Genomic DNA, 144,179 nt, shown 5'->3' on the forward strand with positions numbered 1-144,179 from the left:
CTCGATGAACTCTGAGTAATATATGGAATTATTGAGTCACTGTATTGTACACCTGAAATGAATATAACACAGTATGTTAACTACACTGAAATTAAAATGAAGTTTAAAAAAAGAATTAGAAACAGAAAAGGTGGGAGGGGAGTAATATTTACTGAACACCAACTACTTGACAGTCATTAAACATAAAAGATTGCATTTCATATTTCCAGTTATTCTGAGAGGGACCCCTGGGTGGTTCAGCTGGTTAAGTATCTGCCTTTGGCTCAGGTCATGATCCCAGGATCCTAGGATTTAGCCCCACAACAGGCTCCCTGCTCAGTGGGGAGGCTACTTATCCCTCTCTCTCTCTCTCCCTCTGCCTCTCCCCCTGCTCATGCTCTCTCTCTCAAATAAATAAATAAAATATTTTAAAAAATTATTCTGACAGGTAGAGATTATCCCATTCTGTAGCTGAGGAGAATAATGCTCAAAGGAATTATGTGCCTTGCTTAAATTCATATGGTAATAAAAATAAATTGGGGGAGAGAGCATTCAAACTCAGGATCCTGAGAATCCAAATCCATGCTGCTTCTATTATTCTGGGATTTGATTTAACATTAGAGATATCATCCTAATATAGCTTTAACCAGGAAAATCTTTATGAACTCTTTTGAAATTCTTGGGCAATCAACGCAACAGAACATGAGAAGATGAACTATTTCAGTCAGCTCTAGGTTTAGTGTTCCTAGATTATGAAGGAAAAAAATTCAATCCTCAGACCAGCTCACTTCCATCTTCCAAAATGCTTGTGGGCTATCTTTTTTAGACTCGTGAAGCTTACTAATGAAATAAAAAGTAGTACAATTGTTGTAATCAGAAAATAAAAACAGGAAAAAAGACCCACAACTATAAAAATAATAATAATAAAATGACCCAAGACAGAGCTTCTGTCCCCATGTTGTCCTCCATTAAAACAAATGATTCAGAATTGTCTTTAGTGTTCATTTATTTGATAAAATAAAATAATAAAATGTAGTTCTTGAAAATAATTGAACAAAATAAATAATAATTCATTATTTGAATGCATGTTTTATCAACCAAAATTGGCCAAATAATTTTCGTTAAAGAATCCCAGAAGTTACACAGAGTTCTAGCATTTCTGAGAGCTCCTAAAAAGGTAGGTAAAACTTGAATGTTGTTTTTTAAGCATGTGAAAAAATCTAATTAGAGATGGAGATTCTAAAAGAAAACAGGAAAACATTTTTGCAACTATGGGATTATTAAAGATTTCGAAGACAGGACACAGAAAGCAGAAGCCATTAAAAAATTGATAACTGGACTTCTTCAAAATTAGAAGCTTCTGGTCATCAAAATACAATTTTTTTTAAAAATGGGCAATCCAGAGACTGGGAGAAAATACTCAGGAAAATGTCACAATCAAATATCAGGAAAAGGATGTATATCTCTAATAAATCAGGAACTCTTACACCTTGACAATAAAGAGAACAAAAACCCAAATAAAATATGGGCAAAAGACTTGAACAGACACTTCACACACACACAAAAGATATATAAATGGTTAATAGGCAAATAGAAAGATGCACAATGTCATTAATCATCAGAGAACTGGTAGTTAACACACAATTATTACTATTTCACACCTATTAGAATGGCTAAAATTTAAAAGATAGACAATAGCAAATATTGGCCATTATGTGGAGCAACTGGAACTCATACATTGTTGGTGGGAGTGTAAACTTGTTTAACTTTCAGATAATTGTTTGTCATCTTCTTACAAAGATAGACATACACTTACACTGTGACTCATCAATTCCACTTCTACATATTTGTCCAGGACAAAGTAAGGCATGTGTCCGCAAAGATTCATCTGAGAAAGTCTACAACTGCTTTATTCATAATAGTTCCAAACTAGAAATATTCCGAATGTCCATCAACAGGAAAATGGATGAATTTTACAAATTTCAAATGAATACTACTCAGCGATAAAAAAGAACACATTACTAAAAAGCACAACAACCTTGATGCATTTCACAGGCATACTGCACAAAAGAAGCCAAACATGAAAGGGTACATATTGAATGATTCCATTCATATGAAATTCAAGGACAAGCAAAGCTAATTTAATAGTGATGGAAATCAGAACAGATGTTGCTTAGGGGAGAGGGGGAAATGGGGGATTGACTAAAAGATGGTATAGAAGAACTTTCTGGAATGATGTAAAGTTCTATTATCTTGATCAGTGTGTGGGTTACATAGGTATATGCATTTATCAAAACATATCAAGTATACACTTGAGATGTGTGCATATCTCCCTTATAAAGTATACTGCAACAAGACAGCATGCTTCAATGAAAAAGAAGAAAGTATCAGTAACAAAAGAACTGTTGCTGAAATCTCATGCTGAAGGGCTTGCTGCTTCTAACCAGTGTAGTATGGTTCCTGGAACTTTATACTGTAGCTATACTCCTTTACTAAACGTATCAATTCCATCTAATAATAGGGCATTTAGTAAAGTTGATGGGTGTTGCCACTGTGGAGACTTCAACAAGTTGATTTCAGAAATATCTAAATATACTTCAGTATATTTCACAACACTTCAGTGCACGGAATATTTTTCAATTTATATTAATTCCTTCATGCAATAAATATTTATTGAGCACCTATTTTGTTCTAGGCAATGTTATGGGCTCCAGGGGTACAATCGTGGCCAAGTCACTACACCCCTTGCTTCATGGAGTTTCACTTGAGAGTGGAAGAGACAGACAATGACAAAGTACACAAATAAGTAAATGAAGTGATTTCAGGTGGTAATAAATGCAATGAAGAAAATGAAATATTCGGCCACATTTCATTCATTTCTGAGAAATCATGTGTGAATTACGTATTTACATGTCAAATTACATGTCATGTTCAGCTCCAGTATGATTTCAAAGATCAATTTCTGAATGTTTTTGTTCCCACTATGTGATGAAAACACATTTTCCAAACATGAGAACATGAAGCCCTATTTCATCCATGCACATTTATGTACATTTTAATTTTCTCACACACTCTCTTAAAAAGGACAGATTGACAATTCACCAGATCATTACACACAAATAATAGAGCATATGGACTGTGCATTTAAGTAAAGTACTCCACACTGTTAAGATCCACCATCATAATTTCAGTGGGAACTCCCTTTCTCAAGGCCTTAATATTTAAGGACTTATACTAATAAGTAACTGGGATTTTTTTTTTTTTAAGATTTTATCTATTTATTTGACAGAGACACAGTGAGAGCAGGAATACAAGCAGGGAGAGTGGGAGAGGGAGAAGCAGGCTTCCCGCTGAGCAGGGAGCCCAATGCGGGGCTCGATCCCAGGACCCTAGGATCACGACCTGAGCCAAAGGCAGACACTTAAAGACTGAGCCACCCAGGCGCCCCTAACTGGGATTTTTTTTTTTAACATACTAGCTTGAAATGACCCATGAAAATCAGACTACATACCAACTGCTCATTCATCACATCAAGCATGGTAAAGAGACTAAAAGTTTAAGACTCTAAAGGTCTATTCTCATCTAGTACCTTGGAATTGTTTGAGAGTCATGCAGTTGAGCCACAGGATCTCACTGGTTTAAGCATGTTACCACACAACAGTATTGTACTTTTGATCTTTTAAAGGTTATTTTGGTTCTCATAAGTGGAGGACCAGAAAGAGATGCTAGCCATTAGTGTTTTAGCTTTGTCTGACATTGATGAAAAGCTAAAACTGTAGTAGTCTCAACTATGGTAGATCAATCCTTGTCATAAAGCCACCTTTTGCAAATCCAGGTAGACCTGTGCAAGTCAAAATGTGGGTGAGACTATTTCCTATCTTCTAGTTTCTACAGTGGTTTATACCATTTTGAGAAATGGTGTTATCTTTCATTAGCAAACAAACCCTCTCAGCACTTTAGGAAAAACAACAGGTGACAAGCATCGTTAGTCGTCACCTGCGTAGAGTCAGGGACCGTGCCAGGAGGCAGCGTGCTCTGCCCAGTACCTTGCTGGCAGACCTGGAATCCGACCAGAGAGTGCTGAATTGCTCATTTGGGCTAATCTTCTAGCATCCCCTCGTTACCACACAATTCAAATGAAAGAAAAAACCTTTTCTGATTGTCAGCTGAGTTTACACATGATGAAAATCTATATTTATGTTCATTCACCTTGCAAAATAACGATAGTAATAGTGACGATAGCTCTTGAGAAACCATGGAACAAGTATTCCAGTGAAGGCAAGCAACTAAAGAGAAAGACAGCTGGGGCTGCATAGTCACCTGAACAAAGAATAATTAAGAATCAAAATAATCATTTATATAAATAATAATATTAATGAGTGAAAATGGACCCCTACAATTTATAATAAAATTGAGTTTTATTTTTTTCTGCTTTATGAAGATACATGCACAGCGTTGGTACTCACGGGAACAGTAAAACTCAATTAATTTTATCTTTTAAAGGCAGGGTTTAGGGTTTATGGCAGAGACAGGAGAATGCCTGCTGATTAAATCTTGCACCATGCCTTCCAGCTGAAGTGTTTTATGCTCTAGAAAATAATTCCAAATCACCTTTGGATGGCGTGTATAATGGTATGTGACATCATCCTAAAATGACTCATTCTCCTGGTTCCTTTTTCATCATTTGAGGCACATGGTCAGTAAGGACCTCTTTTCTATAGATCACATGGCTCTTAACATGTGAGGTTGTTAGGAACACGTGCTTCCGGGCAGGCATATCTTGATTTCATCCTCAGCTGTGCCATTTACTAGTGTGATCCTGGGTTAGTTCTTTGGCTGAATTTACCCAGTTCCTTGAACTGGAAATAATACCAACCTCATCATGTTATTGATGAGATTAAGATTAAGAAGATTAAGTAAGATTAAGAAATGATATATGAGGGGCCCCTGGGTGGCTCAGTTGGTTAAGCATCCAACTCTTGATCTCAGCTCAGGTCATGATCTCAGGGTCGTGAGAAAAAAAAAAAGATATATGAAATATGCCTGGCTAATGAAAGGTACTCAAATAATTACTGGTTCATTTCTCCTCTGCTTCTTTCCCTAGGTCCTATCACACATGGTTCATATAATCAGTTATCTGTATATGTCTTATTGTTTACCTCTCCTTGGACTGTAACCTACTTATTAGGGAGGATGGCCTGTCATTCATCTTTGAGTCTCCTAGAGCCCACCACATAATGCCTTAAACAGAGTAGGCACTTGGAAACTATATATTCAATTTTACTTCCTGTAACTCAGCAGACACTGAGCAATCTAATGAAATAAAACCATAGTCAAAATGCCTAGTGATGTTTCTTCTCTCTAGTAGTCTGGCTGCTTTTATTTTTAGATGTGTCTTTCTGGAGCATTCACTTAGACTGATGGCCTTTTACTTCAGGTAGACAGAGTCTTCCTAGGTTGGATGGGCTGTTTTCACGATTCAGCTGAGGCTTTGCTTTTGTCCTGCATTAGTCTGTGACATGTACAGTTAGATGAGTTTTCCAGTGAAACAGGATGAGCCCAAGAGTAAATCCACCAAACTATTCTACTTTTTGTCAACTGAACATCCAATAGCTGCAATGTACAGTACAACTGGCCACATATATAATATATAAAACATATATATTACATTTTTAATATGACTCATGAGAATTTTAGTGCACCCTAAACGTGTTCAAAATGCTTTGATCCGGGAACCTGGGTGGCTCAGTTTGTTAAGCGACTGACTGTGGCTCAGGTCATGATCCTGGAGTCCCTGGATTGAGTCCCACATCAGGCTCCCTTCTCAGCAGGGAGTCTGCTTCTCCCTCTGACCCTCCCCCATCTTGGACTCTCTCTTTCTCCTTCTCGCTCAATCAAATAAATAAATTAAATATTTTTTAAAAATGTTTTGATCCAGGGGCGCCTGGGTGGCTCAGTTAAGCATCTTCCTTCGGCTCAGGTCTCAGGTCATGATCCCAGGACCCTGGGATCAAGTCCCCGGGATCGAGTCCCCCCTGCTCAGTGGGGAGCCTGCTTCTCCCTCTCCCTCTGCCTGCCTCTCTGCCTACTTGTGTTCTCTCTCCCTCTGTCAAATAAATAAAATCTTTTTAAAAAATGCTTTGATCCAAGGAAATTTATTTTTTCAAGTTCTCCACAGATAAAGTAAATGTCAATTATACAAATACTTTAAAGAGGGAAATTCCAATTAGTCACATGGGGCTGTGCCTTGTACACTTTACCTTGGGGAAAAAGTGTAAGTAAATCAACAGTCCTCAAATATTATGAATTAAGGGCAACTTTCCTTTATTCTTCTCTTTCACCCTTTGACCAAGACCATGGGGCTGTTTTGAGGATTAAGTGAGCTAAGTATACACGGTGCCCAACTTAGTACCTGCCGCACAGGATGCACTGAAGTGGTCACAGCTGGGCAGCCTGATGTTGCCATTTGAGGGACAACCTAAACCTGGGTTTCCCCTTCAGGAGAGAGGACAAAATGCAGGAAGGAGTTCCCCAGTCCCCTTCTCTCGGAGTCCACAGGCATTCCAAAGATCTTTGACTCAAAATACTGTTTTCACAGTAAATTTCATTAAGAACATTACCTTGAAAATACTACCTTGAAAAAAAAAACAAAGTGACTACCGTATCTGGAGGGGAGAGAGCACCCAGGGGTTTCCTGGGAGCTGGCAGTGTTCTGGATCATGGGAGTGGCTACCTGGTGTGACTTTATGATAACGAAACTATACATTAATGTTCTATGTACTTTTATATACATGTGTCATATTTCAATGGAAAAGGTTTAAAATGAGATTGTGTGTGTGTGTGTCAAGAAAACAAACAGAATTCACTAATCTTTCCCATTTTTCTTTTGACTGTTTATCCTTTTCTTAATGGTGATTTTATTTTTTGGATGAACATAAGTACCTTATTTTAATGTAGTCAGTCCTTTCCTTACCAGGAAAAGATACCTGTTTGGGTCCTGTTTTAGAAAATTTCCCATGCCTCAAAGTCACTAAGATATTCTCTAGAAACTTTATTATCTTACCTTTCATATTTGGATATACATTCTACAGAAAATGATTTTTTAGTGTATGGCATGAGGCAGAAGTCAAGATTTGTTTTCCATACAGAGACACACAATCAACCCAATGTTATTTGTTAAACAGATCATTCTTTCCTATTGACCTTCAATGCTACCTTTCTGCATGCCTTTGACCTTACAGTTGTGGGTCTCTCTTGATTCTGTTGATCCTTTGTGCCAATACCACACGGTCTTAATTAAAAATGTATACTTTTTGAGAGGCAGTGGAGGGCAGGAGAGGTATCCCAGGCAGGAAAGCTGTGCAGTATATGGATATAGTTTGTCCATGTACAGAATCCAGAGGCAACAGCAAAATAATTTCTTAATTGTCAACATATTGAATTTACCTTCACATGCTCTACTGAGAAGCCATAGTTTCTGTGCACTAGAATAAACACCCTTTATCCTTCATTTCAAAAGATGTTTCTATCCATAAGGCAGTTGTGAGACATCTGCTCTAAGATCTTTTATTCTAGTAAGGGTAAAAGTTTGATGGATCCATTCACTCCCTCTTGCCTAGGCCCATACATTTATAGGCAATGTGATCGGGGCTGGGATAAGTTAAGAAGCTTCTGCAAGAAGGAATTTATGTTTGGCCTCAGAAACAACTCATCCCAGTCAGTTGATCAAATTCAGTTTTGTTAACCATGCAACCATTTTTTTTGGCACAAATCTTGCTTTCTAGGAGTCCCCCCCCCTTTTACTGGGGTAGGTACCCTTTTCTGAGCCCCCACATTCCCTGGGGAAATTGTCTTCAAAGTTCTTATAACGCTGAGCTGTAATTGTCTCTACTGATCTGTCTTCCTCTCTAGATCATGAAAACCTTGGGGATCGTGTCTTAGTCTTTTTCTTTTCTTTTTTTCATCTCTAGTTCCTAGCACAGCACCTGAACAAAACTGACATATAATAGACCTGCATATTTGAATAAAAGAATTAATTTCTGACTCGATCTGTCATACACATTACTGACTTAAATAAGGCTTCATTGATAATATTTAGCCATGCCTGGAGATTAACTATTAATGCACAGATCTGAATTTGTGGTGAGAAGTTTGATAGTACAATTAAACTGAATATCCGGGAAGCAAAACATGAGAGAATATTGACTATTAATTGTATAATATGATTCCTGGTAACATGAAAACCAGATACCCTGAGGAACTCAGTGTTTCACACATATTCACACACGCACATGCACAGAGAGAGAGAGAGATGGCTAAATCTTATTTAAAAGTCTCCGTCAATGCAGAGCTGAGCTGGCAAGAAAGTTACCTCCAGATAATGAGCATTGGGGATGATAGCTGCCTGAAGCATCTGACAGTCCCCAGTGGTGTAGAGCTTTTGGCATTAACTGATTGCATGCAAGAGACAGGAGACAAAACTGAGGGCTTATGTAAAGTGGCAAATCAAAAAAAGATATTGGCATATAGTTGAGACTCTGAAAAGTGTCATTCTATTGGAAGGATGAACTTGGGGCAGAACCCCTCCACATAAAGAGAAATGATTAGGAAACATGCCAGTGTCAGCTTTATTTCTGAGCACAGTGAGGAAAGCATTCTCTTGAGGTTTCTCCTAATCACACATTCACCATCATCTGGGTACAAGCCAGAATTCACATTAGATAAACTAAAATTATAGTTTAAAGTGATGCCAGATTGTAGTGACTTGTTTAAAAAGCTATCAAGAGTATGCCCAAAGAACAAGAGACTAAAAAACAAGATCCAGAGCCAAAAAAAAAATAATCAGGCTGATCTGGAAAAAAAAAATCAAAGGCAACATGTAAAAATGAAAAGTGTAATGAAGATAAGAAATTCAATAATTGGGTTAAATGTCAGATTGACCATAATTAAAGAAAGAATTACAAAAATGGAAGATAGAATTAAAAATCACACAGAATATAGCACAAAGTAATTGTGATGGTTAACTTGACTGGGCTACAGAGTGTTCAAGTTAAACATTATTTCTGTGTGTGTCTGTGAGGGTGTTTTGGGATGAGATTAGCATTTGAATCAATGGACTCAGTAAAGTAGATTGCCCTCCCCACGTGTGTGGGCATCAGGCAAGCAGGTAAGAGCTTGAATAGAACAAAAAGCTGAAAAGGTAGGATTTTGTCCCCTTCCTGCTTGCCTCTTTGAGATGGGACATTGATTATCTTCTGCCCTTAAACTGGGATTTACACCATTGACTCTCCTGGTTCTTTGACCTTTGGACTCAGACTAGAATTACATCATCAGCTCTCCTGGATCTCCAGCTTGCAGATGGCAGACTGTGGCACTTCTCAGTCTCCATATTCACATGAGCCAATTCTTCATAATAAATCTCTTCTTCCTCTCTCATTGTCTCTCTTGATCAATATAGATATAGATATAAGTGTATCTTATTGGTTATATAGAGAGAGATGGATAGACAGGTCTTATTGATTCTGTTTCTCTGGAATGCTGATGAATACAGATATTAAAACTTATGTAAAGTTCTGGAGGCTAGAAATCCAAGGTGAAGGTGCTGTTGGTTTCTGGTCCCCACCAGAAATATATATAGCTGCCTTCGCTCTGTTTATGGGCACAGAGAGAGAAAGTGAGTTCTGGTCTCTTTTCCTTTTCTTATAAGGACACCAGTCCTATTGGATTAGGGCCTCACACTTTTGACCTCATTTAACCTTAATTACCTCTATAAAGGCCCTATTTCCAAATATAAACATACGGGGGACTAGGGCTTTAATATATGAATGTTGGTGGGACACAATTCAGTCCATAACAATAGTCCATAAAAGTAGGTAAGACTAGATAGAAGGGGGAAGAGAATATTCAAAGACATGATGATTGAGAACTTTTAGAACAAATGTTCAGTAAACTTAAAAAATCCAAAGCAGCATAAATGACAAGAATACATGCTTCATACATCATACTAAAGCTACAGAATACCAAAGGCAAAAATAATGTTAAGGGCAGATAGAGAAGATTATCTACAAAGGAACCTCTATTAAACTGACAGCTGATTTCTCAGCATCAATGACATAAAAAGATAATGGAATGATATCTTTAAAATCAACTGTGAAAGGGGCACCTGGATGGCTCAGATGGTTAAGCATCTGCCTTCGGCTCAGGTCATGATCACAGGGTCCTGGGATCAAGCCCCACATCGAGCCCCACATCGGGCTCCCTGCTTGTCGGGGAACCAGCTTCTCCCTCTCCCTCTACTGTTCCCCCTGCTTGTGCTTGAGCTCTCACTCTATCAAATAAATAAATAAAATCTTTAAAAAATAAAATCAACTGTGAACTTAGTAATGTATATTTAGTGAAATATTTTTTAAAATAATAAATACAAAATAAAGATATTTTCTGAAAAACTAAGACTGAGAATTCTCACTAAAAGAAGTCATACAGGGACGCCTGGGTGGCTCAGTCAGTTAAGCGTCTGCCTTTGGCTCAGGTCATGATCCCAGGGTCCTGGAATGGAGCCCTGCATCGGGCTCCCTGCTCAGCAGGGAGCCTGCTTCTCCCTCTGCCTGCAGCTCCCCATGCTTGTTCTCTCTCTCTCTCTCTGACACATAAATAAATAAAATCTTAAAAAAAAAAAAGTCATACAGAATATATTCCAGAAGAATGAAAATGAACCCAGAAAGCTCTGACATGAAAGAAGGAATGGTAAGCAAAGGAAATAGTAATTATGTGAGTAAATAAAACCAAATGTTTACTGTATGAAATAATACTGGGAGTTAATTTATAGGGCTATATATTAAAAACAAAATACTGGAAAACAATAACATAGGTAGGGTAGGGCTGATCAGAGTTATAAAGCAAACCTTCTATAAGCCCCTGTGGCGATCCAGAAAAGGATAACTGCGCTGGTTAACTTTAGAATTTGTTTAAAAAGCATGTGAAAATTTTGAGAATAACACTGAAAAAATAGAAATAGACAAAATTTTCCAATTAGTAGAGGAGGAGAAATAAAACAAAAAACTCAGTCAAAGCCAAAAAAAGGCAAGAAACAAAGAAAGACAAAGAGAGAAAGTGGAGCAAGTGGAAAACACAAAATAACATGATAAAAAGAAATTCGAACATATAAATGGTTACAAAAAATATGGTAGAACATTCCAACTGAAATACAAAAACTGCTGCTCTAGGATAAAAAGAAATCCATCTCTATGCCATTTACATGATAAATATCTATAGTCTGAGATAAAGTTTTAATACAAAGGTTAGAAGTGAAAAATTAAAGACGTGCCTAGCTGGCTCAGTCAGTAGAACATGTGACTCTTGATCTCGGGGTTGTTAAGTTCAAGCCCTACGTTGGGTATAGAGATTATTTAAAAGAAAATCTTTTTAAAAAACCCAAAACAAATGGGGCGCCTGGGTGGCTCAGTTGGTTAAGCGACTGCCTTCGGCTCAGGTCATGATCCTGGAGTCCCGGGATCGAGTCCCGCATCGGGCGCCCTGCTCGGCGGGGAGTCTGCTTCTCCCTCTGACCCTCTCCCCTCTCATGTACTCGCTCTCTCTCATTCTCTCTCTCTCTCAAATAAATAAATAAAATCTTTAAAAAAAAAAAAAACCCAAAACAGTAAAAGATTAGCTTTTTTAATCTTGGGTACAATTCACATTGTACTCTACACATTTTGAGAGAGAGATACCCAGTAAATGCTAACCAAAAGAAAGCAGCAGATCTGTATTAATAAATAAAATAGATGTTAAGGCAAAAATATAGAGATGAGAGACATTATAAGATGATAACGCTATCCACCAAGAAAGTTTAACAATTATGAACTTTTATGCACCTAATAAAGGAACTTTTTAAATTATGTAAAGTAAAAATAGAACTTTAAGGAAACACTGCCAAATTTCATGTCATATGGAAGATTTTAACACACTTATTTTAGTAATTGAGAGCAATAGATCCCCCTAAAATCGGTAAAAGTATTAAAGATTGAAGCACCACAATTTCATCGGTTTAGTATAATGGACATGTATAGAATATGAATTGTACCCAAGAATTAGAGACTCCCTATTCTTTCCAAATGCCTATAGAAAGAAAACTCATACTGTCCATAAAATAGATCTCAACTAATTTCAAGTCAGTGTTATTAGAGAGACTATGATCTCTAAAAAATTTAATTAAATTATAAATAATAGAAAAACATAACTATAAATATTCTGTATATAAAACATTTAAAATGCTTCTGTTTATTTCAAAATGTGTAGAGTACAGGCAATGTGCTACACACAGAGAAACTTGTGACTTTAAATGCATATTAAAGAAAAGAGAAAAACGAAAAATGAACGATTTAGGCAACCAACTGGAGAAATGAGAAAAATAACACAATAAGCCTAAAGAAAGTAGAAGGAAATAATAGAGATTAAAAGTAGAAGATGAAATAGAAGACAAAGACATCATAAAAGAACCAATAAAGCAAAAAGTTGATTTCTTTGAAAATACTGATAAAATTGATAAACTTTAGACAAGACTAATCAAGACATAAAGAGAAGAGGCATAAACAAGCCATGTTTGGAATGGAGAGTGAGGGACATTACAGATAAAGCAGGAAATAAAATGACAATTAAAAAATATGAATGACTGTGTTGATAGACTTAAAAGTTTAGATGAAAAGAAAAACTCGGGAAAATATCAGTCACGTCAGACTGATATGATTACAGAATGGCATAAATTGGAAATTCACTAAGAAGATTCAGGCTTATACCAATCAGGGGTGATTTTTTTTAGATGATCCTTCCAAGATTGTTTGGATACCTCCTCACCAAAAAAGGGAGGATTGTCTAAATTCTCGAATTTCACGCTAAGCCTGGGATGGTATGGTGAAAGACAAATTAAATATTATTTAAATAAGGTGGGAGTGGGGTGAGAAAGGGCTAAATATCAGCACCCTAGCAACCGTGGAAGGTAATATGAAGTGTGGAATTATATTAGTTCTCATTAAAAGAATGCTCCTACTGCTCATTTTTGTTTATTATTTTGTGCATCAGAAATTCAAGTGTCCGGTGATACAGCATTAATTTTGGAGTTGGAGTTTTTCCCAACTTGATCAAAACTGGAGTAATAGCATTGCAGGCTCCCCAGTGCAGTAAGAACTCGTAACACTACGGACTTCTTCAGGTGACTGAGAGTTTCCACCACCTTTGTCCAATTAACAAATCAAATGACTGAGAACAGATGAGACTGTGCAAAACCATGGACTCTGAAGTTAGAACAACCAGGGTTCAAATCCACCACAGAGTTAGGATGATCTTAAGAAAATTACATTTAATATATGTGCGTCTCATTTTCCTCAACTGCAAAATAAATACGGGATTTTTTTATAGATGTACTCAGCCCAGTACAAAAAGTGTTTTTATAGAGAGCGTTTATTGTAGAGTCTGTAGGTACTCCATAATATAGTTCTTATCCCAGATCCCTTCTCAGTGTTGGTGGGCAAAACGTATTTCTTTCTTTTTCTTTTTTTTTTTTTTTAGATTTTATTTATTTATTTGAGAGAGAGAGAGAGGGCATGCGTGCACACATGAGGGAGGGGAGGGGCAGAGGGAGAGGGAGAAGCAGACTCCCCACTGAGCAGGGAGCCCAAATCAGGACTCAATCCCAGGACCCCAAGATCATGACCTGAGCCGAAGTCAGACACTTAACCAATTGAGCCACCCAAGCTCCCCAAAACATAATTTCTAAGTGGATATAACTCATATACATTGAAAATGCTTCTCCTAGGATGTGGCTTAGGAAGTTTTAAACACCCTAATCTTTTTGTTTGGACCAAAATGTTCAGTTTTGAGAAATTTTGCATTTTTGACTTATCATACTTTCCAGGGGGGCTGATTAGCATTTTAAAAGTCTGGGTTAGTATTATAAAAGAAAATGTCTTTCTTTGAAATGGCTGTGGAAGAAGACAACAGAAGACATAAGGTCAATAGCGAAGTGGTTGGCTGCCCACCCCAATATGCTGCCCTACTGGTGTCTTGCTCATGTGTATAAATATATGAAAATAAACTTCTGTGAACTGGCTTGCTTTATACCTTTAGAGATATATTCCCCTAGTGGGAAATGTATTTTCCATGCAAACAACTGATGTCCAATATTCATATTTGACAAATTAATCTTTGACTATATATTGATATCAAGCTATATTTAGAGTCTAGAATTTCTTGGATGGTATTTCTCAGCATCGATGTTTTGGTTCCTTTTAAATTTTTGGACCTGACCTATTACTGTGTTGTGAAATCACCTGCTCTGGAGGACTGCAGTGATGATTAGTTTGTTATGATCAATACTGAAAAAATATGTAGAAAATGTTAGAGAGCATTATATACAGTAAGGGGTATTTAGGAAACTTTCACATCTGTGTTAAATGTGTGAGTGTGGATGTACACACACACAGTGGGTCATGATGTCAAGAGTATTTCTTACTCTGGATCTTGGTCAAAATGAGAATGAAGGCTGCTGTCCCATGTGAACTGGTGGAAAGGTATGGGGCAGAAGCAGAGGGTAAGAGTCTCTCCTGGTTCTAAAATCTGAGACCGCACAGCATACCTCACACACACACACACACACACACACAACAGGCAGTTCCTAGTGTTCAAGTTTGTTTTGTAGGTCAGTTTTTGAGGACTCAGAATGCATTGTGTAAGAGAAAGACTTATTATCAAACCAGCCTAGAAAATCATTAACATAACATAATTAAAAAAAAAAAAGCACCTTCTAAACCTAATGAAAAGAAAAAAGAAAATCTTTAACCGGTCATGTACTATAGTCATAGTATACTAAACACCCCAAGAATTGTGTGTAACAATGCAATCCTTTTCATTTTATGAAGAAAGATACTTACTCAAGTGGAGTAAAAGAGACCTAACTTGGTTGCCACAGACCTGGTGATGACTTTGAGTAAAGTGGTCATATCTCTGGATTCAGCTGTCTCAGGGGTGAAATGTGGAGGATCTTTAAGGCTTCTTCTTGCTCTGCAGTATGAAGATCCAACATTTTCCTTAGTGTCCCACCTTCGTCCCTACAGCAGAACAGTTGTGGGTGGAGGGAATAGCACAAAATTCACAGTAAGAATAACCTGCCCAGTCTCTGGCTCTATGACATTGAGCATGTCACCAAATCCCTCTTGGCCTCCATTCCCTCATCTGTAAAATATAAATAATAACTTTCATCTCTAAAGGATTAAATGTAAAAGCACCTAATAAAATACTCAATGTTTCCTTCTTTACCTCTCCTCTTCTCCACCTGCCAGGTTGTGGAGATGGACCTTTGCTCTCCAACACCCTACCTCTGCTCAAGCTGTGACCCTGCAGTGAGAGAAGGGGCTTGGTGGAGGGGAAGAGCAAAAAAGAAGGAAGAGGGGGACGGGGGGAGGCCTGTCCCAGCAGAACTGAGGGGAGCTGGAGAATCCTGCTTGCAGGGGAATCTCTCCAGGGCCTGGCCCTTGATGCCTCCCCAGCTCTTTCCTCCTTCAGGACTACCCCACCCCCCACACCCTGTGTCTGGGCCATGACAACCTTGCAGTAGAAGGAGTACTTGGTGGGAACAGGAAAGGGAAGGAAGGATCCTAGCTGCAGTGCTGGGGAGGGTCTCTATGGCAGCCTCTATTTTCAAAGGACTGAGTTTTTGTCATCTCTGTTCTATACCCTCAAACAAAATAGAACAAACAAAAGCAAACAAACTCAGCCTCTCCACAAGAACCAGTGAGCAATAGAGATTTTTATTGGTCTCAGTGAGGGAGATGAGGGAGCGAAGTAAAGAGGTTTACCTCACAGTGCGCATATTCCTGGTATGACAAAAGTCCCCAGCAGACTTCCAGGTTCTTCTCTGAAAGCTCCACCGAGACCACCGGCCACTTGGTCTCCTTCTCCCCGCTGGTCTCCATTAAGGCCGCCTTTACCTCTCCAGGGCCTCTCTTCACCACTCTCCTTTTCTGAGACAAAGCATTTTAGTTCCTCCAATTTTGTTAACTCAAACCTGTATCGCTTGACATCATCCTCAGTGAAAAAGCAAATAAACTGCTCCTGTCATCATGAATCACTCTCTTCAGAAATTATAAATAAACCATTATCTTTCTTATCACATTTATATACATGTCTGAAAAATCATTTGTTGGTGGCATATTTGGTTGACATTGCACATCAAAGATACATGCTGGAGGAGGAAAGGGATGTGGAATAAGAAGAAGCTTCAAGTATCTAAAAAGTACCTATGAAAAGCTGATAACAAGTCCCAGATGGGTGTAGTGGGGCTGGTGGGCTGTTGATATAGGAATGAAGGAGGGCATATTCTTTGTAATCGTCTCAACCTAGACAACTCCCATGCCCAGACTACCACCTAAAGTTCCAGCAAAGTTCCATTACCAAATTAATCTTTTTACAACATTTATTTCATCAAGTCTTCATCTGTTAAACAATGAATCCCAATTCCCTTTAAAGGGATGGAGAATCAGGCTTGAGGATCAATTTCACCTGTTGCCTATTTTATAATAAGGTCTTTAAGGACAGGGACTGGGCACCTGGGTGGCTCAGTTGGTTAAGTGACTGCCTTCGGCTCAGGTCATGATCCTGGAGACCCGGGATCGAGTCCCGCATCGGGCTCCCTGCTGAGTCTGCTTCTCCCTCTGACCCCCTCTCATGTGCTCTCTCTCTCTCATTCTCTCTCTCAAATAAATAAATAAAATCTTAAAAAAAAAAAAAAAAGGACAGGGACTAAGTGATACTCATTTAGGAGCTTACCCTTACCCTTGTAGGTCTATCATGGTGCCCTTCAAATAAAAGGCAGCCAAATGCTGTGTTGAACTGGGTAGGCTTTAATATCATAAATATACATAAAATGCTTTTATAAATAGCTATTTATAGAAACCTAATTTTAATTAAACATTTTCTTTACTATTTTCTACCAAGTTGTGATTCAGTTTATAATATAATCTTACCCCATTATATGATTACAGAATGCCGTCATTTAATCCTTATGGGACTAGAGCTTAATACAGAGAATGCTGTTGGAAGGGCTTTCTCTTGAAACATGGCCCAGATTCAAAATGAAGCACATTTACACTGCTATCAATGGCATTAGCCATGAGTCCCTTCTTATATCTACTCTCATTAGTTAGTACTCTTCACTCTTTGCTCTCCCACAAAAATCCTGAGTTGTTTTTTTTTTATTACCAATATAAAATACATTTCTGACTCAAGAAACTATTGCCTAATATGTAGAATCATCAATTTGGCCATATTATAAAATACTTTTGGATAGTGATACTTTAAAATTTTACTTGTATTTAACTAACGTTGCTATTCTGGACTGGGAAAATAGAAATTAAAGTGCCGGGCATCAAGATTTGAAATGTTCTTTTAGCAAGGGGCTGGGAAGTTTACAAAACAAGGATAAGAACAAAGATGATGAAATTAAAATTTGCCCACCTTCAGGGTGCCTGGGTGGCTCAGTCAGTTAAGTGTCTGCCTTCTGCTCAGGTCATGATCCCAGGGTTGTGGGATTGAGTCCCACATTGGGCTCCTTGCTCAACAAGGAGCCTGCTTCTCCCTCTGCCTGCCACTCCCCCTGCTTGTGTTTGCTCTCTCTCTTTCTCCCTGACAAATAAATAAAATCTTAAAAAAAAAAAAGAAAAACTCTTTCTTTAAAAAAAGAAAATGTATCTTTTCCAATCAAAATAAGTCACTTCCCCTTCCAGAGTGGAAGTGGGTGCAAAATAGTCAACATGCCACCAAGTGGCTGATTTGTCTCCTTTAGAGATGGTACTGGGGACTCACTGTTGATCTCTGTTGCTGGAAATCTGGACAGGTTGGACTTTTGGAAGTGGTGTAGTTAGATCAGACTTGGGAAGTGAGATTATGTTGTTAAGCCTGTGCATAGCCTCCACCCTATCATCTTAGTAACTCTGTTTGTATACTCATTGTGCCAGCATTGGATAGCTGATGATAAGCCTGGCTGATGTTAGCCAGGTTGTTTAGTGCCTCTCCCATGGTGTGTGCTCTCTGGTGAGAGTTAACATCCAATACAAAGATCTTCACATCCAATACAAAGATCTTCACATCTTGTGCCCACTCCAGGAAGTCCATCCAAATGTCTCTCCCCCAGACATTCTTGTTCCTGAAAGTCCAGTCTTTATCTTCTCTTCTTTCCCTTCTGATCATTTGCCACTGCCCATGAGTCTGTATGTATGCAAACTGAGTTCCTTCTCTTTCTATGAAAGTGGATGATCAGGTATACTACTGAATCTCTCTGCTTACCAAGAGGATATCCTCTCATCACTGTTTGTTAAGGCCATGCCCAAGTGAAGCTGAGGTGAAGCTATAGGCCATTTTTGGTTTGTAGCCACATTCCAAGACTATCCACTTATGAAAGAAGCTTAGATTTTTTTCCTCTTCCATCCGCTGATCATAAGTGACCCTCCTACAGAGGCTGTATTAGTTTGGGGTCTTGGGGATGCAGACACCAAGACAGAGTTGGAAATGCAAGATATTTATTGGAGGTAAACCCTGTGAAAGAGAAAGAGAAGAGGGAGCCAGAATAAGCAGAGAAAGCCTGTCAGACCAGTAGCTTCTGGGTGGTGTGAAACAAGATAGAACTAGTGTATTCCGTGGTCATGGGCCCACTCCTGCACCTCTTTTACTGTGAAGTAAATCTCTGCATTGGATGCTGTATTATGTGGAATTTCATGACTCTTGACCAGGTACTCTATAAATCCCCAGATTGTGATGCTGCGTAGGTTCTGGGGATGGGAAAAGGCAAACCCATACCTGGAATTGCTGTCTATTCTTGTGAGAATGAACTGTTGGGCCCTTCCAGAGGACCATACGTATATAAGGAGCCAATGTAATCAATATACTACCAAGTCACTGATTTATCTCCTCAAGAAATAGTGCCATACTGGAGACTCAGCCTTGCTATTTCTCACTTACGAATTGGATATTCAGAATAGCTGAGTCAGCTGAATCAATAGCCAGGTCAGCTTTAAATGGGAGCTACACTATTGTGCCCATGTCTTCACAGTGACCACTCTACTCATGAGCTCACTGTGCCACTGGGGTAATGGATGACAAAGGCTGGCTGATATCAACTGGTGAAGTAATTTCATCCATTTGGTTGTTCAGTCTTCTTCCATGGTTAATGCTTTCTGATGGGCATTATTATGGAGTACAAAAAAAAAATACTCATATTTCATACCCAATACCATAATCCCAGCTATATGCCTCAACCCTGGACCTCCATATCTCTGATGTTCTAGTCCTTCCTCTTTTGGGCCCCTTGACCAGCTTGCCAGGCTATTCACCACTGCCTGTATGTCCATAGATCTTCTCACTTCAGATTACTTCTCCTACAAAAATGACTGAATGACCAGGAGCACCACTCATAGTTCTACCCATTTGGAACATTTTCTTATACCACTGTCTTTCAAGACCACTCCCATGGGTGGTTATATTGTAGCTACATCTATTATCAATTTGTATCCACTTACTGAAATATCCCATTTATAAACCATGCTTGTGTATTTTTTTTCTTCTCCTTCAGCTGGTCATAGGAGGCCCCTATTCAGCCATAGATGTGAGCTGTGGTGGGTAATACAAGGAGCTGAACTACTTGCTTAGAACCTTCCTTGTGCTTTCTAGTTGCTCGGGTATGAGCCCAAATATAGTATTTCTCTCTTACAGTAGATTGCTGCTGGGCCTGCCTATCTTTATGAATTAAGGGTCTGACAGAACCCACTCATTATGGGCAGTCCCAGATGCATGGTCACTTGGTGTCCATGGCTGCTTGTTCCTTTCTCTACCAGAGCCCAGGAGCATGCTGGGAGCTATTTTTCAAAAGACATAGTAATTTATATTCCAGATGACATAGCTTTGCTCCAAAACTCCAGGGACCTGAATTCTAATCATCCCTTTAAGACTTTTCTATAAACTCTACATTATATCTTTCCCACTATTGATACCTCCAACACCATAGGGTCTACTGGATAGTATGGCCCAAGTAGCAGAGTTGCATATACCAAAGCCTGTACCTTCTATGGAACTCTTTGCTATTCGGACCACTCTGAAATCTGGCAGTTTTCCCTGTCACTTGGTATGTGGGTCAAAGCAAAATTTCTAGGTATATAACAATGGTTCTAAACCAGGAATGATTTTGCTCCCCAGGGGACATTTGGCAGTATGAAGCAATTTTTTATTTTCATGACTAGAGTAGGAGGAGTACTACTGGCATCAATTTAGGTAGAGGCCAAGAATACTGCCAAACATCCTGCAATGCACAATACAACTCCTAAAGAATTATTTGGTCCAGCAGTGCCAAAATTGAGAAAATCTGGTGTAAAATATGTTGCCTTCAGAGCATGAAGCCTACCAGGTGCTGTGCTTCCATGGGATACAAGATGCAGCAATTTTCTCTTATTTTGCAGGGAATATCCAGACTGACCACTAGACTCCTAAAAACTCTACTGAAGTGAGAATTCCCTGCTCCTTATTGGGTTTATCTCTTTCATCTGGAATATATTATCTTATCAAAGACTCCAGCATACTAGCTATCTTTCAGTTATCCTGCCCGATCAGCATGACATCAATAGAATGGATCAAAGTGATGTTCCATACGATGTCCAGACACTCAAATCTCTTCAAAATGCATTATAGCAGATGTTAAGAGAATTGACATTGTTTTAAGGTAAAACTGTAAATGAATACTGTCTGCTGTACATGAATGCAAAATATTTCTGATTCTCTTTCTTAATTGGATATAGTCTCATTCTTGCCAAATCAATGCCCACATAATATGTATCACAAGACTTACTAATCTGCTCTACAATGCTATCATGTCTAACATAAAAGCTGTTATTAGGGCTTCTACTTGGTTGAGCTTAGTAAGTCTACAGTCATTCTTCAGGATCCACCTGGTTTTTTCAGGAACGAGACTAGTGAATTAAATAGAGGTTTGTTAGAGACTACCACACTTTGCATTTTTAAAGGTGGCACTAATCTCTGCCACTCCCATTTCTGGGATGAGATAATGTATTTTCTCTACTATCTTCGCTAAAGGTTGAAGATAGGATCATATCTTGGCTTTTTCACTATATGAGAAATCTTACTCCACAGGCCGAGGACCACATGAGGGCTAGTCCAATCACCAAGTATGTCAATCCTAATTACACACTTAGGATCAGTCAAATAACCACTATGGGGGTCTGTTGAAACAGTGGATCCACTATAAGCTGGACTTTGGGCAGAGTTCCTCTTGTTACTTGGCCCCTATATACCCCTCATCCTAACAAAGGGGTCTTAAGGCATCAAACATCAACTCAGACCTTGTGTCTAATATTCCTCAAAATGTGAGATCCTCCATTTTCCCCAGTGTACAATCAATCACCTACCTAAATAGCCTAGGCCATTTTAGGAAATTATAAGGGAGATCTTCTAATATATACTTGCTGGGATATTGTAGGGTCTTTCCTCCTAGAGATCTGTTCACATTTTAGTGAGTTGGTTCTGGGTCTGAATACTGGCTCAGTTCAGGGAACTGAACAAGGGATTTTAACTTTTATTAGAGAGGTTGCCCTTGGCCTCTTGCTTCTCCACACTTGCTCTTTAAGAGTATTTTAGATGTTAAGTAGCACCATCATTGAATGTTCATCTCTTTTGCCCAGAGGGTAGCCATGTTCTATTACCTATCTCCACAATTTCCTGGGTAAGCCTTTATGGCTATCTCTCCAACCTTGCAGGTCATTATGGTAAGTATGGCTCTGTGGCTTCTGGCAGTTGAGTGTGCTACCTGCTTTGAGATATCATCATTCCTATTGCTATGAATGAGCTCAATTCTGTGACCACCTCTCCTACTATCATCCCCAGCCTGTGGATGAGAAGAACCACCAATAAACACCCTGTAATACTGGTGTCCCTCTCATAAAAACATTCCTGACAGTCAAGGGGTACCTGGGTGGCTCAGTCGGTTGGGGCTCTGAATCTTGGTTTCAGCTCAGGTCATGATCTTGCGGTTGGTCATGGGATCTGAAGCCCTTAGCACGGAGTCAGCTTCAGATTCTTTCTCCCTCTCCCTCCCCCTCTGTACTCCCAGCTCTCTCTCTCTCTCTCTCTAATAAATAAAATCTTAAAAACAAACAAAACAAAACATTCCTCATTCTTATAAAATGCAAGGCCACAGGGTCTTTCTTGGTGAATACAGAAATGTCTAGCTCCTAATATCTGTCCACACCCACTCACTACTTGATCATTGGCTATAGGTGCCCAAGAATAGTATGTCTTGGCTTTAAATGTCGTAGTGAATTCTGAGAGTGCAGCAGCTGAGAACGATCAATTGACTGCAATCCTAGAGGCAATTCTTGATTTTTTAAGATTTTATTTATTTGACAGAGAGAGGGAGAACACAAATAGACAGAGTGGCAGGCAGAGGGAGAGGGAGAAGCAGGCTCCCTGCTGAGCAGGGAACCAGACATGGGGCTCGATCCCAGGACCCTGGGATCATGACCTGAGCCCAAGGCAGCTGCTTAACTGACTGAGCCACCCAGGCGCCCCAATTCTTGAAAGATTTGAGCAGTGCACTTCCATGGCTGCCATATGGACATGATTTTTAACTGAGAAAGAGACACTAGGGCAACAGTAGTTGATGAGATAGGAGGGATGAGGACTACTTGCTTGTGCAACTTAATTGGATCCTCTGGCACTCATGCCCAATCACAGATGTACCACTTCCATCTTATGATAGATTGCTGCTGGGTCCATCTGACTTTATGGCCTGACAGATCTGACAGAACCTACCTTAGCTTAGATAGTTCTGGCCACATGGTTTACTTGATAGTCATGGTCATGCTCTTTTCCAGGGTGCAGAAGCATACAAAGGACTTCTTGAACTGTATATAATACTCTATAGGAGATGGTGTGGATTGCTCCAAAACCCTGAGTCTGTGTTGCAATTCTCCTGTTGGGGAATTCCATAAACTCCACATTGTCTTTTCCCATCACAGATTCCTCCAATACCATTGAATGTGCTGTCATAGGGGCCTTTCTAAAAATATAGGCAACTGCTTATTTCTTTTCAAACCTCCTCACAACTCATATCTTCTTAAAGATTTACTCTGTGCATTTTTCTTCTACTTCATTAGTTTTTATTTTTTTCTCCCTGCTGATAATTTAGGCTTCCTAATACATGAATTCAAACTATGAATTCTGTTTATATGTATGCAAAGCCATAAATCTCCACAATTCAACATACCACAAGATTTGTTTTCATTATCTTTTAGTTCAAAATATTTCCATTTTTTATTTTCTTTTTCACCCACGAACTTTTTTTTACAAGTATATGCTTAATTTCCAAACATTAAGGGATTTTCTTATCTTGCTGTTAACTTTTATCTTATTTTTAATATAACCAGAGAACAAACTCTATATGATTTTAATCTTTGAAATTTGAGATTTCCTTTGTGGTTCAGCATATATTCAATTTTGTAGTAGTTTCACGTAATTATCTACAGTTATTGGGTGCAGTATCTAATATGGGCCCTTTATGTCATGTTTGCTTATCATGTTGAATCTTTGATACCTTTACTGTTATTTAATTTGCTTATTCCATGTGTTAATCTACTTGGATAATGGAGATCTAGCGCTCCTTGTACTTCTGACATTTGTTTTGGCTTTATGTATTTTGATGCTATGCTACTCGGTGCTTACAAATTTAGAATTGCTATTTCTTCCTGCTGAATTAAACCTTTATCATTATTAAGTGTTCTCTATCTCTAGTAATGCTTTTTACCTTACATTTTACTGTCTGACAGTAGTATGGCAACATCAGCTCTTTGTATTTGCATGATATATCTTTTTTATAAAGTGCTTTATACTTATCTATTGACATAGTCATATACTTTTTCTCTTATTCTATAAATGCACATTACAGTGACTGATTTTTGAAAGTTAAACCAATTCTGTATTTTCCTTTTAACATCTTGCTAAACATATTTAAGATTTTTCACTTATATACATAATAGTGCCCTATAATTATGTCATTGTTGAATTTACTTATCAAGATTATGTTAACCCCATAAAATCAATTCAAGTGTTTCCTTTTTCAATTCTACTAAAGACATTATAAAAATTTTGTGCTATTTCTTCCTTATTTAGTAAAATTCACCAGCAAAACTATATGGGCCTATGAATGCATGTAAACTTTGAAGTTATAAATTCATTTTAGTAGATATCAAACTATTAGCGATTCCTACTCCTTTCATGTAAGTTTTAATATGTTGTGCTTTGGGGGAATTTTTCTATTTCACTCAAAGTTTCAAATATATTGACATTCATTTGTTTATAATACCATCTTTTTCCTTTTAATCTTTCTGTATCCTTATGATTTTTTTTTAAGATTTATTTATTTATTTATTTGACAGAGAGAGAGAGCACAAGTAGGCAGAGTGGCAGGCAGATGGAGAGGGAGAAGCAGGCTCTCTGCTGAGCAGGGAGCCAGACGTGGGGCTTGATCCCAAGACCCCAGGATCATGATCTGAGCCAAAGGCAGCCACTTAACTGACTGAGCCACCCAGGCGCCCCATCCTGATGATTTTTGGTGTGGCCCTTGTAAATGTGATTTTGTCATTTTCTGAATCCAGTCTGACTTCCCATATCACTTATTTAGAACATTAATTTTTCAAATTCAATGTACTTAATATGTTTGGATCTAAATGTATCATAATATATTTTGTCCTATTTGTTTCCTTTTCTCTTTTTAAGCATTTATTATTCCATTTTTCCACCTTTCCATTGGCTTCAATGTTACACTTTTTACTTAACATTAGATTTACCCACATATTTACCATTGCTGTTGCTTTTCGTTCTTTCCTACATATCAACATTCACCTGGGGATAGTTTCATTCTGCCTGAAAAACAGTCTTCAGTATTTCATTTTAAGAGCATTTTCTACTTCATCTGAAAATGTCTTTTACTTTTATTCTTAAAGGCTTTCTTTTTTTTTTTTGCTATTCAATTTTAGGGAGATATTTCATGTTGTTTGGCTTCTAATATTTTGATTGAGAAAGCCACTTGTAGTCTAAGTGGTACTCTTTCGATCCTTTTTCTCTTGTTGCTTTTGTCTAATTCTCAGTCTAATTTTAGTTTTATTTTTATCTGCTTTGGTATGTATTTTCCTGCTTTCCGTTGATTCACAGCCCTTTAATCAATTGTTTGTGGTCTTGATAGTTGTGGAAAGATCTCAGCTATTATCTAGTCATATATTGCTTCTTACTATCTCTACTCTTTCTGGAAAGTTCAATTAAATTTATGATAAGACTTTCTTCTTGGGGCACCTGGGTGGCTCAGTCATTAAGCGTCTGCCTTGGGCTCAGGTCATGATCCCAGGGTCCTGGGATGGAGCCCCATGTCTGGCTCTCTGCTCAGCCGGGAGCCCGCTTCTCCCTCTCCCACTCCCCCTGCTTGTATTCTCTCTCTCGCTGTGTGTCTCTCTGTCAAATAAATAAATAAAATCTTTAAAAAAAAAAAAAGATTTTCCTCTTACTATATTGTAATATTTTCAGTTCTCAATCTTTTATTCTATTTTGTATTAACCACTTGGAATTCATGAATTATATTTTCAGCTGTGTCTAATCTTCTATAAGCCAATCCTTTGAGTCCTTAAATTCAGCTAATATATTTCTGGGTTCTTTAACTTCCACTTGGTATTTTTCTGTGCTTTTGTAGTCATCTGCTGAAATTCTTGACATTTATTTCCTTGGGCTTAGCATATAGTCTGTGTTGTTAGTTTTAATTCATGCTGTCTGTACACATCTTGTTATTTTGTGTAAGACATCAAATTTGCAAAACTGTAGAAACACTTTGAGGTCTTGAAATCTAATTCCTGCCCATCTAGAACTATAGAAGGCCATCAGAAGCATTATTCAGATTGTCAGTTACCTCCTAAATAATTGGAGGCCAAAAGCAGGTTTATCTTTGTTGCCATTTTTTTCTCGCCCTATTGCTGGCTGTAATCCTTCACTATCTTGTTAGCTCCTTCTTTTTTTTTTTTTTTTTTTAAAGTAATCTCTACAACTAATGTGTGGCTTGAACTCATAACCCTGAGATCCAGAGTTGCACACTCTACTGACTGAGCCAGCCAGGAACCCTGATCTTGTTAGTTTTTCTGATGGTCTTCATATTGATGTTTTGAAGCAAATTTGTCCATTTTTTCCCTAGGTGTCCTAAGCTAGAGGATTGGTCCAAATGATATTACCTGGCATTATGATAAATGGAAATACCTTCTTGTTATCATGAAATCCCACTTACATTCTAACTATATAGGATTTTGACTTTCTGTAAGGCAAATGTAGCATAAGGGTGGGAACTGTGGTAAAAAAAAAAATAAACTTGTATAACTAAGTTTGGCTCCTTTCCTTTCAAATTTCATGTGTTATGTTCACATAAAATGCTTGATTTATCTTTCTTTTTTGGAGGGATGGCCCTTGGAGTTATCTACTGTGCCAATTTCACTGATGTCATTTTATAATTCATTGTCAAATGGTAAAGCAATCCTGCATCTTTGGTCATAGCATATTATCCTTTTTGTATATTGCTTGTTTCAACTTGCTAAATTGTTGGTATCAGGGTAACACTGGCATTATAGAACTAGATGACACAATGCTCCTCTTCAATTTTCTTGAAGAGACAGTAGAAATAACATGTGGTGAGTTAATGAAATCATGTTTATAGCAGCCAAAGAAATGTGTGCAGAGGAAACTTGTTGAAGACTATTAGCTTTTTGGTGAGAACAATTGCTTAGTTTAGAACACTAGGTAACATCCATTTAAAAACAATGCAAAGAATTCCAAGTGGTTTTCCTTGAGTCGCAGATCTTACCAATACTGCTCAGCTACTATCTACTCAGTCAATGCTGAGTTTGAACTGACTAAACAACCTCTATGGATGTTTTGTGAAACAACCAAAGAAGGTTGAGAAAATGTTCAATACAACCTTAAATAGAATCTGTTCTTACAACTGATGGTGGTAAAATATAGGTGTAGAACAGAAAGAAGCTTTGTTGGACAAATTTATCAAGCTCTTGCAATGTAAAGGCTTCAAATTCATGGTTATTCATTGTATTATTTAACAGCAGGTCCTTTACAGAAAATACTTGAACCTATCATGTGTTATTAAATGAGCAGTATCAATGGTGGACTTCATCAATTTTTACACACCTATCTATTGTAAATTTCATGAATTTATCAGGGCCAGGATTTGAAATTTTTCTGAATTAGAGGACCCACCCCAACCGCCATTACTGAACACTAAATTGTTTTCAAAATCAGCTTATTGTTGCTGACTTGATGTTTCTCATTGAATTCAACCTAAAATTACAAGGCAAAGCATTTTGCCTTGGTCAGTACATTCTCTGGTCATTTCATGATAATTAACATTGAATCACAAGCAAATCTCAAGTTGCTTTATACATTTTCTGTACTATTAGAAATAAAAATGAAAAAAAATTTTCAGTTCCAAATTTGTATTAGATGTACTTTCCAAGCTCACACTATAATTTTAGCAGTTTTTGACCTTGATGGACTTGCAAAGGAAATTAATTTTAAAATCTGTTTAACCATGTGATTGTAGAATTTCCACACAACCTTTAATTGGAAATGGTTAATTTGTAACATAATGACATTTAAAATTTTTGTCAATAGAAAATTTTGTTTTTTCGTGTCTACGGAATATCCTTGCTTTTAGCCTCCTGGGCTACAAAGCATAAAATATTTACCATCTCCTAATGTAACACTGTTTGTCAACTGTATTTCAATAAAAAATATATTTACCATCTGACCCTTTAGAAAGTTTTCCAGTCCACATCCTAATCAAACTGGCAAGTTTTTCCTATGAATTATTCCTTAAGAAAAGTGCAGTAAGATGCCCTTTCCTCAACACATTCTCAGATGTTCTCCTCAGAATTTTTCTCACAAATATACCCATATAATTTCTGAGATGCATAAAATCTATAATGTGCAATTTCATCGGATTCTGTGAGAAGCTTTCTCACTTTAAATATAGATTTTGTTTCGTTTATGAATTCTGATATATACTGCAAACTAATGCCAAGGCCTCTCCCCCACTAAATGCACCAACAGTGACTCAGGTACTATGGTCATATCAATCTGTTGGGGGAAGGCCTAACACACACATACACAGGCACTTTTTCTCCTTTGTCAATCTGTTGATGCTGCTGTGGTATTTTCTAGAGAAGCTACTATATGGTCAGTACATTCTCTGACATGTATTTAAAACAAGATTTCTCCATGAAGGTGCTCTTATTTTATAAAAACAGTTTCTCCACTCCAGTCAGTTTTCTGATACTGAAATTTAATCTAGCACTTAGTGTCTTCCTACTCACTGCATATATATGGTTTCACTCTGAATTTTCTGATACACTTGGCGTTGTGACTTGGAAATGAAGAAAACGAACTGTGCATTCATAAGATAGCTCCCCAGTATGAACTTCAATGTGCAACTGTATGAGTTATCTTTTGCTGTGTAAATTACCCCCAAAACTCAGAAGCTTAAAACACTTAACTACATTTCTGATGGTCAAGAATCTGGGTTGCATAGATCTAGTTCTGGTTATCTTGTGAGGTTTCATTCAAGGTGTCAGCTGGGGGCGGAAGAATCAGCTTCCAAGCTCATTCATCATTATAGAGTGGGTGCCCAAGAGGGGAAACCATAGTCCTTTATAATCTAGCCTTGGACATAACATACCATCACTTCTGCTGTTTGCTACTGGTCACACAAGACCAATCTTGGTAGAATGTAGGGGACCATACAAAGACGTCACACCACCAGAAGCCAGGGCATCAGGGGCCATCTCGGGAGCTGGCTATCACTCAATAAGCCAGTTTGACTTGAGGCTGATGGACTTTCAAACGCAGTACCTAATACAGTCTCTCTCCAGTATGAAATTCTGATGTACACAAGAGTTGTGACTTCTGGTGAAGGCTTTTTCACAGTCATTGCATTCAAATGACTTCCTGCCAGTGTGGATTTTCTGAAGTGCAACCAAGACTTAACAGGTGAAGGCCTTTTCAAATTTCAGTACGTTCATGGATTTCTCTCCAGTGTGAGCATTAGTGCTATGTCTTTTGGTAAATGTCTCTACATATTTAATGCATGTATTAAGATTTTTGTTCTGAATGGTTGCAAATATTCAACCATTGTGTGTGACTTGAATTTCCCAGTTACCATGTTTCTTTCCAGTACGAATGGTCTGATGTTCAAATGGCTTCTGAATGAAGACCTGCTTACATTCTGTACACATGTAATTCTTATGTATGAATTCTTCAAAGGAATCTAAATACTGATTGGTGGGCAAGGTCTTTCTTACTTTATTTCATTTTGGTCTATATCCTCAACTCTATTTTCCACAGGAGCCTGAAAGAGGTTGGGCTGTCTTTTAAGTTCCGATCAGAGTTGCTATTAGAGGTGGGTTAGTCTCAGGACTGAGCTCTCAGGCTGTTTTCATCTGAGACACCAAAACCTACAAACCTTGTGGGTTTTATTTTTTATTTTTTTAAAGATTTTATTTATTTGAGACAGAATGAGAGAGAGAGAGAGCTCATGAGAGGGGGGAGGGTCAGAGGGAGAAGCAGGCTCCCCGCCGAGCAGGGAGCCCGATGCGGGACTCGATCCAGGGACTCCAGGATCATGACCTGAGCCGAAGGCAGTCGCCCAACCAACTGAGCCACCCAGGCGCCCCAAACCTTGTGGGTTTTAGAAGGAACTTGATTCATTGATCAGAGTCTCTCAGGAACTACAGTTGGAAATCTCAATGACAACAGTAAACTCTCTCAGGACTACTTCTGCTTTCCTCGGTATTTATTGAAGGCCTACTGGTGATGAAGTACCTTACCTTTTGTCTAGATCCATCTTTACTCCAGAAGGACCTTTTCTTTGGCAAGATACTGCTCCCCCTCATCCCCATACTGCCAGCATTTTAAAGATGTCATTCCACTGTCTTCTGTCCTTGTTGATTTCTATTGAGATATCAACTGTCAGTCTCATTGGTGCTCCACTAAAGGTAATGAAAGTGTCTTTTCTCTAGCTGCTTTAAAAATAAGGCCCGTCTTGGATTTTCAGCACTTTGCCATGGGTATCTAGGCAGAGTTTCAAATATTTAGCTGTTTAACTGGTATTGGCTGAACTTTAATCTGTGGGTTTTCATCAATTTTGCAAAACTGCTTGCTAGCCATAACCTCAAGCACTGTTTCTGCCCTCATCACTCTCCCCCAACCCATGACTCCAAAGTACACGTCAAGACATTTTGAACATATCCTGATATTATTCAGTGAAAATCTTGTCTTCTGATTCACTAATCTTTTCTTCTAGTGAACAGTTACCTCATCAAAGGGAGTTCTCTCTCCCTTTATTTAAGTAGGCTCCACACCCAGCGTGGAGCCCAGTGAGGGGCCTGAACCCACAACCCTGAGATCAAGACCCAAACCAAGATCAAGAGGCAGACGCTTAATGGACTGAGCCACCCAGGGGCCCCTCACCTAGGAAGGTAATTTTTTTCAGTTCTAGAGGTCCTTTCAAACAAAAATCATTCCTTGATGAAAAACTTCACTATTTCATGTTAACCCTCTCCATTTTCTTTCACATTAAATCAGTTATTTAAAAAGTCATAGTTTTACACAATCTAGATAATTTGGATTCAATCATACATTTCTTCTCCCTCTTACCTGTCATATAATTTTGTTGCTTCACACACCTAGTAATCTTTAAACTGTGTGCTGGATATTGTGTATAAAAGAACTGTAGAGGCTCCAAGACAATTTCTTCCTCTTGAAAAGGGGATCCCCCTTTGCTTTGTTAGGCAGACTTTTGGTAAGATTTAGCCCAAACTCATCCCTGTGCCTAGAGTACAAGCCTAGAAAGTTTTTGGTTGAGAAAACTGGGTGGACCTTTGCTTCTTCAGCCTTGAAAGGTTGCAAGGGATTCAGTTTCGCCTTTGAGAAATTTTCAGTTTAGCTTTTTTGCCCAAATTTCAACATTTAACAAATAGAACGTAGAAAAACTGGCTGTTCTTTTAAGGCTTTCAAGCCTCCAATTTTGTCACTCTAGCCCTATGCAATCAGTAAAAGCACAGCTGATTTCTCCTTCCCTAACATGGCCCTTTACCTGGGGCAAATCCAGATGCCCACACTAAGCCAGCTTCTACAAAGTAAATTGGAGTGTAAGAGTTTGTGATCTTCCACTAAGCTCTGAATACTTCTCCCCTCTATACAGGATTGAGTCTAGTGTACACCTTCCCACATCACATTGTTGCCTTTAAAAATACGACTTTTGAAAATTATCCTGCCTAATAGAGTGTTCGATGGTTGTGTTACTGACCTGAAGTGAGCTACATCCTCTCATGTGAAAAACTGAACCTCTACAATGTTGGTAATGCAAATAATTAAAAGTGGTAGAAAAAATGGTGACTTTTGGGAAACTCAGAATATATAAATTTACAACACTGAACACATTCTGCAATGCAAATCACTCTATATCCTCCAATTCCTTTTATCATCAGTTTCCTATTTCTTTGATAGAACCTTTTTATTCACAAAGAGTTAAGGGGGAGAAGACATTTTACAGTTGAATTTGGGGTGCCTGGGTGGCTCAGTTGGTTAGGCGACTGCCTTCAGCTTGGGTCATGATCCCAGAGTTCTGGGATTGAGTCCCGCGTCGGGCTCCCTGCTCGGCGAGGAGTCTGCTTCTCCCTCTGACCCTCTCCCCTCTCATGCTCTCACTACCCCCCCAAATAGATAAAATAAAAATAAACAGTTGAATTTTCTAAGAAGTAACAGTAAAAGTTTCCTTAGTAATATGCCCAGATCTTTGCCATTAAAATGTTTAGTTTTGACTGGTTTATTACAACTTATGGTCATAGAATTGCTCACTAACTATCAAGTCTACATATTGATACAAAGTTTAAATTTGAATGCCAAGGCTTTTTCTACTTAATGAACCCTTCTCATATGAACTTTTCCCCCCAGAAACTCCATTTTGTCTTCCCCAGATGGAATATATAGGCACATAACCGGGAATAAATCTCTTAATCTTGCACCTCAGAGATGTGTATAGTTGGATGGCTTCTGGATAGCTTAACTAGTTCCCACTAGTGATTCTTTGGAAACCATGGCTATAAAGAGAAAAATACTCAAAAGCCAGCACGTTCTTAAAACTTCTAAGGTTATTCTTAGTTGAAGAAACTTGCTTGAATTTGTCTGAAGTAAGATTTGCTGCCTATACGCCTCAGATGGCACTTAAATAGACTAAAAACAGCCAAAAAGATTTCAGAAGCAGAAACTTACATTTTGAAGAGAGTATCCATTAAATAGTGGTCACATACTTCCAGATCTATTATAGACATGATTTTGGTATTTTAGGGTTAGTAAAAATATTAAACACTTCAGTAATGTCAAAATTTACTTAAGTATGCTCACGATTAATGTATAGTTTGTAGAGATGCAATGACCACCACTAAAAATATTACTGTAAGGGGCACCTGGGTGCTCAGTTGGTTAGGCATCCAGCTCTTGATTTCAGTTCAGGTCATGATCTCAGGGTTATGGGATTGAGCCCTGTGGTTCTGTGCTCAGCGGGGAGTCTGCTTGAGATTCTCTTCCTCTCCCTCTGCCACTCTCCCTGCTCTCGCTCTCTAAATTTTTTAAAAATATATTACTTCAAGTCATCTTTAAGAATAGAAGGCGGGGCATGCCTGGGTGGTTCAGTCACTTAAGCGTCCGCTTAAAATGTCTTTTCCCCCTTAACTCTTGGTTTCGGCTCATGATCTGAGTCATGGGACTGAGCCTTGCATCGGGCTCTGCACTGGGTATGGAGCCCGCTTGGAATTCTCTCTCCCTCTGCCCCTCCCCTGCTCATGCTCTCGGTCTCAAAAAAAAAAAGGCAGCAAAGCTGTGAAAGTAGTTCAATTCTGATATATACAATTTTATCACCAGTCTTACACACTGGATATAATGTTTTAATAACTTATTATGATCTTTTAAAGAACTATTCCACATAGCTCATTTACTTTATTACAACTAAAAAAGGTAATACCCTTTGGGAATAAAGGGTGCTAAAAGAGAGGACAATTATCATCACCCTCTGTAAAATATTACTTCGACCTATATTATTTGGAGTTAATCTATCGTAATTATTTCACATAATTGGAAACTTGGAAGATTGAATTTTACTAACAATCTATGCCAGGGATCATCTGGTCAGCTGCATCTTTTCTGTAGACACAGTTTTACTGGAACACAGTCGTGTTCCATTTATTTCTATATTGTTTATGGCTCTTTTTGCACTACAACAATAGAATTGAGATCATATGGTAAGATATCTACCATCTGTCCTTTGACAGAAAAAGTTTGCTCACCTTGATCTACACCATGAAAATAATAATTTAAATGGATTTTAAGTAATTTACAACTGCCATTTTTTTTTTTTTTTAAGATTTTATTAAGTAATTTCTACACCCAATGTGGGGCTTGAACTCACAACCCTAAGATCAAGAGTCGCATGCTTCACCGACTGATCCAGACTGGTGCCTCACAACCGTCATTTTGTAAAGAATTGGATAAAGCATTTTAGTTTGTATTTGAAAAAGGCATCACTGGTAATGGTTTCTCTCTATAAACCAAAAACATTTAGCAACTGTACCTTTGAGCACCAACAAAGATGAAAAAGCTGAAAATGAAATTTCCAAGAAGTAAATTTGAGAGAGTATCCAAAGGTTATGTTCTCTCAGATAGCCTGGGTTTTTGTTTTTAAAATCTTTTCACCTGCACATTTAAAATAACCTAGGTCCTATGCTAATAACAGCAGCAAGGACAGTATGGAATGCTTCTAATTTTACTTATCATTTTAGAGTAATAAATATAAGGTGGCGTCACTGAACAACTATAAAGACATTTATTTGGATAAAATGAAACACCAAAAATCTAGAGAAAAGGGAAAGAAAACCCAGAGCTCCAAATTTAAAATGGGTAAGCTCTTTTAAAAACTGGCAAGCATCTAAAACATATTAAATGATTAGGACAAAACATTCAGTTCAAGGTCACAAGGAAATGATCTTGTGAGTAGATACCTAATTACAAGTAACTTGGATGATTTAGTGAAGCAATGAATAAATAGGTCAATTGTTAAGCCTACATCACTTGTACTGGAGTAAGATTTAATACAGAATAGAAATAAATCTGAAAAAACAGGTCACAACACTAATAGAATCTTAACTAAAAATTAGGCAAACTTTCAGAACAGGAGAGCCATTATTAAGTTGTTCATCATTTTTACCATGTGAGGCAAATAAAATTGAATAGAAAATCTACACTGTGGGAATATACAAATGTTCTTCCCACAAACTCCATGACAACTACTCAGTGTGTATACTGCAGGTCTTAGACTATTCGTAAAATGACTAAACCTAAACTGCTAGCACTGCATTTTTATAATTTTATACATTAAACTTAGTAATGACCGAAATCTTAACTTTGACTATCATTGATTAGCTTTTCAAAATCATTCCTGTTGCCTGAAAGATTTCTCTAAGACTAATATTCAATACTTTAAGATTTAAGTGATAACTGTAGATTCCCCCCACCTAGACCCACCTACCCACAAAGAAATAAAATATGGGGTGGGGGAGATAAATGGAATCACGCTGATAGGATGATGACAAGGTTCAACTGAGGTTAATGTTTTGTCCAAAGTTCATTAATTAGATTTTAACTACTTTAAAAAGATCATGGTACCTGGCTATCTAATGGCTGGATACTGGGCATCAGCTATTAATGCTTGTACAGTTTGCTCAACTATACACAGATGTTACCATAAGAAATCAATTTTGAAGAGTAATTCCTTCTCCTATTACATCTTGGAAAATTTTATTTCCAGATGTTTGATAAATTGAAAAGGCTGCTGAGAATTCCAAGAGTTCAAATACAAAAAAAAAATTAAGACCTATAAAGCACTGAAACAAATCAGAAATTGTTCAACCTAAAAATTAATTAAAATGACTGAATTCAAGATAAACAAAAAGATTAAAGTCAAACAAACTTTACCAGATCCATAGGTTCTGAGAACATACATCCATAAAGCTGGGCTTAATATTCATAATCCATGAAGAGAAAACAAAAGTATATTCTTCAATGTCAGCAGCTCTGCTAATAAACTAGAATAGGCTTCAAAATCTTTCCAGGGGCTCAAAAGAATGTCTAGCCACAGCTCAAAATTCAGGTTTAGGTAACAGCTGAGTCAGAAATCTGAGCAATCCATCTTTTCCTGAACATTTAAAAACTGAATCTCCACCAGTATGTATGCATCCAAAACGAATTTTGGATCTCCTCTCATGGTATAGTAAAAGGTCAATAATATAGCTCCCTAATAAAACTTTCATCATATTGACAAATTTATTTTTATTTTATTTTACGCCAAGAAAAAAGGCTTTTACCAATGAAATGGTAAAATTAGAGGCAACTATAACTTAAAATTACATAGCTTCTTAATGTTTTATTCATAGCATTCTTTATACAGAAGCTTCACTGATATTTAATTTACTGCAGCATCCTGTGGGTGAAGCACAAAATTACATTAATTATAAACAAAGAAACAAAGCACTTCTGACTTTTTAAAATTATATATATATATTTATATCCAGTTGACAAATAGCATCACATTACTGTATAAAAAACTAAAAATCACCATGGAAGCTAAGGCCTAAATTCTTATTCCAATTGTTCCCTTTTGTTTATATCTAAGAGATATTAGAAATTAAATTCCAGTACCTCAAAAAAAAGGTCTACATTATTTACACACAGTATGGAAAATAAAAGATGCTTTTTGGCTAAGTTAGATTGCTGTTACCTACAGTATATACAGCGTAAATTTTAGGGGGGGAAAAGCACTACTAAACAAATACTATTTCAAATGGATATGTATTATGCCTAGAATTTTGTTCTAAAATTAATTGTGTATCCTAGTGTCTGTCTGTTGAATAGAATTTGTCTTCCAATAAATCTACTAAAAATTTGAAAAGGAGTACCACTATGCTTCTTTATATTGCTAATCTAGACACTGTTGAGTACAATATTGTAATAACTATAAGCACTGAAGCTTAAATGAAACAATGGCAACATGTGTGTAGATGGAATTTTATTTAAAATTGTAAAATATAATGCCTTAATATTTACCCATAATTATGAGACTATCTAATATTCTTTTCATCCTTTAAGTCTCATTATATAATATGTCCCTAAACAGTGAAACCTTCCAGTAACTTACCAAAGAAAAAGTTTAATTATATTATTCTGTTCTTAGAATTATTTTTCTAATAATTAAAAACATATCTAAACCCTTGGCAAAAACAAACGCAATCAATTCAGTGTAACAGACTGAGCTTTAAACTGTACTTTAATTTTCAATTAACTGTAACCTACAGGTTAATTGAACCAAATTTAGAATTTTAAATGAGCCCTACAAAGGTTTTCAAATCAATTATAGAATGCATAGAAAAGTGGAGGTAAGTTTTGGGGAAGGTGTAAGGTAGTTAATGTGGAAAATGGTAAATGCTAAACAAAATGGTACTAAATGTACATGAAAGTTAAATTAACATAGTATAAAAGAGAATAGCTTAAATAAACTGGGATTCACATATTACAATAGCAAAGTCATGACCGAATGAACTGAAGACAAGAACAGTTCTGAAAATTCTCTTTTCAGCCTACTTCCAAAAGAAATAGTCAGGCTTTTTTCCTGTACATAGTTTTGAGCTTTGTCTATACCATATATAGTAGAAAAATAAATTCTTTAGCAACCTAGAAACAGTTTATAAAACTCTTAAAGTTTAATTTTCTTTGCCAGACATGCCAATGTTAAACTGACAGCTATAAATTAAAGCTATATAGACAATAGGTTATTAAGTAATATAGAACAAGTTAAGAATACTACATTTACCGGATTTTTCTTTTTAAAAATTACTGTACTTTCTTAATTCCTGTGTGCTTTGCAATAGGAATAATAGGGACTTTGTTTTCTTAGAAAAGATAATAACACATAAGAGTATAACACAAGTAAGATAATTTATAATATACATGTACTTCAACAGCAGCCTGGTTCATGTTGACATCTTGATTCTGAAGTTAAATCAGAAGTACAATACCTAGGACATAACAGTTGGGAAAGACAGTATTTATTTTAGGGAAAAATGAGCAAATCAAACTCTTAGGAGCCTCGAATCTCAAAATCATCTATTTACTATAATACACATAAGACAACCTTAAAATTGCAGTATGAATGAAGATTACAACATGGACCAAAGAATTTCCTCTTCCTACAGAAAAATGTAACCTAACAATGAAAAACACAGCATTTTTTTCTTTCCAGAAAAAAATGGCATGGTTTGATAATAAACGAATTTTGAAGGAAGCCTAAAAATATTTACCTATGCCACCTATTCTGAAATTTTTATCCATAATTTAGTGTTCTGGTTGTATCTTCACTAACCAAATGTTTAACCCCCAAAGCAGCAGTCATTTACAGCAAATCTGGTACCAACGTCAAAAGAAAAAACTGTTTTAAAAAATGGTGCAAAAGCATTTTGATTTTAGTACAACATATCACAGAAAAGAATATGAATACAAGTTTGCAATTTTATATATACATACTCCAAAGAGGCTGTCAGTACCCAAAGTATTTTTATTGCTGTATTAGCAATGGATTTTTGGATATGTTTTTAAGGGCCACATAAAAATAGATTCAAGGAACAGATTAAATTGAAGTCCTAGATTAAAATGTTTGGTTTAAAGAATTTTCTACAACAAATTTCATGTTTATGTATGAAAAGTTATATAACCTTATATGAAAATGTCATGAAGTATTTTCTACACTATACTAAATGTATTTCCCAAGAGGGAAAAAATTAAAATATCTAAAATATATTAGATTAAGATTACAAGACCATCATAGATCTTTTGAACATGCATCTGTTTACAGAATTAACAGTATACAAGATGTTTATTTCATTATGGACCATAAAGAAATGAGTTGGTGACAACTATCCTTTGCACAACATTATCAACTCACTTTAGCCACAAGTATGTCCTTGGTATGCGTGTACAAGAAATATGTTCATTTACCCCTCATCAAATCATCCACAGGTTTACTTAAAAGATGAAGGTGCAGAAATACGTTAAGTGTATTTTTCTTTCTTTCAAACAACATCCCAAGCATGGCATAAGTAGCCTGAAATTATAAAATACTTAACTGGGCTTTTTGTTATCTACACAGATTGCTAAAATGTAAATTAAGTTGCCCAAATTAGCACATCAAATAACAAAATCAGCCATAAAGCAGGCTGAAAAGCATTAAATGTTTCATATATGTGAGTTTTTAAATCATTTAATTTCTATAGAAAAATTTTATTCACAATATAATGTGACAGAAAATGCCACAGGAATGATATACTGATTGCAATAAGGTTGCATGCAACAGCAGCTTTGCATTTTATAGCTATTTTTGTTTATAAAAATTAAACCTCTCCAGTCATGCTTATCACATGGTCTTAGATTTGTAATGTAAGTGAGTAAGGAACACCATATAGTTCAAAGAGAAAATGTTTCATCATTCTGAATGTGAATTACCTGTAAGAAAAATCAAGTATACTACTGAACCCTGAAACATGCATGCCTAGATTTGCTTTTTGTCAATTTCAGGCTGTCTGCAATCAATTCCTACTTATATAATACCAAGAGGATCTGTCTGTAACTGTGGTTGAATCAGCTGAGGTTGCAAGGGTGGAGGCAACTGAAGCGGTACCATTGGTTCCACCAACTGTCCTGGGTTTGAAGGTGGTGGAGGAGCCACAGTGTTCACAGTTTCTACAATTTCTCCATTATAAAAGAAAAACTGACACTGCTGAATGAACGTTTCAACAACAGATTGATGGATCTTAGTGGTAGACAGAAACTCTCGATTTTCAAAATCGGGTCTCATCAAGGTTGGCCAAAAACAGATGGATAAGTTGTCTGCTGTCATTAGGTTGATTTTATTTTGCTGACTAACCCTGAAATTATGATAGGAAAAAACAGTTAGAAACCAATCAAAATTCGTGACAATTTAAGTATCCTAGATCTCAGATGATTTAGTTTTAAAACCTTTTATCTTAACTTCAAATTTAAAACATTTTTCTTCTTATACATTCTAAGATGTTCAACTACATTCCAGTAACAGGAGACAGCAGTAAAATCCATTTCTTATGAGAACCAAAGATAGTCTTAAAAAAAAAAAAATTGTTGTACCCAGTGGTTTTATAATTTACTTAGAAAAGCCTCCTTAATTTGTGTGGGAAAAAAAAACACACACCTTTTTCTCAGAGTAAAGAGAACACGTGACAAATTTTAATGAGTTTCTGGTAAGAGAAACAGAAAATTCTAATTGCATATACAAATTCCTTGACTATTACGAGAGATGAAGAGACAACTAAGGTATGCCATCTCTTTGAACCTTGGAAAAACCAAGCTTTAGAAAAATTACTCTTATCATAATGCCCCAACCAAGAGGCTTTTCAACTTACAAAAAAATTAGTTTCTACTACTGCAAAAAGTAATTTTTTCAATCATTAAGTATTTGTACCTTGCTACAAATTTAATTTGAAAGACAAAAGTTCACAGAAACACATTCCATCTTAAAATTCTTAGGATTTAATAATAATTTACAAATGATCGATCATACGTTATTAACAGATTTACATCTAGTTCTTTAAATATGTGAGCAAGCACTTCTATCATTATCTGTAAGAAACAAGAAACATAAGAGGCAAATCTTGAATTATAACTCAAAATTATTAAATTGAGAAAGAATCTTAGCTGACCCTCTTATTCCACACATAAAGAAACAGCCCAGTATGCAAGGTAGTGGGAAAATCTCATAATTAAATTTGCACATCAAAATATTTTAAATATAAACCAAAGAATCTCCTCTCCCCAACCATAGGAATTGCTCATCTGAGGTAAAATATGTGCCTTAAATATATGTGTTCTATGGTAAAAGTTATTACTATCTGTTAAGAGTCAAAATTAGAATATTTAGAATAAAATTAACCTTCTGTTAAAATATAGTGGGCCTAGTCAGGTGTTTCTATGCAGTAGGCAAGTATAGATTCTGAGAAAAGAAAAAAACCTTAAAGTTGAAAGACATGAGAGTATGGGCATCAGGTCTAATTGCTGGGTCAAAAATTGTAAAAGAAAGGTTCCAAATAAGAGATGAGGGTGGCCAGGGAAGGCTTCTTTGAAGAGGTAATGTTTGATGTATGAATTAAGAGTGATGGGCATTTGGGGGCACCTGGGTGGCTCGGGTGGTTGAGCGACTGCCTTCGGCTCGGGTAGTGATCCTGGAGTCTCGGGATCGAGTCCCGCATCGGGCTCCCTGCTCGGCGGGGAGTCTGCTTCTCCCTCTGACCCTCCCCCCTCTCATGTGCTCTCTCTCTCTCATTCTCTCTCTTTCAAATAAATAAATCTTAAAAAAAAAAAAACAAAAACAGTGATGGGCATTTGGTAAAATGGTAGGAAGGAAGGGTAATTCAGTCAAAACAATGGTTCTCAACTTCAGTGTCTATCAGAACCTCCTGGAGGGCTTGTTAAAACACAGACTGATAATTACGTCTGGGGTGGGACCTGATAATTTGCATTCCTAACAAGTTCTGAGGTGATGCTGCTGCTGCTGGTTTGAGGACTGCATTTTGAGAACTGAGGCAGTCACATTAAGATGTAATGACAGACAGGCACAAATTGATACTTTTGGTTAAGTGAATACAGTTACCTGATGTGTACTTGGGGGAAATGGAAAGAAGGTATAACTGAAGAAGTTAGAACCAGACCACTTAAACAGTTTTTTCTTTAGGATATAGGATGTTATTCAATCAGAAAGATATATTTATAGAAAGATCATTCTGACATCCATCAAAGGAGGATCAAGAGGAAAACTGGCATGGAGAGAGCTTAATTACAAAGAAACTAGAGTTACCTAAATGAGAAATGATAATGGCTAAACTAAAGCGGTGGGAGAGGAACAAAAAGGAAAATAAATGAGGAGAAAAAATGGATTTGACACAGTAACTCACTGAATATGGAAGGTGAAAGAGAATATAACAAAAGAGTAACTCTATGGATTAGTTTTTGCAATTTGTCAATCATCCATTATATATTTATTTGTCATTTATTTCCTATACTAGAATTTAAGTTCCATGAAATGAGTGATTGCTTTATTCACGTGCTATGTCCCTAGCCTTTGTAAGAATATCTGGCACACAGAGTTCCCATTACAGTCTATACTTAACTACAGAGTCCTACTACAGTCCTTTTAAAATTTAAGTCTGATGATGTTATTTCTCTGCTCTACTCTCCAGTGGTCCATCTACCATTAAGAGTAACTGGCATGCAATGCTATTTTCATTGAGACAAAGTCTCATTCCCCACATCCCCATAAATGTCAGTTGAAGTCAACAATGTGCTTAGTGACATACACCCATAAAGCAACTTCCTTATCAGTAAAACATTTTGAGGATTAAAACTTTTAAGCCTACACTCTGTGTTAATACTGTCCTATATGACCTCGCACTCTCTCTCTTCCCTTTCTGACCTTACCTCTTAACCCTGTCTATCCTTCTCTCTACTGGAATCACGAAGTCCTCGGCTATTCCTCAACCCATCATATATGCTTTTGTTGCGTGGCTGTATTAATGAAGCCAAGCACGAAAGTGTCTAAAATAATACTGATTGTGGGCTAGCACTGTGTTTCTTTGAACATGCTTTTCCTTTTGTCTTTTTTCCCTATTCTTTTAAATGAAGTACAATTCTTACTTCAGCACTTTAATCTGGCCAGACAATAATATGTTCACAAACCATCCTTACACTCCATATTGGGTAAGTTCTGGTAGTACCATGTACACATCTGTTATCATATCAAAAACCACTTGTATGGTAATTTTCAAAAGATGATATTCCACTAATTATATGTTAATACTAGTATGCTGGTATTTTCTCAAGGAGGGAGACTTCAGAGAACGGTTACTAGAAATGTTAATATAATTTTATACTACATTGAGTGCAAAAATAAAACTTTAAACATTGGTTAATATTCTCTTTTAAGAGGTACAAACTGAAATATACTTAGGTTTTAGCATTGGTGTAGTTAAAAAAAAACCCCAAACTTCAGTTCATTAAAGTGTCACTAAAAAATATTATGAATAGACTTTTGAAAAAATAAGCACAAATACTAATTGTTTAGTCCCAAGAACAACTTTGTGAGGTGTTATTTTTCTCATTTTTTATAGTTGAGAAAATGAAGACTTAAGAAAGGTAAGTAATCTGCCTACAGTCGCAGAATAAAAATGTTTCAAAACCAAGCCTGTTTGACTCAACAGTCTGAGCTTTAAGCTATTATACAATACTTTCACTTAAGAAATGGCATTGTGAGTAGTATCATTTTAGAAAAAAGAATAAACTTCAAGCTTAACATACTTAGGGCTTTTAATACAGGATTAATGTCCTGCATTTCAGGTTAACAGTGTAGATAATAAGATGAATTTAAGTTTCTGATAAAAATTTCACTGTGTGGGCTATACCCAAACAAAACAGGCAAGATATACAAAAGTAACACAGTGTGATACAAAAAGCAAATGAAACATTGGTTCTACTTATAAGATGTGTCACTTATTATGTGACACTGAGCATATAATTTCCCTCTTTAAACCTCAATTTTTCCAACTTCAAATCGGTTGATTTGGTTAATTATTTAAGAGTTATTTCATACCTAAAATTCCAAGATTCTACAGAAGAGAACTATTAAAGAATAACAGTAATAAAAAACAGGGGAGATGTACCTATTATACTATTCATGTAATCATTAAATGTACTAAAAGAGTCATACAACACCTTTCTTTAAACAAGTTGATGAAATACCTATTTTAAAAATCCGGAAAAAATAGAACCAAAATTGAACTGTATGTTTAAATTAGTTTGCCTCCTTTTCTCTCAGAATTTATCAAGTCTGAAGTCTGAATGAAATTTATAGTGCATTTGCAAAAACAAAAAATAAAAATACCTGTTTAGATGTGTTATTACATATCTAAATACATCATAGTTTACAGGATGAAATTTCTTAACAATTTCTTTCAATGCATGAAGACGTTCTGTTTTATCTGGGATTTCTGTAAAATTAGAGAGAAATCTGTTAAAATTCATACATTTAAAAATATTCGATAAAGCTTCCTGGTTTGCTTACTGTAAAAGACAATGAACAATCTTTTTGAAGCACATTAGGATAGGTAAACAAAAACAAAATATTCTAAAGAACCTGCTAAATACATTATCATCTATTACAACAGCCTTTCTGCAAATAAAGCTAATTAGAGGTCTAAGTGACTCGGAGACAGTGAAAAAAAAAAAATACTGAGTAAGTACTTATTTTCCTACCTTTTTCAAAAAATGACTGAAGACACGAGGCCAAAGTTAATTTGACTTTAAAAAATTTAAATACACGTTTAATACCATACACAGGTTAATATTTTACGGAAATACATTACAGATACATTCATTTGACGAGTTCATTTAATTTTCTTAAAAAGCCTTTGAGTTTGAAACAAAAATGTAAATCTCAAATTTCTAGTACAGTGACCTTCAAACTTCTAGAAGCACTGAGTCACTTGAGAGACCAGCTAAAACTAAGTATTCCTGGGGAATACTCCCGAGATTCTGATTTTGTTTATTTGGAGGCAAATACGTTTAAGAAAGAGTCTTATAAGCTAAATTTTTATTAGCTGCATGTTCTAGTGTGAGACTGATTTTAACACATAGCAATCAATATATAAAACCCACCATCATCATCCCTCTCCAAAAAAGGAGGCTTATAACTTACTTGCTGCTTCCAATAACTCTGGATGAAGAGAATATGGAATTAAAGGGTCTGGCAGATCTGCAAAGAAAGCTTTAAGAGCTCCAGCTACAGCATTTACTGTTACTTCCATTGATACTAGACTGATATTATGATCTACAAGACAAAAATTTAAATTTAAATTTATAAAATAAAATTCTGATTTATTGTAAGAGAAGTAAGCTAAACAGGTACTTGTAGATCCAAATTTTTAGAATCTTCTCATCAGCCATGTTTCTTTACAGGCTGATACATCCCTCCCCCACTGTTTTAATTTAAGTTTGCTTGACATAAGGAAAGAGAGAACCAAGCAAGAAGCATCTTCTATTACAACAAAAAATGCTGTTAGGCTTATTAGTATGCTGAAGAACATTAGTTTTCACTAACATCTATCTTTTAAAATATTTTGTTTATATAAGCTATTTAAAAAGGCAATAAGAAAACAGACAAAAGACAGGAATTAAGCACACAAATCTGAGTTACACCTTCTAATTTATGCTTAATTTTTTATATAAAATACTTTTAATTTCAACACTTATCAGTGAAATTCTGACTAAAAAAAGAAGAATGGAAAATACTAAAGATGTATCATAAGGTTAATTTGCTATTAAAAGAATCAATATTTTCCTTTTACAAGTACAATGGATACTTTTGATGGAAAATGTACAAACACAGACCAACAAGAGAAAAAAATTACCCCATACCTAGAGACAATCACTGTTTATACTTTATTTTAGCATATTTCCTTTCAGCCCTTTTCCACTTATTAAAAAAATAAATCAGACAAATCATAAATACATTTTATACTGGATTTCATTTTTAAGGCATTACCTAAGATCATTAAAATTTCACAAGCAACTTTTTCACTTTTCTGTGTGCTAGATAACATTTAATTGTAATATAACTGAAAAGCTGAAAGACTAGTACTAAGAACCTACATATATCCTTAACCCATTATTAAACTTTTGCCCTAAATAGTTTTAATGACCACAAAATATTCCCCCAGATTTAACAATATACATAATATTTTATTACTGAACATTTGGATTTCATTTAAAAACATTAAAGATACTATGATAAACACTTTTATATACTAAAGCTTATTTTCTTAGGCTACATTCCTTGTAATAGCTATCTGAAGAATATTTAATATGGTCATACAGAAAACTCTTCATTATCTCATTATTCATCACAGTTCCTCTAATCACTCCCAGTTTAAATATGAAAAAGTTAGGATTAAGAAAAATTAACTCCCCTATGGCACAAAGAGAGTAAGTGGCAGAACCAGAAAATAAAACCAGGCAGTCTAATTAAAGAGGCCTAGTATTGACCACTACCCGTTCCTTCATTATTTTAAGGGAAATTGCACAAATCTGGTATTATAAAGTTCCAGTTTATCCAACAAAATATTTTTTAAAAATTAAGTACTATATATACAATATACTTTTAAAGCAAGGAAAACACACACACCACTCAACAACTGACATTTTACCATTTCAACACACACAAATCTACATTATTTTACATGGTTATCCAGTATTCTGCTTATAAGCACAGTGGGTAGGCCCTCTCCTCCTTTTTAAAAAATTTCAGACAATGCTGCAATGACTACCCTTTCAAGTATATCTTTGTAAGCTTACACTAAGACTTTTGTAACATAAATATCTGTAAGTGGAATTTCTCTAGCAAAGATACCTGAATTTTAATACATATACATGAATTGCCTCTCAAAAGGCAACATACCTGCTTGTCTATACTCTATCAACAATCTTTTTCACTGATAATAAACACATAAAAACCAAATCTTTTTGCTTTAGTATTTGTATCTACAAATAATAGAGACAGAGCATATTTTCATAAACTTGGTCACTTTCTTCTGATGTGAACTGCTTATCTAGCTTAGATAATATTCCATAACTTCCTCAAGTTTATAGTTTGTCTCCTGATTTTATGTTTTATCCACTATCTCACACAGAATTTTTACATTTTTAGGTAGTCCAATTTATTATCTTGTGTATGCTTTCTAGGTTTCATATCAAATTTAGGCCTTTCCATACTCTAAGATTATAAAAATATTCACTCCTTTTTCTCCATAATGCTCAGTCTTCATTTTTCATATTCAAAACTTTGATTTCTTACAGAATTTACTTTGAGTAGGGAACTGTTTTGTTTTTATTCCTAATGGTTAGTTGGCCCTACAGCATGAAATAAAATTTTAATTGCATCTTTAAATAAGTACTATCTCTGCTATACAAAGATGCTGGTATGTCATAAGTCAATTTATTATTGCTTTTCTAATTCTGGCAATGGATTTATAGCTTTTCTATTTCCTGACTGTGGTATTTATTCTATCACATACTTCTAATCCTGTTTCAAAACTCTTTCCCTTCAAAATCCCATATCCTTAGAAAATCAATCTTCCCACCATGAAATATCAATAAGGAAAATAATTTTAAAATGATTTTATTTTATATGCCATACCTTGATCAAACTGCTTTTGAATATTGTCTTGATCAGTTTTGTTCCCACTAACACGGTAGAGTCCTTCAGTACATAATCCTAAAAGAAAAAAGAAATATACAAGCTTTTATACATACATACTTATCTACAACAAAAAATATACTTAAATTTATGTACATCTTAGTGACTTACAAAAATATGGTGGTAAACTGTTAAGAATTTAATTTTTTTGAGCATTTCTTTTTAAATTCTCAATGGACTACTTTTTCTGTTTAACCATTTAGGACACCCAGGTTCCATGCAAAATGAGAAGACAAGTTTCTCCCTATTTCTCCCACCAAATACAGCTAAAATTCCTGAGCATAATATATAGAAAGTCAAAAGACTGGTAGAGAGAAAGTGAGCTATCTAAGGACCCTGGAACTTGAAGAACAATAGGACAGTGAGTTCTCTGGGTTTTCTTTTTGCCTCATCTATACTGGATTGGGCAACAGAAGCCTGCAACCCAGAAATACCACTCACTAAGCACAGGCAAAAAAGAAAAAGTAACAGAAAACCAACCACAACAAGAAAAACCTGCTTTCTCTAGTGAAATGTGTGGCTTTAGAAAGCAAAACAAAACAAACAAAAACAAACAAAAAAAGAAAGTAAAACAAAACATTTTTTATTATAACTGCCCTCCTCTAGCCAAAGACCATGAAACCCACTCCTCACATATATCAGTTGTGACCAAGTAGGGAAATTAGAATTCCACTTCTGCCCAGCAGTAAGAAAGGCACCCCTTCCCCTCCCTGGAATGTCACTAGAGGTGAATGGAGACTAGATCCTGACCAAAGAGGGAAACTACCCTCCCCACCATGGCAGTGTCAGTAGAACCCTATGGAGACCAAGTAGGGCATCCGGACTTCCATCCCCAACTTGAAGTAATGAAGCAGCTCTCCTTCCCTGCTTGTGCAGTGTCAGAAGAGGCCTACTAAAACAGAAGATCCAAAATCTCATAGCATAATATCCAAAATGCCTGGGATACAATAACAGGCTAAAATCATTCATCATACCACAAATGAAGAAAATCTCAACATGAATAAGAAAAGACAATTAACAGACACCAATACAAAGGCGTCAGTTGTGGAATGATCTGACAAGGATTTTAAAGCAGCTATCATAAAATATTTCAACAAGCAATTATAAATACACTAGGAACAAAAAATAGAAAGTTTCAGCAAAAAAACAGAAATACAATAAGAATTGGAAATTTTAGAACTAAGAAATAACAGAACCAGACCTTGAAGATAAATCAATAGAAATTACAGAGTCTAAACAACATAAAGAAATTATACTGGAGAAGAAAAAAAAAAAGAAAGAAAGAAAGAAAAAAGAAAAGCCCCAGGGACTTGTAGACAATAACAAAAGATCTAACATTTATATGTCACCGGCCAAAAGTCTATAGCTATTCTCTATGTTCAATAGGAAGTTCCTCAAAGCACTTCTAAAAGAAACTCAATTTGATAAGGCACTGCACTCTTATTGTACTCTTGTTACAGGAGTAACAACAACCACCAATACCACAACAACAACAAAAAAAAACCCAAAACAAGTAATCAATGAAAAAGGAGATTATTTCAAACATTCCTTGACCAATGTCACAGCTTTTGCACGGGACAATGTATTATTAATTCCTTCTACTTTCCTACCTAGTTATTAGAATTACTTTAGTCTTTTTTTTTTTTTTAAGATTTTATTTATTTATTTGACAGAGAGAGCAAGAGATCACAAGCAGGGGGAGTAGGAGAGAGAGAGGGAGAAGCAGGATCCCCGCTGAGCAGGGAGCCAAACGTGGGGCTTGATCCCAGGACTCTGGGAACATGACCTGAGCCGAAGGCAGACGCTTACCTGACTGAGCCACCCAGGCATCTTAGTCTTTACAAAGAATACACAATAGGAAAGAATGAAGTTTATCTCATGCTGGAGGAAAAGTTAATATTCAGAAATCTATGAACATAAAAGGGAGCAAAAATCCAATGACAAAGTTTCATGGCTAAAGTTGTATTTTTAAATGTTATAAAATTTTACTGACATAGTCACAACAAGAATTATTCCGTAATGAATGAAAGAAACCAGTCACAAAATAATTTATTTTGTATGATTCCATTTATATCAAGTTCTAAAACAGGTAGTACTTACCTATAAGTGGGGGATGGGGTAATCAGAAGAGGTTATCTTGGGTGGTTGGAAAACTAATTTGGGAAGAGACATAAAGGATGATGAAAATGTTCTGTCTCTTGACAGGTATGTGGATGAATCAGGGGTATGCATTTGTCTCAACTCAATCTAAGTGTACCCTTAAGTTTGGTGCACTTCACTCTATGTAACTGGACCTTAAAAATTAAAAAAAACAAACAAACTGGGAGCCACTTACTGAACTCTACTTAATAGGTTTCAAATCTAGGGTGTGATGTAGACTTTTGCACATTCCAGACTTGAGCAAATTAGTAAATATGCGGAGAATAAAAGGAGCAAGGATTCCCACTGTTGGAGAAGGAAATTACTAATAAGAGGAAATAGAATTAAACGTACGTTGTGGCATTAGACTGAAATTGAAAGTAACAGCAAAAATTCATGGTTTTTAATAGACCGCTACAGAAGTTAAGTACAGATACATACAGACATATATTTCTGAGCTTTCCTAGCCTTTTCTGCTAAGATGGTCCATAAACAGCCCCAATATTGGTTTCTAAATACCATTCTTTACCAAAACAAACCAGAGCAATCTGGAGCAAAGGCTGATGCCAAAGTTCAATCAGAAAAAGTATAAGCCAAGCCTGGTGCATCTTGTGCCAGAAAACTGAAAAAGTACTTAAAGAATTATGGGGACATATCTTAAAAGGACACAGAAGCCATGAAGGAGACTAAGTTACAATGATCTGAATATCAAAATATATAAAAACATTAATGGATTATAACCCTTTGACTATATTAAGGATGAATGAATCCATATCAATATAAACAAAAAGTTAATAAATTAAAGTTTTAACTTCAGTGATGAAGTCTGGTAGATATAGCACCAAATAATCAAAATTAATAACACCTATATTGGGGCAAACTGACATTTTGTCTCAACAGATATGATGTACTTAAAAAGACATATCACCCTGGTGGTATTTCTAACAAAAAAATGTAATTCAAATCTAATAATGAGGAAACATCACACAAACTCAAATTGAGGAAGAAAGAGTAGTTCATTTGTATAGTGAAATGTCAACCAATAACCACAGGAGAAATTTAAAAAATCAATGAAGGGTGACTTAGTGGCTCAGTTGGTTAAGCGGCTGCCTTCGGCTCAGGTCATGTTCCCCGAGTCCCAAGATCGAGTCCCGCATCGGGCTCCCGGCTCGGCAGGGAGTCTGCTTGTCCCTCTGACCCTCTCCCTTCTCATGCTTTCTCTCTCCCTCAAATAAATAAATAAAATCTTTTTAAAAAATTAAAAAAAAAATCAATGAAGACTAAAACTAGTGGCTAAAGGTCTGATGATAATTTCAAAAACTCTTTTGAATTAAAGGGGTTTTAAAAGACTAAAAGAACACTAAGTGCAATGCACCTAAATTAAATTATATCCTAGACTGCCCCTCTCATAGAGTTAAATGGCCCAAAATGTCAATAATGCTGAGGTTGACAACCACCAACATAGTGATAAGCATTTAATATTTCTCGCTAAATAAAAATTTTAAGGTACTTAATCATACATGCTAAAAATCTTGCCTTCCATTCACTAATAACTAAATGATGTACAATAAATAAACAAAAAACACCCCTAACTCACTTATCTAGATGTGAATTATCAAAGTTTCACTTGGACTTAAGTCACCCGAAATATCTATCGTGGGCCTTCAAACAATAAAAGCATTAGAAATCTATTCCAAAATTCCAAAACTAAATATAAAAGTTTAGAAGTTTCGAATGATAACTTTTAACCAAGTATCCTCTTTTTTTTCTTTTATTAGAAAAGTACCTAACCCTTGTGCTGTACAAAGTTCTTGGTATCTGAAAATGGTCTATCTGAATTGCTAATACAGGATATAAAACAAAGAGTTTCACAGACTATTTCTGTACACCTTCAGGTTGAAATAATCCTAAATCATAAAAGAGATTACAAAGTAAGGTATGTAGATAACCCATAAATTAGAAAAATATGTCCATGGGGGATGGCATCAGTAGATGGAGATGGGAATTTTAAGGCTTGGTTCCCCCAGAAAAGCAACTAATGAGCTGTCAAAAAGTGTCAGAATCAATTTTTGCAGAACTCTGAAATCTAGTAAAAAAAAAAAAAAAAAAAATCATCACAACCACTAAAAGGCTTGGTGAAGAAAGCAGCTTCTAACTGTCCATCTACCATACCCCTACACTTCAGATTGGCAACGACCATAATGATGCAGCCTGTGCTCTGGGCAAAGGTTGCAAGTGCCAGAGGGAGCAACAGAGATCTTATTCTCAAAGAAATGTGGTGATAGGTTTTCACCTGTCTCCCAGATGAACAGCACAAGGGCTTGCTTGTGTTTCACTCAACTTGAAGTGTCCCCAGGGGTGAGGTAGTTTCACTGGCATTTAAAGGCACAAGTATTGGCTGTAGCAATTTGGAGCAGGAGACAACAGTCAGGACAAGCAAAGGGAGGGAAAGCCTGTGATGGAAGATGTTGGCATGGGAGACAGTCGCAGAATTACAGCTTTTAAAAAGCTCCTACATAATACTGGGGAATCAAGAAGTCCACATGCATGCCCAGGGCTAGATACATCCTCAGAAAATGCCTGACAAGGGGCGCCTGGTGGCTCAGTTGGTTAAGCGACTGCCTTCGGCTCAGGTCATGATCCTGGAGTCCCGGGATCGAGTCCCACGTCGGGCTCCCTGCTCAGCAGGGAGTCTGCTTCTCTCTCTGACCCTCCCCCCTCTCATGCTCTCTATCTCATTCTCTCTCTCAAATAAATAAATAAAATCTTTAAAAAAAAAAAAAAAGAAAGAAAATGCCTGACAAGATTAGAAACTTTCATCTCTAGGCTGACCACAGGCTCTGCTCAAGCTGGAAGTGAAGGCTCAGGCAGTTATAAATGGCTTGGGTAAGTGTTGAAAGAATGCCCCAGTAAAATCTGCAAAGACTTGGAAAGGATTTTTTCCAATGACTTTCAGGCATTTAAACAAACTGTCAAAACACCAGCTAACCACTAATCTAATGGGGTACAGACGTCAGTGGCCACAAATGACAAAAAATACACACTTTACAACAGTATTTTAGGAAAGTCACCAAACCAGCAAACACAGCCAATAAACAACAACAGAAACCCTGCTGAGGAGGAGAATCTGATTTCCAGAGATACCACAATATTCAAAACCCCAAAATATGTTTTCAACAACATTTTAAGAGACATAGAAATAAACAATATAGTACACCCAAGAAACAAGAGAAATAAACAGAAACTGTTCATGAGGAAACCCAGTCTTTGCATCACACAAAAACTTTAATAAATCAACTGTTTAGAAAAATGCATTAACAAAGAACTGAAAGGAACCAGGAGAACAATCACAACAAATAGTGAGTATCAATAAATAGATAAAAATTACAAAAAGAACTAAAGAGAAATTCTGGATCTCAAAATTAGAATAAAGAAAATGAAAAATTCACTACAGAGGGGCGCCTGGGTGACTCAGTCAGTTGAGCGTCTCACTCTTGGTTTTGGCTCAGGTCGTGATCTCATGGGTCATGGCACTGAGTCCTGATCAGCAGGGAGTCTGCTTGAAGATTCTCTCCATTGCCCCTCCCTGCACGCACATGTGTGCTCTCACAAATCAATCAATCCTAAAAAAATTCACTAGAGAGGTTTAAGGGCAGATTTTATCTGCAGGTAGAAGAAATAGTGAACTTAAAGACTGGTGGGTTGAGATTATCTATTTTGAGAGAATGAAGAAAAATAGACAAAACCTAAGAGATTTCTGGGGCACCATCAAGTTTACCAACATATGCACAAGGGCCTTCCTAGACGGAAAGGAAAATATCTGAAGAAATAATGGCCAGGGGTGCCTGGGGGGCCTCAGTAGGTTGAGGGTCCAGCTTTTGATTTGGGCTCAGGTCATGATGTCAGGGTTGTAAGATCCAGGCCCGCACTGGGCTCCATGCCAGGAGCTTTTCAAGGAAATACTTGTATATAAATCTTCATAAAAGCACTATTCACAAGAGACACAAAATGTAAATAACCCATATAGCCATCACTGGATGAATGGACAGACAAAATGTGGTATGTGAGGAGTGACTGCCTGCGTCATGGGTACAGGATTTCCTTTGGAGAGATAAATATTTTGGAATTAATTAGAGGTGAGGTTTACACATTATGAATACACTAAATGCTACTGAATTGTACACTTTAAAGTGGTTAAGTTATACGTTATGTGATTTTTACCTCAAAAAAAAAAACTCAAAAGCTCATGTGGGGAAAAAAATCAAAATTGGTGGTAGTATATAAACTTATTCAAGGTAGATGTTACACAATTAAAAATGCATTATTGGGGCACGTGGGTGGCTCAGCTGGTTTAGTGTCTGGACTCTTGGTTTCGGCTCAGGTCATGATCTCATCAGGATCATGAGATCAAGCCCTGAAGTGGGCTCCACACTCAGCACAGAGTTTACTTGAGATTGTCTCTCTCCCTCTGCCCCTTCCCCCACTTACACACGCTTTTTCTCTCTAATATAAATAAATAAAATCTTTAAAATACATTCTTATTGCTTGACAGAAAGGTAAAAACCATGGGGAGGTACATGGGTAAGTAGTAGTATTAAGGCAAAATCATACTTCAAGAAAACTGCACAATGCAATATGCATTTAGACAAAATAAAACATTCTATATTAATCAGTTATTTAAAAAATTAAATTTGATTATTTGGAAATGCTAAATCAACAAACTGGTCAGTACAGTATGCTATGTTATACTCATCAGATTCTCTGAGAATTTGGAACTGGGGACTCAAAGATATCTGGTTAGGCTCAGCATGTAATTCAAACTAAGACATAAAAATATAGGATGTGTAAATAGACAAGGTGAGTCTACAGAGAGAAAAGGACACAGAAAAACAGATGATACTACTACCTACTACCTGGATTCTAGTCCACTGGGGACAGAATCTCTTGGCTTCCAGAGATAATTTTCCTTTCAATTAAGTGTATTTTTTGCATTTGGTTTCTTGCAACCAAAATTAGATTTTTTTTTTTAAAGGTTTTTTTATTTATTTGACAGAGAAAGACACAGTGAGAGAGGGAACACAAGCAGGGGGAGTGGGAGAGGGAGAAGCAGGCTCCTGGCTGAGCAGGGAGCCCGATGCGGTGCTCGATCCCAGGACCCCGGGATCATGACCTGAGCCGAAGGGAGACGCTTAACAAGTGAGCCACCCAGGCGCCCCCAAAATTAGTTAGATTTTAACTTTATTTTTTTTCCTTCTAAGCACTCAATATTTTTAAGTAGAAGACACATTTGGGGGTAGGGAGACAACTGGATTAGAAGCAGTAACAGTGTAAATGTGATTAAAAAAAAGAGATCTTGATATGGTAGTGACACTGGAAAACAGACAGAAGAAAAATACTACTAAGAAAGGGTAAGGCTGAGCAATTAATAGTGTGTGGGCATAAAGGGTGAAAGAGGAGTCAGATTAATGAAATACCTTTGCCCACGTAACTGGGAAAAAGAAACTGGCACTATCAGAAAAAAGGAAATCAAGAGAAGTGGCTTGGGGGAAAATGAACTGAATTTTAATCTTAAATCCCAAGATACCACATCCAAATAGAAAAGTTCAATAGGCAGTCAGGAATAAAGGAAAACACTGGGGTGTGAGAAAGAGATCTAGGAGTCATTCTCTTAGATGTGATGTCCCAAGCCTAAAACAAAATGTGTCACAGATTATATGCATAAATGAGATGAACACTAAATGAGGCAGCTATATCTTATTGAAGTGTACTTATTCACAAATGCAGAAAAGATATGAACATATGGAGACGTACTATGATGTGTTTTGATTTGAAGCAGGATTTAATATTCCTTAATACAACACCTACTATGTGCTGTGTATTAGAATATGCATGTGATAAAAGACATAAAATACACTGTCCCTGATATGAAGCAGTATGCAGTTCAACAGGCCAGTTATTTTGAGTCTTGAAACAATGGATGCAGTAACATGTCCATCAATCTCAAGCTGAGTATAGTGCGATTTTTCATATGGTAAAAGCTTATAAATCCAGACAAAAATATTGTAAGAAAATAAAAGTGCAGACCAGTATCTATTATGAACACAGATGCAAAAATCCTCAACAAAGTATTAGCAAATTGAATAAAAAAAAAATGTTTAAAAAAGATGATGTACTACGACCAAGTGGGATTTATCCGAGGTATGAAAGGCTAGTCCAATATCCAAAAACCAATTAAACAATCCATTAAATCATTAGACTAAAGAAAAATTACACAATCATACCAATATGCAGAAAAAGCATCTGACAAAATCCAACACTCATTTATGATAAAAACTCTCAGCAAACTAGGAATAGAGGGGAACTTCCTTAATATGATGAAGACTATAAAAAAAACCCTACAGCAAACATACTTAACAGTAAGAAACTTGAATCAGGTATAAGGCAAGGATGTCCCCTCTAACAATGCCTTTTGACAGTATACTATAAATCCTTGCCAAAGCAATAAAGCAAAGGAAATCAAAAGCATAAAGATTAGGGAGAAATTTTTTTTTTTTTAACAAATCACACGATCATCTATGTAGAAAATCAATAGGTGAAAAATCTAGAACTAATAAGTGATTATAGCAAGGTTGCAGGATACAAGGTTAACATATGAAAGTCAGTTACTTTCCTTATATACCAGTGAACAAGTGGAATTTGAAATTAAAAACATAATACCATTTACATTAGCACTCCCCAAAATGAAATACTTAAGTATAAATTCAACAAACATGTATAAGATCTGCATGAGGAAAACCACAAACTGATGAATAAAACTCAAATCAAAGAACTAAGTGAAGAGATATTCCATGTTCACAGATAGGAAGACACAATATTGTCAACATTGTCAGTTCTTCCCAACTTGACTTACAGATTCAATGCAATTCAATCAAATTCTCAACAAATAATTTTATTATAAATATCAACAAGAGGCCAAGACTCAAAAGCAAATACAATATTCGGAGAGAAGAACAAAGCTGGAGGACTGACACTTACCCAACTTCAAGATTTACTATAGAGCTACAGTAAACAAGATGATGTGGTATTAAGGAAAACATAGGGAAACAGATCAAGGGAACAGAATAGAGAACCTAGTAACAGACACCTATAAAGTCAACTAATCTTTAACCAAGGAGCAAAGGCAATAAATACAAGATAATCTTTTCAACAAATGGTGAAAAGCTATGTATCTGCATTAAAAAAAAAACAATCTAGATATAAACCTTACACCCTTGACAAAAATGAACTCAAAATGGAATATAAATCTAAAAACTAAATGACTCAAATATAAAACAGAACTATAAAATAAGTAGAAGATAGCAGTAGAAAACCTAGATAACCTTGGGTATGGTGATGCCTTTTTAGATGCAACACTGAAGATATAATCCACGAAGGAAATATTGATAAACTGGACTTCATCAAAACTAAAAATTTCTGTTCTGTGAAAAACAGTATTTTGAGAATTAGAAGACAAGTCAGAGACTGGGAGAAAATTACAAAAGACATATCTGATAAAGGACTGTTATTCAAAATATACACAGAATGCTTAAAACTCAATAATAAGAAAACAACTCCATTACAAAACAGGCCAAAGACCTTAACAGACACCATAAAGGAAGATATACTGGTGGCAAATAAGAGTATGAAAATATGTTCTACATAGTATGTTACTAGAAAACTGCAAATTAAAACAGTAAGATACCACTACATACCTATTAAAATAACACTAACAAACTCAAATGCTAACAAGAATGTGGAAAAACAGGAACTCTCATTCACTGTTGGTGAGAATGCAAAATGGTAAGACACTTTGGAAGACAGTTTGGCAGTTTCTTACAAAACACATTCTTACCATACCATCCAGAAATTGTATTCCTTGTTATTTACCCAAAGGAGTTGAAAACTTACATCCACACAACAATCTGCAGACTATGTTCATAGCATTTTAATTCATAATTGCCAAAAGTTGGAAGCAACCCAGATGTCCTTCACTAGGTGTATGGATAAACAAACTGTAGCACATCCAAACATGGAATGTTACTAAGTGCCCAAAAGAAGTAAGTTATCAAGCCATGAAAAGACATGGAAGAATCTTAAAATGCATATTACTAAGTGAAAGAAGCCAATCTGGAAAGCCTACATACTCTGTGATTCCAACTATATGATACCATAGAAAGGCAAAAAGATGGAGAATAAAAAAGATAGCTGCTGCCTGGGGTAGAGGAAGGGAGAGTGGGGGAGAGATGAATAGGCAGAACACAGAGAATTTTTAGGACAGTGAAAATACTCTGTATGTTATTATAATATGGATATGTCATTACACATTTGTCCAAATCCATAGAATGTATAAAACTAAGAGTGAACTCTAAAGTACACTAGGGACTTTGGGTGATTTTGATACATTAATGGCTGAACATTGGTAAAAAACGTAGTGTTCTGGTGAGTGAGGCTGGTAATGTGGGGTGGGGGTGGGGTTCATATGTGGGAGCAAGGAATATATGGGAATATATACCTTCCTCTCAATTTTGTTATAAACCTAAAATTGCTCTAAAAAAATAAATCTATCTATATATCAAGCTTATAAGGGTGAACTAACATTGGGATGCCTGGGTGGCTCAGTCTGTTAAGCGTCTGCCTTCAGCTCAGGTCATGATCCCAGAGTCCTGGGATCAAGTTCTGTATCGGCTCCTTGCTCAGTGGGGAGCCTGCTTTTCCCTCTGCCTGCCGCTCCCCCTGCCTGTGCTCTCTTTCTCTGACATATAAATAAATAAAATCTTAAAAAAAAAAAAAAGGGTGAACTAACATCAATGCAGTAAGAATCTTCGGGCAGTGTTAAATAACATTTTAGGCAAAGGCTATTACAGGAATAATAAAGCTAAAGGCAGTATTTTCTTTTCTTTTTTCAGTATTTTCTTAATCAAAAACAGTATCTTATAATTCCACTGGGGGGGGGTGGAAAAGATATGTTTATTATTTTGTCACTAGGGCACCTGGGTGGCTCAATCGGTTAAGCGGCTGCCTTTGGCTCGCTCAGGTCATGATCCCAGGGTCCTGAGATAGAGCCCTGGAGTCAGGCTCCCTGCTCAGCCGGGAGTCTGCTTCTCCCTCTCCCTTTTCCCCCTCTCCAGCTTGTGCTCTCTCTCTCAAATGAATATAATCTTAAAAAAAAATAAAAATAAAACATGTCACTATATTTCCCAGCCACAAAATCTTTAATATTTGAGAAAAAATAACAATAGCCTCCAATCTTTCATTTTGTTACTTTCCTTACTATAATGATTAAAAGTTCATAAAGCAGGGGTGCCTGGCTGTCTCAATTGGTACAGCATGCGACTCGATCTCAGGGTCATGAGTTTGAGCCCCACGTTGGACACAGAGATTACTTAATAAATTAAAAAAAATAAAGTTGATAAAAACATATTACATATATCATTTTCATCCCATGTTCAAAATAACTGATGAGAGGCCTTATGTAAAAGATAAACAAGCTTTGAAAAGTGAAATGACTTTCTCAAGGTCACACATTGAACAAGCTAGGGTAATTAGTATGTCACATTCAACAATGCCTATTTTTATTATGGTACGTACTTTCCACCACTTCGGGTTGGGCATAGAAAATTCACATCTAAACACTTTTCTGAAAAAATAAAAATACAAGCATATAAAAATGTACATATAAAAGGATAACTGCCAGTACTGAATGTTTGGAGACTTATGTTCAGAAATACAGGATAACTGAATAAACCAAAACTATAATGATGTTAGAATATGGTAAGTCATAAAAGGTAATTCCAAAGACAACTATCTTATTGCATGGAATGATGTTGCTCATATACTAAAACTATTATAAAACTATTTTTAATTATCCCCTTTTGAAAAAGCTATGTATGTTTAAAGGTATATTATATATGGTAAAAATATATACAAAAAGAAAACCTTAACTCTTGATCATAATAAAATCACAACTCATTTTTCATTCTACCTCTTATGGACTTATCTGTGCCTTTCTTCTTGCTATAATGAAAGAGACAATTCCTTTCCTTAACAACAATAAAACAACTCTAATCAAACGTCATCTGTAAGCAGTAATGGTAAGTGGAGCTAGAATCCAATTGTGTGACCTCAGATCTGTTACTTAATTTCTCTGAGCCTGTTTCTACTTCTGTAAAACAGATACAGTAATTGTACATACAACTCATTCAGGTGTGAAAATTACATGAATATACAAAGTTATTTTATATCATACTAAAAATTATTGTACAAATAGTAAATATTCCATAAAAGCTGATTATTATATTAGCAAAGTATATTATTTCACCTGAGGAATAAAAAGATTAAGGGCTAGGGTCTCTTCAGACTTGCACCTTTATTTTCCTGCAGGAATTTCATCATTAAACAAGAGATCTATGTATACATCATCTGGTTGTCAACCACAAAAATGACAGTTTCATGTTTCAATTTAACTTAAAAAGGAAGCATCTGAAATAGCTTTCACTTAAGAATAGTCTCTTTCCAAAGAAAAACCAGAGATCATCTTACACATTGTGTATCACCTTCATCCATTATTATTAAAATGCAAAACCTGTGTTTTTATGATATTGTAACTTAGTGGGGCTAAGCATAATGCAAATTATTCAGTTGCTATACATTTAAATTATTATTATAAGTCTCACTGGAGCACATATGTCTCCGTTTTCTCATCTTTTGCAATTATCATGCAGTCTTTGTATTTGTATGAAAAACAATAAATGCTAACTGTAGTTTGGAAAATAAAGACTGAAATATTATTCATGTATAACTAATGTCACAAGGACAAATACTCAGTTATTATGAAAAAACTGTTTAAACATTTATTAAGTAAGGACTTACTCATATGTGCCACAGCCATGGATTTTAGGACCTAGGGGTCCCTACTCTCATGAAGATTATAATCTAAGGCAATGATGTAAAAACGAATGACAACAATAACAAAAAAGCATTACTTAAGACCGAATGACTAGCTACTTAAAGAAGATAATGTTCCTGCTAACAGATAAAAATATATTTCAGAGCCAGAAATGATAAAAAGTATTATTATTAATATACCAGAAAACTTCAAGGAATTTCTGCTAGACACAACATTACTAAAACTAAAGAAATTCTTTAAAAGACTAATTTATAATTCCTGGTTTCTCTGGTTTTGAAGGTGTGCTATCTTCAGAATCTATCTAGGCCTTCCTGGTTTAGAGTCTTTGCAATTTTGCAATATTTTTTCCTACATTTTATAGTTTTTGAATTTCCTGATTTGTTGGCGGTGCACCTCCTGCTGCTGATAATCTTATTTCGCTCTTCCAATTTGCCAATGATGTGGACAAATTTGAACTCTTGTACACTGCTGGTGGAAATATAAAATGGTGAATCCACTGTAGAAAATAATTTGACAGCTCCGCAAAAAAAGATAAACAGAATTACCACGCGACTCAACATTCAACTCCTGGGTATGTACCCCAAAGAACTGAAAACAGGTACTCAAAACAAATGTTTGTATATGAATGTTCACAGCAGCAGTGTTTACAATTGCCAAAGGGTGGAAACAAACTAAACGTCCGCCAACTTATCAATGAATAAACAAAATGTGGTAAATCCATACAATTACACATGCTACAACACAGATAAATACTATGCAAAGTGACAGATACCAGACAAAAGGTTACATATTGTATGATTCCATATATATGAAGTATTCAGGGTAAGTAAATACACAGAGACAAAAAGCAGGTTGGTGGTTGCCAGAGTCTTGGGCCAAGGGAGGAAAAGGGAAAGGACTAACTACTTAATGGGTATAGTTTCCTTTAGGGTGATAAAAATCTTTGGAACTAGATAAGGTGGTGGTTGCACAACACTGTACATGCACTACATGTCACTGAACTGTACATTTTTACATGGCTAAATTTTATGTCATGTGAATTTTATCTCAACAAAAATGTTTTTAAAAGTATCATTCTAAGTCACCTGACTTCTTCATATTCAGTGCTGATAATGATGCTTCCTTATTAAAATTTTTCTCCTCTCTGGTGTTTTTGAGCCTACTCTTTTGTATAGCCTATTTGCACTGAACTTTTCTTCTCACTCTGTATATTCACCCTCAATTTCATCAACACATAGCTTACATTGATATCTATATAATGACAATTACCAAAATCTTAAGATTAAACCATTTTCCAAAGATCCATAGCCATACATTCAATGGAGTCTTGGGGCTTTTTATGGATAACCCACAGGCACCTAAAGATTTAACATGTACATAATATGAATCCATTATCAAAATGCCATTTCTGCTTTTCATACTTCAATTTCTGTTTTCATTAATGGTATACCTACATTTACCCTACCGGCAATATGAGGAGCATTTCTGAGTCCTCTTTCAACCTCATTATCTATCAGGTTTATCATAATAATTCCTAAGAGAAGCCTATCATTCCCTTTCTTTACAATGTCTCTCCTCCACATTGCCTTTTTGCCTACCTTAAACTTATACTTCAAGGGTCATTTCCCAACTTTACCTTAGCACAACTATTATACAGTACTATTATACAAATTGCTATACGGACATCTGATTCCATCATGAAGGACTTAACTGCTATGGAAACTGCTCTCCTATAGTAAAAAACTAAAAACTGGAGTAATTATATAAAAAAGTTTTCAGACATTGAACAACAGTGATCTATGGGGGAAAAGCAGCAAATTAAGTTAAACTGTCTGAATTATAGTGCCTGGAAACAGTTTTTAGACAGTAGTGCAGAGAGGTGGAATCACAAGAGAGCACAATGGTCTACCAGAGTTGAGAAGGTAGGAGATTGGAGTTCAGAAAGGATGAGAAGGTCAAAATCTGTGGGGTAGAATACCAAAAAAGAGGGAGCGTCACACAGAGAAAAGAGCCTCAGAGATGTGCAGAAACATCCCTGAAATCTTTGGTTGAATACTCCACATGTATGAGAGGAAACTTCCTCAGTTCAGGGCAGAGAATAGTTCAAATTCTATTCTCAAAGACCTTTTAATATACAGGGCTTTGGGTCAAGTCCTTATGTTATTTTAGCTCTATATAAACAATAAAATAAAAGCTACTCTGGATCCACCAAAAGAAACTTACATACAAGCCTAGAAAGTATCAAAGTGATTCACAAGTAATTAATACATGACAAAACAAATTGAACACTCTTTAAAAGAACACTAGAAAACTCACCACCTAATACTGTAAAATTGAAAATGTCTGACATCAAATCAAAACCACCAAAAAAGCAGAAAGTTACTCATAATTAGGAGATCAACAGAAACAGATCCAGAAATGAAATATGGCAGAATAGTAAAAAAGGACTTTAGAACACCTATTACAATTTTTTTAAGTATACTCACAGATGTAAAGGAAAATACCAAATTATGCGTAGAAAAATGACACACAAATAAGAGAGACTTAAATGGAACTTCTGGATTTGACGGTATAGAAAAAAAATCAGTGAACAGAAATACAGTGTAATCTAAATGATACACAGAACAAAAAAAAGGCTTAACAAAACACACAACCTTAGTGAGCTGTGGGACAAATTTAAGATGTCTAACACACATGTAGTTGGAGTCTACAAGCAGAAGTACGGTGAAATAAGAGGGGGAAAAAAGATATTTCAAGAAATAATGGCCCCAAATTTTACAAATTTGAAAATTATAAACCAAAAAGATGCAAGAAGCTCCAGAAACCTCAAGCACAAGTATTTTTTTTTTTTTTAAAAGCACACACTAAGGAACATTTTAAATAAAACTGCTAAAAAACAGAGTAACTTTAAAAGCATCTGGGAGTTCAGGGAGAAAGGAGAACACATCACATACAGAGGATAAATATATCGTGCTTAGACAATGGAGAGCTGCATGCAAAAGAATCAAGCTGTAACCTTTTCTTGCACCATAGACGAAAAAACTCAAATGGATCACAGACCTAAATGTAAGAGCACTAGCACCATAAAATTCTTAGAAGAATATACAGGAATAAATCTGTGTGACCTTGGATTGGGCAAAACCTTCTTAGACATGATACTATGAACACAGTGAAAAACATCTTTAAAAACTGGGCATCATCAAAATTTCCAACTTTTGTGCTTCAAAAGCACAAAACATCAAGGAATGTTTTTTAGGAAAAAATTTTTGCAAATCATACTTAAATGCAACTTGCATTCAGAATATATAAAGAGCCTTTAAACTTAACAGTAAGATAAATAACTATTTAAAAATGGGCAGGGGCCCCTGGGTAGCTAAGTCAGTTACGTGTCTGACTTCAGCTCAGATCATGATCTCACGGTCCTGGGATCGAGCCCTACCAGGGGGTCTATCTTCAGTGGGGAGTCTGCTTGAGGAAAATTTGCATAACATCATTTGTCTTCAAGGAAATGAAATCAAAGCCATATCAGGTATCATTCCACATCCACTAGGGTAGTTATAATAAAAAAAAAAAAAAGGAAAATATTAGCAAAGATATGGAGAAACTGGAACTCATATATTGCTGGTGGGAATGTAAAATGGTACAGTTACTTTGGACAATAGTCTGGTAGTTTCTAAAGAATTTAAACATAGTCTACCATATGATCTATCAAATCCATATCTAGGTACATACTCAAGTGAAAAACATGTCCACACAAAAACTTATACAAGAATATTCACAGAAGCAATAGTCACAATAGTCAAAAAGTATAAACGAGCCAAATGTTCACCAATGGAAAATTATTCAGCAATAAAACCGAAGTACTGATAGATGCTATAATATGGATGAGCTCTGAAAATGTTACATTAAAGAAGCCAGTCACAGAATACCAGTACAGTTAACTCAATAGAGACAGAAAGTTAAGGGTGGGTGGGTGTGGGTAATAGGGAGTGACGGCTTAATGAGTATGGGGGGGTCCCTTTGAAGTTAATGAAAACGCTCTAAAAATAGGTTGCACTGATGGCTGCACAACTCTGTGAAGATACTAAAACACCACTGGATTGTACATTTTAAATTGGTGAATTGTAGAATATGTGAATTATATTTTACTAAAGCCATTATATAAAACGATTTATAAATCTTTCTTTTGAAAGAAAATCTCTCTCAAAAATGATAATTATCTGTTTAAAGCAAAAATTATAAACCTGTATTATGATGTTTAAAACATACTGTAGAATTATAAGTCAATGGAACAGAATAAAACACCCAGAAATAAACCCACAATCATACGGTCAATTAATCTTCAACAAAGCAGGAAGGAATATCAAATGGGAAAAACAGTCTCTTCAAATGGTGCTGGGAAAACTTATCAGCTACATGCAAAAGAATGAAACCAGACCACTTTCTTATACCACATTCTTATACCACACTTTCTTATACCACAAAATAAACTTGAAATGGATTAAAGATCTAAATGTGAAACATGAAACCATAAAAATTCTAGGAGAGCACAGGTAAAAATAATGTCTTTGACATCGGCTGTAGCAACTTTTTTCTAGATATGTCTCCTCAGGCAGGGGAAATAAAAGCAAAAATAAACTAGTGGGACTTCATCAAAATAAAGTTTCTGCACAGTAAAGGAAACAGCAGCAAAATTGTTCTGAAAGGCAACCTCAGAATAGGAGAAAATATTTGCAAATGACATATCTGATAAAGGGTTAGTATTTAAAATATATAAAGAACTTATACAACTCAACACCCCCAAAAACAAATAATCCAGTTAAAAAATGGGCAGAAGACATAAACAGACATTTCCCTAAAGAAGACATACAGATGGCCAACAGGCACACGAAAAGATGCTCATCATCACTAATCATCAGGGAAATGCAAATCAGAACTATAATGAGGTATTACCTCATATCTGTTAGAATGGCTAAAATCAAAAACACAAGAAACAAAAAGTGTTCATGAGGATGTGGAGGAAAAGGAACCCATGTGCACTGTTGGTGGGAATGACAACTGGTACAGCCACCCTGTAACAGCATGGAGGCTCCTCAAAAAGTTAAAAAAAGAACTACTACCCTATAATCCTCAACTGCGCTACTGGGTACCCAAAAAATACAAAAACACAAATTCAAAGGGGTACATGACCCCAACACTTATTGCAGCATTATTTATAATAGCCAAATTATGGAAGCAGCCCAAGTGTCCACTGACAGATGAATTCATAAAGTAGTGATACAGATGTAAAATGTAATGTTATTCAGCCATAAAAAAGAATGAAATTTTGCCATACGCAACACATAGACAGAATTAAATGTTAGGCAAAATAAGTCAGAGAAAGACAAATAGCATATGATTTCACTTATATGTGGAATTTAAGAAACAAATGAGCAAAGGGAAAAAAAAAAAAAGGGAGAGACAAACCAAGAAACAGACTCTTCACTATAGAAAACAAATCGATGGTTACCAGAGGGGAGGTAGGTGGGGAAATGGGTAAAATAAGTGATGGAGATTAAGCAGTGCAGCACTTGTCCTGAAGAGCACTGGGTGATGTATGGAATGGCTGAATCACTATACTGTACACCTGAAACTAATATAACACTGTATGGTAACTATACTGAAATTTTTTAAAAATTGCAGAATTAAAATGTACAACAATAGAACAAGGGATGGAAGGTTAAATATACTGTTACTAGGTTCTAAATTCTACATTATAGTGGTGTAATATTTGACAATGAGCTGTGATTAAAGATATGTATTTCAAATACTAGCATATCACTAAAAAGACCAAAGACAGATATAACTGATAACCCAAATCTGGGGTAAAACATAATTTTTAAAATATTCAATTAATCCAAAAGATGGCAGGAAAAGAAGAAAAAAGGACTAATAATCACATGGACAAAAACAAAAACAAGATGGGAGATTTAAAACCTATCATATTGATAATTAAAAACCAACGATCTAAGGGGTGCCTGGGTGGCTTAGTCAGTTAAACGTCTGCCTTCGACTCAGGTCATGATCCCAGGGTCCTGGGATCAAGCCCCGCATCCGGCTCCCTGCTTGGTGGAGAGCCTGCTTCTCCCTCTCCCTCTGCCTGCCACTCTGCCTACTTGTGCTCTGTCAAATAAATGAATAAAAAAATCTTAAAAAAAAATCCAATGATCTAATAAACACTCCATGAACAGAAATGAATTATCAACCGCAATGATATGCTGCTTACAAGAAGCTAAACTAAATATAAAGATACAAATAGGCTACAAGGATGGAAAAGATATACCACACAAACATTACTCAAGGAAAATACCACTGGCTATGTTAATATTACACAAAGTAGACTTAAGAAGGAATACTATAAAGCATAAAGAGAATGCTTTATAATTATAGCTCAGTTCATAAAGCAGACATAATCCTAAATGTACATGCAACTAAAAGAATTTCAAAACACATGAAGCAAAACCTAACAGAATTGAAAAGGAGAAAGACATATAATCATGATGGCAGATTTCAAAAGTATTCTATAAGTAATTTTAAAAAAAAGTCAACAAAAAAAAAATCAGGAAGGATCTGAGACTTCTTAAAGAACGTCACGTGATCTAACTCCCATTTAAAGAACCCTTCACCCCAACAGCTTAATAAAACATTCAAGGTCCCAGGGAACATTCTTCAAAACAGAGTATATTCTGGGATATAAAACAATCTAAATAAACTTACAGTAAAATCAAACTGCTTGTTTTCCAACTGCAATAGAATTAAACTAGAAATGAGTAACAAAGATATCTGGAAATTATTTAGAAATAAAATACTTCTGGGAAGCCTAGGTGGCTCAGTCAGTGAAGCGTCTGCCTTCAGCTCAGGTCATTGAGCCCCACATCGGGCTCCTTGCTTGGTGGGGAGCCTGCTTCTTCCTCTCCCTCTGCCTACTGCTCCCCCTACTTGTGCTCTCTAATAAATAATAAATAAAATCTTAAAAAAAATAAAATAAAAGGGGCGCCTGGGTGGCTCAGTCGTTAAGTGTCTGCCTTTGGCTCAGGTCATGATCCCAGGGTCCTGGGATCAAGCCCCCACACTGGGCTCCCTGCTCTGCGGGAAGCCAGCTTCTCCCTCTCCCCTTGCTTGTGCTCCCTCTCTCGCTGTCTCTCTCTCTGTCAAATAAATAAATAAAAATCTTAAAAAAATAAGGAAATAAAATACTTCTAAAATAACCAATGAGTTAAATTAAGAAGAAATCAAAAGGGAAATTACAAAGTATTCCAAACTGAATGCAAATGTAAACATATCAAAATCTGTGGTATACAGCTAGAACAATGCTTAGAGGAAAATAGTTAACATTAAATGTTATAGTAAAGATTGGTCAAAATCATTAACCTAGGCTTCTACTTTAAGACACTATAAAGCCAAATGAAGCAGAAAAAAAGAGAATTAAAAGAATTCACTGAATTAAAAAACAGACAAAATACAGGAAACAAAAATCAATAAAACCAAAAGTTGGTTCTTTGAAAAGATCAGTAATATTGATAAATATCTCATGAGGGGGAAAAAAGACACAAATCAGTGATACATAATCAAAAGAGAAGACATCACTACAGATGCTATAGGCATTAAAACACTGATAAGGAATTTTATAAACAAGCTTATGCCACCTTGGATGAAATGGATAAACTCCTTGAAAGACACACAAAAAACCAATGCTTACTCAAGAAATGAAAAATCTGTAAAGCCCTGTACCTACTTAAAAATTTTAATCCATAGTTAAAAACCTCCTCATAAATAAAACTCCAGGTCCAAACAGTTTCACTGGTGAATTGTACTAAAATTTAATAAATATTACCAATTCTGTACAAACTTTTTAGAAAACAGGCTCAAGTCTGTGATGCCAGTTTTACTCTGATACCAAAACCAGACAGAGACACTGCAAGGAAAGAAAACTATAGACCAATATCCCTCAGGAAGCAGAAATCCTTAACATTTCAATAAACTGAATCCAGCAATATATAATATAAGACAAAACGTTATGCCCAAGTGGTATTTATCCCAGGGATGCAGTTTAGTTTAACATTTGAAGATCAATTAATATAATTTACCATATAAACAGACTTTAAAAAGAACCATATGATCACCTCAACAGATGAAGAAAAATCACATGACAAAATTGACATCCATTTTGGATACAAGGAAACAAAAATAGAAGGGAATTTCTCAACCTCATAAACAGCATCTACAAAAACCCCCAACAGCTAGTTATCATTATTATACTTCATGATGAAACACTGGATGCTTTTTGGGTGATGAAAATGTTCTTTATCTTGACTGTGGTGGTGTTTAAATGACTAGAGTTATCAAAACTCACTGCACAATTAAAATTGGGTGAATTTCACTGTATGTAAATCATCAATGAAGTTGAATTTTAAAACGACCATAATGGCTTCTTCAAGGTTGTTTAAGAAGTTCAGTCCTTTAAACAAGGCCTGGTGATTGATTATTAACAGTAAAAGGACTGCTCATTTACACCACTATGTCTACGGATCTCCAAACAACAAAGTACGACTTTTAAATATAAGTATCTGATATATATTTACATTATAAGTAAAACCTTCAAAAGATGGTTGTGCTACAAGTGCATATTGAGAATTCAATACTGAACTCAAGCAACTGAGAATTTTCTGCTAAAACGCATCAGCATTAATCAGTAAATCAAATACACTACCACTACCACCACACAAGAACTGGGCTTTATCTTCTATATGTTCTTATGGTCTTATGGTACCCTCAGTACACTTCTAACAAAGCACTTAAATATATAAATTACCTGTCAGTTAACTGAATTAATTCAAATTATGCTAAGAATTGTGGTAGAATTTCATTTTATCTTACACTTGGAATTCATTCATTTTCCTCATACCAAATCACTCAACTCGAAAATATTCAAGAAATGGGAATTTTAATTATAAAAATAAATGTACAGAACACATTACTTTATTATTTTCTAATTACTAAAGAAAAATACTTCCTAATTCCTCAGTCATATCCATAAAGCCAAATTATTTACTAAAGCAAATGAGTTCTTTAAGCTCAAAGCAGAAAGCTAATATTTTAAGGACCTCTGCACTTCTACTATGCTAAAGACGGATAGAAATATAGACAAGAAATTTGGCTAAAATACACTTTGCTGAAGGAAAAAAACAAATGATTAAGAGTATATCCAGGGGCGCCTGGGTGGCTCAGTCGTTAAGGGTCTGCCTTCAGCTCAGGTCATGATCCCAGGGTCCTGGCATTGAGCCCCACATCAGGCTCCCTGCTCGGTGGGAAGCCTGCTTCTCCCTCACCCACTCCCCCTGCTTGCGTTCCCTCTCTCACTGTGGCTCTCTCTGGCAAATAAATAAAATCTTTAAAAAAAGAGTATATCCAAATGTAGGCTCTATAAATTAACATTTATTAACGGAACAGGGAAGATATAGGCTATTTCAACTATAATACTAGTGGATAATAGTTATTGTCCCATATTCTACTCCTTTATTAAAACTTAAAGTCAGCACTTCTCACCAAAAAGACAACCCAACAGGTATAGAACTGTACATCCAAGTAAAAATGAGCTTGACATTTTAGACAGGACAGATATCCTAGTTTTGTCTTTTAAACAACGCTTATTTACCAAAGAAGATCATTAAGAACAAATAAAGTTAAGATGGAATTAGTTCATGTTTTCAAACTATTACATTTTGTAGTCCAATTAATTACTGAGGTTTCATGATTAACTCATGTTTTTAAATGCACATAAACATGATAATATTCTACCTTTATTCCTCAATTTTTACTAGTCCAGCCCTCAGATAATAGTTTACACTGGACAAAGTAAACATGACACAGGCTGGTTTTCAGAATAATGAGGCTATCTGCACACTCCTTAAAAATACAACTCAAACCATATAAAACACATCAAGATAGTGCTGCTGAATAAACAGTAACATCTCAAACAAGAAGCCTTTCATACATTTATAAATATTGTTATGGAATTTAAAAATTCATGTGTAAAATGGGTAATAAAAATAGTACTAGACTTAAAAAAAATTGAAAACTTTCAAATTATCTATTTAAAATCATAACTATGATTAAATAGTAGCATAATTTAATAATCAAGTTATTCTAAATTCCGGAATAAGGGAAGTAACATTTTAGCATTCGACATATCCATTTATCAAAGAGAAGTCCAACAAAAGCATTAATGGCTAACAACAAAGCTTATCAAATATCTGATAGTTATGTCTAGAGTTAATACTCAAGACAATCAATCCTAAGGAGAACTATACACCTCTTTCAAAACTTAGCTTTTATGAATCATGAGCATTTGACAAACTGTTGGTATAGCAAAAGTGAACTTTTAAATTAAATCTCTTGCAATAATACTTCTATCCTACCTGTATCTTCAATAAATTCCACACATTTTTCAACAAATAGTGGTATGGGCTTCTCAGCTGTAACCAGATCCTGGAGGGGCATCCCAAAGTAATTACTTTCCCAATTTCTACGTGTTGGTGGATTGAAGTTCTTAGTTTTCTTTTTCTGCTATAAGAAAACATATTCAAGTTAAAACTATTAAAATTAATTTTCTTCAGAATAACATTAGTACTCAGCAATGTAAATACACATATTTTGCATCAAAAGAAGTATTTAAAAGCCACATCCAACCTAAACGACCACCAATATGGGAATCCCATTAAATTCTGCTAGAAACAACTTGAGCAATGGAAAGAAACAAACTGTGAACAGAGAAAAAACTGACTAAAGTGTTCCTTTTGGAAAATAATAGGAAACTAGATAGGTAGGGAAATTAGAAAAGATCATTTTTCAATGCCAACTCAAAGGAAAAGCTGGGAGTAAGCAATGCTCAATTCAGTTTATGTGTAGTCTACTAATTCTATTTGGTCTTTGGGGCAGGTCCAAGTGAGGTTTTTGTGCATAGCTATATTTATAAGAACATAATATAGCTTTAATTATTGATTATACTATGAAACTATGTAACTTCACAAATTCAGTCCCATCATTTGTCCCTTATTTTCCCAGTTTCTTCCTATCTACTGACTCTATTCCTTAAATGTTACGATAGGTTTCTTATGTAACAGATAAAACAGTTTCACAATAGTAAAAACAAAATGAAATACTAATTTTCAGAGTTTAACTTCAATCTAGCACTGGGAGAAAATGGGTTCTTAACCAGGGAGTGAACATCTCAAAAACCTAAGGAGGTACTGTCTAGAATTCAACAGCTGAGGAGATTCTGAGTCAATTTTGCTGGAGTAGGATATTTTAAGCATTTCCAAAGATAATTCTATTATACATTCCTAGTTGAGAATCTCTACAATATAGGAAGATGAGTAAATTTTCAGAAATTCAAAGATGTTAGAGCATTTTTATTGTTCCCTTTTCAGTTTATCTACAAATTTATTTTCTCTGATAAATCACAAAGCTATTCAAATTTGTTGTAAGTACCATTATTGATTTGTAAATAGGATAAAAGCATACCATTTCTTTTCAGAAAAGGGGGGGGAATAAGAGAGGGAGGGCAGGAGAGCTTTCTATGCCTAAAGTAATACCCATCTTAATTTCCCATTCTTTCTGGAGGAGTCTCTCCTTTGGATAGATTCCCCCATAGATCCCCCAATGTATTCTTCCAAGTCTCCGGCTATCTTGAATAATTAACCAAGTCCTTTCTTCATTTCAATTTCAGGCTGCTCCATCCAGCAAACTTCCAGAGCTCATGAAATCCAATTTCTAAATGCTCTCAATGATATGGATTATATACAACCCTGATATGTACAGATCACATATAATATAACTAGGTCTCTGGAATGTTGCCAACAAAGCACTAGAATGTTTGATCTGGCTCAAGACCTAAACCCACCAAGTCAAGTAGTGTGGATCCTTACTCCTTAAATAATCCTTCCGTTACCACCACCACCACCACCACCAAACCGGAATATGCAAGGAAGTGGAAATGAAGACACTTAGGTAGGATAGTGGCTGAGTCCTCTTTCTCAGGAACATTAAGATGCTTTCTAGCCTGCAAACTACCAGCTGCAAAATTTGATTAGAAAACTGAAAACTGAGGCAAAGATGGATGTTATTTCATTAAAGAGATAATACAGCAATGAAAAAGATTACACTTAGATAGATTAATGAAAAAAGCAATGCCTGGCCTATGACGGAAGCAACAGGAATGAAATGATAAAAAGATCTTAATAGATCTTTGCCACCTAAAGAACATAGTTACAAGAAAAGTAAGCTAGCTGGTCCTAAATGTTCCAGTCAACTTTTTTTTTTTAATTTTATTTTATTATGTTAATCACCATACATCATTAGTTTTTGATGTAGTGTTCCATGATTCATTGTTTGCGCATAACACCCAGTGCTCCATTCAATATGTGCCCTCTTTAATACCCATCACCAGGCAACCCCCTCCCCCCTAGAACCCTCAGTTTGTTTCTCAGAGTCCATAGTCTCTCATGGTTCGTCTCCCCCTCTGATTCCCATCCCTTCATTTTTCCCTTCCTACTATCTTCTTTTAACTCTTAAGAAATCCTTTTTTTAATACTGCCTTTTAGGAATCAATCTAAACTCTCAGATGACTCTGAAAACATTCCACCCTTATCCTTGGGATCATAGGAAAGAGGAAAAAAAGAAGTGTAAACTTTAGTAAGCACTGAATACTTGATTAAAATTGGGAAGGTGAAGACAAGGAAATAAAATAAGGTAGATTCTCTGGCTTATGCTCAGGGAACATCTCCCAAGGTCTTAAAAATTACAAGGGCAAATTATTTAATTCTGTGGTTATACCAAGATTCAGGGCTAGTAATCTAAGGTAATGAAAGGCTAAGTGCCTTGTAGTATGGAATTTCTGGCAAACTCTAAAGGGATAATTTACTAACAAAGAACTGCCCTGACAGCTCAAGTCACATATATTAGGAGGAAAAAAAAAAAAGTTTTGTGATTTTATTAATTTTTATTAATTTTTCTACTAACTGGCACTGATATGAAAGAATATTCTTTTTTTTTTAAAGATTTTATGTATTTAACAGAGAGAGACAGCGAGAGAGGGAACACAAGCAAGGGGAGTGGAGAGGGAGAAGCAGGCTTCCTGAGGAGCAGGGAGCCCGATGTGGGGCTCTATCCCAGGACCCCAGGATCATGACTTGAGCCAAAGGCAGACGCTTAACTGAGCCACCCACGCGCCCCTATTAAAGAATATTCTACGCAGAATAAGTTTGGGATTAGAGATTCCTATAATTAGCTTTTATGATGAATAAAAATGTATACAATCTCTTTTTCTAATAGTGATAGTTCTTAATCATCAGAATTCAGGGAGTTCTTTTAAAATATGTGGATTTTGAAAAACTCTACATAATTCTGATATACATCCCTTAGTTAGGAGTTGCTGATCTACAGCTATACATATTTATACCAATTCAAAATGAATTTTTTAGGTTAAACTAAGATTAGATGATTACAACTGCTATAAAATGCCATCAAGGTTCTCTGAAACGCAAGAAAGGATGAGGAGTATGGTTACTTGGTAATTACTTCCATAACTTTTGAAGAAGCATTGTCAGAAATGGCAGCCCCCAATTAAAAAATTATGCCAGCAGGAAAACATCTGATTTATGATAACCCAACTTTTGATTCATACTTCAGTAACACTATCTTTATTTCTGCTTAAATGCAAATGCCCAGTCTTATTTTTCTGGCTACTCAGGCAAATCTCATGTCATGTCAGCTGCAAATGAATATCCACAGTAAAATAAGCATCCTGTTCACAAATAATGTATACAGTGTTATCAATTAAGTGTTCAGCAGACATTAAAAACTACCATTAGTGTAAGAAAACAGGATCAGGAAACGGTATGTAAATAGCTTTCTAGAAACTGCCCTCCCAATCCAGTAGTATCAGCAATACAAGGGAGGGCATCTAAGCAACATCCTCAAATAAAATACTGTAATCAATAACACTGAAAAAACATACCTCAACTGCTTCTTTCGTATTGAACTGAAGAAAAAGAGTAGTTAAGGAGGCTTTCAAAGAGCCAATCCAGGAAACAAGAAAATTTGGTATTCTCTCAAAGAAATGAGACAACAGGAAGCAAAATGTAAAGAAACTGGAGGAAAAAAATTCATTAAAGAAATCAAAATCTCTTCAATAAGATTCCATATAACTGTAAAGATCAGAATAAAGTGAAAAAGAGCATCAAAGTTCCCCTTTACTGTATCATTCCTATGACACGTTCCAAAAAATACTCTTTTGCTTCCATTTTAAAAAGAAGTCTCAATCCTCCTCTCCTTAGCTATTTGCCCCATAATGCTACTCCCTTCTGCAAACTGCAAAAGTCATATATATATTAGATATTTCCAATTCCCTCTTTAATGTACTCAAATTAGTCTATCACCCTCATCACTCCACTAAATCTGTTATTAAGGTCACCAATGATTGTTTTGCAATAGTTAGTTCCCAACTTTCATCTTACTTGACCTTTCAGCACTCTTTCTTCACTAGACTTTGAGAACACCACCTCTATTACCTCACTCACTCTCCCCTTACTAGTCTCCTCTGCTGGTCCCTCTTAACCATCCTTGTAATGCTGTGAAAACCCCAGGCCTCAGTCCCTGACCATCTTTCTTTCTCAACACCTACCCACACTCTTCATCTTGTCATCCATCTGCTGATAACCCAACACTTACAGCTCAGCTCTTTTCCTGAACTCTAGACTCATTTGAAACATTCTACTGGACATCTTCACTTGAATGTCTAAGAAAGGTATCTTTAACATCTGCAAAACTAAACTACTGATGATTTCCTTAAAATGTTCCCCAACTGCAGCCTTATCCATCTCGCATGCTGACAATTCCATCCTTTCATTTCAGTAGCTCAGGCTAAAAATCTTGGAGTTATCCTTGATCCCTCTTTTTCTGTCATACCCTACTTCCAATTATCAAACAAATGTATTAGATATAGAATCTAGCTATTTAAAGCTATCATTTCATACATCTACATTATTACATCAACTGCTCAATCCATTCCCCCCCTTGTTCTACCACTATCCCCTCAAACCATTCTCAATAAAGCAGCCAGAATGACAGAGGCTCCCTACATAGCAGCCTACAAAGCCATATATAATCAGCATGCCTAGAACTCTGCCTCTTTGTATTCCGACTTCATTTCCCTCTACTTTCTTCATCATTTACTCCTTTCCTCCAGCCACATGGCTTACTTGCTGTTTTAACAGTCAGGCATGCTCCTGACTTAGGGCTTTATTATATTGGCTGTTCCCTTTACCATTTCAACGAGACCTATAGTGACTACCCTATTAACAACTGTAATCTTAATCCCTGTCTTCTAGCTCCTGTCCAGTATTCCCAATACCTTTTACTGCTGTTTCTACCTACAAGACTACATTCTTTACTTATGTATTATTATTTCTGTTATTATTACTTGGTGTCTCCTACTACAATTTAAGCTCCACACAAGGGCAGGGATTTTTATCTGCTTTGTTCATCAACATACGCCAAAAATCTGGAATACTGCCTGTAAAAAAGAGCAAAGAACAAAAGTATTTGAGGTCTCTTGAAATGACGAACGCCAATATGTAGATTAAATGATCTCATCATGTACTAAAAAAGATAACAAACAGGAATGAACCATCAAGTTACAGACCTATCATATTCAACTCAGTAAGCTTCAAAGAATCTTAGAATCATCCAAGCAGAAGAAATCAAGAACAAACAGTAGAGGGAAAGTATCAGGCTAGCTTTAAAGTTCTCAGGAAAGGGCGCCTGGGTGGCTCAGTCGTTAAGCGTCTGCCTTCGGCTCAGGTCATGATCCCAGGGTCCGGGGATCGAGCCCCACATCGGGGTCCCTGCTCAGCGGGGAGCCTGCTTCTCCCTCTCCCACTCCCCCCTGCTTGTGTTTCCTCTCTCGCTGTATCTCTCTCTGTCAAATAAATAAAAATAAAATCTTTAAAAAAAAAAAAAAGTTCTCAGGAAAACTGGGAAGTCAGAAGACTCATCTATAGGGATATTCATAGGAAAGAATTGTCAAGAATTCTTTACTTAGCTAGTATGTCAATTTGGATGTGCATAACAAGCAACTATAGATTTTTTTAAAGTTCTCAAATATGTAATACTAAATGCACAAACTCCTTCTGAAAAAAAAAACACATGATGAAACATCATTGATAATAAAGAGCTTATATGTGGAGAATTTGTGCTATGGAAGAAAGAATGAACATTTTTTTATAGTTACACATAGAATTAATTCTAAATTACCATGGTATGGCTATATAATAAAATAGTATCTATAATTTCGTGGCTCAAGCTACAAAATGTAAAACTAATTTGATAATAGGCCAAAACCAAAGGCCTCAATATACCCTAAAAGAGAAGGGGGAAAAAATAAGAGATCATGTAATTATGCTAATGCATGACAGAGTATCATGACAAGACTACTGGGAGAGGTAAGAATGATAAACTGAAACAGAGGTTCAAAATATATTTAATGATAAATATAAGCAGCACACAAACTGTTTCTTCATTTTTCTTTCTTACATTTTTTTCCCCCGACTGAAGTGGAATAAAACAAGACTAAAGCAAACTGCAACTTACAAAAATAAATATAAACGGAGTAAGATCAACTAAAGAAGATTCTCAGACTTGGTACAAAACTAAACCCAACTAGGGGGGCCTGGGTAGTTCAACTGGTTGAGCGTCTGCCTTTGGCTCAGGTCATGATCTCAGGGTCCTGGGACCCAGCCCCAAGTTGGGATCCCTGCTGAGCAGGAAGCATGCTTCTCCTGCTCCACCTGCTTGCGCTCTTGCTTGCTCTCTCCTTCTCCCTCTCAAATAAGTAAATAAAATCTTTAAAAACAAACAAAAAACCTAGCGGACACCTGGGTGGCTCCATTGGTTAAGTGTCTGCCTTTGGCTCAAGGCATAACCCCAGGGTCCTGGGATTGAGTCCCACATCGGGTTCCCTGCTCAGTGGGGAGTCTGTTTCTCCCTCTGCCGGCTGCTCCCTCTGCTTGTGCTCTGTATCTCTATCTCTGACAAATAAATCTTAAAAAACAAAAACAAAAAAGCCCTAAACCCAACTAAACATATGCCATTTAAACAAAGGGACTCCTAAGAGTTGAAAATAAAAGGATAGGAAAAGTAATGACTTTTATTATTTTTTTAAGAGCAATGTTAAATTGGAGTTACCTTCAAGGCAAAATGCTTTGAACTATAGAGTTACCCCTATTCGCTATCCCTTTTCTCCTATAACATTAATTTTTCCCTCCCCTGGGTCATTCTTCTGAACATATCAATACTCTCTAATACTTGTCATCTTTAAAAACAAACATGAAAACCCTCCTCTGATCCCACGTTGACCTCTAGCTATTACCCCAATTCCTGCTTTTTAAGTTTTTAATGACAGTTAATCAACATAGAATGTTATACGTTAGTTTCAGGTGTCTTGCTCCCTTTCACAGCAAAACTTCTTGGACCTGTCATCTGTATCTACTATCTACTTTTCACATCCCATTTACTCTTCAACCTACTTCCATCTGGGCTTTCTCTTCCATTCTATTTAACTGCTTGTCAAGATCAGATACGTCTACACTATCAAATTAAAAAGAAACATTTCTCTTCACCCTTCTTGAGCTCTCAGAAACATTGTTTCCTGACTACTAACTTCCTTAACCACTTGCTCTCTTGGCTCCCATTTCATTACTCTTTGCTCAAAGGATTCCTTTTTCAGTTTCACCTGCCAACAACCCTTCCTGGTTTACCCAAACTCAATCCTGAGCCCTCCATTCTTCTCTCACTGTACTCTATACCCTTAGGTGAATTTATCTAATCCCTAGTTTCAAATCCTTTAAATCCTGATACCTCTTTTTCTAAGTACCAGATTCATACACCTAACTTTTATACTTTCACTGGGACCTTGACACAGGATAAAAAGCACAAAATAGATGTCTTGATTTTCTCTGGTCTGAAACCTTTCACCCTTAGTTTTCAATATCTCAGTAAATCTACCCAGTTGTACAGACCATAAATCTAGGAGTTGATCGTGATTTTCCCTCTTCCCTTACTCTCCACAGCAATTGCGTAAGAAGTCCTGTTGGTATGATTTCCAAAATATTATGTAGAAACTGTCCACTTTTCCCTTTTTTGGCACCTGTACTGGCAAAATACCTAGCACATGATAAACACATGTTCAGTAAACACTAACAGAAACACACAAAATTACAAACAGGAACCAGAGAAAGGCTTTACCATATAAGATTTGTTAATAAATACACAAAGTACTGTTTGTTGGTTTATTTACCAGTCTATGGAAAGTTTCATTATACCAAATTCTTCGTATCCATGGGAGTCACTATGTAGGTATGCCTAAACTTAAGCATCCAAACCTAATAAAATTAGGATTCATACAAAATAATGATTACACATCATAAAATTACAAGAAAAATTAAACCGCCAACTCTATGTGAATTCATTTGGATATAAGGTGATGTACCTTCTTTTATTAATTTAAATTCAATTAATTAACATATAATGTATTATTAGTTTCAGAGGTAGAAGTCAGTGATTCATCAGTCTTATATAATACCCAGTGCTCATTACATCACATGCCCTCCTTAATGTCCATCACCCAGTATCCCACTGCCCCCTTCCCCTCCAGCAACCCTGTTTTGTTTCCTATAGTTAAGAGTCTCTTACAGTTGGTCTCCCTCCCTGATTTCATCTTATTTTATTTTTCCCTCTCTTCCCCTATGATCCTCTGTTTGTTTCTTAAATTACACACAGGAGTGAGATCACCTAATTGTCTTTCTCTGATTGACTTATTTCGCTTAGCACAGTAACCCTCTAGTTCCATCCACATCGTTGCAAATGGCAAGACTTGACTTTTTTTAAATGACTGAGTAATATTCCATTGTGTTTGTGGGTGTGTGTATATACAAACCACATCTTCTTTATCCATATATCTATCAATTGACATCTGGGCTCTTTCCATAGTTTGGCTATTGTGGACATTGCTGCTATAAACACTGAGGTGCAAGTGCCCCTTCAGGTCACTACTTTTTTATCTTTGAGGTAAATACCCAGTAGTGCAATTGCTGGATCACAGGGTAGCGCTGTTTTCAACTTTTTGAGGAACCTCCATACTGTTTTCCAGAGTGGCTGCACCAGCTTGCTTCCACACCAACAATGTAGGAGGGCTCCCCTTTTTCCACATCCTCACCAACATCTGTCGTTTCCTGACTTCTTAATTTTAGCCATTCTGACTGGTCTAAGGTGGTATCTCATTGTGGTTTTGATTTGTATTTCCCTGATGCCGAGTAATGTTGAGCCCTTTTTCATGGGTCTGTTGGCCATCTGGATGTCTTCTTTGGAGAAATGTCTGTTCATGTCTTCTCCCCATTTCTTGATTGGATTATTTGTTCCTTGGGTGTTGAGTTTGATAAGCTCTTTATAGATTTTGGATACTAGCCCTTTATCTGATATGTCATTTGCAAATATCTTCTCCCATTCTTTCGGTTGTCTTGGTTTCGTCGACCGTTTCCTTTGCTGTGCAAAAGTCTTTTATCTTGATGAAGTCCCAATAGTTCATTTTTGCCTGTTTCCCTTGCCTCTGGAGATGTGTCTAGCAAGAAGTTGTTGCAGCAAGGTCAGAGGTTGCTGCCTGTGTTCTCCTCTAGGACTTTGATGGATTCCTGTCTCACATTTAGGTCTTTCATCCATTTTGAGTCTATTTTTGTGTACGGTGTAAGGAAATGGTCCAGTTCCATTCTTCTGCACGTGGCTGTCCAATTTTCCCAACACCATTTGCTGGGTATTTTCTCTGCTTTGTCGAAGATTCGTTGACCATAGAGTTGAGGGTCCATTTCTGGGCTCTCTCTTCTGTGCCACTGATCTATGTGTCTGTTTTTGTGCCAGTACAATACTATCTTGATGATTACAGCTTTGTTACAGAGCTTGAAGTGCGTAACTGTGATGCCACCAGCTCTGGTTTTCTTTTTCAACATTCCTCTGGCTATCCGGGGTCTTTTCTGGTTCCATACAAATCTTAGTAGTATTTGTTCTGGCTCTGTGAAAAAAGTTGATGGTATTTTGATAGGGATTGCACTGAATATATAGATTGCTCTAGGTAGCACAGACATTATAACAATATTTTTTCTTCCAATCCGTGAGCATGGAACGGTTTTCCATTTCTTTGTGTCTTCCTCAATTTCTTTCATGAGTGTTCTATAGTTTTCTGAGTACAGATCCTTTGCCTCTTTGGTTAGGTTTATTTCTAGGTATCTTATGGTTTTGGGTACATGGGATCGACCCCTCATATTCTCTTTCTTCTGTCTCATTGTTAGTGTATAGAAATGCAACTGATTTCTGTGCATTGGTTTCTGTGCATCCTGCCACTTTGCTGAATTCCTGTATGAGTTCTAGCAATTTTGGGGTGGAGTCTTTTGGGTTTTCCATAGAGTATCATGTCATCTGCAAAGAGTAGAGTTTAACCTCATCTTTGCCGATTCTGATGCCTTTTATTTATTTCTTTTTGTTGTCTGATTGCTGAGGCTAGGACTTCCAGTACTATGTTGAAGAAGAGTGGTGAGAGTGGACATCCCTGCCGTGTTCCTGACCTTAGGGGAAAAGCTCTGTTTTTCCCCACTGACTATGATATTCGCTCTGGGCTTTTGTATATGACTTTTATGATATTAAAGTATGTTCCCTCTATCCTTACACTGTGAAGAGTTCTAATCAGGAAAGGATGTTGTACTTTGTCAAATGCTTTTTCTGCATCTATTGAGAGGATCGTGTTGTTCTTGTCCTTTATTAATGTAGGGTATCATATTGATCGATTTGTGGATGTTGAACCACTCTTGCAGGCCAGGAATAAATCCCACTTGGTCATGAATAAACCTTTTCATGTACTGTTGGATCCTATTGGCTAGTATCTTGGTGAGAATTTTTGCACCCATGTTCATCAGGGATATTGTTCTGTAATTCTTTTTGGTAGGGTCTTTGTCTGGTTTTGGGATCAAGGTAATGCTGGCCTCATAGAGTTTAGAAGTTTTCCTTCCATTCTGATTTTTTGAAAAAGCTTCAGAAGAATAGGTATTAATTCTTTAAATGTTTGGTAGACTTCCCCTGGGAAACCATCTGGCCCTGGACTCGTTTGTTGGGAGATTTTTGATGCCTGCTTCATTTTCCTTGCTGGTCATGGGTCTGTTCAGGTTTTCTATTTCTGTTTCAGTTTTGGTAGTTTATACGTTTCTAGGAATGCATCCATTTCTTCCAGATTGCCTAATTTGTTGGCATATAGTTGCTCATAATATGTTATTATTGTTTGTATTTCTTCCATGTATTTCACTGATTTCTGCTCTAATCTTATCTCTATTCTCCTGCTGGGTTTAGGTTTTATTTGCTGTTCTTTCTCCAGCTCCTTTAGGTGTAAGGTTAGGTTGTGTATTTGAGACCTTTCTTGTTTCTTGAGAAAGGCTTCTATTGCTATATACTTTCCTCTTAGGACCACCTTTGCTGTATCCCAAAGATTTTGAACAGTTGTGTTTTCATTTTCATTGGTTTCCATGAATTTTTAAAATTCTTTAATTTCCTGGTTGACCCATTCATTCTTTAGTAGGATGCTCTTTAGCCTCCATGTATTTGAGTTCTTTCTGACTTTCCTCTTGTGAGTTCTAGTTTCAAAGCACTGTGGCCCGAAAATATGCAGGGAATGATCCCAATCTTTTGGTACCAGTTGAGACCTGATTTGTGACCCATGATGTGATCCATTCTGGAGAATGTTCCATGGGCACTAGAGAAGAATGTGTATTCTGTTGCTTTGGGATGGAATGTTCTGAATATATCTGTGAAGTCCACCTGGTCTAGTGCGTCATTCAAAGCCCTTCTTTCCTTGTTGATCTTCTGCTTAGATGATCTGTCCATTGCAGTGAGGGGAGTGTTAAAGTCCCCTACTATTATTGTATTATTATCGATGTGTTTAATTTTGTTATTAATTGGCTTATGTAATTGGTTGCTAGGGGCATAAATATTTACACCTGTTAGATCTTCTTGTTGGAAAGACCCTTTAATTAGGATACAGTGTCCTTCTTCATCTCTTATTAGTGTCTTTGGTTTAAAATCTATTTTGTCTGATATAAGGATTGCCACCTCAGCTTTCTTTTGACATCCACTGGCATGATAAATGGTTTTCCACCCCCTCACTTTCAATGTGGAGGTGTCTTTGGGTCTAAAATGAGTCTCTTGGAGACAGCATTTCTTGCTTTTTTGTCCAATCTGATACCCTGTGTCTCTGATTGGGGCATTTAGCCCATTTACATTCAGAGTAATTATTGAAAGATATGAATTTAGTGCCATTTTATTATCTGTAAAGTGACTGTTTCTGTATATTGTCTCTGTTTCTTTCTGGTCTATGTTACTTTCGGGCTCTCTCTTTGCTTAAAGGATCCCTTTTAATATTTCTTACAGGGCTGGTTTAGTGATCACTAACTCTTTTGTTTGTCCTGGAAGCTTTTGAACTCTCCTCCTATTTTGAATGACATCCTAGCTGGATATAGTATTCTTGGCTGCATATTCTCCTCATTTAGCACTTTGAATATATTATGCCAGTCCCTTCTGGCCTGCCGGGTCTCTGTGGATAGGTCTTCTGCCAGTCTAATGTTTCTACCCTTGTAGGTTATGGATCTCTTGTCCCGAGCTGCTCTCAGGATTTTCCCTTTGTCTCTGGGATTTGCAAGATTCACTTTAATATAATGTCTATGTCAGGGTGCTGACCTGTTTTTATTGATTTGGGGGGGGGGTTCTCTCTGCCTCCTGGACTTAAATGCCTGTTTCCTTCCCTAGACTAGGTAAGTTCTCTGCTATAATTTGCTCCAAGTACCTTCTGACCACCCTCTCTCTTTCCTCTTTTTCTGGGATCCCAATTATTCTAATCATGTTTCACTTTATGGTATCACTTATCTCTTGAGTTCTCCTCCTGTGATCTAGTAGTTATCTTTTTCTCAGCTTCTTTATTCTCCATCATTTTGTCTTCTGTTATCACTAATTCTCTCTTCTGTCTCATTTATTCTAGCAGTTAGAGCCTCCATTTTTTATTGCATCTCATTAATTGCCTTTTTGATTTCGACTTGATTAGATTTCAGTTCTTTTATTTCTCCAGAAAGGGATTCTCCAATGTCTTCTCCGCTTTTTTTCAAGCCCAGCTAGTATCTTTATAATTGTTACTCTGAACTCTAGTTCTGACATCTTACTTACATCCATACTGATTAGGTCCCTGGCAGTCAGTACTGCGTCTTGTTCTCTTTGAGTGAGTTTTTCCGTCTTATCATTCTTACAGAAAATGGTCATTTTTCTTGTAGAGTTGCAGCTATTCTTTTCTTAGGTCTCTGGTTGTGTTCAGGATGATTTGATAGCTATCTAGCTGAATTCCTGGTACCAGACGAAACTAAGGTCTCCTACTCCTCTGCCATCTTGGACTATCTGCTAGTGTTTGGTGATGTACTTCTGATAGTGTGTAGAACTGAGCACTATGTGCATAGCATCATGCTAGATATTGTGCATGATCAAAAATCAGTGGAAGTAATGTTAATGCTCTCAAATACACTATGGAGGAAAAAAACTAGTATGTGATTAAATGTCAAAATAATTGGATGCGAGGCTTAAATCCAGACTTCAAAAGTTAGAACTTAAAAAGGAAGAGAGGAGGTCAGGGATATTTCAGAATTTAGAAAGAATCTGGTCTGTATCTAAACATTTGGGTCCCTACCATATGAAAGCATAAGCACTCAGAAATCGCTAGAAACTGCATTTATTGCTTACTGTATATTAGGTACTTGGTAATATTACATGTATAATCTTAACTGTCACAACAGCTCTGAGAATGCTACTATTCTGCATCTATTTTACATCTATTTCCATATACCTGTAATGTACAGGAATTAATAATGTGGGTAGAGATGTATGTAGGGGCCACATTGCCAATGGGTTTAGGCAGGTCCCTAAGAAATTTGAACTTTATACAGGGGCTACAAAATATATTTTACAGGAAGAGAGATTAGGCACTTTATTTTAGTATTATCCCTCAGAAAGCAACATAAAAGAATAGTCTGAAGCAAGGGTAAACAGGAGACACAGAAACTTAAGTTACTGCACCACCTACGCTAGTGAAGCTATGGAGAAACGATCCATCACACATTCCTAGTGGGAATCTAAAATGATATACACACTCTGGAAAACAGTTTGGCAGTTTCTCATAACACTAAATATGCAAATACCAAATGACCCAGTAATTGCACTGTTGGGCATTTATTCCAGAGAAATGAAACCTTGTATTTATATAAAAATATGTACTTTATGGTTCAGAGCTACTTCATTCATAATAGCCCCAAACTAGAAACAACAAATGCCCTTCAACAGGTTAAATAACTGTGGTATACCCACACCATGAAATATTATTCAGCAAAAAAAGGAGACAAACTAATGACTTATGGCAACAACTTGACTGAATCTCAAGGAAATTGTGCTGGGAATAAAAAAGTCAATCTCAAAGTTGCATATGGTATGATCCCATTTATATAACATTCTAGAACTGGCAAAATTATAAAATGACAAAATGGAAAACAAATTAGTGGGTGCCAGGGGTTATGAATGATAGTAATAAAGGGGAGGGTGTGGTTATAAAAAGACAACGGAAGAGATCTGTTGGTCATAGAACAATACACAAACCTACCCATGTGATTAATTGCATAGAACTACACACACACACACACACACACACACACAAAAGACAAGTAAACCTGGGGAAATCTAAGTTAATCTGTGAATCGTGTTAATGTCAATACCCTGGTTGTGACATTGTACTACAGTTTTGCAAGATGTTACATTTGTGGGAAACTGGGCAAAGGGCGTATGAGATCTTTTGGCATTATTTTACAACAGCACGTCAATCTACAATTATCTCATATTAAAATTACTATTTAAAAAAAATCATCACAATAATCCAAGTAAGAAGTTATGACAACTTCAACTAAGACTGTGACAATGAAATGTATCAACGTATTTTACAGCAGAATAAAGATCAGCCAAGTAAGATAAACAGCAATAGCATGTAGCTTTGGCCCACAGTAGCTCCTTCCTGAAAATACATTCTCATCCAATCATGATAAGGAGAGGGAAGTAAATTCTATGACCTATGAGGAAAATCCTGTCTTTCATAATGAGCAGGTACAAATATGTCTTATATGATTGACTTCTAGAATCTCACAGGAATTTCCCTAAAGACCACATTCTGTTACACAGGGTTTCTCAACTTCAGTATTATTGACATTTTGGACTGTATAATCCTTTGTTGTGGGAGATCACCTATGAATTGCTAAGATGTTTAGCAGAAACTCTGGCTTCTACCCAAGAGCTACCACTAGCTACTTCCTACCCCAGTTGTGACAGCCAAAAATGTTTCCAGACATTGCCAGATGTTCCCTGGAGGGCCAAACTGACCCTGGTTGAGAACGATTGTGCTAGGCTAATAAAAACAAGGACAAAGAACTCAAGTTTGGGAGATAGCTACAGATAGATTTCTGGAAAGTCTGATAATTTTAACTTTAAAAAAGGCCAATACATAACTCAAGATTGAGAAACATTACTGTAGGGAACGCAAAGATGAATGATAATTTTAACTGCCCTCAAAAACCTAATAGTGTAGTAAGAAAAAACTTATTAAACTACAAAGCGATAAAACTACTACAAAGCAATTACTTTAGATGAGAGGAGTAAGTATTACATCAGAGCACACACTTATATCCATATAAGAAAGAAGCCTTTAATGGGAGCCAGGACTCCATAAAAAGTCTGTAAAAGCTACAGGTACTGACCGAGAGTCCACACTTTGGAAATCAGGGATGTTATGAAGGCTTTCACACCCTTTAAGCTAACACTAGGTGAAAAGAGGAAAGAGACAGTAACTGAGGGTAAATAAATGTGGTCTGGGTTCTTGTAAATACTAACAGACAAACTGGTTCTAGCACTGATTCATCTCTAAGATGCCATCTCCCTATAAAGCGTTTCAACATAAATTATCTACTTGACAGGTATTTTATTAATGTCATTAACAACTTCACCAACCAAAAAATAAACATGTAATCATCTAGAGAGGGTTCTAGCAAAACATCTAGCTATTCAAATGAATAATGGGTGGATTTCCTCCCAGTCTCCCCAGATATATATTTTTAAGTATATTCAACATGAAAATGGCTTTTCTATTACACCCAGCACTTCATTCTTAAAACCACTGATTTTCCCTTCGCTTCACAACTAATCTGTTAAGTACTTTCTGTTACTCTAATGATTGCCAATCAGAGGATCAAGAGAGAAAGAAAAAAATTTTCAGCGTCTCTTCCTCCTTCCTCATTATCAAGAGATTCTTAAGCCAGAGGCCACAGCTTTAGAAAGTATATGAAACCCTTAAAACTCCAGTAAAATTTTGAGCATGTACATTTTTCCAGGGGAAAAAACCCAAAATTTCTTCAAATTTTCAAAGGCTAAGTACACTTCCCCTGAAGCTCAAAACAATTACTTTGTACAAAGTATTCAAGAGGTATTTTCCATTTGGACAAAGTTAGATACAATCACAAGATCACTTTTGTCACACACTTATATTTTGTTCTAAATATTGGAAATAACAAAAATTACTACTTTTAAAAAGCAGTCCTTTTGGGGTTTCTCTTTTCACAGTCATAAATTAAGCCCTATTTACTTGAGGACTCTTTTACAACATCAGCTGAGATGACAAGAAAACATTACAGAGTTAGAAATCATAAAACTATACCTATTGTAGAAAAACTCTTCTAGGACTAAGTGGGACAATTTGTAGTATGCCAAATTTTGGAGTACATAAAACTGACAACCCTAATAAAATTACCTGTAAGTCTTGGAAATAGTAACAATTGTCCATTGATATAAAATTATAATAAGAATATTCTAAGTTACAGGATAGTGATTCCTTGATATATTAATATATTCTAACAATTATAATTAATGTGCTGCAGAAGAGTGATTTCAATATTTGTGGTATGTCAGTTTTTGCAAGACATTCAAAATATGCTGCTATGAAAGCTAAGAAAGTTTGAATTGAAAGCCATACCAAAGAAATTTACATTTGCTTTTAAGTTAGTGAAAACAAGCACACCATTTAAATTAAGCCCCATTAGAACACAGGAGTAAAATAAATATACTTTAAAAACTGACCATCTAGTTACATTTCAATCTGAATTTGAAAAGTACTATATCATGGTCAAATGGACAGTATGGAACAAGTTCAAAGAAATAGAAAAATATAAACAGAAATACTCACCTTATATATCCACACCCATATAACACCATAAATTGATGTACCCAACATCAGAAATGCCACCAACTTTATGAGAAATTTTAGAAACGCCATAACTAATCAATCAGGCATAGACCAATTTGGCCAATTAGTAAGAAAGCAAGTGAAACGGTTACTAAAGAACACCTCACCAAATGCTTTCCAAATGAGATTAAAGATATGAAAGAACCAGAAGTTTTGCTAAATCTTGTTGAAAATATAAAATGTTTAATTTTCAACAAAATCATTTTACTAGATTGAATTCCTTGAGAGCAGAGCCCACAACCAATTCATTTCTGTATTCTTAGCTTCAAACAGTGCTCAGGCACAGCAGACATTCAGTAAGATGCTCGTTGAGTAAAATCATAGTTTCCTTAAGTTAAAATAAATGGTAATTACTAAAAACAAACAAACAAAAAAACCCACCCACATAAACGGTTCTTTTGTCACAACAAAAGCTACATACTCATACTGACTTCAACTGACAAGAGTCAACATAACATACCAGGCCATAAAAATTAATTATAAATCTTGCTTGTAACAGATATAATGGTTTTCATCCCTTAGAAAGTACCCCAATTTGGGGGAAAGGCAACTTCACCCAGAGCTCTAGGGATAAAGGCTCAGGCCTACATTCAGTATCATAAATTTTACTCTGGCCAGAGTTTACTGGATAGGAATGGATATAGGACCCAACTCAAGGTAAACAGGCTGGGAAAGATGCTGATTGAGGAGCGTGGGAAAGCAACCTTCTCATTCTTCTGAACATACTGCTTTTACAAGAGTGACCCACACTCTTCCCCAAGGAAATTCTGCAAGACAATGATGGATCTAACGGATACTCTGTCAACTGACAAGAAATCTAACCAAGGTACTCTCCCAGAATAGGTAAAAAACAGAAAATCTGAAACTTTCAAGCAGTTCAAGACTGTTAAATGACCTTGCTCACTAAACAAAGTCTACCTTTACCTCCATCTGTATCTGATCTGCAAGTATTGTTCTTTCTACAGTAAGCTTTTTAACATCCAACTTTTATTTAGCCTTAATTATAAAGATTTTCTCTCAGATGTGAACACTGACAGTCCATCAAATAACTGTCAAGAGGTTAAATGATATACACTAAAAATGAAAAGCAAACTTACCCTGTAACTTATGCATTCTGATACAGACAAACAACAGTTCAATACAGACATAGATCTCATTACTTTTATATCTGGAATGAACAGTCAGAAAATTTTGGTCACCACTGTTTAAGAATATTTTTAAAAGGTATTTTACTTAACAAAGACTGAGATTCTAGAAGTCAGAAGTCAAATAATTCTAAACCTAAGATTTATTACATTCTAAATGATCTACCATACTAATTAATATTAGGGTATCAATCCACTATTTACTAATATCAAATTAACATTTTGTGACTCAATATATACATATAGACATCTATCTCTGCACAGTTTGTTTTGAAGGTAACATACCTATTTTGGTACTCTTCCCCAAACCCTGTTATAGTGGCTACAGCAGTAGAATCTTCTAAGACATTATCTGAGAGTCAGGTTTAGTAAGAAGGAAGCAGTAAAACAGAGAAAAGAATATGGACTGGAAGCAACGTTTGAAAATAAAATAGGAATTGGTAGTCACTAATATAAATAAGAGAAGGAAAAGATTCAGGACCTAGAAGATAGGAAAACAATTTTAAAAGAAGCTAAAAATGAAAAATCATAATACCAACTTACTCTAATGCACCATAAAATTCACCAAGTATCTTACTATTTCCTGTCTGAATCAAGCTAAGAGCACTGAAATAGATACTGAAGAGAAACTAAACTGGATTAAACACACTTATACCTAATTTCATCGAATGTGTGTTAAAAACCGGCAATTTTATCAATACAACTCAAATTTCTCATTCAGTTCTTCCTCTTAAAGCACTTTCAAACACCTCCAGGTTATGAAATCAATTCAGCAGGTCACAACCAGCATCCCCTCATTTCACTGTAATGGACTAGAACATCAAAATAACATACACAGTAGCAGCAAGTATTATTTTTTGAGATTTCATTTATGTAGAAATATTTATGTGTATGGTTTAAACAAAACAATTCCTATGGGTTGCAATCAAGAAATGTCATACCAGGTTTGGATTTCATAACTAACACTAAACTCATTTTGAAATATAAAGGACAATCAAGTGTAAAGCCTTCTTTGAATGACAAGCCCAGTTTAAGAGAAACAGATCTCTGAGCCTTCGTTAGATGCCACTAGGGTCCCAAAGTTAAGATTTTCCAGGTGTTAAGAAATCTGAGTAAGGATTCCTGGACTATAGCTCCCATCTTGGAATCAAAGAATGAAGGTAAACAGAATGACCTTTGCTCTCAGCAAAGAAAATGCATAAAGTCAGGTTCAGAATTCTTAAGAGTATTTAATTTAAAAGTAAGTCCAGAAACTAATCCAGCATAATGGGACAAAGGACTGTTGTGAAATACAGCCAGAGTATACAGGGATATTTCAGGCCCGATACATACTATAGTAGCATTTATTAAGTACTGCTACATGCCAAGCATTTGAAACACATAGTTCTGATTTCTACCACAATTTCAAATACTATAATCACTCATTTACAAGTGAAGAGATCAGCTCAGAATGAGTTAAGTGTTACTATTACTCTTTACCTACTGTTCTTAAAGATCATCTCTACTACTTGGCCATTCAACACTGGCAGTCCCTCAAGGCTCGCAGGCACTCCTCTGTACTCTCACCCTAAGTCAATTTCATCTATTGCCACCTCTACTTCATTGTCTCCTGAATATGTATCTCCAACTCAGACCTCTCCTGTGAGGAATGGTATATCTAACTGCCAAACTGACATCTCCACTTGAACTCTAAAGCCCAAGTTTTAATTCCCACTCCCCAAATCCAAACCTGGTAAATTTCTAATGTTCTGCATCATATACAGCATCATCACTGTTGAAGCTGCATAAGCTAAAACCAAGAAGGTATCTTTCATATCTCATTCACCATCCTCACTCTTCCCCCACACAATACATCATCAAATCTTAGGGATTTTAAGTACTCTCAAATCCATCTCACTTTCTCCACTGCCACCATTCTCCCTCCCCACTACAACTACTCAAAGCCTTCATCATGGTTTATTTAGACTACTCTAGTATGCCAATTAGTCTTCCATCACTCAACCAATTCTCCACACTAAAACCAAGTGATTTCAAATCCATCCACTGTCTAATTGCAAATTAAAGCTAAATAACAAAAACGTCTAACAGAGCTAAAAAGGTCCAAGTCTAGTCCCAACTCTTCCTTGAACTACTCTCTCCCATAGAACAAGTGTCAACAAACTATGGCCTAGGGACCCAATCCAGCCTGCTGCCTGTTTTTGAAAACAGCCATACTCATCTGTTTACATATTGTCAATGGCTTTTTTGGTACTGCAACAGCAGATATGAGCAGTTGTAACAGAAGCTGTTTTACCTGCAAAGCCTAAAATACTTATTATCTGGCTCTTTACAGAAGGTATGCCAGTACCTTCATTAGATTAATGACCACCCACAGTGTCCTCTTTAAAGAATATATCACATTCCCTTTTACAACATGAACACTATTCATTCAGCACTAAATATTCTTCCATCCACCCAACTATTCCCCTAGTTAAGTACTATTTTTTTTTTTGAAAGATTTTATTTATTTATTTGAGAGAGAGAGACTGAGAGAGAGAGAGCATGAGAGGGGGGAGGGTCGGGAGGGTCAGAGGGAGAAGCAGACTCCCTGCCGAGCAGGGAGCCCGATGCGGGACTCAATCCAGGACTCCAGGATCATGACCTGAGCCGAAGGCAGTCGCTTAACCAACTCAGCCACCCAGGCGCCCCCCTCCTAGTTAAGTACTATTAACCCATCAGATCTGACTTAAAATGGTACTTCTCAGGGAGGCCATTCCTTACTCTCTAGACCAGCATATCCCAATTCAGATTAGCCACACTCCAAGAGCCCCATATGGGTACCATGTTGGAATAACAGCTGCAAACCAGAAGACTGTATGTTTTGAGGTGCTCTATTCAATTCCATTGGTCAATGTGCCTGTTTCTGTGGCAATACCAGTCTTACATGTCAAAGGTTCACATTATCTGATAAAATAAGCAAATATAACCATCACCACCACTCCACCTCTGCCTTTCTTCAGTGTCCTATTCTAGGCTCTTTACTTTTCCATATACGGGTTAGAATCCGTTGTGAAATTACCTGAAATTACACTTTGAATGAAACACTGAATCCAGAGATCAGTCTGAAGAGCAGTGACTTCTTCATCATACACTATATTCATGGATAGGAAGGCACTAGAGTTCCCCATTTATTCAGATCTTTTTCACTGTCTTTCAATACTTTTATTACCTTTCTACATAGTGGTCTGCACATGTTAAAATACCCCAGGCACTGGATAATCTACCATGCTTTTTTAAGTGATACCTTCTCTATTTTTACTAGTTCTTTATTGCTGATATATAGAGATGCAATTGACTTTTGGTTACTGTTATATATCAAGCTATTTTGCTAACTTTTCTATCTACTAATAATTTATTTGTAGATCCTTTTCAGCTTTTACATAAACTATCACATCAGCCAATAATGACAATTTTGTTTCCTCCATTCCAATATTCACGCTTTTACTTTTTTCCTATCTTATTGCTTTGAGTAGGATCTCCACATAATACTGAATAAAGTGGTGACAGTGTGTACATTATCTCATTCCAGGTTGAAAAAAGAATCCATTTCCCCATTTAGGATATTTGTTGCAGGTTTCACTTGTTTATCTGTAGATACCTTTCTTCAAGTTAAGGTTCTCAGCTGTTCACAACATAGTTTTCTATGCATTTGTTAAATTATAAAGTGCCTTTCATATATTGTTGTTGCATGTTTTTTGCTATTACATGGCCAAAATCCCTTACCTAAAACCCTTGAGGAAAACAGGTTTTAGAATTTGGAAATTTTTAGACATTAGTAATAACATACAGTACAAAAAATGTCAATTATGTAACCCCATTAAATTGCGGGTCAGTACCCTGTTATTTAAATACACTAATATTTTTGCAATGAACTGTACAGATATTTACTCTATAAATAATGATTAAAAATAGCCTCAAATCAGATTCTGCCATCAAGAACAGGTCAAATCAGATTATGCTGCAAAGTTAAAACAAAAACAACTTGGTTTTCGTAAGTTGTTGGATTTCAAAATTGCAGTCAACGGTCTGTGGATCTGTATTTTATTTAGGATTCTTCCATATACACTCCTAAGTGAAACAGGACTATAATTTTCCTTTCCTATACCATCCTTGTCTGGTTCTGAAATTAAGACTAGAGAACTTCAGAGAATGAATTAAATTTTTTTTTTAAGATTTTATTTATTCATTTGAGACACAGAGATAGAGAGAGAGAGAGAGAGAGAGAGAGAGAGAGAGAAAGCATGGGCAGGGAGAGAGGCAAAGGGAGGGAGAAGCAGGCTCCTCTCTGAGCCAGGAGCCCGATGTGGGGCTCGATCCCAAGGCCCTGGGATCATGACCTGAGCCGAAGGCAGACGCTTAACCATCTGAGTCACCCAGGAGCCGCCAGAGAATGAATTAAAGAATGTATTCTCCTGCCTTCTGTTTGCTGAAACAGTTTGTAGAACTGAAATGACCTGTTCCTTGAAAAGTCTTCTGGAAAATGATTTTTGTGCAAGACAGAACTACTACAACCTATTTAATAGTTACAGGATTATTCAAAGCTTTCTTGTCTAGGTAAATTACATATTTTTAGGAATTAATTTTGTTTATACTTTCTAATGTCTTGACATTAAATTGTTGACAGTATTCTATTCTTTTTAATCTGATCTATAATTATGTTCCCTTTTTCATTCTCAGTATTTAATTATGTCTTCTTTTTTTCCGATCAATCTTGCAGGATATTTATCTATTTTTCTAGCCTTCTTAAAGAATCAACTTACAGCTTTACTGATTTCTCATTTGGTCTCTGTACCCCTATAACTTTAAAACTGCCTATGTAGGGGTTTACCTGGCTCAGTTGGTAGAACATGTCACTCTTGATTTTGGGGTTCTAAGTTCGAGCTTCACATTGGGTATAGTATAGAGATTACTTTAAAATAAATTGTTAAATAAATAAAAATAAACTGGGGGTGCCTGGGTGGCTCAGTCAGTTAAGTGTCCAACTCTTGATCTCAGCTCAGGTCTTGATCTCAGGGTTGTGAGTTCAAGCCTCACACTGAGCTTGGTGCTCAGCATGGAGCCCACTTAAAAAAATTAAAAAAACAAAAAACCCTGTGTATGTACATCAGCTTCCCACCTAGACTACGTGACACCAATCTCTTCCTTACCTTCAACCTGAAGTCCAACACAACTTTCCCTGCTCCTCTGGCCTTGCTTAACTGTTTTTGGATTTAAAACAGCTCTTCAGTTTAGTAGATTTTTATAAATGCAATGCTATTTCTCAATACCCAAATAAGGGCAGTTTCGTATCATCTCTCACCTTACTTTAGTCGCAATTTTATGCCCCTGTACAAATGATTCTCCCCACCTAAAATATCTTTTCTCCTTCTTCAAAGCCAATCAAAATATCCAAAAGTGGTGATTTACACCTTTCTCTTCATGAAGTTTTGTGAAATTAACTCTACACACTCTATGACAATCTGTCTAGAGTCTTTTAATATTTATACGTAAACAATACTATCGCACAACAGTGTATATACTTTTTTATTTAACAAATTTACCAATGTGTCAGGCACTGCTGTAAATAAATATGAACTGATTTCTCAAAGAAGTCCTAAGAAGTATGATTATCTCTATCTTCCTAGTTGGAAGTGCAGAGAGGTTACGCACTTACACTTAGTAAGTGGCATAGCCTGAATTCAAATCCTAGAAGTCTAGCTCTAGACCATGTGCTCTTAACAATTACACTATGCTTCCTTAAACTGCTCTAGTAGTACTTTCTTTTTTTTTTTTTTTAAAGATTTTATTTATTTATTTGAGAGAGAGAGAATGAGACACAGAGAGCACGAGAGGGAGGAGGGTCAGAGGGAGAAGCAGACTCCCCGCCGGGCAGGGAGCCCGATGCGGGACTCGATCCAGGGACTCCAGGATCATGACCTGAGCCAAAGGCAGTCGCTTAACCAACTGAGCCACCCAGGCGCCCTCTAGTAGTACTTTCTTAACACTGCCCCAAGCACAAGGTACGATCTCTCAAACTACCATTTAAGCTCTTTAAGGAATGCATGTCTTCAACTTTTCATATCCTTCAACAGCTTTCTGTACAGACTTTAAGTGTTTAGCAGGTTTTTAATGAATGCTTACTGAACTGAAACATGAGAGGACAATTACTGAAGTCCAGATGACACAATGAAAATAGTTTTTAGGCAAACTAAGTTGCACTAAAGTGCTCCAGCCTTTCTGTAATGCTTAAAAAACACTACCATGGATAACTGTGATATAATAAAAATAAAACAAGACAAAATCAGAGAGGGAGACAAACCATAAGAGACTCTTAATCATAGAAACAAACTGAGGGTTGCTGGAGGGGGGGATGGGGTGGGGGGATGGGGTAACTGGGTGATGGGAATTAAGGAGGGCACATGATGTAATGAGCACTGGGTGTTATATACAACTGATGAATCAATGAACTCTACCTCTGAAACATATAGTGTAATAATACACTATATGTTAATTAAATGAATTTAAATAAAGTTAAATTAAAAATAATAAAGTTAGTCTTGGAGTGAGCTATTTCACTGTGCATATATACAAAGCCATAAAATATAACTGTGACACAAAACTGTATCTATGAAATTTCACTGTAAGTATCTATGAAATTTCACTGTAACCTATGTTTATCTTTTTAAGACCACAGGTACAGAAACCAAACACTTAAGTGACACCTGATTTAAAAATTACTTACAGATGTAAAAGCTTCTAAAATACAATTTCTCCAATTTTCTTAGAATTCAAGTATAATACATGAATCTAAAAATTAAAGCAATGTTATACAGAAGTGCAAGGAAATTCTAAAATAGCTCTAAAAGACAACTGAAACTACTGAGTTAAGGCAACTGAAAGATTATAAATACGATTCAAAGCCGACTCACCACTTCGAAAGAAGTGAGGAAAAGATGGACACCAAATGGAAAAGAGGTACATTTAAACAAAAGATTGAGTGGAATCAAATATATGAACCATTTCCAACTGTGGAGGAAGAGAATCTAGGCCCATTTTTCTCTGTGGAATAGTAATAAAAATTAAAGACAAATTGTAGTCAGCAACTTTAAGATGAGGTGATTGTAAATACCACCATTACTTTATGTACCTCTAAAAAAAGGAAAGAATAAAATCCTGTGTTAATTAACATATGTCATCAATTACTAGACATATCCAGATTCAGGAGCTATAAAATAAAAAAAAAAAAGCAAAAAAAACCTGCTGAATTTTAGAATCAATAAAATGCTTATCTTCCTGAGCTTATGACAGGGTTACATCCCAAAAACCCATTGTAAGTTGGAAATATTAATAAAAAAAGCACTTAATACACCTAACATTCTGATCACACTTTAGCCTAGCCTACCTTAAATGCGTTCAAAACACATTAGCCTACACGTGCGCAAAATTATCTAACACAAGCCTATGCTATTAATAAAGTGTTGAGTATCTTATAATTTACTGAATACTGTACTGAAAGTGAAAAACAGAATGGTTGTTTACCCTTGTCATCATCTGGCTGACTGGAGCTACAGCTTACGACTATTGCCCTGCATCACAAGAGAGTATTATACTGGATCTCCCTAGCCCAGGAAAAGATAAAAATTCAAAATTCTAAGTATGGTTTCTACTGAATGTGTTATTGCTTTTGCACCATCATAAAGTTGAAAAATCCTAAGTCAGGGACCATGTGTGTAGTTAAGTGACTACATAAGACAAATCAGGTATGAGGAAATTTAGTTCAATTCAAGGAACATTATTAATAAACTAACTGGAATCAGAGGCTGTGCTAAAATTCCAGAATATAAATACAAATTTGGCTTATTCCTTCCCTGCACAGCGCTCTTAGTTAAGAAATTAACACTAAAAGGAGGAGAGTAATAAATATCAAGTCATCGGAATACTCATGTCTTCAATCTAGTGATTCTATTGCTATACATTACATTTATCCTAAAGAAATGACTGAAAAGGAACAACTTTTATGCAAATTGGCCACTGCAATAAAAAATGATAGCAAAGTTTAAAACCTGGAAGCCTAACCACCCAGTTTTAATACAACTTGCTCAATGGAAAATGTAATGACTAAAAAGTATAATCAAAATACTATGGAGCAATATGGAAAAATACAACTAAGTGAAAAAATAAAAAATATATATACACTATTGTCCAAACTAAATAAAATTAGGAAAAAATGGGAGAAGATATAAAGAAAACTAATGAGAAGGATGTTCGACACGTTCAAAATCCGTTTTTGATTACAGATTGTATATTAAATAATAACACTGTATCATCATTAAATTTCTTGATTTTGGTACCTGTACTGTTGCTATTTAAGATAATGCTCTTATTCTTAGGAAATAAAGTATTTAACAGTAAAAAGAGTCCAACATCTCCAACTTAATCTCACAGGGCTCAAAATGAATAAACCCCAATAAATACCCACACCAAACAGATCAACGAAGAGGGGCAAAATGTAAAGAGCTGGTAAATCTCAGTAAAGGGTATAGAAAAGCTCCTTTTACTCTTCCTGCAACTATTCTCTAAGTTGAAATTTTATCAAAAAGTTACCAAAACAATTAAGTAGACTTATAATCAAAAATGGAAAAGTAACACACACACAAAAGCAATTTATAATGGAATGACTGTCAATGCTTTATCTTCGTTAATAAGCATTAAGTAGTATTAATAACATAAGCAAATTGAGAAAAAATGCTCAAGTTTTTTTGGCAGTGATAAAACGTGTAGGGAGGACTAGTGATAATAGGTTGAGTATGAAAGATGCCGAAGATATTTAGCTAGTAGCATGTGTTGAGAGTACCTGTAGTAAACGTATTAAAACTACGGACATAACTGATGAAGAAACTGTCAATATAGAGAATAAAAGTCTGCTGAAGGCCATCTTAAAACCATAAACATCTTGAACAAAGTTTGTGCACACTCAAGAGTCAAAGAGTACTAGAAGTGAAGGTGCTAAAGTACCACTGTGATAAAGATCTAATGAAAATTATTAAATACAACTTAGCATACATATTTAAGTTTTTAGTGCTTAATACCATCAGGTAAATTACTATCTACTGAAAACAGATACTGCTATTTAGTCAGAATGCTACAACTCAAACTTCAGAAACTTTTCTACATGTCTTTAGGCAAAACACCACCATCCACAAAAGAGATTCCTAGAACTATTAGTAAATTTCCAATATTACAAATTATAAGTTTGACTCTATTGTTAATATCCTTGAATGAGACAGGTATATCAAATTAATTTTGCAAAACTGATAGGTCAAAGAAGGCAAAAAGATATAAACGGAATGCTTACAAACAAAAAAGAGCAAAATCACTCTATGTCTGGGTTTCTATTAGGAAAATAAACATATTCACCTAGAATGATTATACTGAAGAATATGAATTCAAACTTCTACACTAAATAAGGCACAAGTAAAAGGCAATTTAAAAAGTAATGAAAATAATTCATCCTCACAAAATATTCAGAAAATTAAAGAGTTGCTAATTATATTTAATGAATGACACAAGGTATCCTAAGTTCTCAATGATGCCAAATTCATTATCTTAAAAAATTTAAATACATATTTTAAAAAGCAAAAACAAACATCTTTATGAACATCACTTACTATGAGTTAAACTTACCTTTTTATCCTCTTTTACTTTGTGGGTTTTCTTCTTCATTTTCTTATCATCTAACTCCTGGTCTGAAGTGATTGCAGGATTATCAATACCACCTTTCCAAGTTTCAACAGGAGAAAGAAGTGGATCTTCCTCACTTCCACGGTGTCTTCCTTTTCTTTTTGTTTTAGAAGTGGTGAAAGCCTCATCATCACTTGCATCTGAATGTGTTCTTCTATAGTATGACTTGGCTTTACTAAACAGGGTTTTAGATTTATATTTGTATTTTGAAGGCCTCCTTTCCCCATGACTTTTCGACATTCTATCAGAAAATCCATTTTCTTCATCTCCTTGGGTGTTATTTACAAATGAGTTCCGAATTTTAATAATGCGAGTCTGACTATCATCTGGGACAACATACACCTCTTCAGAATAGCCCTTCTGTTTGAAAATTGTGTCAATGGGTTCCGCATAATTATCTGAAGGATCCGTATCTTCAGGATGTGCCAAAGGCACCCGGGAAGTCTGTTTTCTTGGATTTTTACCGATACCAGCTTCAATTGTTTTTACAAGGTTTGGATCCAGTTTTTTCACATTTGTCTTAGGTACAACTGGTTTAGGTTTAATAGGTGGAGGCACTTTATGGTTGCGTTCATGGTCATGACAGTTTGGGGTGCTATGAATAGGATATTCATTTCCTTCTAAATCTAATCTGTATCTAGAACGGTCACTAGGTGTTGGAAGCAACTGTACATCATCTCCAATCGGGCTATAAGGAGGCGGTGCTTCTGTATCATCATCTGAATCAGGGTAGTTGTTATATGGAAAACAGTCTCTGGGAGATGGTAGAAAAACATCCTCACTTTGATGGGTTGATTCCCTTGTATTATCAGATAAATAGGAATTTTCTATCATATTTTTTTTCTCTAGAACATCACTGAAAAACAGTGTAAAGACCTCAGTTTGCCGATGATACTGAGATAATGAATACAGTGCTGTAAATTTAGCAGTGATCTCAGTTGCAATGTGTTCTCCTTCAGTCATTAATTCCTTGATGGCCTCATTTTCAAAAAAATCTGCTTGGCTGTCAGTAACTGCCACCAGCTGTACAGGAATGGTGTCCTGAACTTCTGATAAAAATGCTCGAAGCATTCCCATTGACGCTTTCCGTTTGGCAGAATAAACTAATATATACCCATGAACCAGCTCATCTTTCCTTACTCCAATTGAAGAATGGTATGATAATATTGTGATCTGTATTCGCCTCCTTTTTTCACCAATGATTTTATCAAGCATTAGGGAATTATTTTGTCCAGCTTGAGCAGCACTACAAGAATGAGAATCAAGGAAGGGTGAAAGAATAAGATCCACACTAAATGGATCACCACACATGGCACACATGACAATTCTCAGGTCAGCTTCTGATACATCCTTACTGATGGGAACTGGACTCACCACATCTAAATTATGTTTAACTGATTCTAATACTCCTCTGAGAGCTTGCTTTATTTGGGTTTCATTAAATTTACGAGGATATGTACCAGGAGGTACATCTACAAAAGGGCATTGTAACTTGTTTGCCAATTGTTGCCCTTGGTGCCTGAGAATTGGTAGATTCTTACTCATAGAATCTCTCTGATTAGCCAGAATTAGAGTAAATGGAAGATTAGCCATGTACTTATCTTTTCTGATCTGAGAAGCTTCAGTTCTTATTTTTCCAATAAATTCCCCAATAAAATTCAATGACTCAATGGAATTAAATACACAGAAGCACCCATGTGGTTTAAAGGCGGCAGTCCACAATTGACTTAAGAAGTAAGGCGACTTGGCATCAACTGGCCGAAGATCAAGTTCATAAATTTTTCCATCTAAGGCATACTCATCATCAGTGGATTGTGTTCTTATCTCATTTGCTAGTTCTTGAGCAAGGCCATCCTTCCCTAAAATGAAAAGGTTAACTTTATCTATACTGGTACTATCATGATACAACCGTAAGCGGCCATGATCCAACTGCAAAAGACTACTAGCAAGTAACTGCTCCACTTTAATGTCTGTACAATTTTGGCCACTAAGACAGGTTTCTTTAGTGGGATGATAAACAAACCCTATGTGCTTAAGTAGAAGAGATTCCCTATCAGGTGCAAGTTTCTGTAAAGCTTTATATCTAGGTTCTTCACTCAAAACTGTATGAATTTCACTCATTTTATCTGAACTAGGTGTTGCATTAAGATCTAAATCATAAAAAAGTTCAGAGTGCTCAAAAAGCATTTCCTGAAACTCTTCTTTGGCTTTTTCAACAATTTCTCGCTGATGCCTACCATACACCTCTTTGCTATCAGCCTCAGTGATATATTTGAAGGCTTCATCCTCCATAACAAAGCACATAACTTCTTCCCACGGCTGCCCAGGTGAAATGAACTGAATTTTTTCCAAAGTCTTTTTGAATTTTTCCTTCATTTCTACCCTTCTCTTCTCTGATATGAGATGTTGTACATGGTTCTGATAAACTTTTTCAGCTTCTAAAGTGCTCAGGAGGTCAAATGGGATTCGTCTATCATTAATTTTATCTATATGGTCAGTTTCATCCCAAGGTGTTTTTTCTAGCACCACAAAACATAACTGAAAATCTGCTCTCTTTTCCATTAACTTCAAAGCTTCTGACCAATTCAAATGTTCAATCTCTTCTAGGTTTGGCAAAAGAGTGTTAAAAGCTCTTGGTAAAGTATTTATATATTCTTCTCTCCTTTTTCTTATATGTTCCTGTTTAAGTTGTTCTATATGTTTTGAAAATGTATTTCTGGCCTTTCTTGTTCCCTCTAAGTTGATGTATTCTTCATAATCAGGATGATTTTTTAATTTATTACTAACAGTTTTCCAAGTTGCATGATAATCTCTCACAGTCTGCACAAGTTTTTCAAACTTATCTGTTGCTGTGACAACAAGTTGTCGCTGTGTTTTATAAGCATCCAGATAGGGAATAATTTTAGGCTTGCCACGAGTTTTATCCAACATTTGTACCAGTGCAGTGAAACATGTCTCAATGTTGACATTAAATCGTGCTGATGTTTCCACTACGAGAAGGTTCTTTTTGTTTGAAGCAAATGCCTGAACTTCTCTAAGATAATGATCCACGCATTCATCACATTTAGTTGCTGCTATTATTACAGGTTTTTTTGATTTTGATAGTTGGACAAAAAGATTATTCACAAATTTAAGTTGATCATCAAACTTCCTATTGCATCCCTGACTCACATCAATGCACAGTAAAAATCCGTCTACATTGAGCTTCCCTTCAGGCATTTGCTTCTGTTCAAAGTCTTGTTCCAAGCCCAGCTGATCAGTGCAAATGTACATTAGTTTTTCTGCTGACTGCAATTTAGAGGCAGCTGCACGTTTTATATATGGTTGCAAATTCGTACTCCGATGAGGCAAGAAAGTCTGGTCATCAATGAACTCTGTCTGTTCAATGACATGAATTTTGCATTCTACTCCATCTTCACCATTTTGTGTTATGTCACCCCAGTACAAAAAGTGATCATTGTTTACTACTCGTCCTCCGAAGTCAATGGTGCTAAGCACAGAAGTATGCTCTGGGTAATATTCATCTGCTTTTGAGCGTACAAATCTATTGCACAAACAAGACTTTCCAACTCCACAGTTACCTTTGTCTTTTTCAGTCCCAGAGAGTCCAACTACACTGATAGTATAGGATGGGGGGCGAGGCTCTTTGTTTTTTGCCATCATAACTCTCTTCTCATGTCTCTACATTCATAAAGAAAGCCAGATATACTTCTCATTCTGAAAATAAAATCATCTCAAAATACAGATCCCAAAGTTCAGAACTATATTTGGTTCTTTGTATTTCCCTCATTTCTGTGCAGAAAGGTCTTCAAGATCATATGGATCATCTTCCTAGAAAGAGGAGAAAAAGGACAAAACTTAATCACGAATTACACTTCACATTATATACACACTAAAGATATTCATAACAAAGAACTATGGACATTAACAACAAATATTACATGTATTTTAGGAAACCACCATAAAGACTGTTAATGATTTACTGTTATAAACGCAAGATGACTTCAAAATTTAAAACAAATCTAACAATTAAAATAACTACACACATAATTTAAGGTAATGTCTCAGAAAATTTAAAATAAGCCCCAACTAACCAAATGTACATTTTGTCTCTAGTCCTTCCTACAAGTCTGAAGAAATAACTAGTCTTTCCCCCTCCCTCAATTTTCCTGCCTTCTGTGACTAGACTATGTTGGTGATAATCAAATGTACTAGTTGCCGTAACAACTCCCTCACAACTTTCAAAAACAACCTTTCTATTACACTGTTCCTCAAAGCTTGTTCCCTAAAATGGAATCTCATATAAATTTAGGAAGATTTTACAATTAAATAAAATTTTTCATAAAGTTTCAACACGCTCCTGTGAAATCTATCACATTTTATGCCCAGAAACAAATTTAATATATTCAAATACTTCAAACAGGAAAACAGACATGGACAGTTAATACAAATATTGAGTATTTAACTAGACCAATGTTTCTCAAACTATCAAGGTGGAGGATCAATTTTTATTTCATATCTGCAAGTCCAAATTTGCAAGACCCAATAAATGAAATTTTTAAAAAAATCTAAAGCCCAATTAGATTCAAGAGACATAAAATGACTGTCTAACTATTTCTGAATGTTCTTGATTTCTATATTCATTTCCTCTCAAGAGTAATTACAAAAAGCTCATGGACCACATTTTGAGTCGCACCAAGCTAAAGAATTTTGAGATTGTATATTTGAGACAATCTTTTAGAAATATTTGATATACCAGCAACATGAAATAACCTTGAAGAGTTGCATGTAATTTAATTTAGGTTATTTACGTGAAAGCAATGAATCAGTCTTTTACAGAAGTTTTTATTTGTAGATTCTTCACACTCTTTTGAGGTTGAATTAAAAGTAATTCATCATTTCTACCACATCAAAATTTCACAAGACAGGGAAAATATCCAGTCGTGTACATCAACATATGTGAAAATTATCTTCAATCCAGACAAAATAAAGAACATAGAAAAAAAAATAAAGAGGTAAGAAAGGAACCATCATTTGCCCCCAAATACCTGGCTTCTGCACTGACCTCAACTGCAAGTAAACACCTATTCAAATTATACTATACATTTACTATACTAACAACTAATGATTAAAGAAACTGTTATTATAATTTAAAATTATGACTATTATTTCTGGTAAAATAATATTAAAAATTAAAATTTCAGTTTTACTTTTGTATTTCTGAAGTGTATTCTATTAGCCTCAACTACAAATATTAGTAATACCTGCCATATGATATTCAAACAAAGCATTATTAGATTCCCTTTCACAACAAAATAATCCTATGCTGAAGGAGCAACACAAGTAGAAAACCATGAATAAAGAGAACTGACCTCAAAGCTGTTATTTATGAGTTTTTGACAACAGTAAAATTCAAACCACTTGTGTCATGGTTTTCCCCCATCTATAAAATGGGGCTGCTTATCTATACAAATTTAAGAACTAAATCATCTTTTTAAATGTTAAGTGCCTAGCAAACAAAAAGAGTTTAAGAAGTATTAGAATTCTGTATTAGTTTGATTCTTGGAACCAGTGAAGCTGTCAAAAGATTTTTTTTTTAAGATTTTATTTATTCATTTGAGATAGAGACAGAGGAAGCACAAGCAGGGGGAGAGGCAAAAGGAGAGGGAGAAGCAGGCTCCCCGCTGAGCTGAGACCTGGATGCAGGGCTTGATCCCAGGACCTGGAGATCGTGACCTGAACTGAAGGCAGACACTTAACCATCTGAGCCACCCAGGTGCCCCGCTGTCAAAAGATTTTTTTTTGTAAAAAATGACGTGATCAGACTTGTGACTTAAAAATATTTATCTGGCAGCAATATACACAATAATTAGAAGTAAAAGAAATTAGGGTAGTCCCATCCAATCCTATTAACTCTTTTTCATTAGTAGAACTTCTAAAAAATCTTAATCTGGTTAAATTGGGTAATTGCACCTAGCACCACGTTTAACTTTCTTTACCTAAACTGCATGAAAGAATATTTGTATTTACTGATAAGAAAACAAAGCGAATGAACTGGATAACAAAATCATACACAGTGATAAAAAGGCAAAATGAAATTAGTTCATGAAAACAGCACAATGATTCTACAACAATTAAGAAAAAAAGTGAAAACACAGTAAAACACAAGGTCTACCCTTCCTTCTTACTAGAAAAGCAGAAAACTGCAGACAATAAGCTTTAAGATGTACATCAAAAGAAAACATACCTAGTGATTACTCTGGGGAATTTTCATGTTAAACAATATGAACACTAGCACTACATATAGCTCTTTATTAAACAAAAATCTATTCTGAAAACTAAGAGCAATTCAAAGACACGTTAAGACTGTCCCCTGCCTTTCAGTTTAAGAGACACAAAGTTAACAGAAAAGTTAACATTACAAAGTCCTATGAACCTGAGTATTATAGAAAATTCTTAACTACAGACCTAATCCCTTGCCTTAACAGTCACTTCTTTATTCATTTCTCATATATGCTTATTCCAAACACATTAAAAGAAACATTCCTGCTCTCCTACAGCATATACCTCAGAATACTGAGACACCTATTTTAAGTTTAGAGTATAAGCAGAAATGAAAACACTCATCATAAAATGTATTTTAAAAGTTACAGAAAGAAAAGGGCCTTAAAATTAAATGAAGATGAGTGGAGGCATGAAGTTATTACCCTTTCTGGAAGGCTTTTTATCTAATGAGAAATAAAACTATTATATTGAGGATAAATTTTAATACTGAGGTTTCAACATACATCCTAATAAATTTGATAGTGGCAGGCTCTGAATCATGAATATTAAAACTTTAAATTAAAAATGAGGTAACTCTGTGCGACATTTATGGTTTTCACACCAAATTCACAATAAACTACCAATTAGACACTGAGGAACATCCATGTTCTTCTTTCAGGAAGGCTATCTCCTGGTTATTTTGAAATCAGCTCCAGAGCTTATGTCATGAGTCACTACAAAGTGATTTTCAAATGGTGGTGGAAAATTCTTTCACCTACAGGTGGTAAAAAAGAACACTGGACAAATAGTTGCTGTCTCCCTCCAACTCAATCATCAAAGTAGTACATGCTTTATCTGATTTACAAGTTTACTTAACTCAAAAGATCTTTTAAAAATTTTTTCCCAAAGCTTTAATATTTAAAAAAAAAAATGTTTTCAGAGTTTAAAAAAACTTGAGAAACCAACAGACTAGGGAAAAAACTGTCATCACCTGTCCTCAAAAACATTTTGCTATTTGTTTGGGTGAGTATGGTATTACCACCTCATGGGAGAAAGAGAGCTTTCATGAGTTTGGCTGTAACAGGTTATAAGGGCATTTAATTTCAGTCACCTGGATAGTTTATACATACATGAATTATCCACTGGCCCTCAACATCCAGGTCAAAATTACTGTCCATTAACTAACCAAGGTAGTTTTTCTTCTGCACTGATTAAAAAAAAAAAAAAAAAATCCCCTCTTTTTTGTGTGTGCTCCTAGTAATAAACTAATGGCCAATATCTATATGCAGGCTATTCGATTTATTTGAAAATTCCTTTCAAATTTGTTTAATGATAATATTTGATTATGTTGATCCATACAACTTTCCAATTTTTGATGTGACTTTACTTTTATGTAACTTGTTCTCATTTTCTCCTATTTTTACCCTTGAAGAAACCATGACAAAAGTAGCAATGATCTATTCAAAGCCATCCAGTTAAAAGGAGTCTCTGGATAACCAATCTTTATTTTCTTAAGCAGTAGTACTGCTTTTCAACAGTTTGCAATGTGGTTTCTTTTTTTTCTTTTTAAGATTTTATTTATTTGCTAGAGAGAGAGAAGGAGCAGGGAAGACAGGGCTAGAGGGAGAAGCCAACTCCCACCGAGCACAGAGCCTGATGTGGGACTCGATCCCAGGACCCCAGGGATCACGACCTGAGCCAAAGGCTGACTCTCAACCAACTGAACCACCCAGGTGCCCCAGCAATGCAGTTTCTCATTCTACCTTTAAGTTTAACTTACAACCATTTCAAGGAAATGTTTAGATTAAGTACCTTCCCAGAAATTAACAACAATGTATAATTTGAGTAGAACTACAGTTGATGAGAGTTGGAAGGAGAGGGCAACTATCTGCCCAATATTCTGTTGAGTGGTCCCTAAAATTGTCTTAAAAATGAAGCCATCTATATGACTGAGTTTTCTAAGATATGTGACTAAGCCATTCAAACACAACATGCTCCTTTTAATGGAGTTTTAATAACATGAAGTGACTTTCTGAAAGAAAATTTTTCAAGTTCTACAGGGAATCTAGGAAGAATCAATTCTTAGTAATTCTGGACTTAAACCAAAATTTGTTTTGTACCTTCTCACAAAGCTTACATTCATAAATAAAAGGTATAATTTTAAGATTCTATACTTTAAAGTTACTATACTTTGTCAGGAAATTCCTGTTGGTCCTATCTTCAAAATATGGAGAATTTATCACTTCTCATTACATTTATTGCTCTAATTCTGACCCCATCCACCATCATACCTGGCCCCAGATTATTCCAAAGGCTTCCAGACTAGTTTCCCTGCTTCCATTCCTGCTCCTCTTCCCCTGTCTATTACTACCAGAGCAGCCAGAGTTTCTTTTAAACATTAAGTCAGAGCTTCCCATTCTTAGGCCCAAAACCTTCCAGGGGCTCCTAAAAGTCAAAGTCAAATCCTTTCTATGGGATACTATAAGATCTATCTTCTCCAACCCTACCTTGCTCTCTGACCTACTCTCATATATTCTCCCATTCTCATTCTGCACCAGTCACACTGAAGAACACTGTTCCTCAGCATGTCTCTGCCTTTACACTTACTTTTCCTAATAACCCCCAAAACCCTCCTTGCCTCGTAATTCCTATGTTACTATACAACTTATTTATTACTTGTCATTAACTCTATCCTTCTCCCCACCCCAGACCATATTTAATAAAGATCCACAAAGGCACAAATCTTTATTTCACCAATGTATTTCAAAAGCCTCCAAGAGTGCTTCCTATGTACTTGCTACTCAATAAATGCATGAGTCCTAACAAATATTAAAATCAAAATGTTCTTAATTCTTTGGCCAAAAAAAAGAGGAAATCACATTATGTTTTCTAAATAAGCACTGTACTATATTAATCTAAAAGGTTTTCTAAAGCTACTAATGGAAGGGCGTGCGGGTGACTCAAGTCAGCTGAGCGTACTGGTTTCAGCTCAGGTAGTGACTTCAGGTTAGTGAGATCAAGCCCTCGAGTCAGGCTCTGCGCTCAGCACAGAGTATGCTTAAGATTCTCTCTCCCTCCTTCTGCCTACCCCCCTTCATGCTCTCGCTAAAATAAATTAATTAATTTAAAAAACTATTAATGGAGGAAATGCACATGCATTTCAAGGTCCCAGAAAGTCAAAAATTAAGCATCAGAATGAAGACTATGATCTATAATATATTCAGCCAGGATAACCATCTAGTTTTTGTTTTTGAAACATTTTTTAGAATCACAAATATTATAAGAAATTACACTTTCAAGACCTAATTACACAGAAGGATCTTTGTAGTTACATGTTCCATCTTCTTTAAGTCAAATAAAATATCCCTTATATAAACAAATATTTGAGAAAAGACAGATCCAAGCCCGAAGATTTCATATATTTCACAATTTCAGGCAATCTACACTAGCTTAATAAAAGTATCAAATGAATTACTAAAGATGAATATGGTGCAATATTGATATAGTATTACTTTTCTTAATGCTGTTCATTCTCAATAACAAATTTATCAATGCTATGAAAAATTAGAAGAGGAAAGCCATTTTAACATACATGATAACTAAGTAAAAACAATGTAATACCTGTAGAAAAGTCAATTATATTCCATAATATTGTCTTTGACCAAGTTTTCTACCACATAAGCACATAATCTTAAGGTTGAATGGAATGCTAAATACAGCATTCCTATGAACCAGTCTTTACACAAAACTATAATCAAGTGAATGAAAAGAAAATCTATTAAAAATTTCAACAACTTACATAGTGACTAAATAACCTGGAAGCGTATCTTGGTAGGATTCAGGATTAAACTATGTTAGGATAGAGATTTTGTTCTATTTTTTGGTTGTAATTGTTTATTTGTTTTACCATATTCCCATTACCCTGAACTGTGCCTGATACACAGTGGGTACTCAAATATTTGATGACTAAATGGGTCAATCTCCATACTCAGATCCTAAACCACTAGGCAATCTTGAAGTCGTATTTGTAGTCAAAATTAAAAATTACAACAATGCTATGGGCCCAAAGACTATCAGTACAGCAGTATATTCTAATACAAAAGTCCAGAGGTTTTTTTTTTTTCCAAGACCAAAAGTCTTCTTGTCAAGACAAATTACTTAAGCCTGAAGGCTCAATGGAAGTACTTTCAGGAGGGTCCAAGTAGGCAGTACTTTGGGAGCACCCCAAGCCCTACTCAACAAAGACAATTCTGCTTTTATTCATTTTTATCTTTTGATATTTCAAGTATTTATTGTTTGAAAAAAAGTTTCACTGCATAAAATATTTAAAAGCCAATGACCTAAATTATTTCCAAACAGATTAACTACCCTATTATTTAATGAAAACTTTCTTCTAACGTGTTATGTCCAAAGCCTTGGTGTGAAGTTATTCTAAACTCTTTCTAGACCATGTCCTCACTCTGTGGTGAAAACGGAAGAACCAAAGGTCATTCCATTTATATCAACCTATGTAAACAACCCACTAAGTTTTTACTGTGCTTAGCTACTATCTGAGCTTTATGTCAGAGGTTTTGAGGGTACAAAGGTATAGTATAGGGAAGTCCACTAAGCTAGCGCTATGAATATGGTTCACCTCCCTTCCAGAATCTGAGGTTTTCTCACTGGAGAACAGAGAAGTAAGGGGAAGGTCATGATTTGACATTCAAGATTATAATGCTATAACAGAGGAAAATCAAAAAAACAAAAAAAAAAAGAGGAAAATCATTATTTTCATTATACAAAATATGTTAGGTAAGGCTTAACAATTTTCTTGATGGGAACATTAGAGGTTGGATAAGAATCTCAGGAACACATATAGACTAAAAAGAAGGTATAGATTGAAAGAAAAAAAAAAAAAAGGCTCAAAATAAATTCCCCCAAAATTTTTAAAGAAACTTTATGGCACCATAACTGAGAAGACAATGGCAATGTGCTATACCATGGAACTGATAAATGCAATAAGAATTCAAAAACATGAAAGATCAGTGCAAGTTGGAATAGATCAGGGTTTGGAAAACTTTTTCTGTATAAGGGCCAAACAGTAAATGTTTTAGGCTTTGCATCTCATACAGTATCTGTTAGTAACTATTCAACTCTGCTGTCACAGCACAAAACAGCCATACACGATACTTAATGAATGACCGTGGTTGTGTTTATGAACACAAATTTGAATTTCATATTATTTTAACATATCGCAAAATATTATTCTTTCAGTTGTATCTTCAACCATTTCAAAATCTAAAAAGCCATATACAGAAATAGGACAGAAGGCCAATCTGGTCCAAGGACCATAACCTGCAGACCCCTGGAATAGATTAAGTTTCAGTGAGAAGAAAGGATTTGAGTCAACTTTGTAAAATAAACTGGATTTGAATTTCAAAAAGTCATTCCAGGTGTGTGATTAGGGTGGAGTGGTTGAGCACAGTTGCCATGCTGAAAAGTAGACTTACTATTTTGTTTATTTCTGAAGATATAAGGTATGACTATAAGAGGTCTTCAAGGACAAGCGGAGTTAGACCTTGTAATAAGCAATAAGAAATCATTATAAGCTAGAAATGGAATACAAACTTAGATTTGCTGAGGCACAAAGCCCAAAGGATGGACAAATCCTGGAGGCTTAAAAGCACCTGAACTACCACAGAATTGAAAAGAACAATCCAAGAAAAAGAATTTGGTGACTGGCTGCTAATTTTAAGAAATAAAGACAAATGAATCAATGTTTCTTAACAAAAAACTAATCAGTTTCAGCAACAGATGGTGGTGTCACTTGAGTTTCAGGTGACAGTATTTCTAAAGAGAAATGAAAATATAGAAATGAAACGAGGCAACATCAAAATCAGTAACATAAATTTCAAGATCATAAACTTAAAATTATTTAAGAGACCATTTAATACTCTTATAAGAAACATTTAAATAGTTACTTAGTTAATAAAGAAGAAATCTGGATCTTTCAATTCCCCAGATCATAGAAATGCTAATTTTCCACTAGTTCTCTAAGCAATCAAAATAAAAGTAAGTAAATAAAAAGAATTATTATTTGGTTCTGAAAAGGTAAGAAAAGGTAAGTATGGAAAGAAACAAAATTTTGGATCAGGAAGAATACATGATCAACAGGAAGAAAATTAAACTATAACAGAACCAATGTACAAGTTTTTCCAAGGTAGCTAGTAATGCCAAATACAACAAAGAAGATAAAGAGTAACACAAGAATTATTTCACCAACACTCCTTCTATTAACCTTGTGTTAATACTTTTCCCTAAATCTTTCAATTTCACTCAAAAGGTACAAACTGATGCTCTTAAATTTTTACCTGCTATTTTCCCCTCACCAGCCAATCTATCTTCACTTCCCCGTGCTTTTGGTCCAAAGTGTCATTAACTTACTTGTCTTTCTTCTTACTCATCCCAATCTTCCCCAACTTCTAAATCTTATCTCCTTTATCTAAATTCCTTTACACTGATTTTAAAAATCAGTATGTCCTGCCTTCTATATGGCTCTTCTACTCTATCTTGAGCTGGTATCCAACCATTCCTAAATTGTCAAGCTCTCTCCCCAACAAAGCTATGAGCTCTTCTAAGGGAGTAATATTTTATATTTCCTTGTATTATTCACAGTGCCCTAGCTGCTCAATAAAATACTGTTCAGGAACAAAATAGGCTAAATCTAGTATAAAGCTAGAAAAATGAAAATTTACTTTTACCATTAACTCTTCATGATGAAAAAAGCTTGAGAATCTAACCAAGTGACACACACACATCATATTTTAACCCTAAAATTACGAAGTTATACATAACTCTTATTCCCAAGTAATAATTCTAAGGAGTCAAACACAAAGATATGACCAAACATTAACATCTATTTTTACTGCAAATCTAAGGTATTGTGGACCGTCAACCTCCAAAATACAGTGAAAAAAAGACCAACCTTGTTTACCATCTCTCTTATATTCAAACTCCTATTTGCAGTTAATGCATCCAAATTCAAATGATTATTCTGTAAATAATTCCCAAAGAGCACCTGACAGAAAGTTACCTTTTCTGCATTTTTTAGTATTTGTACGTACTTATTCACTCCTTTATAGTTACTACCTCTTCAACTAAAGCTCAAGCTACACAATCTCTAATTTATCTTGGTATCTCCACGGCCAGGCAAACAGTAAATGCTAAATAAAGGTAATACGAATTAATGAATTACAAAGCAGAGGCTTTAAAAGTTTCCTTTATGCGCAGATTTCTTTTTTCAAAAAAATTCTTATATTTAAGTACAATACATTTTACAAACAAAAAAAGCAGCTGCTGGGTTGTCAGAGGAAGCCTCAAGCCATCCAGGAAAAATCCGTTAAGTGGTTCAAGCAACAGAGTTTTAAAACCAATTAAATTAAAGTTCACACTTAAAAATTCTTAGCACTGAACTATTTTTCTTAATTTCTAATATAGTTGTTCCTGGTTTGAGAAAATGATTAACTACAGCCTTCATCTGAACAAACAGGAGCTTGATTACTTAAGCCACCAAATGATGGATCACTTTATCAAGGTTTCTTCACCATTCATTATAGAAAACCAAGCTCCCCTGGTGTACTTTAAATGTATTTTACAAACATTTTTTAGGAACACAGATATTATTAAAACCTAACACCATGTAACACTTCTTGAGTAAATTATATTACCTGCATACCTTCTTGGTGTGCAAAGAAAAAAATCAGGGGTCTTACAGCTCTACGGAGTTTTTAAAATAATTTGTATAGAAACTAGTTTGAAACTTACTCTGTAGCCACCAAGAAATTTTCTATTATGCCATTTCATACTAAAAGGTAACACTTACCTTACTTAAGGCCTGCTAATGTTGAAAAAAGTTTAGTGGAATTCTGAGACAGAACTTTTCCTTCAGTATTAAAAAACTGAGTCACAAAACTGTTTTCTAACCACAACTTCAATTCCAAAAAAATGAATGCAAATACAATATTTTATTCCTTTAAAAAAAAATCTTAACTTTCAAAGTCAAAATAATTATTTTCTCCAAAAGAGTAAGTGTACTGAATATGCTTTTCAAACAGAAAAAAGTGTATGTGTGTGGAGGGATTTCAAAGCATTTTGGAGACGTGAATTTAAGATACTAATTTCGCAATACATTTTTTAAATTGCTAAAGTAATTTAAATGGGGTGGGGTACTTAAAAATGACAAAGATAATCAGATTTCTGTGACAATTCTTTCTTATAGCGAAGTGTAACCCACCCATTCCCCAAAGCCTTTGTAAGGAACGTACACAAAGAATGGTAAAATAACAACACATGCTGAGGAGGGTTAAAAAAAGTAGCTTGCACAGGACAACCAAATCAATTGTTATCTAGTCATCTGTGTCCTTCTAACTAGTCTGCTTTAAGTCAATCAGATCAATAGCCCAATAGCACCTTTCTTGAGAGTTAAATACCCAGGTATACCCAGCTTTTCAATCATGTATGTTTATTCATAAAGTGCTTTAAGACCTATGCAAGTTTTTGGTGATCCACACTTAACACTCTTTTCCTCTGCTCTACTACAGATAGGGGAAACGAGAGTCAATTTGAAAAGGATAGATGAAAAGGCCAAAAGTGAGAAAGCAATTTAAAATGGAAATAAAACCTTAATCTGCAAACTGTCCAGTAGGTTACCTACATAGTATGTATATCTAACACTACTCATTAAGAATACAGTTTTATCATACTGAAGTCAAATAAACTGGAATTGACAGTAAAACATCTCCAAAACACATTTTGCTAATGCATCTTAACCAAATATTTTTCCAAATAGTTGCATCTGGATCAAATTTTTGCTCAAAGAACCATTTTAAATGGAGATTTTGAGAAATACTTCCTGAAGTGAATGCAAGTGCACTGAATGCAAATAACTGCCCCCCCCACTTTGAAATTGAGTATTGGTTTTGGACGTTCAAAATGAAGACGGCAAAACCCTCCCCTCCACACCCCTCCTCAACACCTGTAGAAGGCAGCAAAGGCAAAGAACAGTAAATACAACGACGTATTTCCACCGTTTTACACTTCACTATTTTAAAAAATGGTATTGTTTCCTATCTATCACAGAGGAAATAAAGCAAAATTTCTTAGGAATTTAAACTTAAAAATGGGCGTACAATCTATATGCCTATTTTGGTCTAGGTTTAAAACACTTAAAATTCCCATTTATTAAGCATGAGCCCAAACTGGATTTCTATCATATGGCAAAAGTGTAAGCGTCTCCCTACAACTTTCTCGGAATTTTACCAAACGTCCTAATAGTTTGCCTTTACTTCCGAGCACCTTTCGGCGCCAGCTACACCCAGTCTCCACCTCACTCGCATTTCTAATAACGATGAAGAGGGAGGGTGTGAGGGAGTATTTATGTGTGGATAAGTGCGCGCGCGCTCCCGCGCGGTTCCCCACCCCCACCCCGATACTTTTCTTTAGTGGAAACAGAGGAAGAATCTAGAGGTTATTCTCGCAAAAACTCAGCCTCAAAGCCTCAACCCAGCCGCAGTCAACCGATAAGACTCCGGGTTTTGGTTGCGCAGTGCAACTTCTCACACCCTACCCCGAGCTTTCGCAGCAGATGGGAAATTGAAGAGAACCCAAGCAGGAGTGGGGGAGATCGGGAAAAAGTGAAAGGGCCGATCCCCTTGAAAGGCGCTTAAGTTTGCAACGAAGACTGTGTTTCCGCGAATATGCGCCCACCCCCTCCCCCTTCCAGGTGGAACTCGTTAACAGCAGCAACCCAGCCAACAGACACCGCCACCTTCCCTCCCCACGTACCATCGGAGAGCAGGGCAAGTGAGGGCGGCGGGCGAGAGCGGACGCCTGGCGGGGCCGGCGCGATCCCCGGCCACCACCAGGCCTCCGCCGACCCCGGCCGCGTCACCTGTGGAGAAAGCGCCCCCTCCCCCGGCCTCTCTGCCCTTCACGCCGACCGTATCCCCCCCGCGCCAGCCGCTCCCCGCTCGGCCTGCGAGGACAGAGCGCGGCGCCAGGCTCCCCTCCGTGGCTGCGGGGCCCCAGCGCCTTGAACTGGTTACAACCGGCGGCGGCTACCGAGCGGGGCAGCCGGTGGCGGGAGGGTCCCGGTCGGGGAGGGGGAGAGCGGGCAGGCCCAGAGGAGCGGGGATCACAACGTCCTACCTAACACCGTCGGTCTCCTCCGTCTCCTCCTCAACGGCAGCGGCGCCGGCGGTGGCGGCGGCAGCGACATTCCTGGGGAGCGCTCCCGCCGCCGCCGCCTCCTCCTCCACTCTCTGCTCGCCTCTCTTCCCCGGCGCGCTCACCAAGCGCCGCGTCCCTTCAGCCACCTCCGCCCGCCCTCCCCAACACACACGCCCCGAAACCTTAAGCCCTACAGCTCCCGCGGCCGGGTAACCCACCCTCCCACCCTCCCTCCCGCCACCAGCGGCGGCCCCGTCCCTCCCCCCTTCCCCTGTGCCCGCCGCCGCGCCGGGCTCAGTAATGGCGGCCACTCGGGCTCCCTCGCGCTGACGGATCTCTCTCCCTCTCTCCCGAACTTTACCTCAGCATCTCTCCCGGCGCGCACCGCCGGAACGCACGCGCGCGCGCGCGCAGCCACACACCCGGCCGGGGGCGGAGCGGCGGCGCAGCCTCGACGGGGCGCGCGCGCGCGCGCACGCGCACCCGCACCGTCCTCCCCACAATTCCCCGCCCCCGCCGCCCTCACCTCGCGGCTCCTCCCGCGCCGCGCGCCCGGCTGGGCCCCGCCCCTGCTCTCGTCTCCGGGGAGCCTGGGAAGGCGCGAGCGCTCGGGCCGGAGGGAGGGGAGCAAGCGCGGGGCCGCGTCCTCGCTCGCGTCCGGGCTCCCCCATTGGCTTCTGCCCTTCCCCCTTCTTCCTCCGCCTCTCCCACCCATTGGTTCCCTCTCCTACTCCATTCCTTCTCACCTTTTCCCTTTTACCCATTGGCGTGAGTATTTTTCCTCAGCTTTCCCCTTTCTCCGTATTCTCCTCCTCCGTCCCATCCTCCACGCTTTAGAAGCTGCAGATCATGCAACCCTGAGCGCGGTCGTCTCCGAACCTTCCCTGCTTTCTCCCTTTCCTTCTGTTCCGGTTTCTGGCTGAAACTGAGAGCAAACCACAATACTGCAAAGGAACTGGTACTGTGTTAGCCGTTGCAAAACATCGCACGGGCACCGAAAGATTCTCGATAAACCCCCCTACGGTCTCTGAGCATTAAAGAATTCAAGGGAGAAAAATATGCGCCCTAGCTTGTTCGCGGGGACATGCTCTCATGTCTACTCCTACGTATGCAGCCAGTTTTCCGCCTGGGGATCGCTCGCCAACTACAGACATCACCCGCCCGGGACCTGGTGCCATGCTCACCCAGAAGGCAAAACTCCAAGGGAGCAAGAATCCCTTTCTCCGTCCACACCGCACGGTCGCTGACAGGCCCGTGGTTTATTTTGTTCTTAATGGAAGTTAAGCGAGATACCAAGATTTAGGGGCTTAGGGTGGCCCCAAAGACGCCGGCTCACACCAGCCCAACCTTAGGAACCAGGCTTTTATTATCCTACCTTAAGTATATTCAGTATTTTTTGAGACATGGAAATTTTACAAGTTTGGGGGTACACCGGGCTTTCGGTGTATTTCTTTTCCGAGCATTGGTATTGAAAGGTGGAGGAAAGACGGACGGTAGAAAAATGCCTTTCTTTTTCCCATTGAAGAAACTGATGTCTTGTGACTTTCCCAAGGTCATCAGAATCGGTCTTACAGAGAGGTCTTAAAATTAGTTGCCAGCAGATAAAAGAATGAGCAGAAACATAAGTCTACCCCAACTTGTTAAGTCTAAAAGAAGTAATTTGGGGGAGAATTTCTCTTTGGGGAAAGATTTGTTTCTTACCTTGAAAACAGTTCATCATCAGTAAAGTTAACATGAAAAATCTTTTAAGTTCCAGTTATTCTTTATTTCTTATGTTACATAAGGTACTGAAGTTAGCCAAGGTTGCTTTTTTTGTGTTATAATGATGCAGCTGCTGCCAACCAGAAGTACATTTACGGCCTGTTGGTAAACTAGAAAAAACAAAAACTGCCTTTTGGTAAAAATCAGAAAATATGTCAGTAAATCTATCACAATATTCCAGCAGAAGTTTGTTCTACACTCCTGCCCCTCTACCGTCCATATTTCTCAAAGGTAAACTTAATAGACAAAGCAGAAGAGACATGTTTAATTTCTTTATGCCTCTTACTCCTCCCTAATTTTAAAAAGGCATCACTGAAATTCCTTACTCCAGCCACTTTCTTGCATCTGAATGCTACCAAATAGGTTAAGTAGTTAAGGTCTGTAGGCACTTCTTTCTTTCATTTACAAACCATAGGCAAGGGAAGGATGCAAAAGAAAACTTGCAATCAAAGTAAATATAGAGAGGAAGGAAGAAAAGGAGAGGAAGAAATTGGGGAAAGGGAGTGGAACCATCAGTGTGAGGTCCTAATGCCATAAGTACCCATACCCCCTGTGCAGGTTGGAAAGCTCATGCATTTAAATGCATTTCTTGACCTTTGTACTAAGAGTCTTTAAAAATACAGTAAGCTGATTCAGTGTCACAACTTTGAAATGTTAAGTGTTATAGAGTGTCCACCCTAAAGACACTTTAAAAATTACTTCCTAAATAATCAGAAATTTCATAACCATGGACATGTATCAACATAAACCCAAGTCAAATAAATCAGGTCTTTTAAAGGAAGCATCATCGTATAAATAAGGTGAAAATTACACCTTCTTTATACGATGATGCTTCCTTTAAAACGGCATGATACTAAAGAATCAAGACATGATTCTGGAGGAGAAACAAGACTTGAAATGTCATATTCTCATAATGAAGACCCAGAAAATGTAACAAACAAAGCCATGATTTCCAAAGGAAAATTTTCGTAGCTGACATTACTGTTAGTGCTCCCACATCATCCATCTTGACCTAAGGGGTCTGGAACTTTAAAACTTTGCTCCTTATCAATACTAACAGTCTAAAGCCGCTTACCAGTATGAAAAAAATTAACAGATTTTTATTGTTTTTATATTACTTGCTCTTCTCAAAAAATAAAACATACACTTTTATGTACAAATAAAAATGTGAACATGGGAACCGGGGGCCAAAGTCCTGCGCTTGAAAATGCTCAGATATCTACAAATAAAAGGCAATAAAGAGGAAAAAATAAAACAAAAAACAAAGAATAAGATGGCATCGTTTAAAGTTGATCAGGAACCATGCCTTCAAAGAAATGGCTTTAAACACGGGGGGCGCCTGGGTGGCTCAGTCATTAAGCGTCTGCCTTCGGCTCAGGTCATGGTCCCAGGGTCTTGGGATCGAGTCCCACGTAGGGCTCCCTGCTCCGCGGGAAGCCTGCTTCTCCCTCTCCCACTCCCACTGCTTATGTTCCCTCTCCCGCTGTCTGTCTGTCTCTCTCCGTGTCAAATAAATGAATAAAATCTTAAAAAAAAAAAAAAAAGAAATGGCTTTAAACACCCACCCTCCCCACCCAAAAGGACAAATCTTGAAAAAATAAGTAATGTATTCTTTACACACACACACACACACACACGAGAGAGAGAGAGAGAGAGAGAGAGAAAGGAGAGATGGAGTAACTATTACCAAGCTCTCTCAGATCATCTACTCTTCTTATCTAAAATAAAAAATTTAAGCTCTTGTTCTGCTGTACTGGATAAGTAAAATTACCCGAAGCTTTGTTCGTCATTTACTTTGAAAAACTTAGCAGAATAAGATTTTGGTCAGGCATTTTAAGTTTTTAATTTAAATATTCTCCACAAATTTCTAGTTCTTTAACACATCCTAATAAAGTATTAATATGCATGGGCTTTCTAGGATCAAAAGAGATGACAGCTATAAATGTTATCAAAATTCCAGCTCTACAATATTTCAGATGTTGGATGTGATTTGGCTTCAAAAGAATTTACCCTCTAGAAGCAGCTGCACCCCCTGCTGGAAATCTCTAATCATAACTACTTTGGCTTTTAAAGCCTCAGCCAAGAACAAATGAAGAGCCAAACAAAGGGCCTTTGCATTCATAATAAAATTGACCAATACTTTTTGCCTGTCTGATACAAGACAGGCTTCTGGACAACAAACTACTTCAGAATGTCACCTGATTACAGACAAAATACACAAAGAAGTTGGAGAATAACAAAGGCAAATTAGCTAAATAACCAAAGCACTGAACAATTGTTTATTGTGTAATTTCCTATTGAATTTCACAACTCATTTCCACCTCCCACCTAACCCCCACCTCCTGCCTAGAATTCTCTCTTTCTCCCTGTCTGATACAGTGAGGACTATCAGGTGGACAGAAGGCGGAGTAAGATGGCGTGCTATTCCCTCAAGTAGGCAAATGGTGATACACCCAATAACCCCAGTAACCATTCACTGAGTTGGGTGCTGAAAGACTTTCTCCAAATTTGTTATATGGCTACCAATGATATTTTCAGCATGAAGAAAAGGTGCTAATTATGTTTTGGCTGTTACTGTAGAAAATATTTTGACCAGAGTTAAGGTAATTGTGAGCATGGGACTGGAACAGTAGGAAAGTAATGTATTGACCTTCCTGGCATTTTATTCCACAGAGCCTTGTTCTGTTGATTTTCCAGAATTGTATTTTCAGACTGAAATCCCAAAGATGGTATCAGAGTCTAGCTTCAAAATGTCATGTTCTTGCCACTCTGGTCCTAGGACATAACTGAAATAATGAAAGCAGAACTCTATTTTTGAATAATTAGTATTTTATAAAGATTATTTGTAATGCAGACTCCTTTTAAAGGGATAACAATTCATTCAGGTCCCACCAGCACAAATACTTTCATTAGACAAAAATCTTCAAATTATTTTCTCTCACAAAAGGAGGTATTATTGGGCCATCTGGACCCTCCATTGAGTTTTTATGAAAGATCACAGCTTGAATTTAATCAACCCCAATAAGGTTAACCCCACGAAGCTAAAAAATAATTGCAGAGGTTGCTAACTGAATTCTCTCTTTGAGATTGTTACCACTGTCGTTCGTAAATCATTACAATGGGAAACAGGAACTCGTATTGCTTGACTATTTAACCACAAGAACATAATTTTTGTGATTATCCCTCATTCCTGCTCTCTTTAGGCCACATTTGGATTGTGAGCCCCGCTAGGTAAGAATCGCAAATGAATGTTTGGCCCTATACAATAACCAGAACATGGCTAGTAGAAAGTTCAATGAATGTTTGATGATAATAATAATATGAAACACTCTAGGTTTTATGGATTTCTGTGGATTTATTACTAACAGAAGGCTTTAGATTATATTTTGAAATACTAGCTGAGATAATCACTTTGGAAAATACAAATCATTTGAAGAAATCGCTGAATTTGCCTGTGAAAGTAAAGTTAGATGTCCTTCCCTGAGCGCAACCCACAGTTCTCCACGTCACATCTCTCTAAAAGGTAAACATGAGTCACTAGTAAAAATAACTGTGGATCTGAAACATGAGGGAACATTGTAAAGAACTGGTGCAGATTAAGAGTTTCTGAAATCAATGAGAAGCTGTCTAATCACTTCACAGTTAAGGCTTTGTTATTTTTCCCTATTATTACAAGCTGTAAATAGATGATAAATGTTTGCTTTGCCGATCCATGCTTCTGCATTTTCTTCAAAAAGCCTCTCAAATAATAAAGTGGTTTTTCTAATTGGACACACAACTTCTTTCAAACACATATATTACATAGTGATGGATAATAATACTCGTTTCGATTTGGTATATATATACCATGAAATATTATGCAGCCATCAAAAAAATGAAATCTTGCCATTTGCAACGACGTGGATGGAACTAGAGGGTATTATGCTGAGCGAAATAAGTAAATCAGAGCAAGACAAGTATCATATGATCTCACTGATATGTGGATATTGAGAAACAAGACAGAGGATCATAGGGGAAGGGAGGGAAAAATGAAACAAGATGAAACCGGAGGGGGAGACAAACCATAAGAGACTCTTAATCTCAGGAAACAAACCGAGGGTTGCTGGAGTGGTGGGGGGTGGGAGGGATGGGGTGGCTGGGTGATGGACATTGGGAAGGGTATGTGTTATGGTGAGGGCTGTAAATTGTGTAAGACTGATGAATCAATGACCTGTACCCCTGAAACAAATAATACATTATATGTTAATAAAAAAAATTTTTTTAAATTAATATTCTTCTTTCCCCAAATAGGCTTCCAGTCCCTCTCTTCAGCACAGTCTAGCACAGGACTATAGCATATGCTTCATTTATTTCTAGCTTTAGTACCCACAGGTAATTCTATTTTCTCCTTAAAAAGTATTTACATTAGAAATTCTGAGATTTTACAAACGTGGTAATAAAGTAAAAGTAAAGCAGCAAAAATCCATAATGTGTCCTGTAGATCAAATTCTTGTAAAACTACATTTAAATGCAGGCAAATATTTAAAATATTTTAAAAGTATAGATTTTTGAGATAGAAAAATATCTATATTGATTTCTGTGGGAAAAAAAATCAGGCTACAAAGAAATAAAGGTAATATGATTCCATTTTTGTAGAAAGAAAATGTATTGAAAACAAGATGACAATATTACTGACCAACATGTTAGTAGAGATTTAAACCAGATGGCCGGATTATAGCTAATATTAATTTTCTCCCTTTTGCTTTTCTGTATTTTCTAATTTTTTACAACAAACATATTATTTCTTGTGCAAAAAAAATTTGGAGTATAGTGGTGTTGAAAATGGAGAGATAAAATATATAAAGCAGGATGAGGTAAACTGTCTTGAAGCAACTGCCTATCACATAAATCTATTTTTTTCTCTTTTATTATTTCCTTTCTTCTCTCTTTTTCCCCCTCTTACTCCTACTTTAGATTGTTTCTTCTTTCTTCCTTTTTTACTTTTTGAATCTCTATCTGCTTTTCCTTCTCTCTTAATTATCTCTTGGGCCTTTTACAGGCCACCTTGGGCATTGACTGGTTCCATCTGAGCGATCTCTGATGTAATGGAACGAAATGGTCTAGGTAAACATATTATTGCCACCACTGGATTGTAGCCTGTCTTTGATGACTTTTTTTTTTTTAAGGCCTTACAGACCAAAACATATCAAAGAACATACATTTTGTTATATTTAATGACTTTATTTTTAATTATGTAAATCTGCCAATAGTATTGCCTATGTTGCTGGTGATCTCATGGCACAGATTCTATTTTTAACCTGTTTCTACACTAAGACTCTGTTCAAAGCTTTCAGGTATAGACAATAGATAGTATCTCTAATGCTGGTAATGCTGATCTGATCTTTCCACATGCTCTGGTATTCCCCTTTGGACCACAAGGATTATGATAAAATGTATTCCATTTGGATGGTTTCCCATGTGGATTTGCTGATACTTAGGTTACCTTTGGCTTCCATCACCCCAGGAAACTGAAGGTTGCTGTTTTAAGTCTGGGCATTTATCTTGTAGCACTCCTCTTCACTACATCCTCCTCAAAACAATACAATCAATTACCAGTTTAAAGAAGAGGCCCAAATGGTCTTACTACAGTGCAAAGGAATGCTGGGGCACAAATTCATCTGCAGTAGAAAGCCCGCCAAACTGGGAGTCAAGAGACCTGAATTTGTATCTCAGGTTTTGCTTATTGTGTGACCTTCAGAAGTCATTGAAGCTCCCTGAGCTGAAATTTCTGCATCCACAAAATTGTCCCTTTGCCACTCTGACATTATTAAGTTTGAAATTATTTTGCAGGATTAGTCCAGGAATCAGGCTTCACTTTTTCCTGGTTCACACTTAATTTAACACCCACCCATACCCACCACCACACCCAGGACAAAGCTGTTACTCTCAGCTTCCTTATCGGTTCTGTCTAGGGCCATTACTTCATCTCTCCCTACAAAGAGAAAAAACAAAAACAAAAACAAAAAAAACCTTCATCCTGATGAAACTAAGTTAATTTACATTCATCTGAAACTCCTTCCTAAAATCTATTTCATTAGCTTTGAACCTCTGGATTTCCCGGAGCATACCTGCCCCATCCTTGTTACGAGGTCATCTTCTCTTAACCTTCTTTGCCAAAATGTCACCCTGTGATTTCTAAGACCACAGTTCTTTATACTCCCACAATGTATTCATCACTTTGCATACCCCGCAAGCAGTATAATCCAGAGCATCCAAGTAGCCAATACTGGGTCCCAACAATCTACGTCTTTTCTCCCTTGAGTCCAGGTAGTCAATCCTATTTCCATCTTCAGCCCCAGACAACCACTAATCTTCTTTCTCTCAGGATTTGCCTATTCTGGACATTTAATATAAATGGAATCATACACTATGTGGTCCTGTGCATCTGGCTTCTTTTACACGCTATTACATTTTTGAGGTGCATCCATATATTAGCATGCATCAGTAATTCCTTCTTTTTTCATTACTGACTAGTATTCGATTATATGGATATATCACATTTTGTTTATTCATTCATCAGTTATCTTGACATTTAGATTGTCAATACTTGTTATTGTCTGTCTTTTTTATTATAGCCATTCTAGTGGGTACGAAGTAATGTTTTATTATAGTTTGAATTCACATTTCCCTGATGACAAATGATGTTGAGCATTTCTTATGTGCTTATTATCCTTTGGTATCTCTTCTTTGATAAGATATCTATTCAGCTCTTGCCCATTTTTTAGTTAGGCTCTTAGCCTTATAATTGAGTTGAGCCTCATTGGATCTTAAATTCTTGGATTGAATTTTCCGAAAACAATCTTTAAGATTTTTTTCTTAATGCAATGATGACTTTATTTTAATATTTCCCAATACTTCCCAAGAATCACTTCCTTGCAAAAAGTTGGAAAACAGGGGCGCCTGGGTGGCTCAGTCGTTAAGTGTCTGCCTTCGGCTCAGGTCATGATCCCCGGGGTCCTGGGATCGAGCCCCGCATCAGGCTCCCTGCTCGGCGGGAAGCCTGCTTCTTCCTCTCCCACTCCCCCTGCCTGTGTTCCCTCTCTCGCTGTGTCTCTCTCTGTCAAATAAATAAATAAAATCTTAAAAAAAAAAAAAGTTGGAAAAGATAAAATGTCATTGAGTAAAATACTTTCTCTTCTAGGGCATTCTTACAGCCAGTTTATTTATTTGGCAATACATTGTCTTCTAGGCTTTCTTTCCCAATTTCTCCTTATTCAAACAGGATAGCTTCATGCCAGTTATCCTATTTGATTTTGTTGTTAGAAAGAGAATATTCATTCTATCAGAAAAACTGGGTGAAGAATTATTAAACAGTGAGCTTCCTGATCCAGAACAACTAGGATCTCAATAACGTGAACCTTGAGCAGGACTTTTGAGTCATTCCAATCAAAAGTGAGTAACTAACAACGAATCTTCTTTTCCTTGGTGCCTAATTCAATTTCAGTTATAAGTATTTTTGAAAGTGAGTTAACTCTTTTAAGCCAAAGGAGTATAATTTTAGAGCACCTCAAAGTGAATTTTTCATTTGATACCTCAAAATACTGCCATGCCTTTTAATATTTTGCAGTGCAAGGCAACTTCTTGGCCCCAAAGAAATCATGCGCCACAGTGATTTAGGGATTAGAAAGAAAAGAGGCTACTACAGTTCCAATCCTGCCTTCTGATTTACTATGTGTACATCCACGGTGTGGCCTGTGGGTTCATGTTATTGTGGTACGCATCCCAAATGTCATCCTAATTCTAATAAAAGAGCCCTGGCTTTGACAGTGTTCTATATGTTCACCTTGTATTGGAACAGGCTGCTGACAATTCTTTGAATCTACCTTAGGGTAAAACTCTTCACCTTCCCCCATCATCTCATCAGTTAAGTCGCTGTGATCTGCTGTCACAGCCCACCATTCAGGTAAGTATTTTTAGCTAAATCATCACAATAATAGGTATTTGCAAGGATATTTTTATTTTTATTTTTATTTTTTTTAAAGATTTTATTTATTTATTTGAGAGAGAGAATGAGAGAGAGCAAGCACATGAGAGGGTGGAGGGTCAGAGGGAGAAGCAGACTCCCCGCCGAGCAGGGAGCCCGATGCGGGACTCGATCCCGGGACTCCAGGATCATGACCTGAGCCGAAGGCAGTCGCTTAACCGACTGAGCCACCCAGGCGCCCTGCAAGGATATTTTTAGATCAGATGCTACCACATACACCTGCAGCATAGAGGGAAGACTTGCCTATCAAACTCTCCTAAGGCATAGAGAATAAATACCCTAAGTTACTGAGATGAAATGTCCTTTAAAAATAGAAGAGTCTTCATACAAAGAGGAAACACTTTAGGAATGCTGACAATCTAGAGATCCAGGAACCTCCTTAGTCTCATTGGCCCTATGTCACTGATCCAAATCTTATTTGGTTTTAGCTTTTAGTTTAATTTGGCTGAGAACTCTTATTATTTGAAAGTGATATTATATTAACTGTAAGTTGGTTATAGGGTATTTTTAGTTTATTCCCTATTATTTTGTATATGAAATATATTTGGAGTTTGATGTATTCTGAAGATTCAATATTACCCCAAATTTGTTCAAATATAAAAAACATATGAATACATTTAAGTATTAAGTATTAAGCCCGGGGAAAATATATATAAAAATATTAACAGTAGCTACCTCTGGGTAATTTTCTGAGAAATATTTTCATCATATATACTTTTTTATATGTTCATCCTATATACTTCCTCATATATACTTTCTCATATATCTATATACTTTCTTAGAATTTAAAATAGAGGATTTTTTTTAATGCTGCACATACTAATTATACCTTCTGATTCACAACATTTCTTAAAATTATACTGACTGGCAGAATACAATGAATGGGCGTTCTGAAACTTAGGGAGACTATCTCTTTGAAATACTATTTTGATATATCCTCTCATTCAACAACCATCAATTTGTACCCACTATGTGCCAAAGATTGTTCATATCAGAAATATAAACATGAAAGTCATGGTTCCTATTTGCAATGAGCTCATTTTCATGTCAGGATTGTATCATGCCCTGGAAGTAGGCCCATAGTTTGCATCTTCTAACAAAGAGCAAATAAGTTTTTCAATCTCTGTTATTCTATAATAGCTTCGTCCTTTGCAATTTCTCATTTTAAACATGACAAGCATAGACAGCTAGGTAGGTAGGTAAGTGGGTATGTGGGTAGATAAATACATAGATAAACTGCTGAAGAATGACAAATTTGAATGGGCAATAATTTCTTCTTAATCAAGTTAACCAACTAACTTGCTCGAATTACTTTTGTGTAGGATTTTTCAGACTTACATTCTGAATGTTAGAGGCACTTTGAACCAACTCATTTTTCTCTTCTATTGTCAATTTTGTAGCCTTGCGGCTTTGTTTTTTACAGTCTTTAGGTTAGTGCCATACCACCAAATGACATACAGGCTGTTCCAAGACTGAGTGAAGTCTTGTTTTAACTGGCATATAACTGTTTTTATTTGGGTTTCTGTGGAATTTGGAAGTCTGCAACTCATCCAAAATAAGGGCATTCCACAAATTCCATTTCTTAAAAGCCAACCCTCCTTCATATAGTGTTTCCATTTCCTTCAATGTAACTAAACTTTTAGCAGGAACATTCCCAAAAAAGTGAGAAATGAAGGTTTTTTGGGGTGTTTTTTTTGAGAAAGGGAGGTGTTTTAAGATAAGCAAAGCAGAATTCTTACTCAGCAAATCCTTTTGGTAGTATATTAATAGTAGCAAAAGGAGGACCAGTAGTAATAGTAGTATAGAAAAATAATTATGATATAGTTAAACACTTAAAGCACCAACCCTTTTAAACACATCTAGAAAATCCAAGAGTTAAAAATGTCATTTTGTACATGTATTAGTTGACTCAATACAAATAATAGGCACAATTCTTTAACAATGTGTGTTTTTCTCAAATCATTTAAATAAAAATGTTTTCCTGGGTTGCCAAATTTTTAGCCTAAAAATGTTAGTTTCTCTTTTAAATGCAAAAGTTTATTTGGACTCCAACCACTTCAAACGCAAAGAGAAACAGGAACAGAATCTGCTATGGGAAGGAGGCCTTAAGTAAGACCTTGGCTATTATCCCACGTAAGATTACCCCTGTGGCATCTTGTTTCCTGAGAAATAAAGCGTAAGGCAGCTCCCCACATACATGGGTCAGTCTCTTTTGATGTGCGGTAAAACTCATTAAAGTTAATGGGGATGAGGCGCATACATCAAGGCGAGCATGGAACCCACAGAATATAATAGCAGAGGAGACTCTGAGAACATTCTGACTGTGAATGAGCAGTTGGTTTGTTGAATTGTAATAAGGGCTGTGTTCCGGGTCCTCATTTCATCTGGGAAAGGCTTGGCATATTTTCTCAAACCCTGCCTTTGTGCAGACTCATGGCAGAGTGTTTTGTTCTAGGGATGTGCTGTTCACGTCTACTCGCAGAGCACAATTCAATACAAATACTTTAGAGTGTGCTACTTTGTGGGAAATAGGCTCCATAAGAGTTGAAGTAACTTGGATTCTTTTGCTTGAGAAAAGGAAAACTACTCTGAAGCATATAAAGAATGCAGTAAAGAGTGAACAAAAGGAAATGAGCTTACACGGCCATAAGGTTAAAAAGAAGAAAGACCTGACAGTGCTGATTGTCAAAATTAGGTACCCATAGGGTTTTGCAGGTTTCTCTAGAGATGTTTAAAAACCAGAGAGAGGGGGGGTGCCTCGGTGGCTCAGTTGGTTGACTTTCTGACTCTTGGTTTTGACTCAGGTCATGATCTCATGGGTTGTGGGATCAAGCCCTGCGTTGGGCTCCACGCTCAGCGGAGAGTCTGCTTGGGGATTCTCTCTCTCCCTCTCCCTGCCCCCACTCACATGCACTCTCTCTCTCTCTCTCTCTCTCTCAAGTAAATAAATGAATCTTTAAAAACAAAACAACAGAGAGAGTCAGGGGTGCCACTGGTAAGTCAGGATGAAGTGCTAGGTAGATATTCCTATGATAGTACTCTTCTCAAGGGAAAAATGCCATTAAAATAAAATGTTCCATGTATCTTAACATGTGTGTAAAACAAGGAGATTACCTTTCATTTGACATGAGCGTATAGTAACTAATGCCCCAGTGGCATGGGGTACATACCAGTATCAGAGTTACTATTGTCTTCTATTGTTTCATCAGTCTCAGACTCATGTTTTCATCAATACTACTGGTCCTCTGCTCCCTCAGTTCGTATTAATAATAGTAACAAATAAAGAAATCATTATCCCTTTCCAATTTTTGTGACATTTTGAGTCATTACAAGTTTTAATAGAGAGGAGAAGGGATATTGTGTCGTGGTTCCCAAACTTCATATTCACTTCAAAAATTTTCAATGATTTCCACGTGATATTTTGTATTTTGAGAATCTGTTGATGAGACAAATACAAAATGACAACCAAAAAAAACTACCATCAATTTTTTTTATCATTTTTTGAAAAGATTTTATTTATTTATTTGACAGAGAGAGACAAAGCGAGAGAGGGAACACAAGCAGTGGGAGTGGGAGAGGGAGAAGCAGGCTTCCCGCAGAGCAGGGAGCCCCATGCGGAGCTCGATCCCAGGACCCTGGGATCATGACCTGAGCCAAAGGCAGACGCCTAACGACTGAGCCACCCAGGTGCCCTTTATCATTTTTTTAAATGAATGTATTTTGTTAATTCCAGTGGCATATATACCTTTGAAAAATTGTACCTATGGGACACTATGTGTTAAGTTTCCAGACAGTGTTTGGCATACATATTCAAAGGCCTTTAAGAGAAATAACTACCCAACCCTAGCCAAGGAGATCTGGATCTGCACTACTTCCCTGAACACATGAGTAAATGTCTTCTCTTTTTTGAACCTTAATTTTCTTATCCATAAAATAAGGATGTTGGACTAGCTGCTCTTTAAGAATCCTTTGAGCTCTAAAACTTCCTTGATTATATCAGGTCCTTTATTTAACAACCATATGCAACTGGATTTAAATGTCACACGTGGATGTAAATGTCAATGTGTGGCACTATTAATATGCTTTTCATGCTAGGGAAGTTGTTCTTATAAAAAATTTATCAATATTCCTATGTGTTTATGTTTAGTGAACCCATTATAAATATCCAGCTTGCCTATTCTTAAATACTGCTTTATTTTTCATATTTCATTTAGTCAATAGATCTTCAAAACTAGGTTTCAACATGTTTATCCTTATATTATAGATGGAAACAATGAAGTCTGTCCAAAGAAGCATGTAGTAAGTCAATGACATAGTTTAAAATGGAGGTGTCATTAGGAGATTATTTCTGCAAAGAATGCAAAAAGAATCTGTTTATGCTCTCTTCACAGTAATGAGTAAGTTATTGAAATAATCACTGTAGGTGATTTTCTTCACCAAAATTATCACTGTCTTAATTACTGATGACTATTAACTCAGTATTTTTCTAGTTTATGCTATTTGATTGGAATTGATTAAAAGATTATAATGCAGCTATATCTGGGTTTATATGGTTCTCAAATGTTGAAGCTAAACTCTCCCTTAAAATAATTAATATTATTGCTTCTGTAAATAGCATTTTCAGGAAAATTTTGAGAGTGAATGAGTTAGTGGAATTCTATTAGGAGCTGTCCTTAGTAAATTTCAATAAATACACTTTTAAATTTTAAAATATCAAGTCACATTTTTAAATATATTTTTTACAGATTTTATTTATTTATTTGCCAGAGACAGAGAGAGAACTCGAGCACAAGCAGGGGGAGTGGCAGGCAGAGGGAGAAGTAGACTCCCCGCTGAGCAGGGAGCCCAATGTGGGACTCGATCCCAGGACCCTGGGATCGTGACCCAAGCCCAAGACAGATGGGCTTAACTGACTGAGCCACCCAGGCATCCCCCCCAACTTTTAAAAAAATATATATTTTTTCAAGTCACATTTTAATGTTTATATACCTATTCGATATGTTTACTTTTCTTCAGTAATATGATTCTAGTGTTATTTTTAGTGTTTATTTTACACTTCTATGTTTTTCCTGAAGTAAGTTTATATACAAAATGAATACACCCTTATATACAAGCATGCACATATAAGTGTCATGCACATATCTCTTCCTCTTCTTGATCACCTAGAACTCTCAGTGGATATTTTAGGTAGCCATAGGAATAACTTTCATTTGTAATTGCACCATCATTTTAAAGCCTCATTACTGGAAAACATTTTGTTTTAGAATACTGGAAGTCTAGAAATAAAGAGATTTCTCCTTCAAAAAACTTGGGGTAGCCAATGTTTTAAGCACAACTGAGCACCTAATGGACTTGGAAGAAGAGTAGCTTTCAATTTGGAGCAAGAGAACTCTGTCCAGAACAAACCAGTACCAGTCTAACAAGGGTTTGCTATGTTTACATTTCACCCAGGTATAAAAAATTCTGAGTAAGAATCTAAGAGGTCACATCAAGACAAACATGATAAAGAGACAGAGGTTTAGCTGTCAGTGGAAAGGAGGAAAGTAGAGCCTAAATCACAAGGAACTAAAACCCAGAAAACTTCTGTAGAGCCAGGGAGTGTAGCCCTGAGACTTCTGTCAGGTCTACTCTTCCTTCTTTTTATCCTCCTCATCCTGAATGGAGTAGAATGACAGGGCTACATGGCAGGCCCCTGAAGGGGTTGGCCACATTCAGAGTCACTCTGCTGTGTGGATTTGGATGCATTCAGGGAAATTGACTCTGCAAGCTGGAGCCAGCTTTGCACTCTTGATTCAGCACTTGCGAATTCAAGGCTGCTGAGCAGTCTCTTCATAAAACTTGCCCAGGATTGCTTGGCAGGGTAAAGATCTTCCTCAAAAATACACTGATTAAGGAATGGTTCCTATACAGTCTGGAAAGTGCTGCATGAGATAAATAAGGGCAAAAGGGTGGGGCACCTGGATGGCTCAGAAACTCATGAGGGTGGGGCACCTGGATAGCTCAGTCGGGTAAGTGGCTGCCTTCTGCTCATGTTGCTCAGGTCATGATCCCAGGGCCCTGGGATGGAGCCCTGGGTAGGGCTCCCTGCTCAGTGGGGAGTCTGCTTCTCCTTCTCCTTCTGCCCCGTTCCTGCCCCTCCCCCTGCTCAAGCTCTCTCTCGATATCTAAGTACATAAAATCTTAAAAAAAAAAAAAAAAAAGAAAGAAACTCACAAGGGTTTTTAAAAATAGGCTCTTGATCGGCCCCTGCATGATGGGAGGACACAAAATGGGAATCTAGACACAGACAAAAAGTTGAGAGACACGACTATAGTTTCAAGCCTAAAAAAAAGTTCAGAAATGAATTTCAGCTTTACATAATCACACAGGAAGCAATTAAATGAAACAAGACCAAATGCTTGTTCAGAAATTAATTTCTATGCTAATCTTGAACCCTAAATTTTTGCTAATCCTGTTTCAGTTTAGTCACTTTCACAAAAGCACACACCATGTTTACCAAACACCACTGTTTAGCAGTTTTCACAACATATTTTGTTTTGATACAGGTCTTGTCATTCTTGCCCTCAACTTACAAATTAAAAAAAAAAAAAAAGGCAATCAAACCTAAACACAATCACACACAAATTTTGGAATATTTCTTGGTACAAATGCCCCTGAAAATTAAAATTTTTATAAATTAGTTTGGCCCAGTCCAAATGATCAGAGGTCTCTACAACAAACCTCTGGAATCACTTCCATTGGCTAAGTAATAATCCAGGAGATTACCAAATGATGGATGGACAAATGCTGTCATGATGGCTTTTGACACATTAATGAACGCCAAATCATGTAGTAGTCATTTTCCAAAGTAAGTGGTTATCACCCCTACACAAAGACTTTAAAGATTCTAAGTAAGATGATTATCGCTTTAACATGGACTGAAGAAACTTGAGAGGGACCGCTAACCCATCTTTCGTCCTCTAGATCGAAATACATTTATGACATCTAAGGACAGACTATTTTCCCAATTGGTTTATTCAGTCAGTTCATTCATTCACTCATAAACGTTTATTGAGTGCTGGATATTATGTTTGGTACTAGAGATATGAAGAAAAAAACAAATCCCCTATCCTCACTTTAATAGGGGAGACAAACAGAACCCTCTCAAATTATAGTGATAAGCATGATAGAAGAATGTTCTCCCCTGGGAGTGAGGATGTAGCAAGGAAGGCTTTCAACCAGAGCTTGAAAGAGGAGAAGGAGCTGCAGTGATGGGTAGAGTCAGAAAGGACCAAGGAATGGGCACATGTGCAAAAGGCATAGAGAGGGAAGAGTTTGATTTGATCATTCCATTCTCATCAACCATCTTTTCTTAATTACAAAAAAGGGTGAAAGAAACTCAATAGGAATCTTTTGGAAAGACAGATGACGTGTGTTTACACTAGCTTACAGCTCAGAATTTTATTGCTTCAGGGCAAGAGAAAGGAATCAATGGCCAAGGACTCCTTTTCCACTTAAAAGTTTCTGATTTTTGAAGCTGCAACACAAACTTAACAATAAAGTGATAAGAAAGGTCAACTTTGGCTTGTGACTATAGTAGTCAGGATAGGTATGGAAGGGAACTGGGAGAAAACAGGAGGGAGTCCAAGAGGCATTGTCAAACAACCCATAAAAACCATCATCCGATATAGCCCTAGATCCTCAATCCTCTTTAAACATTATTCATAACCTCCTGTTTGAGAGGCTGTGATATATCCCCATTCGTAGAAATCTCCATTACCTTTTTAAAAGTTAGCTCAAAACATGACCCATATAACTGTAGCCTACATTCCTCATTTTTAACACTTAAAAATTCAGAATTCTTAAGTGCTTCCCTTTCTTCAATTCAAGGGAAATAATGGAAACATTCGGGTCATCACAAAGACAGAAATAAAACAAAACAGAAAATGTACATTAAATTTAGCAGAAATCATTTTTTAGGGCTTCAGTAGAACTGGACTGCAATTGTCTAATACGCTAAGAAGCACTTCATCCCATATTTGTCTGCCCCACCCCTCAAATCTATGACGTGAGATAATTTTTTTTACGTGACTACCCATTTAAATAGTTAAAATCTCCCTAGATGTGGCACATGATAAAATCAATATAAAACTTAAGCTGAGGGGCACCTGGGTGGCTCAGCTGGCTAAGCATCTGCCTTCGGCTCAGGTCATGATCTCAGGGTCCTGGGATCGAGCCCTGCATAGGGCTCCCTGCTCAGTGGGGAGTCTGCTTCTCCCCCTCCCTTGCTCCCTCCTCACCCCCGCTTGTGCACCCTCTCTCTCTCTCTCTGCCTCAAATAAATAAATAAAATCTTTTAAAAAAACTAAAACTGGATTCAACTTTAAAATGAATCTTGTTACAGTGAAAACCCAAATATCACATCATTAAACTCCCTCATTAAATTAACATTAGTGGCACAGTCTTTCCTTTCCCCCTTGTTTAAGAAACTAAATCTTCTTTGTGTTGACATCTCAATATATTTGAAGGATCAGTTAAAGGGTAGAATTCCAACCTCCTGTAAAACAGAGAAGAATAAAAAATAGCAATGGTTACTAACTGTTGTAATAGATTGCTCTCAGTGGCAATCAAAAGAGAGTGTGCTCTTTAACAGGGCAATTCTACTTCTAGGACATGTCTATGGAGAGATAAATAGACAAGAATGTCCATGGCTGTATTATTTATATTATAAAAAAGGGAAAACAAACTTATTCTGATTAAAAGAGGAATGGATAAATCAATTATGTTCGAACAATGGTATGGAATACTATGCAACCATTAGAAAGAATGAGATCTATTTACATGTACTAACATGAAAAGATCTCCAAGACAAATTAAGTGAAAAAAGCATGTTACTTAATAAAGCATATGTATATAGCTGGATCCCATTCATGTGCAAAAGTGTATGTGTATGTACAGTACCTGTATCTATACATTTGATACATAGGAAAGGTTGGGAAGGATGCCCATCTGTGGAGGAAAGCAGATAGAATGAGTGGAAAGGGAGTAAGGAGATGGCAAAGAGGAATTTGTTACTTATGCTTTTCTGTTGTTGACACTGGTATGATTAAAACTTTTTTAAAAATTAAAGAGAGAACAGGGCGCCTGGGTGGCTCAGATGGTTAAGCGTCTGCCTTCGGCTCAGGTCATGATCCCAGGGTCCTGGAATCGAGTCCCGCATCGGGCTCTCTGCTCCTTGGGAGCCTGCTTCTCCCTCTGCCTCTCTCTCTCTCTCTCTGTCTCTCATGAATAAATAAATAAAATCTTTAAAAAAAAAATTAAAGAGAGAACAGTATTTACTAACTGCTAACCAAGAGAAAAGAACAGCAATGCAACAAAAAGCCTAAAGTGAAGAAAGTTAAGAGCCCCAGTACACATCAGAGAAAGGGTACTAGAAGTCTATTTGAGCAGACTGAAAACTATCTTGGTAGTGGCTTCTTGTTCTTTTCTTGATATCAGATAAGGTATTTTCAAACAGTGAATTATGTAACCCCAAAGCATAACATCTCTGATTGGTATGCACTGTGACTATATACCGTACAGATTGTATCATTTTGTAATATGTGTCAAGCATGTCACTAAAAAGGCATGAAACATATGCTTTTTATCTGTGATAAATCACCTTGACTAGGTCACAGAACGAGTAGATTGCAGACTGCAGGGTTTTCTAAGTGCCACATAAGAGCCCTGAAACATGGTGACGCTCCTCATTTTGCTGGCATAAATGACACATGCCATCAAAATCACAGCCACATCTCACATTCGTCACATTTTTGACAAGCAATTTTCATTCAGTAATGTTTGTTCAAATGAAATGCCATAAAACAAAAGGAGATATGTATCAGTCTTTTTCATTTCAAAAGTACCAAAGAGTATTCAACTATACTCTTTATAATGCTGGTAATTTAGAGTTATTAGAATTAATATAGTAAAATATAAATACTTAAAACACAATAACTTGAATAACTATACAGGGATTTTTGTCCCATGGTACTCATGGCATTTAGTTCCTTTCTCTTCCCTTTCCTCTTGTTTTTCTTCCTCCCATCCCTTCTTCCTGCCTTCCATAATTATGTATTAAACACCTGTAAGGGGTCAGTGTGTTGGGTGTTAAGGATCCAAAGAGAAGTATGACATAATTCCTGCCTTGCTTGGGTTTATAGTAGAGTAAGGTAGACCCATATGCAAACAGGACAATCTGAATAAAAACATGGTGTTGTAAACAAAATCCTGATGAGAAAGAACTAACACTTACTGGGTGTCTACTACATGCAAAGCACCATATTAGATGTTTTATATACATTTTTCATTTAACCTTCAAATTTAATCATACTTTCACATAAGTATTTATACCTTCTCTTTTGCAAATGAGGAACTCAAATTGCAGAAAAAATAGTGTTAAAAAATTTCAAAGCGGGCGCCTGGGTGGCTCAGATGGTTAAGCGTCTGCCTTCGGCTCAGGTCATGATCCCAGGGTCCTGGGATCGAGTCCCACATCAGGCTCCCCGCTGAGCGGGGAGCCTGCTTCTCCCTCTGACCCTCTCCCCTCTCATGCTGTTTCTCTCTCGCTCGCTCTCTAAAAAATAAATAAAATCTTTAAAAAAAAAAAAAAAAAATTTCAAAGCATCTGAGAAATAATCAGCAGTGCTATGAATGGTGAATTATAAACTTGGCTGGATTAATTGATTTGTCAATACCTGCTCCTGCACCAGAACTCAAAAATCTTGCTACCCACTGCCAAAGCTCAACTTTTAAGTGAACAGAAAGAAGTGGGCTAAAATAGATCATTGCAGTAAAACACAGTGTTCAGGGGCGCCTGGGTGGCTCAGTCATAAAGCGTCTGCCTTCGGCTCCGGTCATGATCCCAGGGTCCTGGGATCGAGCCCCGCATTGGGCTCCCTGCTCGGCGGGAAGCCTGCTTCTCCCTCTCCCACTCCCCCTGCTTGTGTTCGTGCTGTTGCTATCTCTGTCTCTGTCAAATAGATAAATAAAATCTTTAAAAAAAAAACAACACAGTGTTCATTTTTAATAATTGGGTATTGAATTTTAAGTAGATGACAATAGTATTATTTGATTAACAATTAATTAGAAAAGAATTGATAATTGGGCAAGTGAATTTTCCTGGAAATAAAAGTGTTGACACTATATACAGAAATGGAAGATTCTAGAACTGCTATTGAATGGCCTATCTGACTTCCATTTTACCAAGTTTCTTTAATTTCAGTTTATTTGTATTCTTAAAATAGGAGATAATTTTTCTTCTCTTTTTGGGGACAGTATTGGCTCAGTTTCTATAGCTAAGAAATACCTAGAAGACTTTAGGCTGTGTCATTTTTTTTTTTTTAAGATTTTATTTATTTGACGGAGAGAGCAAGAGAGCACAAGCTGGGGAAACAGTAGAGGGTGAGGGAGAAGCAGGCCCCCCACCAAGCAGGGAGCCCGATGCGGGGCTCGATCCCAGGACCCTGGGATCATGACCTGAACCGAAGGCAGATGCTTAACCATCTGAGCCACCCGGGCACCCCAAGGCTGTGTCATTTTTATATATTACATCTAGTAAACTTTTTTGGGAGAGGAGAGAGCATGCATTTTATAGCTGGAGTTTGAAACTGAAGGTTTCAGGATACAAGAATATTAACTAAAGTATGAAAGAAAAGACAGTTAATGAGCCTTCTTCATAAATACAGTTTAACATTGTTTTCTTTGTTAATGGATGAATGGTAGCTTGTTTCCTTCTTTTCTTCTAACAAACATACATTAAATACCTACTATGTTTCAGGCTTTGTTTTAGGTAGTGGGGATATAAAAATGAAGTGGCTCAGAGTCTAACAAAGACAAAGACCATGTTCCAGGCACTGTATTCTGTGCTTTACATAGATTATCTCATTTAATATCTGAAATAACTCCATCAGTTGGCACTAATATCATCTCCATTTTGCAAATGAAGACAACAAGGCTAATAGAGGTTAAGTACTTGCCCAAAGTCACACAACCAGAAAGTGGCATTGTTATGTGTCTTTGATTTTTAATTACTACATGACATTGTTATAATAAAGATATAAACAAAGAGCTATGGGAGCCAGGAAGGCATAAAGGGAAGTGACTGATATGGCTTCAGGCAGTCCAGAGATGATTTATAGAGGAGATATCATGTGAACTTTACCTTGAAAGAAGGAATAGTGGATATTTCCTAGGTGGAGAAGAATGCATTCTAGAAGGGCATTCTAGGCTGGAAAAAAAACAAAAACAAAAACAAGATATGCAAAGGCACGGAGGTGTAAAAGGGCATGGCAAGGTTGAAGAAACAGATCAGGATCAGCAAGAAGTGAGTCAACAGACCTAGAGCTAGAGAGGAAGTTTCACATGCTTGAACAAGGAGCTTAGGCTTTATCCTGGAGGCAGCAGAAAGCTAAGAAGGGAGTGGAATAAAAAATTGTGTGTGTGTGTGTGTGTGTGTGTTTAAGATAATGCTTTTGTCATAGAGTGGGCTGGAGTACAATGTCTACCTGTAACTGCAACAGTGTATGGGAGAAAGAATGGGCTGCCCTGAGGCTTGTACGTCATTTATAATAAGAAATATATATTTGTTCTATGTCCCCAGGTCCTGACACAGGGCTCCTAAAACCTCTGTAAATTCCTGAGTGACAAGAGCATTGAGAGCATCTTTTGTTCTAATGAGGTGACTCTGGGTGGGCTCCTAGATGGCTCCTGGTTAGGGGCTGCTTACCAGAAAGACTAAGCCAGGATTAGAAGCTTAGAAGTTAGGGCACCTGGGTGGCTCAGTCGGTTAAGCGTCTGCCTTCGGCTCAGGTCATGATTCCAGGTCCTGGGATTGAGCCCCACATTGGGCTCTCTGCTCCACGGGGAGCCTGCTTCTCCCTCTCCCTCTGCCTGATGCTCCCCCTGCTTGTACTCTCTCTCTCAAATAAATAAATAAAGTCTTTTTAAAAAAAAGAAGCTTGGAAGTTTCAGCCCTCCCCACCCCCACTTCTCTAGAGAGGGGAGAGATGTGGGAAATGGAGTTAATATTTGATCATGCCTGTATGAGGAAACCTCCATACAATCCCAATAGTATGGGGTTCAGATAGCTTCCAGGATGGTGAACATATCCACATCAGGAGGGTGATGCGCCCCATGTCCACAGTGACAGAAACTCCTGAATTTGGGATCCTCTCAGACTTCACCCTAAGTATCTCTTCAGCTGGCTGTTCATCTGTATCCTTTATTTTTTTTAAAGATTTTATTTATTTATTTTATTTGAGAGAGAGGGAGAGAGAGAGCTGGGGGAGGGGCAGATGGAGAGGGAGAGAATCCCAAGCAGACTCTGAGCTGAGGGCACGACCACAAGATCATGACCCAAGCCAAAACCAAGAGTTGGGCACCTAACCCACTGAGCCACCCAAGTGCCCCATTTATCCGTATCCTTTATCATATCCTTTAATAAAGTGGTAAATATAAGAGCTTCCCTGAGTTCTGTGAGCTGCTCTAGCAAATTAATTGAACCCGAGGAGGGGGTAGTGGGAAGCTCCAACTTGAAAACAAGTCAGCAGAAGTTTTGGGTAACCTGGGAGACCTACTACTTGAGACTGGTATCTGAAGTGGGAGCTGTCTTGTGGGAGCTATCCCTTAACCTGTGGGATCTAAATATTGTCTCCAAGTAGACTGTGTCAGAACTGAGTTAAATTATAGGACACCCAGCTGATGTCCCAGAGAATTGCTTGTTGTAGGGAAAAAACCCCAAACATTTGGTGACCAGAGTATCAGAAGTGAAGTGTTCTGTGTGAAAGTAAAGGAGAAAGACACAAAAGGAACAACTGATTTTTTTCCTTAATTTCCTCTAGTTCTGGGCTGTGCAGGTATTCAAACTGTCTGTACTGTGCAGGATGCTGAGAGGGGTTAATGAGACCAGGTAGTAAGAGAAGTATATGCCATGTTAATGTGCTATGCATTTTTACGTATATTAACCACTTGATCCTTACAACAATCCTCAGAAGTTATTTCCTTCTTTATTTTGTGGAGAATTCTGGTTGCTAAGAAAGTTATCAAAGGTCATACAGATGATCACTGGCAGAGGTGGAATTCACACCACTCAGGTTTGTCTTCCTCCAAAGCCCATGGCCCTTCAAAGAGGACACACTCGAGGACTCTACAATTTATTTAATGGTTCCATTCATTCAGTTTGCCTTCACTGAATTTAAATAACGTGCCTTCAAGAGCCAAAGTGTTAAAGCAGCAGAGAGAACAAAATAAGGGTCACATAGCAAATCTATAAAATACAGGCCTAGTTGGGGCTCTTTTTAAAAGCATGCTCTATACTTCACCTTTGTTGGCATACTGCCATTCTCCTAAAAGGGAATTTTCTAAAGATGCATGTGTCATTTGCATTTGTGGTTTTGGAAACTTCCCAGAAAACTATGATCGGAATAAAAGGAGGTGGTATTAAGGTAAAAATGACACTTAGCTTTACCTAGCAACCCAACTTCCAGAATTGAGGTTATTACTAAAATGACTTTGAGTAGGCTTTAGGCATTTAGATGTACACACACACACACACACACACACAGAGTATCTTTTTAGAAAACCCAGACTTGCCTGCTGCCCTTAGGCCCTGTTTATAACATCACATTCCAGTGACTAAATGGCCTTGCTATCATATAATATCAAAATGTGATATAAAATATTTACACTGTTGTGGCAAAGTGCCATTAGACTTGTTCTATCATTCATCAAGTTTTACAAACAGATTGGAAAAGATAATCCACATGGTGCAAGGGCTATATAAATGTTAGTTGCTACTGCTGTTGTTATCCATCATCATTTTTGTTATTTTCCCAACCCAACCAGTCACCACCATTAGTACTATCAGGAATAGACCCTAAAACTATTTGGAGGGTCTACCAGTAGTAGGAATCTCATATGCCTTTGACCAAAGAAGTATCTTCTTTTATCTGAAAAAGGTACTCTTCAGATAATCAGGTTGACTCAACCAACCCATCATCCTCTTACTAGTTCCCTCTCCCATTTCCCCCCTTCTTCTTTCTTTTCTTCAACAAACATTTATTAACTCTCATAATTAATTCATCCATTTATTCAACAAATATATACTGAGTGCCTACTCTATGCCAGACCTGGTTTCAGGTGTGGGATTAGAGCAGTGGATAAAGGAGACAAAAATACCTGCCCACCAGAAGATGCCATGGTAGTGGTTCCATCAGGCCACACATCTCAACCAGATCATCTGTCAGCCAGGGTTCAATATCAGATGTCCTGTCAGGACCCAAGCCTGGCAATGGGTAAGGAATGGGGAGACGAGGGTCCCTGAGTGGCTCAGTCGGTTAAGCGTCTGCCTTTGGCTCGGGTCATGATCTCAGGGTCCTGGAATCGAGTCTCACATCGGGCTCCCTGCTCAGTGGGCAGTCTGCTTCTCCCGCTCCTTCCCGCTTGTACTCTCTCTCACTAGCTCTGTCTTTCTCAAATAAATAAGTAAATTATATATATATAAAAGAATGGGGAGATGAAAACACCAGGCCTCCAGACAGTTGACACTCCCCCCTCCCCCCACCCTGCCCCTCACCCCTCTCTCCTGCTGGAGTCTGACTACATACCAACATGGTCAAGAAAAATTTTCCTTATTGCTACACTCACTTTTGTGTGATGCTCTGTGTGGTCACCAGCTCTGGAATCTCAGTTCCCATAGCTGAGGCTGTGCTCTCCTTTCCAACTAGTGGATGCCTAACACCAAGCACCTAACACTTAATACCAAGCACCTGACACCAAGCCCCAATACAGGGCCTTTCATGAGGAAAACTCTAAACAAGTTGAAAAACTGAGGGCATTTTACTTGAAAATCAAGACTCCCGACCACAGGCTCTGCCAGGCAACTTACCGTTAGGTCCTGTACTGAGGAGCTCTGCAAACTAGGAATCCATGGATACACAGTCCACTTCTGCCAAGCTAAAAACTCCTGTCAGCAGTGCCTGAAGGGCATGACCAGGAAGATGGAATCTGACCTACTTCATACTCCGGCTCCTTCTAGGTAGGATCTTAATGAGTTTTGTTAAACCAAATCTTCTCAGTTACCCTAAAAAACCAAATCAAAATGATTCGTGTAGAAATGTCCCTTTATCATGCAGTGTTGATTAAAATCACTTTTTCTAATGAGGACATGTAAAGTTATCCTTTATGAGAGCAGGAACCGAAATGATCTAAAAAATAGGTAAATTAAACTCGGAAAACCAAAAAAAATGTTCTTTTGGCCAGTGATTCAGCCTCTTTCCCTCAAACCAAACCTTTTACTAAAAGTAATAACATCTGAGGAAAATGGATGCTTTCAGTCAAATTTCTTATTTTCCCTTTCTTCCTGGTGGAGGTGACTAATGAACAGTGAAATAGCCAGAAGGTAGGTGGGAAACCACAGAGGAGAGGGGGAGGGGCAAAGGACAGGAACAATCCACAGATGGTAGCTAGGTCCGAAACAAGGTAGAATTTCGTGTATTGCCACTTTGCAAGGTGAGGGAAGAGGCATGGAAAACACTAGGCCCAGTGCCTGCCAAGCATTTTATATCCATTATCTCTCAGCAATCCTGTGAGGGCTGCATTATTCTTATTGAAAGAAGAAAAACTGGAGGCTCAGAGAGTTAAGTAACTGGCCCAGTGCCACACAGCAAGGTGGTAGAGCCTGGATTGGAAACTGAACTCAAAGCCCTTCCCTTTCACCACAGGACTCCTCTGCACTACACCTTAGAATCCACTGCAAAACATGCCACCTTTCTCACATGGGAATAATTATGTTATTATGACAAATTAAAACATACTAAATAAGATTCTAGTGAAACATGTAGGGTATCATTGGTGCATGGAATGCAACTTGTAGCATATAGAAACATTACCTAGAGAGCTTGCTTAAACCGCATATTCCTGGGTCCCATCCCCAGAAGACGGAGTTTCAATAGGCCTGGGTAGAGTCTACATTTTTACCAGGCAACTAGGTTAATTAATATAAGTGGTCCTTAGACCACACTTTAAGAAACAATGTCATCAACCTTACCCCAAACTGCCAAGTCTCAGTTTACTAGTCCCTTGCCTTGTCACGTGCTTTATTCTGAGATAGATAGAGGGGCACCTGGGTGGCTCAGTTGGTTAAGCATCTGCCTTCGGCTCAGGTCATGATCCCAGGGTCCTGGGATCAAGCCCCACATCGGGCTCTCTGCTCAGCGAGGAGCCCGCTTGTCCATCTCCCTCTGCCTGCCACTCTGCCTACTTGGGCTCTCTCTCTCTCTGTCAAAAAGATAAATAAAATCTTAAAAAAAAATAAGATAGATTCAGCCATGCCATAGTAGTAGTCGTCTGGTATAGTGGGGGAAAAACAAAACAAAAACAATACTGGTGAGAGAGGCCTTGGTGGAAAACTCTGTTGCTAACTAGTTGGGTAAACTCAAACAATGCCCTTAAATGTTGTGGGACTTCTTTTCCTTATTTGTAAAAAGGAGAGTTTCTAAAATCACACATCTATGATTTCATTTGGCCGAAGGAAGCCAATTTTTAAAATGATAATGATCTATAAAGCCTAAACATTTCAATGGTGAAATGAAAGAAGCAGAGTCTACTTTCTTTATAAATTTCATATCAACACAGTGTCTCCAAATATCATGGGTTTGGGGGAAGGGAATGGAATCCAAAAATGAAAGCAGGTATTACTTAAATTATATTTTTAAGACAATTCAGTTGTTTGCTTAGCAACCAATTTCTTCAATCAGGCAGTTGCATCTGTACTAAGAATTCCTCAAGTATATAGTGTTTCCAGTCTTAGAAAGCAAGTTGTTACACAATCATTATTGATTCTAATTTTCAGTAGCATCTTGAAGTTCAGAGCTATTTTGGGCTTATTTTTAAAGAACTAAAGACACCCCTTAATTTATATCAATACACTTGTGGATATTGAAACTACAGGTTGAAGAATTGCTGATTTATATCTTGTTTTAAAATGCCCAGACGCGAGGGCTCCTGGGTGGCTCAGTCAGTTAAGTGACCAACTCTTGATTTCGGCTCAGGACATGATCTCAAGATCATGAGATTGAGTCCCGCACTGGGGCTTGGCACTGGGCATGGAGCCTGCTTAAGATTCTCTCTCCCTCTCCTTCTGTCCCTCCCCTGCCACTCATGTGCCCTCTCTCTCTAAAATGCCCAAAGTGTGGCTTATTGGATAGTTAGTGTCCATGGAGACAAGCTCAACAAGTGAAATGGGTCACATAAATGAAGACACAAGTTATAAAAGAGAAAGAGGAGCACCAGTGAAATGGCTATGGTTCTAACTCACCAAGGAAAATCATGACACAAATTTGCGGCACTTTCAGAAAATCATGTAGATATTTACCTCCTTGTTCCATGACTTCTTAACACCTTCCTGGGAGGCATTAATTTGCTAGCTCAGCCTAGTCTAGTGACAGAACTTGATTACAGAGAGATAAGGAAAAGGTATATTATTATAGGAAAAATCTGAATCACCAGAAACAAAAGAAACAATTTGCTCAATTATGAACTAAGTTGAGATGCACTACTTATAGCAATGTTGAGGAAGACATTAATTTCACATTTAGATAATGTGTAATATTTTCTCCAGCGTTTTGCAGTGTAATTTAACAGCTCTTATTTTTAAAAGGTACTTTTCAACTCTATTGATGTTAGTTTTATCTCCAAAGCTTTCAATTATACCACATTCCCAAAAGCATCATATTAAGTAAACTCACTGCATTCATAATCTCACATAGCCTGTATAGCATAGTAGAGTCACTTAGGGAAGTGTTCTGAGATTATTTTGTGTGTATCATAAGGATAAATACTCCTTTTCTATGTATTTTCTAGCTATTTCTTTAGCACGATCTTGGAGAGTTCATAAATTGACTCTGACTTCTCCAGTTTATGATTTTGTGGCATCCAAGAAAGATAGAATGTTTTCTGCTGCAGCTAAGGAGTATAACATTGCTACAGTCTATTTACTTGTATTGCAAGGTAAACTCAGGAGTTAAAATGAAAAGGTTACTTTTTTAGGTCAAGAATTCTAAGGAAAACAATTTTTTTTTATATTCCATACTAATCTTTAATAACATTCATAAATGTTATGACCTAAAAAAACCAAAGTAACTTTTTTTGTCCTGGCTTTTAAAAAATGCCAGCCAATAACCTCTAATCCACACATAACTCAAAATAGGAACTCCAGAACCAAACCACTGACAACCCATCGAAGTCCAGGTGGGCACAAGGCTATGTAGGTGCTCAAGAATCTTCCCCCTTCACATTTTACTACAACTTCTTCTTTTTTTTTTTAATTTTTAAAAAATTTTATTATGTTATGTTAGTCACCATACAATACATCTTCTAAAATGAAGAAAACAGTTCTGTGAGCCTGAAAGGGACCAGTGGAACTCTAAGGCGCTCTCTCTACCAAGACAAATGAGAAGAGTATGTATGTCCCTATTGGGCTAGGGATGGCTACAATCATGATTTTCAGAAATTGTCAGAATGCTAGTTGGCCTGCAAAGTTTGCATTTACCTAATTTCTTAGAGGCTCTGGGCCTACTTCAGTAACTTTGGGTATAATTATGGTGTAAGAATATCCTGTCAATGCTGAGAGAAACAAAGATAGGCCTTTACTGGAAATGTGTCTCTTTTGTACCTAAAGAGTAAATAGTTTTTTCTAGAATTGTTTAGGCATTCAGAATCTGGGGAGGCTAAATAATTTTCAATAATAATTCCAACTAATAATAATTCTGAATAATCCCAGTGTCTGAAAGGCCAGAAGAAGGAATATCAAAGTAGATAAATACTTACTGGCTGCTAAAATTTATCAAGAATTTGACACGAATGATCTCAGTTAA

The 144,179-nt window shown here is 36.7% G+C and overlaps 1 protein-coding gene across 3 annotated transcripts; it reads right to left on the reverse strand.

Moving 5' to 3' along the window:
• Positions 1-35,359: 35,359 nt before the first annotated feature.
• On the reverse strand, positions 35,360-114,679 carry ARHGAP5 (Rho GTPase activating protein 5). 3 transcript variants are annotated; one of them, XM_044917797.1, is made up of 7 exons: positions 114,483-114,679; positions 97,977-101,864; positions 70,091-70,238; positions 46,490-46,567; positions 43,994-44,125; positions 43,181-43,286; positions 35,360-39,143 (listed from the first exon to the last, which is right to left on the reverse strand). In XM_044917797.1, exons 2-7 carry the CDS (start codon positions 101,694-101,696, stop codon positions 38,816-38,818), a joined length of 4,512 nt encoding a protein of 1,503 aa, XP_044773732.1. In that variant the 5' UTR covers positions 101,697-101,864; positions 114,483-114,679; the 3' UTR covers positions 35,360-38,815. The 3 variants fall into 3 exon arrangements, with proteins under 3 accessions (XP_044773732.1, XP_021550968.1, XP_044773733.1); XM_021695293.2 differs by lacking the exon at positions 114,483-114,679 and having other exon boundaries at positions 35,360-37,241; positions 38,827-39,143; positions 97,977-101,861; XM_044917798.1 differs by lacking the exon at positions 114,483-114,679 and having other exon boundaries at positions 70,091-70,235; positions 97,977-101,861.
• Positions 114,680-144,179: the final 29,500 nt, after the last annotated feature.

This window comes from Neomonachus schauinslandi, chromosome 9, assembly GCF_002201575.2.
Source record: "Neomonachus schauinslandi chromosome 9, ASM220157v2, whole genome shotgun sequence".
NCBI lineage: Eukaryota > Metazoa > Chordata > Mammalia > Carnivora > Phocidae > Neomonachus > Neomonachus schauinslandi.

What these genes read in the sequence shown, in the direction of transcription:
- ARHGAP5 (XM_021695293.2), bottom strand. Translation starts at nt 101,696, where the DNA reads ATGATGGCAAAAAACAAAGAGCCTCGCCCCCCATCCTATACTATCAGT. An exon ending in GGAATTTATTGAAGATACAG is followed by an intron (nt 46,568 to 70,090) that starts GTAGGATAGAAG and finishes TTTTTCTTTTAG; the next exon opens with GATTATGTACTGAAGGACTC. An exon ending in TCAAAAGCAGTTTGATCAAG is followed by an intron (nt 44,126 to 46,489) that starts GTATGGCATATA and finishes TTTGTCTTGTAG; the next exon opens with ATCATAATATCAGTCTAGTA.